This window comes from Pollachius pollachius (genome assembly GCF_949987615.1).
Source record: "Pollachius pollachius genome assembly, chromosome: 1".
NCBI lineage: Eukaryota > Metazoa > Chordata > Actinopteri > Gadiformes > Gadidae > Pollachius > Pollachius pollachius.
In genome coordinates this window covers 23597180-23727539 of record NC_136934.1, presented here as the reverse complement: position 1 = coordinate 23727539, position 130360 = coordinate 23597180, and the positions used below count along the sequence as shown (strand labels likewise).

Genomic DNA, 130360 nt, shown 5'->3' with positions numbered 1-130360 from the left:
TACATAGCAAATATAAGAAATCACTGTGGTATGAAATAATTGTCAATGACTGATAATCCTCTGGTGTCCTGATTTTCCACACAACACTGTGTCCCATGTACTCAACACATTCATGCATTACAATCTTGCTTGAATGTACAATCTACGGCTATCAAGGACAGTTCATTGTCCTGGTGAGTTCCATGATTCTAGACAGCATTCTTAATACGTGTCGGGCAGGGGGAGCTTGGTGCCATCCTTAGCCTGACACCCGGGTCAGGTTCCAGGGTGAGGTACCAGGGTGAGGTCCCAGGGTGAGGTTCCAGGGTGAGGTTCCAGGGTGAGGTACCAGGGTGAGGTCCCGGGGTGAGGTCCCAGGGTGAGGTTCCAGGGTGAGGTTCCAGGGTGAGGCGTCTCCATTCTGATCAGTCTCAATAGACAGTCATCGTCATGTATGTCAGTACTGAATACTCAGTAGTGCTCTAGGTTGAACCACTGTTTTAACTGCCATCCTGTCCGTGTAAATGGTTTTCCCTTATCGTGGCTCAGTGCATTTCGGGAGTATGTGATTAGTATTACAGAAATGGATACCAAACAGCTTTTTCTTAAACAAAAAAACAAGCAATACAGTGGAGAGGGGACTTCAGCGTAATAATCAGGGCCGGTCCAAGCCTTTCGGGGCCCCCCCTCCCACCACCGTGGAGTCAGCTGTGCTTGATGATTATTGACACAAACTGCACTCTTTATGCAAAGATGCATAAAGACCCCCCCTCCTCAAATTTGTGCAAAAGTGGGTCTTAATGGGGAAGGGGGCTGGGTCTGGGGGTCCTCCCCAGAAAAAACTGAATTTGGTAGATGTGTTTTCCTGTATTCTGGTGCATCTTGGGGATGGCCAGCTGGAGATGGACAATACCTTCAATACATTCATTTGTTCAGATTCATAGCCTATAACCTGATTTGCAGGGCCTGCACAATTGAACAGATATAGCACTGGGTTTAGTTGCCCCAAAACCATAAGACTACTTTGAATGCCTAGCCTATATTTTGGTCCATACTTTATTAGATACATTCAGGGTTCCACACAGATATTGTGGAATAGGCAGAATTTCACGATTTAGAGGGCTTTTAGATATATCACATATCACATATCATGTGATATTTACCTGAGGGGCCCCATTCAGACATCAAACCATATCCATTTTGTATGATTAAGAAAGCCCTATTAAGACATATCACATCCTGTATTTGATCTGGGGCCCCAATGAGAGGGTAATCCACCCCTGTATTAAAATAGTTGTTATTTACCCCAAACCAGTGTACTTAAACCCCAGAGGGTACTGAAATCAGAAATCTATAAAAAAATAAATAAAACAAACACACGATTGGGGGCCCCCTGGTGGCCCCAAGCAGCCGTTTAGGTTGCTTATGCCTCGGGCTGGCCATGGTAATAATGATACAAGATGAGCCCAGCTCTGCACATCAGCACACAGCATGGTGGTTAGGATCTAAAATCCGTAAAATCAGCTCATTAAATCCTAAGGCAACATTGGACAGTCAATCGATTGCATGAAATGTCCTAGTTGCAATACAGTTACCTGCAGAAACACAAATACACTGGTTGAAATTACAATTCCAATTCTAGAAAGATTGAACTCAGTGACTACATAAAAAAAAAAAATTCTGTGTGTGTACATATCCTCATTGTAAGGAATACCAACATCCGTTATATTGCTAATAATCTCATTATCTGCCATGGATCAATGTTGTGCCAGCAGAAAATAATATATAGTGTACATCTTAAGCACATCCTTTAATGGCTACTCAATTGAATGGTAGTACTTATTTTACCTCTAAATATGTGTACGTTCGTAACATCTACAGTAATAAACATAACCCTTTAGAGGAGCGTGATTCAATGTACCCTATTTGACACAAAAACATGAAATCTTCGGGCTTCATTGTTAATGTAGCCCAGGACGACCTGTGAATCTGTCCAGAAGTACTCTTGGTCGATCTGGAGGTCCAACTCTTCCTTCAGCATACTGCTGACTGCTGAGGACACCACTGCAGCTGTCAATTCCAGGTATGGTTACAACACTAGTGGGTGCAACTCTTGCTTTCTCTATGACCAAGGAGCAATACACTTTGCCTTCACTGACCACTCTGAGATACGAGCACTGACCTTATCCATAGCTGCTCGCATCTGAGAAGTGATGCAGCTCAATTCTCTGTGCCTTCCCGAGGTTTTCAGGAAAAAGTGGGATTTGGAGTTTTTGCAAACTGTCTAGGTCTCTCAGCCAACTTTCCCATCCCAATTCTTCGGGCAGTGGTTCGTCCCATCCAATCCCTTTTTGGCACATTACCTGTAGCACTTTCGTTCCCAGCAGGAGGAAAGGAGCCAGAAATCCTAGTTGGTCGAAAACAGAGGCTACAGTCGAGAGGATGCCTCGCCGTGTTGCTGGTCTCTCATCCAGGGTGACTTTAAAGGAAAGGGTGTCATTGTTCACCCTCCACTTTACTCCCAATATGGCCTGGACTGTGAGTTCATCACATCTGAGATCCACATCCTGAACTCCACTAGCTCGTTCACTGTCAGGAATTGACTCCAAAACACTTTTGGAGTTAGAAATGAATTTGTGGAGATGTAGTTTCCCCTTTGCACACACATATTGTGCCTCTCTTACTAGTTTAATGGTTGTGTTCACAGATTCTACATTGATCAGACCACCACGTAGAAGTTCCTTTTGATGAAGTTAGTTGCCATGGGGTATTCCTTTTCGTTTTGGCTTGCAAGATACTTCATTCCATAATTTGCACAGCCAGGTTCTGAATTTGTGTCACCCTGTTCCCACCACAGGAACCGTAATTTATCTCTGTCTTCTTGTTTTACATGGAACCTGTGGAACATCGATTGGGTGTTGATGGAATCTGCAGAGTACTCCTGTCAGCCCATTTGTGAGATCAGGTCCAGATAGTAGGTGTTCATTCAGAGCTGTTCATCATAATTGTCGGAGCAGTCAAACACAACCCTGATTTTTCCTGGTTTCTGGGGTGATAGACCCCTTGGTGAGGAATGAACACATTCCCTGCTTTAGGTTGGTCAACCATTCTCTCTGCATCTCTATCCTTGAACACACCTTGCATAAACTTAACATAGTCTTCTTTAAACTTTGGATTTTTCTCAAGTTTCCTCTTTAGGTGCTTCATCCGTACCAGAGCCAGCTGCTTATTTTCTGGAAGTTGTGGGCGTGACTTAAATGGGAGGGGCATTTCCAGGTGTCCTTCTGCATTTTGACTTAGTCTTTCATTTAGCAATTGCATGAACTGTAAATCATCTTGCGATATGCTCTTATCCCCTGGCTTTGAATCCTTGAAATCTGATTCAAGGGCTCTGATGACTGCGGCTGGTGTCAATAGAGGCAGTTCTTTGACAGATACACTGTAGCACAGACCTGTCACTTCTGTTGACTTTGCTATGCGTAACGAGCTGCCCCGGGGGGGGAACCGCGGGTTGTCATTGTGCGCTTCCACCGCTACCAAGTGCGGAATTTGGTTGTTCGAGTGGCCCGAAAACAGAGAGGTAAACTACAGTACAGGGGGAAAACGGTACTGATTTTCGAGGACTATGCACCAGAAGTCCTGGAGCAGAAAACCAGATATCGAGAAGTCATGGCTGAGCTGTACAACTTGGGTCTGAAGCCATCCTTGCTCTTCCCGGCGAGGCTAACGATTGTGCTGAAAGACGGGGCCAGGAGAGGCATTTCCTCGCCCGACGAAACTCGGGTCTTTACCGCAGCCCATCAGCAGCAACCTACGGCCCGACCGAGAGTGCCGTGAACCGGTGTGTGCGAACTGAAGGGACAAACAACTCATCTGGTAACAACTTTGATCTTTATTGACTTTTTAAAGAACAGCCTTTGCACAGCGGAATGCATTTTTACCCACTTTGTGCATTTAACTGCACAACGCTATGGGCTGTTTGTCAACAATCAGGTGAGCCGATCCCAGCTATTATGCTAATTTAGCTGGCGTCCCTTGGCAACACTGTTGGGCTGCGTCAACGTCGCGTTACTCTTGTTATCACTCCTGTCTCGTCCGTTTGCTTTTCCGTCAAGGCTGAATATAGCCTACTGCATTTGGGACACTACTGCTGCTTGATATTCTCTGCACTGAAATCCGCTCCCTGGATTTGTACTATCGTGATATGTCCCGGGTGGACTTAACTGATCTACTAATTCTGCGGGTTACCCTTCATTCTATTCCATTTTGGCTTGCGCTTGTTATTTATTGACTTCATTTCTTTTCTTTACTATTCATCTAACTATTTTTATTCTTTATTTTTTTCTTTCTTGATACTACTTTACCATTACCTTAATTTTCTCTTGTCCCTCCATTTATTTTAAGAAAAATGTATTTGTTTTTTATTGATATTTTTTATTTACTTATTTAATTTTTTCAATTGTCAACAAGCAAGCACTAGATGGTCAGTGTTCACTCACCTTCCCAAAGCCTGTTGCTGTTAAAGAGGATGGAGAATATAATTACTCTAATTATATTATATAGCTAATTATACTACGGACCATACTTATAACCACAATACAAGTTATTTGGAATATTTCTTTGTTCTATTGTTCGTTTGACCTTTATAATGGGGATACTGTTACACGTTTTGGGAATAGAAGCTAAGCATTAGAGTGAAGGTTAGCAAAGGTTGAATGGTGTGCGCCAATGCAATTGGTGAAGAGGTATGTAAGCCAACTTCCTTTTTTGTGTATTTTGTTATTTTAGTTTTATGTCCCATTAGTCTCACTATGTCTTTCAATGTTGCATTTATTTACCTTTTCTTTTTCTCATTTGCTCTGGAACCATTCACAGACTGCAGTGCTGATATGTTACACTTCATACCTATCTTTGTACTATGGCTGACGTAGCCCATTCACAGAGGGGTGGTGGACAGGTGGTAAGAATACTCTCATTTAATGTTGGTGGACTTAATGCCACAGTCAATTCACATTCAAAACCTTAAAGCTGACATGTTTCTCCAACAGACACACTTAATTAATATTGATCACCAGAAATTGTGTAGACCTTGGATAGGGCAAATCTTTCATTCTAAATTTAACCTGAAAACGAGAGGCGTGGCCATACTTGTTAAGAAAAACGTGCATTTCACCCCGGACAGAATTATTGCAGACCCTAACGGTCACTATGTGATTGTTCCCGGTACACTGTACCAGAAACCAGTTATCCTCGTATCCGTCTATGCTCCTAATTGGGATGATTATAACTTTATGAAAAAATTATTGTCTTCTCTTCCTAACCTTAATTCCCATGTGCTAATCGCGGGAGGAGATATGAATTGTGTCATTAACCCTCTACTGGATAGGTCTAGCCCCAGAACTTCAACACCATCTAAAATGTCTCAGACCCTTTCAACCTTCATGGAACAATACGGCTATGTTGATCCCTACAGACTACTCCATCCCACTATTAAGCAGTACTCTTTCCTCTCACACGTACATCGCACCTTTTCACGCATAGATTATTTTCTCATTGACAAAACACTAATTCCCTCTTTAGTATCCACACAATACTTACCCATAGTCGTATCTGACCACTCCGCTGTAACTCTTGACCTTCGCTTTGACCATAGGCCTAAGGATTATAGGACATGGCGCATATAGGACATAGACCCCCTGTTGCTGGCCGATGGGAATTTCTGCACTTCAGATCTCCGAAGCTATTGACCTCTTTTTGGAAACCAATAACACGGACGGCATCTGCCCTATGCTATTATGGGAAACCCTAAAGGCATTTATTAGGGGTAAAATTATTTCATATACATCCTATATTAATAAAAAGCGTGGAGCGCGCCAAAAAGAACTGGAAGAATCCATTGCCACTTTAGACCATCGCTACTCACGCAATCAATCACCTGACCTTTACAAGGAAAGGTTGAAACTCTGGTGCATTTGCATCTGACCCTGTAGAAATTAATGACGTTTTTAAAGAATTCTATTCTCAGCTTTATACGTCGGAGCCTTCCAATAATGAAGCTCATATGTCTGAATTTTCCACAGCACTAGACGTACCCGCAATGTCGGAGGATAACAGACAGATGCTGGACAGCCCTTTGCAACTTAACGAGGTTACCGAAGCAATAAAACTGATGAATAATAATAAATCACCCGGACCGGATGGTTTTCCGGTGGAATTCTTTAAAACATTTATTGAAAAATTGGCTCCATCACTACTGAGGATGTTTACACAGTCGCTCTATGTAATCAATTTCTGTAATATTAAAGAAGGACAAACATCCCTTAAACTGTGCGTCTTTCCGTCCAATATCGTTACTGTCTGTTAATGTTAAAATACTTGCAAAGGCCCTTTCATGTCGGTTGGAGTCCGTGATGACCTCGATCGTGTCAGAAGATCAGACGGGATTCATCTAGTATTCCTCGGATCTTATCAATCCTTGACTCCTTCGGCAATTTTTCGGGATACAAATTAAATGTTCAAAAAAGCAAGTGTTTCCCAGTTAATCAGCCAGCATTGGACATCCCAGCACCGTCTATCCCGTTACAGTTTTTGAGCTCAGGGTTTAAATACGTAGGTGTCGTCATTACACGATCTATAAGGTCCCTGCGGGAGCAAAACTTTGCAGCTCTCACGTCAAAAGTTAAGTTGGAGTCATTTACCCCTCTCACTAGCAGGGAGAGTACAAATAGTCAAGATTAATGTTTTACCTCGTTATCTATACCTCTTCCAATGCCTTCCCATCTTTTTACCTAGATCGTTTTTTAAATCTATCGACTCTTTTGTCTCCCAATTCATATGGGCGGGTAAAAATCCTAGGATCTGCAAAGCTGCCATGCAGCGAAGCAGATCTTCAGGTGGGCTTGGCTTACCAAACTTTCTATCCTATTACTGGGCGGCAAACGCGCACAAACTCTTACTCTGGTTCACATCCCCACAGAGCAGCTGGTGCCAATTGGAGTCTGATTCATGTATATCTTCATCACCACAGGCTTTGGCATGCGGTACACTGCCCTTACCTTACTCACAGTACACATCTAACCCCATTGTCGTTGCCTCACTGAAAGTCTGGGCTCAAATAAGGGGACATTTTAAGTGGTCTTCCCTTCCTCAATCAACACCCATCTGCAGAAATCAGCTCTTTGAGCCAGCAAGAATTGATCCGCGCTTCATGTTCCTGGCCAGAAAGGGTCTGCATTCATTGAAAGATTTGTATGTGGAAGGGTCATTTGCGAGTTTCAACCAGCTACGAGCCATATTTGGATTAGCCAGTTCGGATTTCTTTCGATATTTTCAACTGCGGGATTTTGCAAGAACTCATTCGCCCGCATTCCCGCTTACCCCAACCACTACTGGTATGGACCACGTTCTCTTAGCTAACATCACCACTTAAGGTCATGTCTCCTATCTATATGACCTATTGTTGCCGGCAAATGAATTAACTATTGAAAAAATTAAATCGAACTGGGAGAACGAGCTACGAGTGACCCTTTCTGATCAGTTTTGGAGTAAAGCCCTTAAAAATATCAAACTTTCCTCTTCATGTATGCGGCTTGGCCTCATTTAATTTAAAGTGCTCTACAGGATACATTATATCAAGTCCAAGCTCTCTAAAATTTACCCAGATACAGTTGAGGATAAGTGTGATAGATGCTCGCTCTCGCCGTGTGACCTAACCCATATGTTTTGGACATGCCCAAAGTTGTTTACCTTCTGGGATTAATTCTTTGAGGTTATCTCCGAAATAGCGCAGATCCATATCCAACCATCTCCTCATGTAGCCAATTTTGAAGACTTCCAGATGGTAATGCTGCAACAAATACTCAATCAAATGTAATTGCTTTTTCCTCCCTGATCGCTCGAAGGTGCATTTTACTCTTATGGACATCCCGCGTCCCCCCCCATAACCTAAATCTTGGCTTCGTGACATCCTGTCCTTTCTAAAATTGGAAAAAATAAAATTTGCTTTAAGAGGCTGCTCTGATAAATTCTATTGTCACTGAAAACCGTTGATTGGTTATTTTGACCGTCTGCCTGCGAGTGAAATTGCACAGTAGAAACCAATACATACTTGGCATTAAATTATTATCTGTCCGCTGCTGCCTGTCCACCACCCTGTTCTCTCCTGTAGGAGTGACGTACATGTAGACACTGGTTCTAAAACACATTCTGACTGCTCTGCCTGTTATAGCTGTTTATTCCAGATGTGAAGTACTGCAACACTTTTTATTTTTCTATATGTATATATATATATGTTTATTTTTTATATATCTTACTATGTTTTTTTCTTTGCTTTTTGTTTTTTATGTCCTAGTCATTTATTTGCTTAACTATTTGTGTAGCGTCTGTTTTGTATTGTCCTTTTCTGTTTGCTCTTCTGTCTTTTTTGTTTTTGTTTTGTTGAGGAAGCCTGTAAGGGGAAGGAGGTGGGGGTCGGAGGGGTTAAGAAGTCATAATAATTTGGAAAAACTGAAAATGCCTTCTACTGTACCTGTTTGTGTTATGTACATCATACTGCATCATTTTCTTTTAAAAAGAGTATCCGCTAAGCCTTTACTGATTCTAATTCTGCCCCCGTTTTTATACATACCTCTTAATCTAGAAAAATGTTGCAACTCTGTGTATCTAATAGGGCATACACTAATGTCTCTGTTTCAGGATGACTAGTTGAAGAAATCCATACAGGCATAATCATGGATGTACTCCCACCATCGCCTTCGTCCACGAGGCATGAGAGGGAGGATGTGTTTTCCTCTGGTTGCCTGGCCTGAGAAGATGTGTGCGCAGTAGAAGCCAGACGGTCTTCATGAGGTGGCGTTGGATGAGATTTTTTGCAAATGCTGCAATTAACTTTAGTCTCACATTCTTTTGATTTGTGTCCTCTTCTAAGCCAGCCAAAACACAGGTTATTGTCAAATATGAACTTTCTCTGGTCCTGCAGGATTATTGACAAACTTCTGGCACGTGGATGGAGTGGCTTTCTCCACAGCAATTGCATATGACTTGGTTTGAGGATGAAGCTGAGCTGTTTGCTTCCTTGAATCCCATTGAAGGATTTGCACTGTTATTGACAGGACTGTATGATTTCATCGCTGTATTTGATCTGTCCGACGCTTCCACATTTTCGATGAATGCAGTAGACTTTGGCTGCTTTATGTCCCTAAAGGGCCTTTCAGTAGGCTCCATGGCCTGAAAGGATGACACAGGATTGCATGCTATTTCTGATTGTTCTACCAAAAAATCAATGAACTCTTTGAAACTGGGGTATTCTTCAGACTGTCGCAACCGCTTTGAGGCATAGCGATTCCAGCATTAGGTTATCCAATCAGGGAGTTTCTGGAGCATTTTTTGATTCTCTTCACAGTCTTTTAACACCTGTCCTTTCTGTAGAAGCTTCCATCCAATACTGATAGAGATTCACCACTGATGTATTTCTGCAGAAAGAAAAATGTGTCAGCTGGATTTGTGCATCGTTGTTCTATTAATGACTTGAAGCTTGTACTCCACTCCAAGAACTTAAGTTAGTCTTCTGAGAAGACTGATGGCTCAGGTGCAGGGAGTCTGGTGAGAACCATTGTGTCATGTAAAGCCTTTGCTAATGATTTTTCATTGTAATTGTTGATGGCCTGTTCTCTGTTATTGGTCTTACATGATTGTTGACTTTTTATTTCTTTGCAGGGTGCTGGAGGACAACTGAACACTTCACTGCATGCTAGGGCTTTGACTCTGAACTTCGTTATCCGATATAATTTGAATATCAAAAAATAAATCAATATTTAAACGAATATTAGGCAGGCCTTAATATTCAAACCTGTTATGGGCATTATTTTTTGCTTGAACGTTGTTTTCAATTCAGATTCCGAGGCTTTTTCACACCTGGTGAAGTTGTGAATCGTGAGCTCATTAGCAAGGCTATTATTGTTCATCTGGGCTCCTGTAGGTGGCGTTGCGTCCTGGTTGCTGCCAATTTTGTATTTTATAGCAAAACAATGGCCGCGTCAACACCGACAACAGCCCCCAAGTAGGAGATCGAAATTTACACTCCTGACCATTTCAAAAGCAAAGTGTGGCGCTACTTTTGGTTCGAAAAAATACAGGGGAAAATAACCGGTAAGGATAAAGTAATATGTAGAATATGTAGGACCAAACTCTCATACCACGGGACAACCAGCAACTTGAGAGCCCACCTATCTACACTACATCCCGGCAAGCTGCAGTCAACTCAATTTGACGTTTACTGATACACTGCCCTCTGGTGGACAAAACATACGCAACTTTAGTTTTATACCATATAGGTCTTACTGAAGGCATTTAATGGTCAAAATATTATTAATAAATATTCGAATATATTCAAATATTAATATTAACAAACAAACACACTTCGAATATAAATGTTGGGCAAAAGTCAAAGCCCTACTGCACGCTGCTTTGTCTTCGTCCCAAGCCTCACCTGAGTCGGCTTCAGAGTAGGCCTTAAGTTTAGCAGCCATTACTTGAAGATCTCTCTGATCTTCCAGCTTCTTAAATTCTTTCTTTTGGGTAGCAATTGCCTCTTCCATCTGCATTTCAGCATTCTTTGCAGCCAACTGTGCAGCACACTCTACTCTTTGGATTGTAATGCTATGCTGTTGTGATGAACATTTTGAGAGACGGCTTCTGACAGTAGATTTGGTGATTGTGGTCCCAAATATTGACTGTGTATATTCTTTGTTTAGTACCTTCCATGTCTTGCATTTTCTGCCTTAGCATCAATCTCGTCTAGTCCCACTTCACTCATGCACACTTTCAGTAGCCCCATCAAATCTGACGTTACTGCTGTGCAAGAGTCCATCCTTCTCCTAATCTCAGTAGAGGGTGCTGACTGAGAGCGTATTTCCTCATACACACATCTCACTTTAGTCTCAAGCTCCTCAACATCCTCCATCATGACACTCAGATCTTGGTCAGAGCTCTCTTCTTTAAGTGCAGTTCGTGCAGCTCTAACTTGTTCTTTCCAGTTTTCACACAGTCTACTGAATACATTCTCCTTCAGAGAAGTCTCTTGTTATCTCTCATATCTCAATTTGGGCATGACTGTCAACTATGAGTAACTCTATCTTTCTATTTCAACATCATCAGTCTGTGACTGTAATCATTCACGTAGTCTATACAATTCTTCACGAAGATACTGAGTTTGCTCTCTAACTTCATTGCCTAGTGATTCTTCTCCATGAACTGACATTGTACATGTTCTGAAGCCGTTTGCAGGGTGTCTCACTCTCTCATCCGAAGACAGTGCTGGGATGACGCAGGAACTAATATCAAGTCTGTATGGGGAATAATTTGCAAAGCTGTACCTTACGCTGGTAAACACTCCCCTCTGGGGGAGAAATCACGCAACTGTCCTCAATGGCGCAAGAATCAACGCTGCCGTTTTCTTCGTGAATCGGCCAGCGAGTTTCTTTTCCTCCATTGTCTCTGGTTACACGCTGCTCCGTGATTGTGCTTCCCTCCTCTTTTCTTTACCGTTACTTCGAACTGTCGTCCATTCTGGCGGTACGTTTTCACTGTAACTGCACCGGTCCAATGGAATAATGGCCACGCTTCATACTGATGTCTTTGTCTTTATCACTCACCTTGTACACCGTTTGACACCGTGAAAACTACAAAAGGACAATAAACAATATTTAAATCCCACTCTTAACTACACAGAAATTGACTGAATCGTACAACTGTAAATAAACCAATTACCATGTGCGCCTCTTGGACCATGAACAGAATTGTTGTAGCCGTAACATTCTTTTTCAACCGTCATGTCTGAGCCGCTATCTACAATGGCACTAGCTTATGTGCAGCGCGGAGCGTGCATGAATACATTGAGGTTTTATGTGTGTGTGGGGAATTGGGGGGGAGTTCTGAAAAGTGACGGCGAGTAGAAGGTGCTCTCGCTTGATGCTCTCACATGTTAAGTAATAACGAGCACGAGGTAATAAACCAGTCTTTGGAATTAACATCTGATCACACTCTGTAATTCTACATGGTGTCAGAAGTCTAACTGGAAGATGGCGAGGTTTCCACCTCCCGAAAACTTTGATTTCTCTCGACCTCAACTGTGGCCGGAATGGCGCCAACATTTCCAATGCTACAGGATAGCAATGAAACGGGAGAGGTACAGGTCTGTACACTGCTCTATTCGTTGGGAAAGGAAGCAGAACAAGTTTTCAAGACATTCCAATTTGACCAGAGGTCAATTATTTTGTGCCTAAAGTGAATGTCATTCACGAGCGAGCCCGCTTTCATCAGCGAGTACAGAAATATGGAGAGAGCTCAGAGGAGTACATTAGAAGCCTGCATGAGATGGCAGACACATGCACCTTTGCCGATGTTAAGAATGAAAATGTCTGCGACAGGTTAGTGGTGGGCATTCTTGATAAAGAACTTTCTGAAATGTTACAGTTAACACCCGACTTAACTCTTGACAAAGCAGTCGAGTTAGTAAGACAGTCGGAGCAAGTGAAAGGACATGTTACTGAGCAAGGCGTATGTGCTAGCGGCAACACGCAGCTCAGTGAAGTTGCAAACAGGGGGCAATGTAGCACTACAGCTAAACCGGAGCGCCGCCATGTTCAGCGCAAGGGGAACAACGTGAGACAAGCACCGGATAGGCGCGTAAATGGATGTTGCAGATGCGGGAAACATCATGCTAAAGGCGAAAGCTGCCCAGCGAGGAATGCGAAATGCCACACCTGCAAAAAGATGGGACACTATGCTTCCATGTGCCGTTTGTTCATTGTCAATAAGGTCAGTGCACATGCATATGGCAACGGTCAGAGCCAGACACCGTTCCTTGGCGCATTCACGCAGGTAACTGACTTAAATAATACTGGGGAATTTGAAGATCGATACTGGGGCAGATACAAGTGTTCTATCTGAAAAGACTTTTAGCTTAACGGAAAAAGAGCCAAAGCTCAAGAAAGTTGGGGCTGCACTTGATAGCCCAGGGGGCAGACTGAACTGTCAGGGCTATTTCATAGCCAACACAATGAGAAAGAAGAAGCAGTTCAGGTTCAAGGTGCGTGTGATAAGAGGGGATGGCAGTCACCTTCTGGGGAGAAATGTTGCAGTGGCAATGGGCCTAGTTAAACGCATTGCTGAATTGAAAGAGCAAAATACCCCTTATCTGTCTTCTGATGTTGGACTTCTGAAGGTAAAGCCAGTAAAGATAACATGCAGTGCCTTACAGTGCTTCAACGGCAAGACGTGTGTCTGCGCCTATGCTCTCTAAAGTTAAGGAAGAACTAGATCGCATGGTAGTCATTGGTGTCATCACTGAAATTAAAGAACCAACAGAGTGGTGCACACCTATAGTAGCTGTGCCAAAGAAAAACTAAGAACAGATCCGGATATGCGTGGATTTAAAGAACTTGAACAGAGCAGTGAAGAGGAAGAAATATATCCTGCCCACAATTTACAACATTTTGCCTAAGCTGGCTCATGCTAAAGACTTCTCACTGCTGGACGCTGCTAGTGGTTTCTGGCAGCTACCACTGGATCCCGAGAGTGCCAAGTTAACTACATTTATCACCCCATTTGGAAGGTTTTTCTTTAATAGACTTCCTTTTGGAATTACCAGCGCACCCGAGCTCTATCAGCGAAAAATTACTGAGCTTTTGAAGGACCTAGAGGGTGTGGCTACATACATAAACAACATCCTAACCTATGCAGAGACCACCAAGCTTCATGAGAAGAGGCTCCAGAACATCCTCGACACATTGAAAAGAGCCGGATTAAAGCTGAACAACGACAAGTGCCTGCTACGTTAGCGACGGCTCAAATACCTGGGCCACTGCATCGATGAAGATGGAATCCGACCGGACGAGACCAAAGTCCAAGCCATCACTCAGCTGCAACCACCCAACAATGTGCCCAAGCGCGAGAGAATCCTAGGCATGATTCACTACCTTGGCAGGTACCTCCCAAACCTGTCAGAAGTCACCAAGCCACTGACAGACTTGTTAAAGAAGGAGATAATGTGGGGTTGGGGTGCTGCACAACAGGAGGCCTTTAAGAGGGTGAAACAGTTAGTCACTGAGGCTCCTGTTTTAGCATTCTTTGATTTAAAGAAAGGCACAGTAGTCAGTGATGATGCAAGCAGTTATGGGCTGGGTGGGGTCTTACTACAGTTACATGATGAACAATTGAAGCCAGTAGCTTACTACTCCAGGACAATGACTGATGCCGAAAAGCGCTATGTGCAGATTGAAAAAGAATGTCTTGCTGCAGTCTGGGCATGTGAAAAATTCTCTAGGTACTTGTATGGCCTGGACACATTCACTTTGCAGAGTGATCACAAACCACTCATTCCACTCATTAACAGTCAATATCTAGACAAGTACCAATGAGATGTCAGAGACTGCTGCTGCGCATGATGCGTTATAACCCAAAAGCTGAGTTTGTTCCAGGGAAGCAGTTGGTCATTGCAGACACCCTGTCTAGACATCCTCAGCCAGAGATGACGCAGGACATCGCGGAGTTGACCAGTGACCTGGAGGCGTACGAGGAGGCTGTTCGTGAGGCATGGCCTATCTCTCCCAGCAAGCTCAACATGGTCAAACATCACACACTACAGGATGACGAGCTACAGTTGGTGCAGCGCTACATACTGGGTGGGTGGCCACAGTATTCAGTCAACGTGCCACTGAAGATAAAAGCTTACTATACACATCGAGGCAGATGTCAGAGTCAGATGGTATAGTGACAGAGTCACTATACCATCTGACTCTGTCACTAGGGCTAGGGCTTGTGTTGTACAACAACAGAATTGTGATACCCCAGAACATGAGAACTGAAATACTGGAACGCATACACGACAGCCACAAAGGGATTGTTAAGCGCTGAGAGCGAGCTAAATGTAGTGTGTGGTGGCCTGGCACAAGCAAACATGTACAAGAGACTGTCAGTACTTGCAGCATATGCCAAAAGATCAAGCCTACTCAGAGGACGGAACCTCTGATCTGTACACCACTCCCAGGCTGCCCATGGGAGAAAGTGGCAGCATACATTTGCCAGTGGAAAAAGGATAACTTTCTAGTAGTGGTTGATTATTTTTCAGGGTACATTGAAATTGCCCACCTAACTAACATGTCAGCCGCTGCAACCATAGCCAGCCTGAAGAACATCTTTGCCAGGTGGGGCTGTCCAAAGGCACTCATAACTGATAATGGGCCCCAATTCTCAGGGACTGTTTTTGCCCAGTTTGCCAAAATGTTTGATTTCAGGCACACGACTACAAGCCCTCACTATGCACAGGCCAACGGGGAGGCAGAAAGAGCTGTGCAGACAGCCAAACAGATCCTCAGGCAAGCTGACCCTGCTTTAGCTTTGTTATCCTACAGAGCAATGCCACTGCAGGCAACAGGAGCTAACCCTGCACAGCTGATGCTGGGCAGACAGATCCGCTCCACATTGCCTACCTTGGAGGAGAACCTGCAACCTGCATGGCCGGATCTGCAGAAAGTGCGGCAGACTGACAGCCGCGCCAAGCTGCGCTACAGTCAAACCTACAACTCCAGGTACAAGGCCAGACCCACTGAACTTCAGCCCGGAACCCGTGTTTTATTTAAGATGGACAATGAGAGGAGATGAACTAAATTTGCTACAGTGGTGAAGAAGTGCCACACTCCACGGTCGTACATTGTACAGACCAAACAGGGAGAGTTGCGGAGAAACAGACACCACCTCAGACCCATCTGTGGGGGCCCACAGGCCCCTCAACGAGAACTGGTTCCGTTGGGTCATAACACACACACAAACAAGGACAGTGTCTCATTAGTGACTTACCCAAGACCTGACATATTTACCCAAGGCGATCAAGGTCCAGTCACTCCCAGTCCCAATGTGCCTGTGTTTCCAGAGACTCAGAGATGCAGTGGAAGTGCAGTGAAACCACCAGACCGATATGGGGAATATGTTAAGATTAACTTTCAATTGTTCATGTTGAATTTACCTGTAGAAGTACTAGAGGGTGAAAGAAAAAAAGAAAATAAATGAAAAGAATGTTCTTTTGAAATGAATGCAGAATGCGTTATGGAATAAGTAATGTTAAAATGTAATGTTACAGTGGTGTGAGAATATTGACCAAGTTGACTTTTAACTGTTCATTAATGTTCTGCATGTCTTAACAGACTCAAAGAAAGGGAGATGTGATGTAATGGCACTAGTTTATGTGCAGCGCGGAGCGTGCATGAATACATTAAGGTTTTATGTGTGTGTGGGGAATTGGGGGGGGAGTTCGGAAAAGTGACGGCGAGTAGAAGGTGCTCTCACTTGATGCTCTCACATGTTAAGTATTAACGAGTACGAGTTAATAAACCAGTCTTTGGAATTAACATCGGATTCATGCTTGGTAATTCTACAACCAGCATTCTTAGTGTTGATCAGCAGAGAAATAGTCCGCCAAAGACGTTGAAGTTGCTTAGCAACCGAAGTCGCTGGGGTTGACAAGTTACAGGACTACTTGCGGCAGTGGTTGAAAAAGTGCCTTCTAGAGTGGTGAATACTAGAGAAAGTGCCTTATTGGCTGCCCTTTACATGTGAAAAAAATGAATGGGTGCCCTCTGGTGCCTCTTCACACAATAAATTATGACGACGTGCCCTCTAGAGCAAGAATGTGCCCTTTTTATTTTTTCGCCCCTGCCCTTCAAACACTCTGAGTCCTCCACTGACTTGCAGAGTGATACCAAAGACGTCATTAGAGGCAAAAAAAACCTTTGTTTTCCTTGACAGCGGTCAATTATACTTAGCAACAGTGAATTATCAAATATAATTACATTACAATAATTACATTAATTTCACTAGCAATATATATGGAATCTATTTAGAATAAATGAAATAAGGAACTTAAAACAGTTAACCAAACACATAAACACGTATAAAATGTATATTCCTCCACGACAAGTCTCTAGGACTGTTACACTCGTTGTTCGAACATTATTAGGTGAGTGCTGTATGCAGCGCTCAACTATTGTTCTTCTTAAGTTTTATTCTTTCTTTCTTTCTATCTTTCTTTTTTATAATTCTCTACAAATTTTGGGACCTATTTTCTTCCTCAATTTTTCACCTAAAGACTTCATTCCAATTTTATAATGTTCAGAATAGCTTGGAATCGCACGCTTCTTTTCAGATTTTTTTAAATATTTTACACTTCTAAGATATTCTACTTTTAAAATACTATCTTTTTTTGAACATTTGAGTCAATGGGAGGACGACGGAGCCGTCCTCTGGTACTTCAACTATTTAAGACGTCACTAAATCAATTTTCAACAATTTATCTTCGCTCAAACCATTTAACAAGTATACATACGTCTTCAATAATATTTAAACAGAATTTCGATATCATTTAAACTTTCTTCAGAATCACAGTTTTAGTGTCATACCGGCTTCGTTTTCAGTTGGTCTCATTGATTTACGTTGACGCTGCAGCGTGAGGACGTTCAGCAGTTTTGCAGAGGCGGAGTGGCCATCGGGACGATTGGCAGATTTCCCGGTCGTCCACAAAGTCAGGTGGACCGGCCCACAATTATTGTGAGCGGCCAGCGAAGTCAGGTGGACCGGCCCACAATTATTGTGAGCAGCCCTGAGCATAAATTTAACCACTACAAGGGTCTACCCTCCGTGACGCCCTGAGATATACTATACGATATAAGCAAACGTCCAACTAATATCTTTACCACTTGCTTACTCTCTATATCTCATTCATGGTATTTTTTTATAATTTTTTTTACTTCTTTTAATTCTTCATTATTCAGGCGTTACAGAACTTTCATGGTCATGAATAAAAAATCGAACTGCAGTTTAATTTCTTTGTTTGTTCTTGAATTGACGTAGAATGGAGAAAAGACTCCTGGGATTGGGAAAGGCGTTTATCCAATAAACAGATCAAGTCTATTTTCGAAAATGTAGGGGGATATATGAGTGGCCCCACGTCTAATTGCATGACCTAAGATACGTCAGACAGAGAAAGCGCAAGTTCGAGAAAAATATTTTTGACAGTGGAAGGATTTACGTGATTGCTTGCTTGTTGTGGCACTCATGGAAGGCAAGAAGAGAAAGGAGAAAGCAGGGGCTGAAAAGGCCAGGATAAAGAAGAAGTGGATGCTGAAGGGGGATGCATCTAAGTGCTCAAAAACAACGTATTTATTCCGAAGTCAGGCATCAACGAGTCGTGCAGGTGAATTGAGAGAAAACCAGTTAGCCAGAGCTCAATCATTGACGTTATTGCTAGGTGGGAGCTAGCACAAGCTAGTCAAATGTGTATGTGCTGGTATATTTCAGACGAATTAATGACTTTTGACAGATTAAATACCAATTAATGTCCAATTAAATAGTCATTGACTGACTGTCTCTTGGATTCGACCACATTTTATTTGGCAGTGGCTACTAGTAAGTGATCAGTTTTCTTTATAGCCTTGCTGCTACTGCTAGAAAGTCAAGCTAAGTAGGCTAATTCATTTGACCAAGAGCTGCTGCAAGCCTTCACTAGCAGAAGTTCAGTAATGTTAGCCGATGCAAGCGAGCAGGGTTTATGGAGTAGGGATCGGCAACGATCGTCACGTAGAATATCAAATAATGAATGTGACTATCGTTATTTATTACACAGCTCTTCTCAATGCTGTTCACTTGCATGGGCCTTCACAACTTCCGGTGGTGAATAATTTTTTGATAATTCACCGTTGCTAAGCATATAATGACCGCTGTCAATTAACGTTTTTTTTTGGTAACAAATAAATTTTAAAAAGATACACCGTGTCTTTTTACAATTTCTTTATGTCTTAATCTATGGGGCTTTATTAAAAAATATTTTCAACCTCACCTTGTACTACAGCACTCATTTTCTGCAGGAAATGCATTTTCTAGTTCCAAATGACATCTTTCGTTCACTGATAGGAACATTACCCAAGGGGGGGGTGGTAAACGTATCCCACCTGTTTACCTTGGAAACAGATGTTGTTAACTGTAGTATTGAATTTTAAATATCAAGATTGCTGAGGATTTAGCCATTGTAGGCTATACGGCAATAGGAATCCGAGTTCCTACTCGCTGTCGAGTCTACTTCTACCACCAGATGGCAGTATTCATCATCAGTATTCATGTGTTTTAGATAAGTCAAAACGACAGACCTATAAAGGCTACAGTTGAACATAAAGGAAAGTTTAAAAAAAAGTTTAAAGAGGTATCCAGCAGCAAACTGAGGACATGTTGGAATACAAAGCAATGGTGGTCCAATAAAGGCTACTATATTTTGCACCTTAATTTCGTTTCCGTCAGAAGGGATGGATAATACAACAGATGATGTTCATTAGGGCAGCTATTGACAGAAAGCTAAGGTTAGATCTTGAGCAAATGTCCTTGCTCCATGATTTAATAAAAAAATAAAAACAGTTAGCCCTTACAAAAATCCCTTAAGGTTGGCTGCAGTGAATACCCACTGCAGTAACAGTGCGATTTCCTCTTTTAAGAATGATTTCACAATACTCATACGTCAACAATGTTTTTGATATTAGAGATCTGCTCGCCAAAGTGTTGTATTTGATAATCAATTTCAGATATCAGCTCCATTTTAGCAGGATGTGTTTGTTTGTCAGATTGTTAAGGTTGGTTGCCTCTGATGTAAGGGTAAGAAAATCAGCAACATAACTTATTAAAGTATTTTAGGGATGCACTGATCAACAGGAATGAAAGCGCCCAGCTCTATATCTTATTACATATGGACGTATTACTTTTACTGACACCTTCCCAATGGGTAGCTGTAAATAAACTAAACTGTGTCTGTTCATTCATTTATGTTCGTAAGTACTTACTTCATCGCAATGTTTCGCCTTAATGTGTCCCACTTTCTATGGCTGTTGACAAATGGACATACACAACAACCAATCGGATTAGCCATGTGTGTACATTCTGTTGATATATATCAGTTTGAAACAGATGTGGCTAATAAACATTTGTTTATAACATCTGTATATTGTCATTATTCGCTCTAGCAGAGATTACCAACCTGTGGGCTATGGGCCCCTATAGTCTGTTACCGTACTTGGGCGTCCAGCCAATTGACCAATTATTTTATTCTGAATATTAAGTTGTAGTGTTATAAAAAAAACATATTAAGATGATAATTTATCTATAATTGGGTTCTGACTTACCTTTTATCAATTTGGCCGAAGGCTGCGGACCCTTTTAAGGTGTGGAGGGGGTCCCTCACAAAGAAGTCAAGTCACAAATCGTTGTTTAGGGGCTTCTGCCTCTTAGACATGGTATCAATACCTTTTCATCGTTATTGTCCTGCCGATGCTTTCACACATGCTACACGAAGTAGGTAGCAAATCCAGGTTTGAGTATGTCTCTTATAGAGGGGTTGGAGCTGTTTTTCTAAAGGCCTTCATGTCTGCATAGGCAAGACCTCCGACACAGACAAGGCTTCCATTATGATGGGAGCACTCGGCTGATGTGGATTTATTTCTTCTCATGTGACATCAGTTATAAAGTTGGTGCAAGCTTTAAGCTAATGCAAACATGTCTAAGAGCTATTTAAAGGAGCTCAGGACCTGAGAAAAGCTATAAGCGCTTAGCTCATAGCAGTCTAGCTACTATTCTTAATGCTTGTATGCCTGTAAATCTCCAAGATGCTCCTTCTTTATGATTTCTGGGATATCGATATTCAAAGAAGATGTTTGTTTACCATTAAAGTCTTATGTTAACATAGGAATCCTTTTAACATGTATTATAAACGTTGCTGACATAACATTTTCCTTCCCCTGTGCGCCTCTGTTCTCTTAATTCAACATGTGTAATAAATACACTAAGGACCTATGTGACTTTTTTTTTTAATTTCCGTTTCTAATTTTGCTCTGAAAGTATAACATTCTAGTAATGCTAGATGGACTACAGATCAGTAGTAATGAGTCAGATCATTTTGTGTGGGTGTTAAGTATATAAAGGAAAAAAGTACCATACAATTAGCAAATTTAAGCAAATGTGCCTTTGCAAGCCTTAGTCTTTGGTTCTTAATTGCAATTCTAGGCCTACATGTCATTATTTTTTTTAATTTTCTAAATTTCATTAATTTGCCAGTATAGACTATCATAGTTCTAGTTGTACGATGTTGTTAGGGGTAAAGGGGACTCAGAACTCAGCCAGATGACACTGCATCTCTGTTACCACAGCCAGGATATGAATGAGCCTGGAACCCCCCTCCCCCAGCTTAACTTGGGACCTTTCCAAAATACCTAGCCAGAGGAAGAATGATGGTTATTGTCTGTTGTCTACCTGCAGATACAGAAAGGGAGGCAGGGGGAAATGCTTCGTATTCAGATTTCACCTGTCCTCAATAGCCTTTAAGCTCTCCATAAAAACCCTGCAGATAATGCTGTTGACATTTCAAAAAAATGTGTTTTGTGCCAAAACTTTACCCTTATTTCAGTTTACTGCTACAGCTAGCTGCAAGACTATTTGTAAAGGAGGCCCATGGTGTGATATTCCTGTAAATAAATCAAGGAAACATAAACTGGTATGACCAAAAGAATGACCTTTGGTCAACTGAAACCTAGCCCTTTCAGAAGCTGAACAATGCGACCAGCATTGTTTGTTGTGGTTTGTTTTTAGCAACACACTATATCTTTAACCACTTCTGTGTTGAAAGGAAAATGAGGACAATATGGGATTGTTTATAACTTGCTGGTCTTGAGGTCTGCTATTTACTCTCCCTCCAGGTCCATATTTAGAATGACATGTATTAGTGACAGCTCAGCTACCATCCAAATTTGATGCATTATTAGTTCACATGGAGAACAAAATTCCCTTTTCAGAGTGAAAATCATTGCCTTTTCAATGGTCTATTTTTGCATAATTCAGCAAAACTGTAATCGACCCATTTACTATTCTAGAATAACAGTATTTGTGCACAATTATTACATTGAGGTGGGCAGGGTTTCACCTGACTGAAATTAGTGCTAATCTTTTTAAGGCCTGCAGGTCTCCGTATTAATAAATATTAATTTATATATATAATATATAAATATTCCAGAGAATAGTTTTGGTGTAAACATTTTAGTACATCATTTAGTAAAAAAGTAAGTACAAAATAGTCAGTTAGTATTGATGAAGACACATGAAGCCTACATGCTAGTTAAAATATGCTCTAAACAATTCATGAACAATATGAGAAAATATTTATTTGAAATATATTCAGAAAAAACACCAAGAACACCACCACATGATTCATTTGATTAGATAAGTTAGTCACTTCACAGCAGTGTCAACTGAAAGTAACAGTTTGCTTGTGGTCGATCATTTCCTCTAGCATGATTATTATTGAGATAAAATATGTGTTTCAATTAACTGAATTACATTTTCTATGACATCAGTAAATTCAAATAATCACATTTATGATGAATAAAATGCAAAATCGCTGTACATTTCCATTTGGAACATTCACAACAGCATGTTTCCTCTTTGTTTTCGTTTTTCATCAAGCTTCTCTTCCAAGCAATTAATAATGATTGGGTCCACTGTGAGATCAAACTTGTTGGCAAACCAATGGCCGTAGTTCAGCAGCCAGCGGAGCTCTGCGGCCCCATAGATGCAAACACTACGCATATGGGTGCCAGTGCAAGGGGGATAAAGTGATCCTTCTAGATAGTTCCATTTAACCAACCGTGTCTTGCTCTGTAGGTCCGTTATATCGATGTGAGTCCGCAGAATGTGGCCTGGCACCCCTGGGACCCGCACCAAGGTGGCCCAGAAGTGCTCATCTGGTGAGTATGTGTCGGCAGACCAGGCCAGAAAGTCTTTGGCCACTGGGCTAGTGGTCACAAAAGTCACAAAGTCCCGTGACAGGACAAAGTATGCACTTCCAATAAACACCTGGATACTGTGAGGAGCTGCATCTTTCAACCTTGTTGTTTTCACTGGGAGCTTGTGGTACTCATAAGGCACGTTCTGCAGCTCGTACTGGAAGACAAAGCGCTGCTTCTTCAGCTCACTGGGTCGACTCGACTCCAGCATGTTGCTTCCATTGAGCGCCTTGAGCTCCATAACTAGCTCATAGTTTGTTTTAAGGGGGAAATCCTGGCCACACAAGTTGATGACATACTCCCATTTCACATCAGACTTCAACATGTCAGAGATGCAATTCAGGTCAGCATTGAGCCTGGTGATATGGGCATACTCAACAGACTCAATTTTGGATGCAATAAACAGGTTGGGCAAACAATTGGCCATGTTTTTCATGGCTTTTATAAAAGCTGGTGTCGATTTTTTGTCATAGTGAATGCAATAGATGTTGTGAGGCGCATATATCGCTCGAAGAATGCGCTCTACCATTGGTGCATTCTTGTGCACAACAAGGGAATATGCCAGGGGAAATTTCAATTCCTCATCGAACACGGGGATGTCATTGTAACGTCTTGTTTTGACAAACCTCTCGCAGTCTGCGGACAAAGAGACAATCCTGTCATCTTCCAAGACCACGTTGGCTTTCCTTCGTAACTCCAAAGACTTGCCTATCTCCACAGGTTCCAGTTGGTATATGCGAGTGCAGTTGATGTTGTGCCCGTGGGCCCAGGTTCGGAAAAAGCTGGCAGTAAATCCATAGGGCTCCAGATAGAAAGTGTTCTTCACCCTCACGTTGATGTAAACCAGCTTAAGGAAACACAACAGCAGAAGAGAGGAAGAAAACAGGAAGCATCTGTGTCTCAACGTATTTAAGGCACCACATCGAATTGTCATTCTGCTGGAAGACAATAGAAAGAAAAGAACAGTCAGTAATTATATATTATGTCTAGTGTTATATAATTGTCAATTACTATTTTTGCAGAACATTGGATTTACAGATAGCTGGAATGCTATCTGTAATTTGATAACTTAATTCATTCCTTTACAGAAATATTGCCTACTGCATATATACTAAGGCTAAAATATTTAGCAAGCGCAATAATATAGGCTAACACGTTTACAAAACTGCACTTCAATGTGCAAGAAGTGTATCTCGGATTCAGAAGTCCTACTATAGCAGAAATGCTCTGCTAAAAATGTGCACTAGGCTGGAAACCCAACTGAAAGGGTGGTGTAAAACCTGTTTCCTGTTGTCTTACAGAGATATCCTATTGAAGAGAAAGTGGCAAAAGTTGTCAAAGGGAATTTAATTCCTACAATGGTTAGTCTGACATGTGTTTATTTGAATCCTTTAAAAACACCTTTTTAATGTTTACTACTGCTGGTTGAGTTTGTGCTCATAGCCAATTACGTACTTAAAAATCCCAGATCTACAGACATGATCAAAACACAAATATGAAGCGAAAGAAAGAGCAAAGCCCGTCATATCTTTGAGACTAGCCAGAGGTTAGCAATGGGACCCCCAAAACAACATCTGTACATATCAGAGGTGTTTCTTTTTGGTACGAATTTAAGAATTTAAACCAACTTCAAATAATGTACTTCTGTAAATCTATCCAGGAAACATCCATGTCGCAACTTGTATCAGTCATTGAGCCAAGTTTACTGTTTTGATTCTCTACACACTATTTTCTGCGGTATCGCTCACATAGCCATTGTGAATGCTATTTCAGTTGTTTTTAGCTAATGACCAAATCCTAGGGCATATGGCCACTGCTGGAGTCCCTCAATCTAGCAGCAAAACTCCAAAACGACAACTAATAAATTCCATCAGAATGTATAAAACGTATATAGGATATATACTATTTAATCAACACTGGGATTATTAAATGCCTGAACATCAGGAGGGCCTTGCACATATGGACCATGCATTATTCTCTTCACAAGCTCCGGAATGACTGGCGTGGAGTTGGACCATCTGATACAGTGACATCTCAGTGTAACTTCAATCTCTTCCTGGGGTTATCATAGTTATCAAATAGCATATGGCTACAGAGAACTGTTGCTTGTTCGTAATTACAGGCTTCTAATATATTTTCATTTGGTTATATTTATGTTCTATTTTTAGTTTGCCATGTCAAGCAGTTAGGGCAACCTCTCAACCTGTTTTGAATGGCTAAATATTAGTAAGTTGTATCCAACCAACTGCTAGGCCTGCATGAGGCTAAAAGTGAGTTCGGTATCCAGATGGTCTATAAAATAAGCATACGTCCTATCATCATCCTTTCCCCAATAGTAGCCGACTAATAGACATGAATGATTGGTGCAACATCGATATCCATACATTTCATCGGGATGCTTTTAATGACATACAAACTGTAAAGTTATAGAAGTGGAAGACTAGAATATAACGCACCTTGCCATGTAGGTTCGTTCTGGTGGATCCGCAGCGTGCCATTAGTCTTCTACTGCCCAAAGACTGAGAAGGCAGCAAACACCAATTCAACTTTAAAATGATGGTTAGGTTATTTGTGTATTGCGCGCCGAATATCAACTCGTGGATGTTTAGTGGACACATCACGAATGCGTGTAGCTCAATTGAATGTTGTGCAAGTGATGAGAAATGATCACATGATTATAAACCATCATTACGCACGTTGTACTAGTTTCCATAACACGCGAAATTAAGTGACACAAAACGACTTACCAAAGCTGTGCATGCAATCAGAAAATTTCAGAACATTAGTCCCACGTTAAGTTGTCCTGATCGGGCCAACAGTTCCAACAAGCCGAGTTGGAGCAGCTGCACCGCCCGACGCACTTTGGGGCGGCGTGTGGCGTGTATCCGGAAGGTTGCTAGTTCGATCCCCGGCTCCTCCTAGCTGAGTGTCGAGGTGTCCCTGAGCAGTACGCCTGTTTGACGGCTCCCGACGAGCTGGCTGTCGCCTTGCATGGCTGACACCGCCGTCGGTGCGTGGATTAAATTGCATGAATGGGTGAATGTTAGGTAAAGCGCTTTGATTGGCCACTGGTTAGAAAAACGCTGTATAAATGCAGTCCATTTATATTTACACACACGCAAACAAGGCGTGTAGTCACCCAGCAGTCAGACTATTTGAACAGGGAGCCTCAAAGCTCCTCCGCCCACTGCTGCTTTTGGCTGTATTATATCTCCTTTTAACTTGCTCTTTTGACCACCAAATATTACTCTGTAGCGCTAACAGTCATCATTTTGCACCATGAAGACTGTGTTTTCTGTTATATTTGTGTGTATAGCCTACATATTTTTATCTGTACATAAACATTTTGTATGTTTGTATTTGTCTACACAATGTTTACATTTCTTTATTCTTTGTAGGTCCGTTTATGGGGGAAAAAAACGTGTTGAAACAATTTCAGTTACTACTTTTTGTATTAACAATGTATTATGTGTAACACCAACAAAATGTTTAAAATAAATAGGAACACAGACCAACTTCAGTTATGCACACAACCTTTTATTATGTCAGGGTCAACAATGGTTCCATTGATATATATATATTGTGAAAGACAACAAGCATGTTTAAGGTTTCTTGTTGAGAAGGGAGGGTCATAAACACTGCAGTAAATCCTGTTTTATGTTATATTGTTTGGCCATGACAGTGTGATGTGTTGAAAAGCTACAGCTCAAAACAAAACGAACACATATGCACATGAGAATTCAAAAAACAATAATTATATAAAAACATAATGCTGTATTGTTATCAATATCGAATTAATCCCAATTAGAATTCTGTAAAAACATTTCCCACTTCAGCTCCATCGTCCCGTTTGGCATTAACTCCTCATCAACGACCAAATGGATGCTCTTAATCTCCATCGGAAGATGCATCGTAGTCGCAACTGTAGAAAGAGTGGTAATATTCATTTAACTCAATATAAAATCTCATTATAAATGTTTTAGAAAAGTCTAGTCACATATTCAGAGCAACGCCAGGTGGGAGATGGACAGACATATTAATTATTGACGAGGAACTATATGCTTCAGTGGCACCAGTCTTTATTGGTATAGTGCTGGGCCGTAATGACTCAGATATGGTGGCGGTAGTGCAGCGCTATGGCAGCAGGCCTATATCCAGATGAACACAGACCTGCACTAGGGCTGTCCTCTTTAGGGTTGTCAGGGTTGTCAGTCCCAGTCGTCTCCATTTCAGCATTGACCTTCACTGGGTTCAAGAAGATACTGGAGAGGGGCAGTTGGTTGGAGGACGCCTGATAAAACAAGTTTTACTGTATACGGGGCAAATCATTTGACCAAATATTTCCTTAGTCACAGCAAGTAAGTAAGCCATTATTTTCAGCAGATAGCGGAAGTATTAAAATATATTTTTTCGGGGATCGGTAAATGGTTTGAGTACCAGGGCTTAGAGAGTACTATGAAGAATCACTGTGAACACTGTGGTTCTTTATCGATAGAACTTTACAATAAAAAATTTCCAAGCACACACAAAGTTGGCTGCCTATTCACGCCATCGAGAGCGGTCCTGAATTTACCTGAACAACGGTGAAGGTAACATTGAACATTGTGTTCTTTGTATGTGTACACTAGCCTGGCTCTAGTACTTCCGCTCAATTTGAATTTCCCTTCGGAAAGGAAGTACAAGAGTCTGGTAGGACCAGGCTATGTGTACACCATATAACTGTAATCAATTGTCAAAACAAATACATGGATATAAAGCTTGCCTGTATTTTTGTGTCCGGTGCGTGTGGATATATCAAGCTCCCTCTGAGAAGCTGTTCATGTTTAAGGAGTGATATCATGCTTTTTAGAATTTACCCTTTGCTTTAGACTGTTGTATGAAATATGTATACATGTTTTACATCTGCTAAGCTAGAAAAGTCGATGTCTGAGTCAGGGGGAGTATTCGCACCTACCGAGAACGCCCCTCAATAAGTGGATGAAACTGCTAGTTTTTGAAAGATGCTGAAATTTGTTTTGCAGAAATGCATTGTGAGAATAATAAGGGGTATTTATAACATACAGGCATGTAACCCTATTCTAGCAGTACCCCCAAATGCAATTATTAACCCTAAAAAAACATGATATGGGATCTTTAATAGCGGTGGTTGGGAGGGTCTATCTTTGCGGACATACTTACACATCTAGATTTCCGTTATAAACATGTAGGAGATGATTTGATGGGGTATCAACGGAAGAATTGATCACCACAGACTTAAACTTTGATTTCACAAGGTAACGTTTTTTAGCAACTAGTAACATTAGGTTTACTTTGTTAAACAGCATATTATATTTGTAGTACCGGGTTATAGTGGTATAGAAGACTACAAAGCAGTCCTCTTGGTTTTGATGGTCCAATGACCGCCAGACCACAAGTGCTGGTATGAGAACACAGAAGACATGTCTCATCAAAGATACACAGAAGCTACTAGTTTGCAGGTATGCACTATGAAACCTTTGTTGAGCAGTGGACTTTACAAACATGGTATTGTGCAGCAGTTTCCTCTCTGACATCAACTTACTTAACATTTTCCATGTGGGCTGGGGGGCCCAAAGTGCACTCTTAATAATGTATGGCCAATACCGTCCTAGAAGTGCCCCACTGGCAGGCAGGAAGTGTTGGGACTTGATAAACGCAGCCCTTTATGGTCTATGTTTAGATTTAATTTAAATATACTGCAATGGATAAAAAAATGACACTGAATGGCCCTTTATTGCAAATGCGACTACAAAGGACCATACAGGTCTGGGTGATGTAACCATTACAAACAGCCCTTAACAATACCGTTTGTCAGTATTACTACGTTGTGCCGATCCTTCGTCAGAGAACACAGCATGTGCACACCTGGCACAACAACAAGGACAATCACACTATGGTCTTTGGGATGAGAAATGTTGTAAAATCCCTCAAGTGATAACCGACCCAACTGACGGACCCACAGTGATTCCAAAACACAAAAGTGCTCTGTGGCCGTTCATGGCAGGCGCTCCAAAAGCTCTTCGGAAGAAACATTACAAGGAAGTCCGTTTGACAGAATATATTGCTTACAGAGGTTTGAGAAAAGCCAGGGGATGGCTGCAATGGTTTGACCACCCTGACTGGTATTGCCCTTTAACATAAGATTATGAATGTCAAGGTACAATGTGTATAATATTTTAATATTGCTGAATGACATAATGTTTCTGCTTCCATGTTATCTATGCGGCATTACACCAGTCCAATGTGTTCATATCTCGATGTTCTTTTGTCCCAAGAAACCTGGGTACAACTTTGCATACTTAGCATACTATCTTGCCCCAAAATAACTATTTTTGTTTTATTTTTTTGTGTTTTGTTAAATACATTTAATTACATTTTAATCTGCCTGGTATTGACTATGGAGCCACAAGGAAGAGCTGGAAGGTCAGAGAGAGGGCCACTTTGACTGCTCTAGTTGCCCTAACTATATACTATTAATACTATTTTTTTCTCTGTCATGTTACATTTGATTTCATATCATAAAAAAATTAACAAATATGGACGACAGGTCAGAAATCATAAAGAGGACTACTACAATCTACGACATTTCAGTTTTTGTTCAGCCTCAAAAAATGTATACATGATACAAAGCTAGTAGGCTTAGTAGTAAAAAAAGAAAACGGATTAAAGAGTTTTTTGTGGCATTAGTGTAAGACGATGCTTAGTATACAATTACAGGGAACATTGGTGTTAATTGGGATGGGATTGGGAATGTCAGTTCTTGGTTGTTTCTTCCATTTGAATCATTATTAGGACTAACAACAGTGGGTGCACAGAGGACAATTATGGATTGTAGGTATGTGGTTCTATTCAAAGCAGCTTAGACTCACCTTCCAAAGCAACTGTGGAGCACCACCACCTGGGGAGAGCACCACTCTCAGGTCCCTGCCCGTTCCAGAATATTCTCTCAGCCCTGCTGTGTCACTCATTGTTGGGATCGGGTCTTTTACGGTGTTAACCGTTTTTCGCTGGCAGATCCCAACGGTGGATGTCCTCCAGTGTGGATGGCCTTTGCCTTTGTCAGTGGCTTCCCCAGGTGGACCCAGTAACAGCCTGGGGAGAAGTCTGCCCTTCAGAGCCTGCTTCAGGGCAGAGTTGCGGTTCATCTTCCCACCTTTCTGGCCTGAACCGTGGCAGACCTCCAACCTCCCTGAAACACCTTGCTTGTCAGTGAGTTCTGATACATGTTGTCTGGAAACTGTGGAAGTAGATGGCAGGCCTGGTTGCTGGCGCTCAGTGACGCTGTGAGGCGAACAAGAAGATGAGATGGCCTTCCTTGACTGGATTTTCCCTTGCAAATGATGATGCTGCTGGAGGAGGGACAGCAGCCTCCTCTGGAGGGATGCTAGAGATGTGAGCTCATTTCTCATCACACGCCGGCAGACGGTGGCAGACGCAATCCTGCCCCAGAGAATACATTAACAATACTATGTTGTGTGATTGAATTGGTAATATTAAATAAATTCAAAAGGAGACTGATTAGAAGAGAGATTTCTATCCTGACTTACTTGTGGGCAAGGGAATCCTTCCTGGCTTGGTGTTTGGCCAATATATCATTGAACACACTCTGAGTTTTTGTCAGTGCTATACTTAGCCTGCCTAGGAAAATAACACAATTCTACAATCAATCGCGAAAATAAGGCCAAGTTTGAAATTACATAAAATGATGCTATCAAGTAGTCAACGGTTGTTGGCTAAAAAAGAATTGATTTCTCATTTAAAGGGATTATTATTCGTAATAAACAAGTTTTCATAAGGCTTTCCTAATTTTGTAAACAATTAGGAAAAATTAATTAGCTGACATCTCTGTACATTTGATGATTCAAAAGAAGTGGTGATCTAATTACACCACTGTGTAATTAGATCATATATATATTTAATAATTAATATAATGTATAATAATTGTATTTAGGCATTCTCTACTTTGGCAGTGATTGTTAGCTATTATTCATGTCTGACACTAGTTAAAAAAAAACTTAAAAAAGTTAGATATAAATATATACAATAAGACAAATCCCTTGCTGGGGCCATGGCCTTGACGTTGCAGAAATGCTTGTGGGATCTATTGATGTCTTAAGGCTTGGATGGTATCAATTCTTTGTACCCTCATACCTTTCTGACATTTCACTAGGGTATAAGTTATAGTATAGGTATACGGTACAGTTTAAAAAAAAAAAAAATGTGTAAGAGTTTGTTTAGGGTTCCAGGGGATGGAGGCTTGACATTTGAGTTTTGCTGTGTGTCTAATATGCAGATGAATCTTCTGAATGAAGATGATGAGTAGTGGTGGCAGACTGGCAGTATTATAAAAAAATATTTGGCTAATGCATATCTTTTTTTAAATGGAAGAATTCAGCGCAAGAATATACATGGCGTATTCGAGCAAAACAGCGGAGACAATTATACAGATGTGTCGGGTTTCAAATCAATCCTGTCCGCCCCTGGCCCCAAATCTCAAGACCAATTCACAAATTAGTATTAGTCTGGAACTCCTCAGCTATTTTTTAGATTTCCTCTGAGCATTATCAACGTGCGCTGAGCAAAATGCATCTTGACGCAATTGGATAAACAACCAACCAATCAGAGCAATGAAACGTGTCACACATCAGTGGCAGCCATCTTGTATGTTTATGAAAATGCCTCAACGTGCTCCCATAGAGCACTCCTCCGTCCAGGCATCCTCAAACCCGCCCCATGTTAGATTAACGCTGGTGATTTTCCCCACCAGGGACAGTTCTGCTGGATTACTATCTGACAGGAGGGGGGCCAGGAGCGTATGCCAGAGTGAATCAAAGATGACCTCACAGATTTGTCTGGTTCCTAGGCTAGTCTACGCTTATGCACAAATTGTTTCATAATGACAATGTGTGTGGGTGTAATTAAGTGATTCACTGGAAACAAGTTTATAGTGATTCAGAGGGCATGGCAGGGCCTGTGTGAGAGCAGTCTAAACACAGACCTACATTCCCAATATGGATCTCCAAATATACTAATAAATGCACATTGACTGTTTCACAGGATCAATATGGGTGAAATGAAAGAGCCACCGACAAACAATCTAATCTGTGGATTGAACATGACATGACCAAAATGGTTACATGTTGTCTTGAGCTATATGTCCTTAGGAAGGTCATGCAAGAGGAAGGTCTGGGTTGAAGGTAAAGTCCACCTTGAGCCCGGCCTGGGGGTATTGGCCTTTGGACACTACCTCCATTTGATCTGCTCATGGGCACACCACCCATGAGAGGGTTCCTATGGGCAGGTACAACTACCATTTTACAATAACCAAGCAAGGAGCAGCTCTAGGTGTAGCACCAACTAGCTCAAGATATGGGGAGCATCACCTCAGTACCGGGGAAGGAGACAAGAGAGATGTGCACACCTTGAGGAATGGCTTGCCTGCTTAAGGGACAGATTAGGAGAAGTGTAAGATTAACTGCCATTGTGGCCCAAGGTTTGAATTTCCTAGCTGGTGGCCACAAACTTTTGGTTTAGTGACATGAATGAGGAATGAGATAGAACCAGGCCAATAACAGTTTCCTCTGCAGGGTAGCAGGGATCACTCTGTGATAGATCGATAAGCCTGAAGATCCAGGAGGACTTCAAAGTATTGTCTCAACCTGGAGGAGAGGATCTGGTTGAGGTGAAAAAGCTAATTGATGGGTGGACATGCCTGTATGTTAAAAATACCCCTTATTATTCTCACACGGCTAATTTCTGCAGTACCAATTTCAGCATCTTTCAAAAACGTGAGGTCACGGGATCAGGATGGTCTCCAAGCTATGCTGGACATAGGTGGAGCCATTAATTATCTGTGCAAACCACTAATGGAAAAGGTTCTACAAAACAAACGTATATATCAATGGGAAATAAAAAAATAATGGGTGAAATGTGGAGAGTTGATTATTCTGTATACATTGACTGAGTACTCTATTCTAATAACAAGAATATTTATCAGTTAATTCAGAAATACATATGGATGGCTGGTAGATTTCATGACCCTTACCTGCGTCCTCTAGCACTGATATGTCCCTGGTTGACATATCTGTCAGCCTGTTCTCCAGCTCTTCCAACGATAAAGCTGTGCAATCAGAGTGCTTCTGCTATAACAGCAAGCAAAATATAACATTTGAATAATAACCCTAACAAAAATACAAATAAAATACAATCCTACCACAATTTAGGTGCCATAAATGTGTGCACCAGAGCTAGTAGAAGAAAGCTCTCACAGTATCAGATGCGCTTTCTAGCAGTCTGCACAGAGGGCTACCCATCTCGTTGACCATCTTTACATTGATGGCATCTGTGGTCTCAGCTTGGTTATCAGGACGAGGACCAGAGCCAGGGTGAGAGCAGCCACCTGCTGAACTCCACGAGGACTCTGAGGATATGAAAACAGTGAGGTTTGGTAAATTAAACTTTGATGATAATATGTGATTGATTTGATTCAAGTTAAAATGTGCTGTAGGTATGATTTTTAAGTGGAAGGTAATACGGTAGAAATGCCATAGCCGATCATCAGCTATTAGTGAGTGAAAGCCTCTGTGAGCATATCTGGTCTGCTTCACTGAGATAATCAAGACTGTTCCTGGCTCATTTCTGACCAGTCCTGATTGGTTTGTGGAATCCATCTCGGAATGGATCTTGGAATCCCAAGATTGATTGGGTGGGGAATTTGGGAGGGTTGCTTATTTTCCAAATATATCTCTTTTGCCCTCTCTCAAATCGTACCTATCAAATTAATTAAGTATGTACCTTGAACAGGGTTGCTAGGCTGATGGCTGACAACATGTCCTGGGAATGTCGAGAGGAGCTCTTTGATGTTTACATCCTGAGCCATATTCGAGGAACTCAGTCCATGGGTATTCTTGTAATTAGAATCAGAACCATACTTGAGAAGGAGTTTCACAACCTGAGAATTACAAAACATTGGGTGGTCTATTGAGCTTCCGAAAAAATATAAGATACTTAACTATAAGCACTATATTCAGTAATTTATCAGACACTTTTATGCAAAGAAATGTACAGGTGACGCTAACGAATATCAAAATATACAAAGCCATATCAGAGAGAGCATGTGTTACGTACTTATCAAAGTACTCACTCAGGATTCACTCAAACACAATATAATGAATGCTTACAACTCAAAATACCATTCTAGAAGGTCTGTACAGAGGGACAGTACATTAAAATAAATGGAGATGATGATGATTCATGTCTAATGGCCATAAAGCTAGGCATCAAGATGAGCCATCTTAATTTCACTACAATACATTCAAAAACTCAAACGATATTATGTTATTCTTGCTTAGAACTTATAGTACCTGATAACTGCCAGATGACACAGCATCATGTAAGGGTGTGAATCCCTCAAGCCCCCTAGCATTAACATCAGCTCCAGCCCGCAATAGTTCCTCTGTCACAGCCTCGTCGCCAGCAGCACTGGCCTCGTGTAGGGGCGTCCAGCCTAAACAAATTGCAGCTTTTTCGTATTGTAGTTATGAAGATGAAAACATTTTTCAAGTAAAAATCTTATAAATATTCTTATACTTAACCGGCATTGTCTTTCGTGTTGACATTTGATCCAGCTTGTATAAGGGTTTTGACAAGTGTCAAATCTCCTTTTTTGCATGCCAACTGTAAACCAGTCTCTCCAAGGCCATTTCTTTTGTTTAGGTGCCTCATCTCTCTACCTTATATGAGATATAAATACATTCAAATAAAACATAAAATAAACAAACACAGCAAAATGGCACTTGAAACATCCAAAAAACATAAGTCTACCTGTCCGAGGTGTACTATGAGCTTTGCTTTTTGTAGACACATAATTTTTGTCATTGGATATCCATTTGTTTGATAGTTTCAGTGGTCTTTTCTTGCGTAGGAGAAGTCTTGTTGGGTTTCCATCTCTCTTCTTTTTTTTCTTCTTTAAATTTGCTTGTGAAACAAAATCATGCATTGATATGTTTTCAGTTCCAATATCGATTCTAGCACGGCCAATGTCAGAATCCTGCAGCAGGCTGACGGAACAGTCTCTGAAGGATGAGCCATTTCTCTCATTACAACTCTCAAAAGGCTCCAAGCCTTTATCCTGATGTTGGGTCTGCTTGATTGCATTGACTGAATATGAAGATGCTTCATTCACCTCAGGCCCCAAATTACCAAATGGGTCAATGTTATCTTGTTCGGAAATCATAGTGCAGTCTGAATCACTTGTGCAAGGTGAACAAAGGTCATCTTTTGGCAACATAGTTGGATGAGCTGACTCTTGGTTTGTCAGTAGGCCTTCCTCATGCAAAGGACGAGTTGGGCATGCATCATTCTCTGCAGATGCATCTTCAGGAAGGTCTTTCTGTCCTAACTGGAGATAATTTTGCCTCTCAAGGGTCATTGAGCATGTGTCTGGAAATAGTGATGTTGCAGAATTTTCGATATTACTTTCATAAGAGTCACTCTTATCAACAGACAAAGGGGGGTCGCCATGTGCATTCTTGACACATGACAAATTTGTAATGGTTGATAATGCCTCTTCATTGTCCTTCAATTGTTTCTCCTCTTCAGCATGAGCTTGCTTACTGGTTTGTATTATGCTTCTTCCATTGGTTCCTTGTAAATCAGCTTCTCCAGGGGGAGAAGGTGCTTTTGTGTTACAAATTTTAAGATTTGTGTATAATCCTGCTGGTTCTTCCACTTTCTGCATTGTGTTAACACCTGCAAAGATATTGTACATGTTGTGATCTCTGCGTTATTTTCTGTGTTTAACAGAAGAAAATGAGTGAAATTTTAAGACAATGTTAGTGCTCCAGGACACACAAACACACACACTGTACTTGGACTACAAAAATGCAGTGAAAAGTGGCAATGCACATAACCACTTTTCTCTAATATACATTTCATATATACATATGAAATGTATATTTGATTCCATCAACGCAACCAGGCAACTGCTCATTCATAGAGCTACGGTATTACATAGTTTAATTTATCTAGCTATACGCTTTACTCTAGGGCTGTGGTCAACTGAAATTTGACCAACTCTACAACCAATCGATAGGAGAAAATAAAAAAATAACACATCTGCACGTTATCTCTAGATCAACTTAATCGGCCACAGTGCTCTCTACTCTACCTGGTGGTAAATATAACATAGGTGCTGTTTGAAGGCAGTGTTTCCCCCACGTTCACACAGCAGTGGCGCGCCGCCGCTGCTGAATTTTCTCCGCCGCTGCAGTAAAAATCCTTCTCCTAATTATTATTATTTTTTTTTACGTAGCTCCTTTTAGAAAACGTACAGCGCGTAACGTCAATTGCGCAGCACGCGGCACATCGTCACGTAACCAACATCAAAGAAGAAAAATACACAGCGAGTGTGGCAGTTGTTGGCAGTAGGCTACCCTACACGTTTGCAAAGTTACATTGATTCTAGCAGTAGCGAGTGAAGCAGAACATCGAAGAAAGAAGGAAAGAGTGAGCCAGACAGAGAGTGAGAGAGGCAGAGAGAGAGAGAGAGAGAAAGTAAGTTGCTAAAATGTGTCGCTACATGACCACCAGTGTTAAAAACCCTCTGAGCCCAATCATTTTATTGTATCTATAAACCGCAACCTCCGTGCCGTTTTTCCTCTAGTATTGTGTGTGTGTGTAGGCCTATGTGTGTGTGTGCGTGTTGTCGCTCTTTTTGGGATAGCAACCATGTTTAGTGTTTAAGCATTAGGCAAAAATCTGTAAATAAATTGTGCAAATTATATTTGCGTTGTGGCATTTTTTGTTTAAATATTACTATTATTATTATCAAAAATATAAAAATCTGTAAATGAAGACACAAAAGGCAAAGTTACAACACCAATAATCCCATCTACAGTAATACACAGGACTGTTTGAATAGGATTTAGGTGCATATTCTCCTCTCAAAGTGCACCAGATTCATGCATTCCAATTTAAAGGGTACAAACAAATTTCGGCCGGGGGGGCATGTCCCCGGACCCCCTAGAGGGTTCGGGGACCACACCACCGCTGCTGAAAAAAATCCTGCGGGAAACACTGGAAGGAAGTCGTGGGTTTCAGATGCACTTGTGGTCCGAGTCCGACTTGGTATCAGCAGAGCATCAATGTAAAGCAGGTCACACACGGCGTACCACAGAGCACCGAGCCGGGCAGCGTAGTAGGTAAACAAAACATTGGAAGATTTGAATCAGGGGTTTGTTCTGTGTGCAATATAATGCATGGCTTTTAATTTGGTGGCACCCTGACAAGTTTTGTCGCACCCCTTTATTAGATCTGAAAATGTTCCTTTGTCACATACAATCCATCTGTGTTCATTCATCAGATTTACTCACTTTAAATGAGTTGGATATGTTTTTATTGCCTAGGGGATCTTTTTCTATTTTTATCAAGGCGCCAGTGCCTCGATATCTTTTCTCACAAACCAATCATTTTTATATATATCATGAAAATGTTTTCAGATTTAGCGTTTTGATGATGCATTCACCTCAGCAATCATGACACACTGCTCTCCCCTACATGAAAATTCATATGCCTCTTTGAATAATAAAGTAACAATATCGGTACCAATATTGGTGATTCTGGTCCTGTATTACTTCGTATCGGATTGAAACTTAATTTTACAGTATCTCCCAATCCTAGACTCAATGGATGACTCTACGATGCGTGCCAAGTTGCCAAGTCTACCTACTCAAAGTCTATTGGGCGTTTAACAAAAAGCATCGAAGATAATATGAAAAAAGACAACTTATGCCTACCTTTTTTTGCCCAAAATGTGAACTACAATCCAAACTTTCCACTCCTGAGTGATTTTTTTTTAAATAACCATTTAATACACCTATTCACACTTGATGCATGTACATCTGTTTCCAAAACAAGAATTTTGCACATGGTCTGATCATGCATTAATGAACCGTATGCATTCTGTGGAGCGCTACACTCAATGGTTTCTGTAATGCAACATTTCAAGCCAACTGTGTAACACTTGAAAGGAATTTGGCTTCCAGTGTTCTTACCTGCAATTTGTAAAGCCTTCCATGTACTTTCTAATGCTGACTCCAAAGGCTTGTTGCTGGCAGGCCTTGTGCTTTATCAGCAAGGGTCTGCTGCTCCAAATCAGATTGATCACTCTGCATGAGTAGGCCATAATATCTTTACAGTTGTTTCTGCACTTCATTGGGATTGAATTCCTTTATAGTCTGGATCTTACTGGGCAGTTTTGTCAATGTTGCTGGACCTGAACCTTTTCCTTAGCAGCAAGGAACTGTCATTGAGAAAATTATTCTGAAGGGATATTTTGAAATTACAGTAGAGAGAAAAATAATCTATTAGACATCTAGAAAACTTGTGTGATTATAGCCAAGCACTATACGTTATATTCTGTAAATAAATATATATTATTATTTGATTATTTTTTATTTGATACACTAAAACAAGATGGTCCAATAGGAGTTCCATTGTCCCGTTATATTCCCTTAAATGAAAAGCAGGAAAAACACAATGATTGCTACAAAACTGCGTTATGAAACTAGTACTGACATGAATTGAAGAAGGCTCAGATTGTATGGTTGCTTTATACTTCTGTGGTGCTTTTTGAAACAAGGGTTACCGTTCTTGGTTGGTATGTGTTTATTTGTTGAAGAAGGTTTGACCTTACGCCTGGGAAGATGCACCGAAAAATAACAATGCCGCCTCCAACAGTGTCATGATCCTAAGACAGACCACACATGTTGTACAGTCCTGAGAGTCTAGATCAGTGGTATTCACTATTTTTTTCAGGAGAGCCGCACTGACAGGACGACGTCAACAGGAGAGCCATTTTTACCGCAAAGTATCAAAAGCTATAAATCCAGTCATAAATAAGTATGCCTGCTTAATAATATGTCCTCCCTGAAGCAGTGTTTCCCACAGAATTTTGTGAAACTGTGGAGGGAACCCGGTCCTTAGCGGGGTCCGGGGGCATGCTCCCCCGGAAGAAAATTTGGTACCTTTTAACCTGGAATGCATCAATCTGGTGCACTTTGAGAGGAAAATTAAGACTTGTGTGACTGTGTGCTATTTTCTGGAATAATGTGGAGACACTGGTTCACATAACATGGAAGCTATTGAAAAATAAGTTTATAAGAATAAGTCCATCCAAAGAGCACATTCTCTCTTGTTATGCAGGAAAACCGCCAATCTGGCAACCCCGCTGTCAGCGTAGAGCCCAGCAAGTTTAAAAATATTTTCTAGACAAGGCTATATTTCCACCTTTTAATGCCGCTGTTGATTTATTTTTTAAATAATTGTTTGTATTGTTTTTTTAAATATCTGTATTCACTGCATGATCATATCACTGTATATTTTTACCGCCATGCGAGCCGCAAATAGAGGCTTGGCGAACCGCATGTGGCTTGCGAGCCGCGCAATGAGTAATACTGGTCTAGATCAATGCTGGGATGGTAGACTGCTGCCGATCAGTTTTTCTGAAGAGCAGAGGATGTGCTGCGCTCAACCCTATTATCTGGCAGTGGCGTATGGAGCAGGCAAGGACTGACTCAATGCTGGCAGTCAAGAAGTGCACCATCATACTATCAATATCTAGTTACAAATGGGAAGTGTGCCATAATGAGAATCTCATTCTTAATGAAAAAAGCAGGCAATTTGTGCAAGAAACAAACTCACTACACAAAGCCCACACAATGATTATCGCAGTGACATCCTTAATGAGTTTTTTTTTTTTTTGATGGTCTCCATAAAATGGCTTAAATTGATTGATTGCCGCCAGTGTCTGTTAATTAAAATTCCTGTAAATTTCACCAGTTTATAATTGAGAATAAAGAACAAAAAATAATTTTAAAAAACGTACCCACTTGACCCATTTTTTTATTTCCCTTTAATTGAATGCCTACAGTCCCTTTTAGAAAGTAAAAACTCTTTGGACAAAGTTTGACTTGACTGAATGGGCCAACTGACTAGGAGGGTGTTTGACCTCCTCACCGAGGATGTTGAAGAATATTCAGTTGTAACGCCTAAATGTAACGCACATGAGTTAACACATGTAGCCCTTTCTTTTTATTATTTAAAACTGTACTCTTTAATCGGGTATATTTTTTAGCCATTAATCTAATTTAAATTGGCTTCATTTGCCATTTATACCTTCATGACAATTAGTATGCTCTAGATTAAAGTGAGCAAAGATTTCACGTTTCACAACTGCTTATTTCAATCACGAGGAATAAATTCAATCACGCATAGGATGAGCCTGAACAAAACTGGATTCATAGGAGGCTTCAAAGTCATCTATGGGGTATTCCCAAGCAGTCATCTATTTCAGTGCTTTTATTGGTTGAAGCCTAGTTGGTGCATTTGCACGATAATGGACCATAGTAAGCTGGCTCTGCGAGACTAGGTGAATCTATTTTTGTTTTATTGGTTTTAAAGTTTTTTTTTTATTGGTTATAACGTGCATTTAAAATAAAGTGTATTATAATAGTATACGTATACCTTCATTTTTGATGAAACCAAATATAGTATTTAATAGTACAATATAAAATAGCCACTCTAATATTGTGATGTTTTGTTGGAGTTGGTGCGACGGCTTTTGTGTGCTTGTCAGGGGTGCAAACTGGTGATGGCCCAAAAAGGTGAATGATCAAGAAAGAAAATGATCAATGCACGGCGCCCAGGGTCCTTCCTATGAACAATGCTACATTTTTGTTAACAAACTGTTTAAGTGAAACATTAAAGTCTGTAAGTGATGTTCAGACCTACTGTAGAAGCAGTGCTAACAATAAGAAATACTCAGTTGCATCCATTAGAACTTTTTACGTGTAATGATAAAAAATCAAAAATAAGTGACGTACAATAACAAGTGATGTCAATTAAATAATTAATACTTCTGATAGCCATACTGAGCGAAGTTTATAAAGAAGAACACAGCCTTGTTCAACCTTGTTAATAACAATTAGTGGTTACACTTACCAGCCCTACAGACAACATGGCATAAGCCAGATACTAACTAATGTATCTGCTTTGCAGGTCAATGAAGATTTTTTATTTTTTATTTGTGTTATACTGCAAGGGAGGCAATCCAACACTTTGGACCACTTCAGGAGACTGCTGCAGTTACCATCTCTTTCTCCACAGGAATGTGGAACGGCCAGTCTGCGGTGAACAAGGCTGACTTCAATCCTGCCTTCGTCTCCCAGTCTGAACTTCTAAAGTCCTGGCTGTCACTCAGTGCATTTACATGGGACAGCTAGATCGGATTAAGCAATTTTTATTTATTTTTTTTTACAGATTTTGCTACTCGAACGGACCGTGTCAATTATCTGAACGTAAATGGCCTTTAAGAGATCGGATAATGGCCGGCATGGCTGAATCCGCTACCCTAGGTGGCGCTGTAGCCCTTTCAACAAGTGGTTATAGAGCCACTTCGGTTGACCTCTATGTGCCAGCAACAACAAACACAGGCGGCATTCGAGAGAGATGTTTTCAGTAGACAGCTGTCAGTTCACTTCGGGTCCATGTAATTTCTCCGACGCTACATTGTTCCTACCTCTCGGTCGCATGCGGACTCCACCGGCGGCGGAGCAGCGGGAGGAGTCCAGCCGAAGGAGTCCGCATACGACCGAGAGGTCGTAACAATGGAGCGTCACAGCTGTCCCGCATACGGCAACAATCCCTTTCTCCTCCATGTAGCGTTTCAATCTTGACTTCAGAGAGTCAAAGCCAAAATTCCTTCCCCCCCCCAATTCCTTCTCCACCATGGCCGAGATAACTCCCACTACGAGTCTTTGTTGTGGAAGTACCAGAGAGTCGGAGAACCCAACACAGTCTTATAGGAGACATATTATACCACCAGGTGTGAGTGTGATTAGCCTTACAAGCTGTTTCGAAAATCTGCCCCATATGACATCACTAGTGGGCGTGTCCACCTAGATCCAGGCTGGATAGATCAGTCTACCAGCCTACCCAGTGGACTGAAGTAAAGGTTGCTCATCTATCCAGCACAGATCTAGGTGGACAGGCACTGCCCCATATGCCCACACATATGGGGCAGATTTTCGATGTTAACACTGCCACTGACACACTAGTCTGTTCTGCCCGTGACCTCAGACATTGACACCCTCTGTCCTCTCACTTCCCAACAAGCACCCTCCACTCCTTGGCTTATGGAGCCCTCTGGGAACATGAGACAACCCTGAGGGTGACTGAGAGGAAGTGGTGAAAGTCCAAGGCCACTGCTGACCTGGCTATGCATCAATCACTTCTCTCTGTCTCTCCCCACTGATAGGACCTCTCATTATGAGGATAAGATCAGCAACACTGCCGTGTCATTGCTGTCCAACCAATGAGCAGCGCTTGGCATTGCCTCTTTTCATTTCACAAGCAGACTTGTGCACTTATGTTTAAAATGCAAGTGAGCTGTTGTGGAATTCATATAACACATGTTATGTATTGGCAAACCTTTTACACTACAATTATTAGAAAACAAATCTTGGAATTGTTGTTTATACATCAACAATTTTGATTGCTTTGTTCTCAGCCTAACTTGTATGTTGTAGGGCAGTGGTTCCCAAACTGTGGTACGCGTACCCCCAGGGGTACGCCACGTGACACAGGGGGTACGCGAAAAAATGCAAAAGAAAAAAAATAAAAAACATCGTTTGTAAAGAGCGTCATTACATGTTTAAACCGGCGGATTAATAAGCGCCTGTTCACTCACTGTCATGCATAGACATGTATAGGCTTCCCTCTGGTGGTCAGTGAATTAATTGCACTGCCGAAACAAACACGTTGCCCGCCGCCCGGCTAACCGCCGTAAATGGATAAATGGCTAAAAAGGATAAATTGCCCTTCCAGAGGGACATCCACTGCTGCCACCAGTCAGCTAACAGTCAAAGGTGCACTTTCCAGCGACAACAACCCACATTATTCGTCACCTTCAACGTCGTCTACCTTTGACCGGGATGCTAGCGATGCACCTGTGGCTGGTCACGCTGAGAGCATAGCCACGGACAGTGGTGAGGAGTCCGATGCAGAGCCTCCTGTTGCGGGAAAGCATGCAGCGACGGGCAAAGGAACAACCTCGTCAAAAAGGCGAAAATATGATGAAAACTATATTGCTTTGGGGTTCACTAAGATTAATACTGGTGGATTTACTCGGCCACAGTGTGTTATATGTGCAAAAGTACTGTCTCACAACTCAATGAAACCGTCACTGTTGCGCAGACATTTAGATACAAAACATGCTAATTTGAGAAATAAGCCACGGGAGTTTTTTGAGCGAGAATTGAGAGGACTTTCTACCAGTAAGACTTGCATACGGGAGACAGATACCGTTAATAGGAGCGGGCTACAAGCATCTTACATGGTGAGTTACAGAGTGGCTAAAACTGGCAAACCACACACTATTGTCGAGGACTTAATTGTCCCTGCTGCCATGGATATGGTCGGGACGAAGCTGGGGGAAAAAGCCAAAAAAACTATACAGACCATGCCTTCATCCAATAACACTGTTTCTCGGAGAATCAGTGACATGGCCGAGGACGTGTTAAAACAACTACTACGTCGTGTACGAGCCAGTGAATTTTACGCGCTACAGCTGGATGAGTCGACAGATGTAGCCGGCCTGGCACATGTCCTGGTATATGTGCGATACATTCATGAAGGGACAATTAAGGAGGACATGCTTTTCTGCAAATCTCTGGAAAAAAGGGCAACTGGAGAGGACATTTTCAAAATGCTGGACACCTTTGTGACATCAAACGGACTTATGTGGACACAATGTGTTGGTATCTGTACCGATGGCGCACGGGCCATGTCCGGGAGACACAGCGGAGTAGTAACGCGCGTGCAAGCGGTTGCTCCTGATGCCACTTGGATTCACTGCAGCATCCACCGAGAGGCTCTTGCTGTCAAGGGAATGTCTGCCAGTCTGAAAAATGTTTTGGACACAACAGTGAAAATGGTGAACTTTGTGAAGGCCAGGCCCCTGAACTCTCGCATTTTTTCTGCATTATGCAGTGAAATGGGCAGCGATCATGAGACGTTGCTACTTCATACAGAGGTGCGCTGGTTATCAAGAGGCAAAGTATTAACACGTTTCTTTGAACTCAAAGATGAACTTAAGATTTTCTTCAGTGATCACAACTTTCATTTGTCTGAGCATCTGCACGATGAAAAGTTTCTTACACGCCTGGGTTATCTGTCCGATATTTTTTCTCGTCTGAACGAACTTATTCTTGGATTACAAGGGGTTTCAGCAACCATATTCAACGTGCGAGATAAAATTGAAGCCATGATAAAAAAGTTGAACCTCTGGTTAAACTGCACGGAGAACAACAACACAGAGGTCTTTCCCACGTTGCATGAATTTTTATGTGCAAATGAACTCTGCCTGACAGACAGCATGAAACACGAGATAACCGCGCACCTCCGTGAGCTGGCTGCACAGCTGCGCAGGTATTTCCCCGAATCTGACAGCTCAGACAGTTGGATACGTCATCCGTTTACAGATGTGCCTTCTTTCTTATCAACATCTGAACAGGAAAGTCTCATTGAGATCACAACAGATGGTTCCCTGAAAATGGAATTTAATCAGAAGCCACTGTCGGATTTCTGGATCGGACTGTGCACAGAATACCCCGTGCTGGCCAAACACGCTGTTAAGACTTTGATGCCCTTTGCCACCACGTACATGTGTGAGAGTGGATTCTCAGCTCTGACAAGTATGAAAACAAAATACAGAGCAAGACTTTGTGTGGAGAACAATTTAAGACTCAGACTTTCTCAAATTCAGCCAGATATTGCAGACCTATGCGCATCCTCTCATGCACACCCTTCTCATTAAAGCTGCGGTGAGTTTGTAATTTAGTTTCAAGCGGTTCATAATTGAATATGTTCTAGAAATGTAGAAATGTTTGGTAGATTACTTTTTTCAAAAGTGAACTGGTGTTGCACACTAAAAATGCTGGTAAGAATTGATCCATTTGGTGAAAAATAAAATAATATAGAAATGTATAGAAATATGTGTGTGTGTGTGTGTGTGTGTGTGTGTGTGTGTGTGTGTGTGTGTGTGTGTGTGTGTGTGTGTGTGTGTATGTGCGTGCGTGTGTGCGGTAGTAGGGGGTACATGGCTGGAGGTCAGATGTCTAAAGGGGTACGTGGCTGTGAAAAGTTTGGGAACCACTGTTGTAGGGGATACGTGTAAAAAAAACACAATTAACTTAAATGCTGGGCTGTGATTAAAGATTAAGTTTGAAGTATGTGTGCAGGTGTGTATTGGATTGGACATTGAATGGCTACAAACAGGCAACAAGACCAACCTTCAGAGAATCCTTCCTTTTTCTGCTAGACGTCTCTGTTTGAGTTCTTCAAAGTAGACGTCAGAAAGACTTGAAAGGGAAGATAGCCTTCAGAGCTGGAGCAAAAATAGACAATGAATTAGAATAATCAACAAGTAAATTGTAGAAATAAATAGTTTCTAAGTAGCTCAGTCAGACACCGTGTTACCGCAGCAAACAATGACAACTTATGTGACTCATTGAATCAGTATGTTTTTCATGAAGTTAGTGAGTTTTTCATATTCAACAGAGCTAGCTTACTTAATGTCCCAACATCTTGCCGTTATTTATTTCTTACCATATGTAACGGTCGGGATTATTTCCGCCTTGTAGTGGTAACATAGTTCTTAGTCTGGAGAGGACTGAGTGGGACAGGATCTAGGTCCCCCACACCCAATGCCTATGCCTTCAATGTCCAGGTGAGTGAACACGTTGTGCGCTGTTTAGCCGTTTAGATCAACGGTAGCCTACTAGACAGGGTAATGTAGGATTCAGGATGTCCTGAGGGACCGCCTAAAGTGTGTGCAGTGTATGCGACCTGACACCACCCCCCTTCTTTACTAATATTCGGCTAAACAGGTGAAGCGCCCCTACCCCCAGGTAAGTAGCCCAATACAAAATAAATAAAATAGAAAATGTCTGTAATTTACCTCTGATGTTTACTCAACATGAAACACAGCTTATGTTTCAGAGAAATAGCTCAAAAGACACTTGCCAACATTCAACACAGTATGCATGGTTGTGTGTGTGTGTGTGTGTGTGTGTGTGTGTGTGTGTGTGTGTGTGTGTGTGTGTGTGTGTGTGTGTGTGTGTGTGTGTGTGTGTGTGTGTGTGTGTGTGTGTGCGTGCGTGCACCGGCGCAGCGTTAGTTCGTTGAGTCACAGTTCTGTTCGGGCTGCGCACGGTATGTGTCTTCAGTTTCAGTGTAAATGGTTAGTAGGGTTGGATTTAGTGATTCGTTTCCGTCATTCAGCTCGCCAAGACGAGTCGTTCGCGAATCGTTTGTTCGTTCGTTCAGTCAAGTTTCCGGTAGCGGTGAATCGAATCATGCGCGGTTCTCTGAGTCAGTCAGACTCAGCCCCTCCCTCGTTCGTTCGTTCAGTCGAGTTTCCAGTAGCGGTGAATCGAATCATGGAATGAACGGCTCAGACTCAGCGTCTCCCTCGTTCTCATTCTCAAACGTCAGCATTACAACTTTAACCAAACGCAGCGGGATGGGGGTGTAGTTGATTATTGGATGTTTAACATGTCAGCAAGATAATAGACTTGATTTAGCAATGATGGTGGGGGTCCCGGGTGTTTTAGGCTCTCATAAACAGAACCATGTGCAGCCCAAGACTAAATCTAGCTGCCAAAATTAACACTGCCTTCAAAACGAGAGCTGGTTAATTGTGAAAAATGCATTAAACTGTAATCAGAAAACGTGGTTATATGCTATAGACCCTATAGGATCTGTGGTATAAAGGCTGGTACGAATTTCTAATTACAAATATGTACACTTATAGACCGTTGCGATTCCCATTGAAACAAATGGCGCGGTGACTAGCCTTCACAACGAGAGCTGGTAGGTTGTAAAAAATGAATTAAACTGTCAAACAAAGCGGCTATATCAGACAAAGCGGCTATATGCTATTGTAATGACCTCGCCGGTGACACAACGATGTCCAGTCATGAGTACTTGAAGGAACTTTAATGTAAAAAACCAGATCACTGAAAACCCGTAACCGACAGCAAATATCCACACTAACTGTAAGGATATCCTGCTAGACACTATTATGATCTAAGAGGCCACCGTAGCTGGAGACTGTGACGTAAAGAAATGTTTAATAAAGTTAGTTGAATACTTACTAGCTAAGATGTCAGTCGCATATTATTACATGGTACCAGGAGTAAAAGTATTAAATAGTTAATGTCTGTGTGAGAAAGACGGAATGGACATCATAAAAACAACAGAACCATTGAAGCTCACGGGAAATATTGATTATGCTTGGAAACAGTTTAAACAGGCGTTTCAACTTTATTTGACTGCAACTGGCGCCAACGACAAGAGCGGTGAGAGGAAAGTAGCATTGTTACGATAGCAGGGACACAAGCGATAGAAATATTCAATACGTTTGAGTTTACAGATGGAGATGAAAAGAAACTGAGCAATGTTCTGGAACAGTTTGATGCATACTGTAGTCCGAAGAAGAATGAAGTATACGAGAGACATGTTTTTCGCTGCCGCGTACAGCAGCAAGATGAATCGTTTGACTCGTATGTGACTGAGCTAAGGCTGAAAGTGAAATCCTGTAACTATGGCGACATGCAGTCCTCCATGCTACACGATAAGATAGTCTTTGGAATACACAATAAAAAGGAGAAATGTCAGTTCAGCACACAAGAAGTCACGTTTCTTGGGGATCGACTGACACCGGCAGGAGTACAGCCGGACATGAACAAAATCAAAGCAGTGACGGACATGCCCCAGCCAGCGGACAAGAAGGCGGTACAAAGAGCATTAGGGATGGTGAACTACATGGGAAGATTCGTGCCTAATCTGGCCGCAAAGACTGTTGCTCTCCGCCAGCTCCTGCAGTCAAACACAGAGCGGTCCTGGCACCAAACACATGACAAAGAGTGGAAAGAAATCAAGGACATTTAAGCACAGAGCCAGTGTTGGTGTTTTTTGATCCGAGTAAGAAGACGCGAATCTCCACGGATGCCTCAAAAGATGGACTGGGGGCCGTCTTGCTGCAGGATCATGATGGAGATTGGAACCCAGTGGCTTATGCTGCACGATCCATGACAGAAACAGAACAAAGATATGCGCAGATAAAAAAGAGTGTTTGGGGATTGTCTTTGGCTGTGACAAGTTCCACTCTTATGTCTTTGGCTTGCCACACATTGAACTTGAGACCGATCACAAGCCACTCATAACTATCAGCAAAAAGCATTTGAATAAGATGACACCACGCATCCAGCGTATGATGATGCGTCTACAGAAATATACCTATGAACTGTCATACAAGCCGGGAAAATACCTGGTAGAGGCTGATGCTCTGTCAAGGGCCAATCCAGCACAAAGACTGAACACAGACGGCACAGAGGAATATGAAGCCATACGAGGTCACGTGGATGCTGTGGTGGAGGCTCTACCTGTGAGCTCTACCCTGAAAGAAAAAATAGTAATGGAGTCTGCAGTTGACCGCCAGCTCCAGAAAGTGATATGGCACGTGCGAAATGAGTGGCCAAAGCAAGCGTGCCAGCAGTACAACTCATTCCAGGATGTATTGGCGGTAGCTGGTGGCCTGCTGCTGAAAGGTGATCTAATAGTCATCCCAACAAAGCTGCGGAAGAAGGTCCTCCAAATACTGCATAAAGGGCACTTGGGCATAGAGAAAACAAGGAGACTAGCCAGACAGACTGTTTACTGGCCAGGCATAAATCGTGACATAGCAGAGATGATCAATGACTGTGCCACTTGCCTTACTTACCATAACAGACAGCAAAGAGAACCGCTGCTCACAGACATGAGGGTGGAGCACCCCTGGGAAAAAATTGGGACAGACCTGTTCCACTTCAGAGGGAGAGAGTATCAACTGATGATCGACTACTACTCCAACTATCCTCAGATGGCTCTGCTCACGAGCACAACAGCAACGGGAGTAGTTAAGCATATGAAGTCCAGCTTTGCACGACATGGCATTCCAGGAAATGTCGTCTCGGACAATGGGCCTCAGTATGCCAGTCAGGAGTTCAAGCAGTTTGCCAGAGAGTATGGATTTGAACACGTCACAGTAAGCCCACACTTCCCACAGGCAAATGGCAAGGCTGAGATGGGTGTTCAAATAGTGAAAAGTCTTCTGACAAAGGCAACAGAGAAAGGTGAGGATCCTTATTTAGCTCTGCTCGCTTATGGAGCAGCACCTCTGGTGTGCGAGAAGTCTCCGGCTGAACTGCTCATGGGCAGACGACTACAGACACAGATCCCAACAGTGAAGAAACAAGTCTCCACACCTGTGCTGGAGGCCATGAAAAAACTACAGAAAAAACAAAAGAGATACTTTGATCGCACAGCAAAAGCAATGCAACCTCTGCAGGCGGGCGACAGAGTCAGAGTTTTCAACACAGAAAGACAGGACTGGCAGCGCGCTGGAACAGTGCTAAATTAAGTGGCTCCGAGGTCCTACGCAGTCCAGACGGACACCGGGGCTGTGGTCAGACGAAACAGGTTGCAGCTACTCAAAACACAGGCCAGCAATGCAGTTCCTTCAATAGAGGAGCATAGGGACAAACATGCACAGCAGGGAACAGTAACAGATAATCAGCCAGTGGTTTTAGAGGAGAATGCATCTGTCATGACGGAGCCAGAGGCAGCTCCAGAGAGACAGTCAGAGCGCATTAGAAAAGCCCCTGACAGACTTGATCTATAGCAGAAGGCTGTAAGCTCATTATTACACAGTTGAGCTATAATAAGTTTATTGTTTTAAAGGAAATGATCAGTTAAAAGAGTCAACATCAGGTAATGTATTGAGCCTTAGTTAATACCAGATAAGGTCTAGCTTTATTGTTGAGTCATGCTCTCATGCTCAGGTTAGGCTAAAGTAATCGTGACACACGTGTCTGTTTGTTATGAGGCGGTGGTAAAGACCGTCCTCCTACAGTGTGCTAAGTACTGGCAACCTCTGGCACCAAATTATTATTTATTTACTTTATGTTTAAAGAGTGCACAGTGAATCTGTTTTTGTTTACTGTATAAGGGAGATGTAAGGATATCCTGCTGGACACTATTATGTTCCTAAGAAGCCACCGTAGCTGGTGACTGTGACGTAACAAAATGTTTAATAAAGTTAGTTGAATACTTACCAGCTAAGATGTCAGTCGCATATTATTACACTAAAAACAACCGGTTACCCGGGCAACCCCCCAACCCGGTCCCTTCAACGTGCAAGCCCCCACCCTCCTGTTCTCCCAAGGCTCTCGCCCAGCTGACCTGATGATTCGCCCCCCCACACTGATTGACAAGAAGAACATTTCAATGCACATAGAACCACTGGCATAACAGACCACGAAATACAATGCAACACATAACACACAAACTCTTTAAATGTCCCAGGGTCGCTACACTATAGACCTGTGGTATAAAGGCTGGGACGAATTTCAAATTACAAATATGTAAATGTTGAAAGTATGGACCGTCGCAATTCCCATTGAAACGAATGGCGAGGTGACTTGTCTTCACAACGAGAGCTGGTAGGTTGTGAAAAATGTGGTATAAAGGCTGGGACAATTTCGAATTACAAATATGTACAATGTATCCTTTAAATACGTCCATGCAACAGATGGCTAATGTGAATAATAGATAGCTCGCTCACTAAGCCCATTTGTTTTTTCCCCAAGAAACCGGTTGATTTCTGTCTCTCATTGACTAAAATTCAACGACAGCATCCTAGACTCCTAGAACAGCATACGATTGGCTGGCTCTCGTGAGTCGTGACGTCTCTCAGTCGGTCCCTCCGCACCACTCACACTGAACGAACTGTCAGCGACTAGCGGGTCTGGGGGGAGTCGAGTCTGAGAACGAACGAGACGAACGAGAGAGAGGAACCAGTTCGGTTGGTTCGTCTTAAAGATCCGTTTATTCGAACTGATTCGTTCGCGACCGAGCCAACTCTAATGGTTAGGTGTGGTGGGATTACAGATACCGCAGGATGGATCGCATTTCGGGATGTGCGATGGCTGGCAGGGCAAACTTCTCCTGAAACGTCCCCAGCTTTCGCAACCACGTAGGACAGCGTCCTTCCTCGTAATAATCACATTGAGAGCCTCTTGCCCCCGTCGCTTTCACTGACGTCCAGACTCACTCCGCAACGAAACGCTCAAACCGCCGCACTACTCTCAGCGACCGAGTTGACGTCAAACCGTACTAGACTTAACTTATACTAACTAATAAACTAATAAAACAAAACGAAAAAAACTGCTTGCAACCGACTTACTTCGCATTGCACACCGCCGGGGTCCTTCACTATCTTCCGCTCCCCATTCCCGCTCGTTCTCACTCCCGCCTCTTTCATTTCCGGGTCCGACATGCGTCTTAAAGGCGTAGTCTATTTTTACCCGTTACACATACATGGGTCATTCCTACTATTCGGTGCCATTTCAGTCTGGTAACTTTCTATCAAAAACTTTAAAATGTTCCATGATTTTATCTTATCATCTGAAGGAGGGCATGTTAAATTATAAGAAAAATATATTGGTCCAGCTCAGGATATTATATTTTAATAATTTTGACCAAATTCTTCACACCTAACATAAACCAAATGTCCACCCTGTTACGGGACATTCTCATTTCTATTAAAAAATGATTTGAATTCGCAGCTGTTATAAAATTTACATTTTCTTAGAGATATAATGTCCCTTATTTAACCCTGCAAATGTATTTTAACAAAAACTCATAAATAAGCATTATCTTGAGAAAAGACATGTGTTATTTTAGGACACAATGTAATTTCAACACATTTCTTTTAGTATAAAAAGGAATTTTAATGGGATTTGGCCCATTTTTTTAGTAATTTAATTTAGTCAATTTACTCCCTTTAAGCAACCACAAAGATAAACATATTTTTTGATGATTTCATTTAATTATTATCAATAAACACACAGGTAACAGGGTGGACAGAAGAGTAACAGGGTGTACAGGACGTAACAGGGTGGACATCACAATATATATTTCATGAAAGAAAGGCAGTTAATTTACCTTAGAACATTCACATAAACATTGATAATGTACAAATGATCTTCACTAACAACCCATTAATGAGGATAACTGCCCCAAACCTATATAGCAAATCAGCAACAGCAAAATAACACGCCCCCCCCCCCCCCCCCACACACACACACACACACACACACACACACACACACACACACACACACACACACACACACACACACACACACACACACACACACACTTCAACCATCAAATGTACTGCACACCCAAAAGAAACATCAGGAACATTTTTCAGTCTTTGACCTCATAGTTGTTTTGGCAACAGCAAACTATTTATCAGACCAGCAACCCAGGTTTTCTAGGAACTTCCACACTTCCTTCTCTAGCTGGACAGACCTCTTATTCAAAGGTTGTGGCTCTTTCATCAGGCACACAATCTGGTCATCTCTGTACCAGCTAATGTCCTCTCGTGGACCTGGCCAGTAGAACTTGTTGATCCCATTCTTATGCATGCATTTTACTCTTACGTCTTCTTCAACTTCCAGGATGATTCCTGGGTAGGGTTCACCATCATATTTGACAATGCACCACTGCCCAATGTTTTCTTTCATGATGGCCTCAGGCCGTGAAGGCTCTTCAGTGCACTGCAGGCTTGCCTCTTCTCCCAGGCTCACCTCCTTTATCCCATAGCAGGCACAATCCAGTACACCTTTGTCTGCATGACAAAGGCAAGTTATGTCCCGGTATTTAATTGTCCCTGGAGAGAAACTGATGACTTGGTGGATTTTCATTGTTCCTTTGACAGGAACAAGTGGGGGCGCTTCCATCATTTCCTGCACTTTCCTCTCAACATCTCCTTCTCCCACAAAAAAAAGTTCCACCGAAGTACCCACGCTCCTCAACTGGTGGAGCATAGCCTCTGCGTTGGGGATATCTCCTCCATGGCGGACGATTTGGTCAGCTGATCTTTTAAGGGTACCCCCGACACCATCTGGAGCTCCCTTTCCATGGCTGGCCTCAAAAAAGTTCCAGCTGATATCTTTAAAGCCTTTCCCTAAAGATTCCCTTCTGTTTGTATTGTGTAGCTGGGCCGTCACTGAAGACATGAAGGCGATTAATCAGAGGGTATCTCTCCCTCACCATGTCTAACACAGGGTCGAGGTGGGCCCAGATAGCTGGGGGATCGTGCCGCCTAGAAGGCGAGATGGAGCAGAACGTCACTGGGGACTGCTCAGCTGCAGTGTACAGCACTCCTGTATGTAGGGTTGCTTGCTGATGTGACCCTCCAAAATGGACCGATTGAATTTCTTGAGAATACTTACAGGAGTAGTTCTCACTGAAATCTACATGTAGTAGTCATTCGTTGTTCCTCAAGTTTTCTCTGAGCTGTCTGTAGGCCCCGTACTGCCACCTGATATTAAAGATGTGTCGCCTAAATCTAAACAGCCTGTCATGAAATTCACTTACAAGTTCATCCTCTGTTGTCATCACATTTTTCTTCACAGTGATTGTTGACCTTTTCTGGACTTGTAGGAGGAGTGTTCATTGACTGAAAGGTCGTCCTGGCTCTGTCATTTTTCCTCAGCTTTCTCTTTCTTTCTCGCCATTTCTTTCTTACTGCTCTCTTCTCTCTTTCGCTTAGGTCTGACACTTTCTTTATTCTCCCTTCATCAATGTCCTTTCTCCACCTCTCCTTCTCTTTATTGAGGTATTGCTGCCGTCTTTCATGGTCTACATCCCGACGAGCCCTGTAGCGCCGTTGCTTTTCTGCGGCAGACAACGGCGCCATTCCCTGATAATTACATGCAAACCATTTTAAAAAAATCTTATGGAATCTTATGGAAGTATGGAACAAAAAAGGCATAATAATGTATAAAAAATCCAATACAAACTGGAAACACTTATTCATCTAGCCCTCTTACATCTACCCTGTTACTATGTGTCCCCCCTGTTACTGTGTAAAACAGTAACAGGGGGGACAGTAACAGGGGGGACATTTTATGCTAAATTTAGCTATTACTACTCATGTGATGCAGAAGAAGCTAGCTAATGTTGACCACTGAGGAGGATTTTTAACATGTTTTTTAACCATATTTTCAAAATTACAAAAAAGGATCAGTTTCCACTATTTATAAGCATAACAGGGTGGACATGTTATGCTTTACCGCATCAGTCAAGCTTTCTAAAACATTGAAAAAAAGGTTGATCTTGTAGATGATTTCTCTCCAAAAAGTAATGTTACTTGTTGAGTCATGTGACTAGAGGGATAGTCGGAGGGGGGTGTTCAGGGGGACTTGCATCAGAGTAACAGGGGGGACAGTCGATTCAGGGACACAACATATTTTAAATACTTAAAGTCTTAAAAATGTTTTAATCACAAAAAATAACATTTGGTAAGGAATATTATAACCAAAGCTATACAACAATAATGACAAATTATTGTAGAATTTCTTTGATTTTTATTACTTATATTTGTAAGTGAAGTTGAGCAAACACGATTGGGGACATGGCAGTTTAGTTGTTTGTGCTAAAGTTGGAGGAATTATTTTAAATGCAATTAATCCTGGGGACATACTGTTGTGTTCTACGGTAGAGGGGGGTTAACTATATAAGATGAGCTTTTAAAAATGAGTATTGGCCAATTTTTACAAAAAATATACCATATTAGGCTATGGGGACTCAAATGGCACCGAATACTAGGACTGACCCACATAACGTTATAGTAGATAGATAGTGAAAAGTGCAATATACAAACAAACCTCTGTATACAAGAGTTGCTGCTTGCTAGCTTATGCTGTAGTCCTTTGCTGCCACTTTGTGGTATAAGAACACATAACACAATGAGAAAACTATTTTAAATTTAATTAATTCGGATAAGATTTTAATTTAAAAAATAAAGTCTGTCAAGAAATGCTTTTGTAAATGCATTAAAAACGTTCTGCCCGTCGATGCTGGCTGTAAAATCGTGCTACCTAGTAGTTCTGCGCATGCGCGTGCTGAATATTGATCCGTAGTGTAAAATAACAATATGGTGAATTATGTATAGTCCACCACAGTAGCACTCGATATACTCTGACAAAGGAGCATAAACATTGGAAGAACAGAACAGTATGTGTATTTTACACCACTACTTCTCCAAGGATCAATATTGTAGGCATACGCAGGACCACTAGGTAGCAGGATTTGATCGGGAGCGACTGGCAGAACAACGTAATCGGCGTACTATACAAATGGATAGCACTTACAGGTGTAAAGTACGATCTGTATTTAACCCGGAAACGGCTTAAGTCAATCAAACGTTCTAGCCGCGCCAGTTCTTTGGTTTTACTTTAGTCAGCTGAATGCATAATGGTAGCCTACTTGTGTTCAAACTGCGCATAGCAGTCTTTGCCAAAGCACTTAGGATGACGAACCATCTCATTCCGACGCATTGCAAAAGGACGTCAATGGGTCGTCATTGATCTCTTTGGTAGGTCCTACCTGCTGTCTTCTCGAAGACATTGGCAGATAGATATTCGATGTCTTCCCATCTTATCTAGCATAGTGTTAAGATGGTGGGTTCAAATATAAACAAAATATACAAATAAATTCAAATAAATTATTGGCACATCCCCAATATCCCATGTGAACAAAAGTATACAATTTCAACTCAGTTTAAAGGAATAGAACCTCATCCTGAGTCACACCACCATTCCTACCAGTACCAACACACACATGGTGTACACTGGACCATACATAAAAAAGACAAACACAAACACCTTGTTGGTGAAGATAACTTCTTCACCTTAAGATTTTTCAAAAGGTCTACATCTCCAAACAAAAGGAAATCCCTCTTTCAATGTCCACAGCACTGAAGGATCTGAGGCCTGGATATCCAGAGGGGTATTCCATTAACGCTGCTAGTGAAATATGTGTGCGTAATTGAAAAAGCCTGGTTTGAATTAACGTCAACCTTGACTTAAGGCTCAGGCCTTTCCATTAACACATTTTATCTGTGTCTAGTCCACGTTGACTCTAGCCAGGATTGAACAATCTTGCATTCATGTCATGCAACATAACATAAGCAGCCCAGAACAGGTGATTATCGAAAAAAAGATAATACTGTGCACAAATAAGGGAAAACTACAGCATTGTCATTCTCAGCAGCTGAAAGATCCCGGCTGATGGGACTGTAAGAACACCATAAAGTAGTCCTCACAAAAAAATAAGCAATGCTACAATACTGCAGCAATTAAAAAGGCGAGGGAGATAGCTTGGAAGATGTTTGCTGAAAGATTGAATTTGTTAATTATACTTGCTTACCTATTGTTTATTATATTTGGAAGTCTTTCCGACCTATAAACCATTTGCCTTGCTTTGTTCATTCTTCTGTTACATCTCAACAGGGGGCATCTCAATATCCCAGAAAAAAATATGGCAACCAGTGAAATTTAAGCATCATTTTTTTTTCCAGAGCGAAATCTATCCTACAATGAATTAGTGTGAGTCGTCATTTTTGTCACCAAAACAAAAAAAGAATGCCACCGCTGCTTGTGGAGATTTCATGCTCTAATGGGTTAAACCTAACGGCTATAACCAACTTTATTATGAGGTACTAAGACTTTTTGCTTATACTTGTTGGTATTGACAGTCAGAAACTGGCATTGGCCTGCAGAAAGGTAAAGATGAGGACATTGTATTTGGAGATAAAGTGAAGAAGGATGTGAGTATACATCCTTTAAACAGCAGTGGGTCATGGTTTGGACTGTGCTCACTGTTTTCGTATTTTTTGTCTTCACGGCTTGAACAAAATGAGTGAATTAATAAATAAGTTAGAACAACTTTGGAACTTTATTTTCTTAAATAATAAATGCTACGCTTTTAAATAAAATCAATCACTCCAAAACAAAAATTAATATGAATAAAATAATGATTACTGAAATGGATATTTTTGTAAAGGTCCCGCAAAGTTCTTCCATCTATGGGTCCCTGAAGTGCTTGGTCAATGACTTCCCATTGCTCCTCCAGCAACGTTCTGGGAATTCGCTCTGGTATGGGGTGCAATGCTTTGCAGGACTGCAGACTATGCTGATATCACAGGTCCTGTGTCGAGTAACCCTTTGGTAATACTCTTGAATAATTTAAAGAGAGACGGGCAGTTCAGATGGCGAACCCTAATAATGTGGCATGATTTGCTTGGCAAATCATTAATTATAAATTGTTCAGCATGATTTGATGCAGTGATGTATTTTGAAATGTAAAATCGAGTACAAATTTGTTCGAAGTTCCAGAATAATATTTTGAACTTGTGGTCTGAAATTGTGTGAGATTTAAAATCAGTTTTTTAGTGCGGGACATATTTGGTTAGAAAAGGACATACCAGATACATCTTTTTATGATATATCTATCTGTGCTGTTTATGATTAAAGTGAAACACTGTCTATGTACAGTACAGTTGCTGCCTTTTGCATGGCCAACATTGACATTTAAATTTCTGTGACCTGCCAGCACAGGACTTAAATCCAAAAAAGTGAGATCAAGACAAATTAGATCTATTATAAAAGATGTGCACATTTCATTCACCTCCAATTATTACTCTTCTTTCTGACAGTTTTTGGACAACTAGCCCCATATCATACCTTAACATTAAGGTTATGGAACAATTTCCAATTGACATAGTCGGCCTCTAAATGTCCAAATGGGGCCTGGATACAGACATGGGTACAGTCTATTGTGCCTATAACATTGGGTATGCCTGATTATTTGTGGTTCAAGATGACCAGGGAAAGTGAAGAAAATATTCAGGTATCGCTGAGAGCAAGGTACCCTGACAGGGATACCGTTTCCTTCGCGAGACCTTCTGCAACACCTCAAGAATGTCCCACACGCAAAGCAACACAGAGCTATGCAGACAGAGTACAAAACGGTCAATGCTTGGCTAGCAAAGCATTACTATGAATGTTAGGACGTAACAAAATGTATGTGTTTGCAAAGTGATGCAAAAATGGATGCGTTTCAGGGATTCTGTTTCTGAAGGACAAATATGGCACAGTAATGGAATGGATATCTCGTTTAGATTAGGATTAGGGATTTCACTTGATCGGCCTTAGCGGAATAGCCCCATGGTCTGCCACATGTCGCTCCATGGCTGTCAACCCCTCAACATCCTCACTGAAGGCAAGCAGTTCATTCTCAAAGGCGGGATTACTATTATTTTTCATTAACCTTTATATTATATTCAGGGCAGGCCATTGAGAGCAGACTCTCTTTTCCAATGACCCCCTGATTACAACATACAAATTAAAACAAAATACAAATGTACAATAGATATAAACAGTAGGACAAATAACCAGAACAACATTTCATGGCCTTGTCAATAAATAAAAGACAGTGTGGCTCCCTTCGGATTGTAAAGGGTGCGGCAGAACTTCGACTGCTCAGAGTGTGAAGCAAGTGGTTTATGGTCTTTGTATACCTGGCAGCAGGCACACTAGGTTGGTCACATACACAGACCTTAGACTAACAGAACACATTGCCCTAATCATTTCTCCCCATAAAGGGCAGTTTTTGCATCCACACCATACCTCACGTCATGATTATGATTTGTCACCAGACAGACAGTCCAGGAGGTGGGGCTGATGTGAAAGATGTTAATTCGGTGTCCTCCCTATTTTAACATTGCTGTCAGTGGAGCACGGACTCGTTTATTGAATCAATGCCTTTCACTCGATGATTTGAGAAGTGAACCATTCCTCTGGAGTCCGAGAATGATACAGATTTATGAAAGGGATCTGTCAGGGATGGGGATTAAAACAGAACGAGGCAAAACCATATCTGAAAACTGTTTAGCAATAAAACATTCCTCGACAACTTCTCTTCATAGGTTATACGAGTGACACCTGTGTTAATCCTACGATGTTACGAAGGGTCTACTGAACCTTGTACCCGTCCTTTGCCCATTTGGAAAGTCTGTTTTTTGTTATATTGAGACCGCATGATGTTTGATGATTTATTTGATGTTTCAATGTTCCCTGTTGTACTGTGCGAAAGTTATTTATGGTTTATTTCATGGCAACAAAAATCGATATAATCTATAAAGTCTTACAATTATATTATCTGTATAATTTAATGTTCATGGTTAGCTTTACAGATCCCCCTCTTTATTCAAACAAAACCCTTCTTTGGAGTTCAGGTTGGGGAACCTCTTATCTCATGCCAAAGACGTGGTGTCAATAAATAAAGAATAAATAATTATAATATTGTAAACTATTAACAGCTAAAGAAACTGTTTCTTTAAAAACAATGTGATTACTTTTAAAGCGTGCTTTTGACTTATTAGGCCTATTCTTATTTTGAATGCCTCTACCTAATTTAAAAAAAATCGGTATAAGGCTGCAATATGATGGTGCAAAATGTAATCAATTTGATCCATTATCGATGTTTTGTACTTTATTTTTAACCCTAACCCATAGGCCTATTTTTTTTATATATCCCATTGGTAAGCCTGCTACGCGTTTTATTTTAAGACTTTAGGAACGTGTTTATACTTTCGTCGATCAATTCCAGCAAAGGCAATCACCATATGCATCTATACACGCGTGCATGTAAATTATATCTATTTACTAATTACCATATGCATAATCTATACACGCATGCAGTACATATCTATTTACTAATTGCCATATGCATCATCTATACACGCATGTACTAAATATCTATTTACTCATTTTCATATGCATCATCTATACACTCATTCAGTAAATATCTATTTACTAGACAGCATTTGCATCACAGCAGTTGGGAAACGATGGCGCGATCACGCGCGATCACCAGTCTCCTCCCTGGATACACCCCCAACGCCCGTTGTCTAGGAAACCTCGCGTGGTTCGCGACCTGATTGGCTGAGATCTTAAGTGACGTAGTAGCGTACCATCACTTCATATGCTCGCACTGGACGCTCAACTGGGCTGATCTGCCAACCGCCAGCGTGTGAGGAGCTGCGACTGCTGTCCTGACTGTGGTATTAATAATATATAGTATTAAAGATATATTATTATTATACCAGTCGCAGTGTTGCACGCATTTAAGAACTATTGCTGGTTGCAATACAAGGGACACTGGAATTTAGCCCCTAAGTCTTTGGTCGACAGTCAATCCTTCTCGGTTCGCTAAGTCTCTGACCCTTTGTGAGTAAGTAAATCCTCTAAATTCTGTTTAACCTGTAGTTTATTTAGGTATTATATAAATGACCCAAGACATATGTGCATTGAAGTTATATTGCGCTAAATAAACATTATTAAGACCAGGCGTATCTTACGAATTAAAGCCACTGAAATGAATCCAGTTATATTGAGTCTGCCTATTGAATAGGCATTGACACTGCTGCATTGATCAGATAAATCAGAACAATGACATTATTCTTTCATCAATTATTTTTGGACTTGGTATTATATCAATGGCCTATGTTAGAATTGATGTCATTAAAAAAAGTTTAAAAGTTAAAACAAGTTCGTTTTATAAGGCTAGTTGTATATTGCTATATCATTAATATTACTTCAGTATATTTCGTTGTCCAAATCCAAATAAGTTGACACTATTTTTAGTTGCATTATTGTTCCTAACAATATATCTTTTTTGTATTGCAGCGACATCATGCTAACCCGCCTGTTCCGCATGCATGGCATGTTCGTGGCCTCGCACCCCTGGGAGGTGATCGTCGGCACGGTCACCCTCACCATCTGCATGATGTCCATGAACATGTTCACAGGGAACGATCAGATCTGCGGCTGGAACTTTGACTGCCCAAAGACAGAGGAGGTGGGTCGAAGTAGTAAAATGTGTATTGAACTGGGGACATTCATTCAAAATATTGAATTAGTATTGATTGATTATTTTCCGTCCTTCCAGCAAATTCTCAGCAGTGACATCATCATCCTCACCATCACGCGCTGCATCGCCATCATCTACATTTACTTCCAGTTCCAAAACCTACGACAGCTGGGCTCCAAATACATCCTGGGTATGCATGGAGGATAAGCTGTTTGCACTATAGCTTGACAGTATACTGTGAAATGTGGAAGCTGAAAGCACAAAGGGCGAAAGACACAGTGACACACAGTGACCTGTGTGTCTTTTCTACCCAAGGTATCGCGGGCCTCTTCACCATATTCTCCAGCTTTGTGTTCAGCACCGTCGTGATACACTTCCTCGACAAGGAGCTCACAGGCCTCAAGTAAGAACCGTTTTGGAACCGTGTCGAACAAGACTGAGTATCTCGGGTGTAAACCTGAAGTCCTAATTGATTTGATTCTTCTTTTTCTCTCCAGTGAAGCGTTGCCATTCTTCCTGCTCCTCATCGACCTCTCCAAAGCGTGTGCACTGGCAAAGTTTGCTCTGAGTTCCAACTCTCAGGTACTTTTCAAAGGATACCTTACTTCCAGTTGTAAGACAAGGCAGCGCAGTTGCTGGGATACAGGACATCTAGAAAGATAATAGCCAGGATAACATGACATAACATAAACCTGAATGTACAAGGCATTATGGAGTGTAGTGCTGAGCCATCACATTATAATCCCAAAGTTATGGGATTGTTATGCTATGGTCGCAATCTGTCACATTTCAACTAGCTCGTAGCTCAAAATAACCCAGACATATCTCTCGTCATATATACTGATCGATAGGGATTATAATAATGTTATTTATAAAATAACATCCTATAGTGCTAAATTCTAATAATAAGAAAAATGCTGGCTAGCCAGTTCCTCTCTCTTTGTTAAAAGAGATCTTACCATCGAAACTCCCAAAACCCCTCCCACTCACACCACCCAGCTAGCCCAGCTATGCTGGTCTGCGTCACACAGTTGCACAGCCAGTTAGAGTCGCCTCGACAGCCTTCTCACTGGGAGGGGTGAAATGCCACTTTAATTCAATCAGTTTCCCATTTTTCTGAATCCATTTCTAATAGTCACAAACGCATAACAATAGAAAGGTTTGTTAGAGGCCCATGAATCTGTGTATTATTAAATGGTCATTGGTGACCTATGCCCTAAGGATGAGGTGCGGGATAACATTGCGCGTGGCATGGCTGTCCTGGGCCCGGCCTTCACTCTGGACGCGGTGGTCGAGTGCCTGGTGATCGGGGTGGGCACCATGTCAGGTAACCACAGCAACCAATTATTTACCGTCTGTTTTTTTTAATCCTAATTGTATTTCCTAAACCTTCAACTTTGTAAGATATGAGGATGATATCCAACGTTATATTTTTGCAGGGGTTCGCCAGTTGGAGATCATGTGCTGCTTCGGGTGCATGTCTGTCCTGGCCAACTACTTTGTTTTCATGACCTTCTTCCCTGCGTGCGTTTCCCTGGTGCTGGAGGTAAGGCTTCCTTCTGTGTGGTCGTCGTCCACGGATATCTCCTCACGAGTCCTGTACTCTGTGTGTGTGTGTGTGTGTGTTGATCTGGATTGTTTTGGTTGTTAATCAGCTGTCTAGAGAGAACCAAGAGGGCCATCCCATCTGGCAGCTGAGCCACTTCAACAAGGTGATGGAGGAGGAGGACAAGCCTAACCCCGTCACCCAGAGAGTGAAGATGATCATGGTAAGCCCCATATGGTTCAACACGGGAAGGTGGTGGAGGAGATAGGCTGCTTCACAGTGTATTAATGCAGTTTTGAAACGTCTCAGAATTTGCCTTTGCATGTATTTATTACAATACACATCATGGTTCAGTTTACTGTGTAAGCCATACATTCTCGTTCTACATACATCTTGTTGCGCTAAAGCTATGTTTGGGTAATTGTTTTGAGGTTGTGTTTGTAGTTTGTGAAAGCAAATGTAGTGTAGAAAAAAAGAAGAAGAAACTGAATGAATGGAATCCTGCATTTGTGTGAATTCTGATCCATCCATGTCTCTGTCTAGTCTCTAGGGCTGGTGATGGTGCACGCTCACAGCCGCTGGATCGCCGAGCCGTTGAATATCAACACCACCATGGATGTCGAGGTGGGCATGAGCTTCGGCCATGACTCCCCAAGAAGAATCCACCCTGAGACCCCCCTCTGGCAGTTCTACCTTGCACGGTCAGCCTCCCAATTATATTATATATGGATATGGATATAAATATATGGAATGGCAGTCAATGTCATTACTAGCAGATAAAATACATGCACTATATATTGGGTTGTGTAACAATTTGATTCAAAGGTCATCATCATATGTTTGGTGTGATCTGACAGTATAAATAAATTCATGAAATTATATTTTATTGTAAGCATAACCACATAAAAGTTGGTTATAGCAAATAATAGAGTTCACTGAGAAATTCAATTCAACGGCATTCAGCATTGGGAACATAAAATAATTCCTCTCGAAACCCATTGAATGGCTCTGAGTTCCAGGTTTCCTTTGTGGTGTCCAGTGCACTAAATCAAACCGTTGCTCCCTGTGCCCCAACAGGATGATCACCATGGACGTGGAGCAGGTGATCTGCCTGGGACTGGCCCTCCTGCTGGCCGTCAAGTATATCTTCTTCGAGCAGGTGGAGATGGAGTCCACGCTGTCCCTGAAGAACCTCATGAGCATGTCTGCCCCGGCGGCTGCCAACCGCCACGCCGCAGAGTCATGCCACCGGATGGAGCCTACCGTGCGCCCCACCGCTTCCCCCGCCCAGGACAACGCACAGAATTTAGCCCCGCTGCCGGTGATCAAGGAAGAGGAAGGTACTGGGAAACTGTGACACTCGTTCATAAAACTGTTCGGTATCACAATATCAACTATTTTAAGCGACTTCTGATGCCTCCGTAAGAGGATACGTTAGATTATAATATACAGTGCATCGTCATAGTGCTGGTAGCCCGTGTTTCAAAGACGCCGTGCTCTGCCCCTTTTCTCTCCAGACGAGATGATTCGACCCCTCCCTGCCCCGAAGGTCCAGCCCCTCCCGGCCCCCCAGGTCCAGCACCAGACCCAGAGCATCTTCTTCCTGGGGGACGGCAAGGCTGGGGAGGGCTCTCAACCGCAGACTCCCAACGCAGAAGCGAGTGCCCCTTCCTTTCCCAGCGAGCCCCGCCCTCTGGATGAGTGTTTGGCGATCCTCAAGAACCCTGAGGTACAAACGGGTTCATTTTAAATGTGAGGCTACAGATCAGGTCTCTTGAGTCAGTAAGAGTCACCTGTTTGAATAAATGTCAAATGGGAAAAGGGAAGGAGCATTTGCGAATATAAATATCCTGTCAGCAGGATTTGGGTAACGATATAATTAACTTTTCCCCTTCTCAGTTAATCAGGAGTCTGGTGTGGCCATAGTGACAGAGTCGTGATGAGCTTAGTCTCTCCTATCCTTAGGCTAAACCAATTAGCCATGATACTAGAGGAATGCAGAACTGACCTATCCATACATATAATCCTATATAAAGCTCCACCAATTTCCTCACCCCCATGGATCTGGTTCCAGATCCTTTGTTTGTGTGTCCGGGTGTGCCCTGATTCCCTGTGATTGTGTCCCTACAGATGGGTGCCCTTTTCCTCAGTGACGCGGAGGTGGTGCAGCTGGTCAACTCTAAACACATCCCCTCCTACAAGCTGGAGGCGCTGATGGAGCGGCCCGAGAGGGGCGTGGCCATCCGCAGGCAGATGATATCTGCTAAGCTCCCAGCGCCTGCTGCACTGTCGTCCCTGCCCTACACAGACTACGACTACTCCAACGTACGTTCAAGCACACTAGTCCGTGGATAGGCTCCTCCCTCTTTGTGTGTTTTGGAGGCAGGGTGGCGTCCACGTTTTTTTTTGGCAGTCCACGTTTTATTTGGATGCAAGATCACAGAATTATCCCCTACGATGAGATTTCCTTTTGTGTGTTTTGATTTGAGTATTACCCTTCATTCTCCCACATGCGCACAATATAACAGAATAATTCTAAGGCCCACAGTTTTGGCCTTGTCATCTCATCCTGTGTTCTGTGTTGACAGGTGATAGGCACCTGCTGTGAGAACGTGATTGGCTACATGCCCGTGCCAGTCGGTGTGGCCGGACCACTTCACCTGGACGGAAAGCAGTTCCAGGTCCCCATGGCAACGACCGAGGGCTGTCTAGTGGCAAGCACCAACCGTGGGTGCCGAGCTATCGCTGTGAGTGATATTCGACGCCTCCTCAGCAGCCTCAGCCCATACGCACATTCAATTCACTTGGGAGCAAAATGTCACATATCGCAGCAATCTCACAAAGGACTCTTTTCCTCGTTTGCGGTTCACAGTTGGGCGGCGGTGCCAGCAGTCGTATCCTGGCCGACGGCATGACCCGGGGTCCCGTGGTCAGGCTGCCCTCGGCGTGCCAGGCTGCCCAGGTCAAAGCCTGGCTGGAGAGTGCAGAGGGGTTTCAAGCCACCAAAGAGGTGTTCGACAGTACCAGCAGGTGAGGGTGAACACCGCACAGCGGACTCAGGCTTTGAGGATTCTAACAGGACACGCTAGTGCCACCGTCACCTCAGACTATCTAACACCCTCCAGCGGGAAAACTAATATACCAATATATAATAGTGTTGTATATAAAAAACCCAGTCATTGTGCACCTGGAAACTGGAGAGATCATTTAAGTTACGATAAGGAACACATTTTACTGCCTTTGGCGTGTAATAGGTAACTGAAAGTGCTCATATCCATTCTTCTATTTGTACAGGTTTGCCCGTCTCCAGAAGCTGCAGATCTGTCTGGCCGGGAGGAACCTTTACATCCGATTTCAGTCGAGGACCGGGGACGCCATGGGCATGAACATGATCTCCAAGGTCAGTTTCAGTTTCTGTATTCATTTGGTGATGGGTTAAGAATGAAATAAATAAAGTTACATTCAGGCAACTGGTAGACAAGGTTCTGTATGGAAGGTTAAAGAGCTATAATTGGACTGTAATTTAGTGACTTCCAGCTAATTTCTGACAAATCAGGGCACCTCTTCCATTAAGGGGTTTTTGGAATCCATCTAGCCTGTCAATTACAGGTGTGTAAAGGGCAACACTTCTTAATGCAGAGGGTCGGTGGCCGGAAGAAGGGGGTGGGCGCAGAGATGGACGCCACTTTTTTTGATTTTATTTTCTAAATCTTGCTCTCTTCTTCTGTTTTCTGCTTCATCTCTCTACAACTTTGTAATCTTACGCACAGCAGTTTTGATTTGACTGTATTTATTTAGTGATCTGTTCTGAGTAAAATATAGTAGATGACCTGCTCATCCTTTATGAATGCATGGCAGAAATTAAAAACATTGTGAATGAAATGAAACATTTTGTGCCTACATTTCTTTAACTGCTGTCTTGCGTGTCCCTCCGCGTACTGCAGGGAACCGAGCAGGCTCTGTCTCGTCTCCAGGAGGAGTTCCCTGAAGTGCAGGTTCTGGCGGTCAGTGGAAACTACTGCACCGACAAGAAGCCTGCCGCTATCAACTGGATCGAAGGCCGGGGCAAGTCTGCCGTCTGTGAGGCAACCATCCCTGCTAAAGTAGTCAGAGAGGTAGGAGCAGCCCTGAAGCACCGGCTAACCCACCAGACACCAACAGCAAACATATAGAACTAATCTACGACTGATCAGTGACATTATGGCATTATTTCTTTTTAGATTTTGAAGACCACGACTGCATCCCTAGTGGACGTGAACATCAACAAGAACCTGGTGGGCTCGGCCATGGCAGGCAGCATCGGGGGCTATAACGCACACGCCGCCAATCTGGTGGCTGCCATCTACATCGCCTGTGGACAGGTACACACCGCTCCTCACTCAGTGCTGTTCCAGTGCTACAAATCGTTGCACAGATGGAAACATTATTCCCCATGATTGTTGACTGAGGGAAATGTTGTAAGTCAACATTTAACAGACACTATTTGTTATATAATGTGAGGATGGGCTATAGTTTAAACATTGTACCCTATATAAGTGTTTGCATTAGTGCTTAATGGATCAGAAATCCTGTATGTATCGGCAGTTTCAGTCACTAAACACTAAAATATCTATATAAATATATATCAGTCGGACCCTATCCTAAATAAGACGTGAAGTTGATGAAGAAATTAATAATATACCCTTTTACTAAAACCCATAGGACCCAGCTCAGTCTGTGGGTAGTAGTAACTGCATCACCCTGATGGAGCCCTCAGGCCCCATGGGCGAGGACCTGTACATCAGCTGCACCATGCCCTCCATCGAACTGGGAACCGTGGGAGGCGGGACCAACCTGCCCCCTCAGCAAGCTTGCCTTAAGGTACACCACCACACATACACACTCTCTGTTCTTTAGGTACATTATCTGTGATCCATCCATGACTATCTCTCTCTATCAATCTCATCACTTTCATTAACTTGTCTGCAATCCAAATTGCCCCTACGGGACATTAAAGACTTACTGTACTCTACTACTGTACTCTTCTCTACTACTACCTTTCACGCCATCTAAATGACATCGATGTGTGCATTGGCTCTAGATGCTAGGCGTTCAGGGAGCGTGCCATGAGTGTCCAGGAGACAATGCCCGGCAGCTGGCCAGAGTAGTGTGTGCAACGGTGCTGGCAGGAGAGCTGTCACTCATGGCGGCGCTGTCGGCAGGCCACTTGGTGAAGAGCCACATGACACACAACAGGTAAGCAGAGGCACTTCTTCCAACTGAAGATGGAAGAAGTGCCTCATTGAGCCATTGAATGTTGTACGTCCTGGCACTTGTACATTGCACTTTTCAAGGTACTTAATTGTGTAGCATCTACAGTAGCTGCTATCGTTGCTTTACACGGGGAATGGGTTAGCCTAGCAATTGTAATACTTGCACTTGGTTCTATGAACATCTTTACTGTACCGACAGCGATATATTGTTTCACTTCTTATGACAAATGTACTTATTGTAACAAATGCACTTATTGTAAGTCGCTTTGGATAAAAGCGTCTGCTAAATGCCCTAAATGTAAATGTAAATGTATCGGTTTGATGGGGAGTGTTTCTAACGAGCGTGCTTGTTTCTTGTTTCGGCAGATCCAAGGTGAACTTGCAGCAGGCCCCCGGGACATGCACACAGAACGCCTCTTGAGAATGTGCCCAATGTTGTCTTCGCTTGTCCAAGTTGGGTTCGCTCTGGATTGTTCTTTTTGCAAATGACGCAGATGTTTCTACATGAGACCATGGAGGAATGTGATCGCTGAACAAATTTGAACCTTTTTAATATTTAAAAAGGATTTTATTGTTAAAAATGATTCACACAACTTTTTGAAATGATCGTGTCAACACTGCAATATTTGTTACAAAAATTGGATGTTCTGGAACAGTCCCTGACAGTGACCTGAGGAGCTGTCTGCACTTCTTTATGAGACATGACAACTCGAAAGAATGGAAAGAAAGTACATTATTTTGTTGTTCTTCTCACTGGTTGGTTTTTCAAAAACAATACTCTTCTTTGAGTTGAAAAGGAAGAGCTGATCTGAAGACTCCTTTGGCGGTTGTTCTTATGTGATATACGCTTACATAAACTAACTGTTGAATGGTTTGGCTTTGTCAGTTGTGGATGATTGCTGCAGTTAGGTTTCAATGTACGAAGAGTCACTGGGGTTTTAATGCAACACATTTGACTGTGTTAATTTCATTATCACTAAGCTTTTTAAAAAATATATTTTGTAATAAAAACAAGAACTTGACAATTCCTTCATTAAGATGTTTTCACAAATTGTTTGCTACAGTTTAAAGTAGTTACATAATTATTATGCCATATACACTGGACCCCAGGACTTTAATTGATAGGAAAATGTGTTTGTATTCTACATACATTTACTTCGAAGTTGACCACATGACCCTAAATATTTACTTTGACGAGACAAACCCAGGGAGAAAAACAAGAGACGACCGCATTCTGGCCACACAGGACCAGCCTTCTCTTGTTAAGGTATCATGAACCCAAACCATGGCCATTTTCAGATATCTTCTAAAAGACTGTTAAAGGACCTTTGTTGGCTGGGATAACCCTGGCAGATAAAAGGTGTAATGTAACTGGTAGCTGCTCATGGATGATCTGGATTAGTGAAAGTTGGACTCAAATTAGATTACAGAGCAGCTTTGACTCTCTCCCCTTGACTTAGGTGTCCCTACACTGTGCAGACCAGTGGACTCTGTCAGGCTTGTGACACACTTTCCACCGTCACAAACTCAGACGATGAGTCCTCCCTCACCAGAGGAGCTGCGAGCCAATCGGTGGTGAGCTGAGTGCATCTCACCAGTGGCACTGCAATCTGATTGGCTGTCTCTCAGGAGAGCTCTCGGAAGGTTCATGAATAATTCATTCTTTACCTGCTTTGACTTTGGGTATTATGACAACCAAACAAAGAAAAGGGTAGGAAATATAGCCTGCATGTATAGCTCAAAAGGTCAAAGGTAAGAAAAGCAATATTTGCTATGCTTACCTTTGGTTTGTCAATCCGTAAGAGACAGAATGTACAGGACCAATTATATACGTTACAGTCAGCAAGAAAATATGGCACAGTCAGCAAAAATATAAGCTTCACAATAGATATGGTTAAAATAAACAGTCTAATAATAAATAATTATACGTATAGAACACCAGTTCAACAAGTCTTTAGTAGTGCAGCGCCTGAAAGCATCAGGGGAATACACTCCTTATGCAATGTTAGTAACATTGCATAAGGTGTGTATTCCCCTGATGCAAAAATGTACAAGTTGTATAGGGGTAACATTATGTTATCCCTATACAACTTTTGTAAAAGTTTTTTGTAAAATGGGCAAAACAATCAATAAAATCTGTGGAAATCTGATCATTTAAACTCTGTCTTATGTCTTATATATTTAATGTGTATTGTCCGTGTGCATTTCTACAACACATCTGTAGAACATCAGTGCTGTACATCTGTACAGCACTTTTCCCTTTGTTTTGTTTTTTTAATTAAAATCAACTTGAACTTGATCCAAAGGCAAATAATTGTGTTTATATGGATGTGGGGGTCATGAATTTGACATGTTTTTTTTCTTATATAGCACAACCATGTGGTGAATTGATTTCATGATTAGAAAACTAGAATTCTAAATATTTTTTTGTTAAAATAGAAGAGAAGATATAATAACATGGGGCTATGTATAGGATTCCATTCACATGATGTAGGCTAGTGTAAAAGTAAATCATACATAGAGAATATCCATGCAACACAGAAAAAGGGCTATTTGAATAGGGTTTGTCGACCGATGGTGGTTGGAGATGATTTATTCGAGGGCAGAAGCAAGATTCTTGTTTTAATTTATGAAGGAAATATAGTTAAGTTTGGAACGCAGCCGTGAACCTTTTCTCCGGTCCTGTAGGCGGCGGTAGACACCTGGTCTCTGGGTTGCACCCCGATTACAACACTATACTGAAACATAATTATCTTACTTAGAAGAAGCGTTAACTATTTAATTAACGTACAAAGCTGTTTATCAAATAATTATATAATACTACAATGCTAGTAGAATGAGAAAAGTTTCATTAAATTTGGTCTACCTTCAGTGAAAGACTCATTCATTCCAACAACGCAGGCTTCTTACCATAGTGAAGCAGATGTAAACAGAAGCAATTGCAAAATGTGCATAAATATTTGGTAAGATTATATATATATGACCCAACGCCGTACCGCTCCTCCGGTCCTGCAGGCGGCGGTAGGCAGCGGATCTTTGGGTTGCATCCCTAATGCAACACCAACACAAACATCAATACTTAAGCCTCTGCTCTTTAGTTTTGGGAAGGCGATACCAATCGTGTGGTATTCAATCGAACTACAATATATGTATTCAATATGTTTAGGATTCCTAGTAAGCGGTTCTTTATCTGTCAGCGTGTCTGCAGACAGATGATGCGGACAGAGACAGCAGACCTCAGAGTGCAGAGACCTCAGGTAGGAACCTGCATCATACTGCGTTGACTGGGCCACTGGTGTTTATTGCTGACCCCCAGATCGTCCTAACACACCCAATGACATGACTTCTTTCAGTGCAACACACTGGCGAGCTGTTCGTTTGTTCGTCCTCTGAATGAAGGTCTGCTGAATCATGAACGTTGGAGTCCTCAGCGGTCAGAGGAAGTGAGTTAACCACCTACTCGTAACATTACGTCATTTTGATTTATGTGTTTTAAATATTGTTTGAACACCTCTCCAACACATGACAACGTCATTGTGTTATCTACTGTAAGTACATTTTTTACATCACTGCAAAAAGAAAGTGTCGTTTTTTTGGCTGATTTCCAAAATTGCTCTGCGTCTACTGTGACTGCATAACGAGTGCCTGCAGCCTGCGCAACTAGGGCCAGCAGCATGTAACTAGGGCCAGCAGCATGTAACTAGGGCCAGCAGCATGTAACTAGGGTCAGCATCCTGTAACTAGGGCCAGCAGCATGTAACTAGGGCCAGCAGCATGTAACTAGGGTCAGCATCCTGTAACTAGGGCCAGCAGCATGTAACTAGGGCCAGCAGGGTCACCTAGTGATCCCATGAACATGTAAGGAGAATGCAAACTCTATGTTTTACTATAAGTAATATCTTTACCAATAATGAACAATATATGTCAGTCCTTTCTTAGGCGTGTTTCTGGAGTTCTGTGGAAGAGAAATGTACATGTGACATTCCCAACCCTTGAAGAACAGTCCGCTGTGCAGCAAAGGTATATCAATTAATCAAAATCAATTATAAATATAACCGCAAGGCGCAAGCGGTGATTAACGGGGTCCAAGCAAAATGAAAAGTCAAGAACACACTAATGGAAGATATATAATTATGACATAATTATGAAGGAAAGATGTTGATCTTCCCCTTAATGCCATACTGTGCCTCGGCTTTCAGGTGACTTGGCTGCAGAGCAATGGCCGAATGTCATGTTTAGCATGTTCATAATTGGCTAATCGGGATTCAAACTCTGAAGCTAAGGATCACCAGTACAACGCATTATCCCATTGAGCCACTGACATTCCTGAACTGCATGAAGCCTCATTCACATGGTGAAATGTCTATTGATAAGCACACAACATCAAGACTCCAAGCACACATTTCACAAGAGAATTAAGGGCTTTCTTAGTACAGATCTGAACATTTGCACTGTTATGGTAACCACCTAATGATAGCCGTATGGTAGTTCTACAATAACAAAATGGTCATATAGCCAAAATGGGATGAGACTGTAGACGTTTAGCTTTTCTATGAAATTGTGGGAAAAGTAAACATTTTTAGAGCAGAATACCAGGGTGAAAAAGATGCATCTGATTTTAGAGATTAATTTGATGAAAGAATTTTGAGTCCAGGTCAATCTCGTAAGAAGAAATAAGGCTAGTTCATAATTTTTTTAAACAGTGCCACCTTTGGGTGCAGTACCATAATTTTGGTTTAATAGTAGTGGGGGGTATTGGTATCCACCTAATAGTAGTCGTATGTTTTTTTTATACAATAACCAAATGGTCATATAAGAAAGATGGGCTAACTGCTCCAAATTTATTGGCCAATATTTCTCAAATGGAACTAAGTAAAACAAATTCTGTTCAATGAGTTTTGTGAGGCTTGGTCTAAAGATTTTAAGTGGCGATTTTTTATGAATTTTTGATCATTTTTGTAGCCTGTGAATCTTTTTATCATGTTAAGCTTTAATATGAAATTGTGGGAAAAGTATACATTTTTAGGGTTTTATAAACGCGTCTGATTTTAGAGATTTAATATTCTGAAAGAATTTTGAGTGCAGGTCAATCTGGTTAGGAGAAATAAGCCTAATTCATGATTTTTTACAATAGCGCTACCTTTGAGTGCAGTACCACAAAATTTCAAGAGCTTTCGACTTACGGTATAGGCTGCAGTATGACTTTTACAGAATTTGAGGAAAAAAAAAAACGTTACAGAAACAATAGGGGCCAAGCAGCTTCGCTGCTCCGACCCCTAATAAATGTGAATTACGGACAACTGAAGTGACCAGATATGAATGAAAAACACTCAATATGTTTTTAGTTTTTGCTAGAAATTTGTTTGTCTGGATTGGTGGATTGGCAGGAAGACTTAAACCTTCTCTGTCTTTTCACTCCTCACCATGGTTAATTCAGAGTGTTTTGCCTTCACAGGGACTTCTCGGAAGCGGTGTACGAGAAGCTGGCCGACGAGACGCTGGACGCTCTGGTGGATTTCTTCGAGGACCTGTCGGATGAGCCCTTCACCGGGGCAGACTATGATGTTGAATTCTCTGTGAGTCTGCATGTTGGTCATCTTAAGGCCCGCTCAGCACGACACGGACAGGACTTAAGTTCAAACTTCAAACTCAGCCAAACAGCGTACAGGGCTGATTGACAGCTGTAAAACTTGGATAAGGTGTGCACTAAATAATCCTGATGTGTCACGTTACTTTACGTTACTGTTTAAGGTCTGGTTGTTTTGGCGTGAACAGTTAAGGCTCAAGTGCTCACATTGCATACAATTCTGAAACGGGTAGTTTACTCATGTCACGCTTCATCTTTATCATCTGACTCGATTTTAAATGTCTATTTTTAGAATGTACAAAAATGCTCTTAATGTAGGGATACAGTCAATGGAAAAATCTGTTGATCTGACACAAACTCCCCAACATTGGATAGTTAATTAAAACAGAATAACTAAATAGAAACATGCTACATATTACATTAGGTAAAAAGTCTACTGTTGTGTCAGCTTGAATCTTGGTAAATGCTAGTATTTGTTTCCGTCGGTCTCCCCCAGAGTGGTGTGTTGACGGTGAAGATAGGTGACCATGGGACCTATGTCATCAACAAGCAGACTCCTAACAAACAGATCTGGCTGTCATCTCCCACCAGGTAGGACTACTCCTTATTTGGCTGAACAGATCAATAGAGAAAAAGGCTTTTTTTATTCAAATGCTTGGAATCACTTCAATGTGTGTTAATGTCCATTCATGTGCACACGCAGTGGACCCAAGCGCTACGACTGGACCGGAGCTTGCTGGATGTACACACGCGATGGTGTCACACTCCACCAGCTTCTCTCCAAAGAGTTCTCGGCCATCTTTAAATTGAACATGGATTTGTCCACACTGCTTCATTCGTGACAACTCTCGGTTTCACTTTCTGCCCCACTCCCATCAGCCCCCAAAAACACGTTACCACTGAGTATCAAAACATCATTTTGGGGGATACACCTGATATTTCAGGACCAAAAATGTGATTGGACCTGAAATATCAGTCATGTATGGGTAATTATGGCTGGTGCCTACTGTAGTGCGGATGACAAGGTTGTGATGGTTCGTTGAAGTTAAATATGTAAGAATATGAGGGGAATATTCATCATTTGAAAAAGAAGAATGGAAAATGCTACTATGTTACTATATCTGTTTTTGTCTTCTCTAATGAAATATTTATTAAACTGCTTTGCAGGACATGTAGGTAAGTTGAATATTTTCAACATAGCTACAACATAATTAGAAATATGTCTCTGTTAAGGCAGCACATTTTGAAAGTCTGGGCTTGTAAGTAAAAATAACTGCACCTTTATCTGTAAGGGTATCTATTTGTCTTTGTATGAACTATACGGCCATGGATATTATATTATATAGACCATTTTTTATTGAGATTATTGGCTTTATATTATCATAATGCTATATATTTTATGTCAAATGTATTATCATTTTTCATTAAAGATGTATTGTGAAGACTTAATACCTGCTTTCTATTTACTTTTTAAATATTGATGCTTGTATAAAAGCAATAAGGCTTACAGTTATATAAAATAACTGGTGCTCATGTCTTCATATACCTCGCAAAGGAAGCCTGGTAGCATGACTTCACTAAACGGTCTGCTGACCACTCGGTCAGAGTGGACAACAAAGTCCTTTTTCGAATTTTAGTAATTTATACTTTATTCAGTGAACATTATGGAATTTTGTCTATATGGCTGTAGACCTTATAGTTTACACTATTGTTGCAAAGTGTGCTCTATGGTAAAGCCTAGGCTACACCACGGTGTAGGCTACACCGTTGCAAATCCTTTTTGCAAGAACTTGCCAAACCACCAATTGTCAAATTTGTATTCAATGTAACCACAACAAGGGACTACAGAGCAATGGCGTCAGCATGTCAATGTCTTTTAAGCTAGGAACAACCACAATTATAAAAGAAAATGGCTTGCTTTTCGAGATTGATTTTATTTTTAAAGATCAACGGCATAACAATCACACTGGCGGCCTGCCTGGAGACTCCTACACTCAATCCAGGCTGTAGGAGTAGCTGAGGGTGCCTTCCTTCAGAAAGCAGTCGTGGGAGTAAGTGCCCACTTTGATGGGCCGCTGGCAGGTCCCCAGGAGGTCGTCGAGGAAAGTGTCGTGGTCATGGACCGTCAGCCTCAGCACGTCATTGGGCTGGGCGCTGTAGTCCATGAACTCCTCGTCCCACCAGGGATTGGCGTCGTTGTGCCTGACAGATGTTTCGCCCAGGTAAGTAGGGCCGCAGGACACCTCCACGTAGCCATCGGTGATTCCAAGAAGGTCTGAGGGCAGGCCACTCGCTCGGATGTTGAACACCCTGAGCTGGCCCTGGGCCACAGTCAGCGGCCCCAGGGCCAGCAGGATGAGGACAAGGGAGCAGGAGGAAGTGAAGGCAACCATGTTTCTGTGAGAGATGGAGAATTCATTAGAAGTCTGACATTTAGGAGAGGGAGTTGTGGTGCTTGACTCTCAGTTAAATAGGTCCTGGTTTCTAGTCCAAGGGTGTGTGGGGGGGGGGGATTACTAATAATATCACTTCCTGTAGGGCTAGATTTATAGTATATTATCTACTAATTTAAATGTATCTTAATGCCCTGATTCATCTAAAAGGAAACAATGCATTAACTAACTTACTGAACATCCTATACATTCACCGACTGAAGATACAAAACAAAATGCACGTTTATCTCTGGAAATATAATCAAAACGCATTTTTATGCCGAAACTTAAAACTTAAATGTCTATTTTCCACTGAGAATATAATGTTCCATCCATTTTATTTTGGTAAGACAGAACCATGACATAAGTGACGTAAAGGGCTGTCCAAAGGACATTCATACGGGTCGTTTTGGGCGACCTATAAAAACAACCTTGTGTCGTTAAGGTTGGAGGACCGGTCAAACCTTGGTTGCTCCTGCTCCTGCTGTACATGAAGGTCATGTTAGCTGGTGCTTTGTGGTCACGATTTTGTCTCTCTAATCATCAGGATGAGATGTTGCCAAAATTGAAGACAATTTGAGCAATTAGCTGGTTTCTGTTAAGGAGTGGCTTAATATCATAGGTTATCGTTGCACCTAAGACTTAAAGGTGCTGTAGGTAAGATTCATGAGCTATTATTTGAGGGTTATTTTTTTAAAGTGGCAAAGCCATCTGTCAGCTATAGGTGAGTGAGGGGCACTCTAAGAATATCTATTTCAAGTTGACTTCGCCTGACTCTATATTAGACTACTATGGCACATTTCAGACCAATCAGGGAATTTGATCCCAGATTGTTTTAGGGAATCCATCTTTACTGTCAAAACTGCAAGAAATTGTGTTGCTTGGTTCAATAGCCTGCTCTCTTGCTCTTTCTGCTCTCTCTCTTTACAACTCTTGGATCCTACTTCAAACCAGATTAAAATATTCATGAATATGGAGGTGCAGTGAACCAGCTGCCCATCAGAATATCTGTATTTGTGTTTCAAAGGCAAAACATCATACCTGATAACCCAATCTCCCTAGAGCTGGCAGAGTTTTTTGGAGTTCTGTAATATCTTGATGTGAATGGGAATTTTCCGATCTGCCAACAGGTGGATGCACAAGGACTCAACACATCTGTTCTTTACTTTAACCTTGACAATCTACACTAGAGGCCGACTGGAAGCACCATTGGAATTGCTCACAGCTACCAATATAAAAATATTAAATCTAACAATTGTTAGAAGTAGCAAAAAATATATGTCTTATTTGATGGATTACAATTTATACATTGATTGTTACATATTTGCGATAAAACTAAATATGAAACAATAGAAACAATTGCAATCAAATTACTATCTTGAGAAGAATTATTTTGACAGAACTAATGTCCTACTAGATTTTCAAAGTAGATCTAATCTCAAAAAATAATATATAGATATATTCAATTTGAGTATTTAAAGATTTACAAATGGTTTTGAATGTGTATTTTGAAAGGTGTTTTACATATATATACTGCTTAGCCCATGTGAAGGAGACGACACTTGATTTAGCAGTTTGGGTGTTTCAATGGAAGAAAGTACAATGAGTATTACCTGATATCTGTAGGCGATCCAGCCACACTGCTCTTATTCAGGTCTGTGTGTGTCAGGTCCTTTATAAAGACCTGGCACACACGCACACGCACAAACATATGCACAAAAACACACACACACACACACACACACACACACACACACACACACACACACACACACACACACACACACACACACACACAGCATGCACTGCTCTCAGGATTGCATGAAAAGGGTTAGCCCTAACCCTAACCCTCTTTTTTTAAAATGAAATACTACATTGCAAGAATTATTCATCAGCAAGTAGTTCCGGTATTGGTATTAGTTTTTTGCATTCAATATTAACATGATAATGACTTAATAATACATTTGAGTTAGCTGGTTGACCAAGGTTCTGAACAAACAACAATAAAAGAGAAACTGAGCCCAAAGGGTCCCCCAAGAGGAGGATTAACCCTGACCCTGTTTCTGATGACAGCACCACCCTAACCATAACCCTAACCCCAACCCCAACCCAACCCCAAACCATAAAATGACTGGGAGATGGTGTGCCAGTGCACCTAGAGTCACTTCGATTAACAAATTCTGAATTATAACAAAGAAACTCACCCTACACTCACCCTAACCCTAACTGACTATTAAAGGGAGTTTATAGGCGGCAGTATATAAACGCTTGTCCAACTTTCTTTAAGTCATGGAAAAGGAATGGTTTGATTAGGGGTATTGTTGTTAGATAGTTGGTACTTGATCTAATGACAAAATGTATTGATTAAAGTTGTCCAACCAGCTAGTACTTCCAGCTAGCAATCTATATGCTCAAAAATGGCTTGAATCGTGTGCAAAAAGTTGATTGGGTGCCGGGGGTTAAACTCCCTCCCTTGGAGCTGCTCTGGTTGGTCAGATGTGGTGGGCCTCGCTGTGAAACTTGAGAATCAGATATCTCTGCACTGCTGCTACACTGGTCAATGTTATACACTCAAAGTACACAGTGTTTCAGTGTGTCAACGATAAGAAATGTCAAAAACAAAATCGTATCTACTACAGCTTTTAATTGCAGGGAGTACTTGCCCATCCATTCTGATGTCACCAATACGATCCCAGAGGTTGTTTAAGGGCCATTGATCCAAGGGTTTGAGAGGTAGGCGATCATTCTAGGTGGCAATACAATCCCAGAGGTTGTTTAAGGGCCATTGTTCCAAGGGTTTGAGAGGTAGGCGATCATTCTAGGTGGCAATACAATCCCAGAGGTTGTTTAAGGGCCATTGTTCCAAGGGTTTGAGAGGAAGGCGATCATTCTAGGTGGCATGACCTACCATGTCAGAGGCTGCAGTGAGATCTAGGAGCAGCAGTATGGGTCCACAAACAGCAAAAGGGCATTCAGCCCCTGTAGTAAGGGAGATTATGTGCAGAGTATCACTCTTTACGTGGAATGGAAGGTTTCCATGGTGTGATTATGGTTAAAGTGGGAAGGCAGCTGGGAAGGGACAACTTTTTAGGACTTTGGAAATGTAGGGGAGTTTGGAGATCGGGCAAAAACTGTTGTAATTTTAAGGTTTGGATTTTTGTGGAGTGGATAAGAACTACATAATGAGCATTACTCAAATCATCAAATTCGTTTTTGGTTAGGAGCTAGGATAACGACAAACATTCTATATATATGTAAGGATTGGGAAAAATATGTTTTATTGGATTGGTCACTGGCAGACATATCTTAATACAGCTTTGTTTCATTGATGACACACACAGGTCTCAATTATGCATTCCATATGGTCAATAAACATCCACTGGACGCTGCACTGTTCACCGGTTGAAACAGTAGATTAGACACAGAAAGGGATTGACAGCTGTCAAACTTAGATAAGGTGTGCACTAAATAATCCTGATCTGTTACTTAACATCCCTGTTTAAGGTCTTGTGGTTTTGGTGTACGGTTTATTATTAGATTATGCAAAAAGGCTCTTAATGTAGGGATATAGTCAATGTGAAAATCTGTTGAATCACACAGCGGCCTGCACGGCGACTCCGTCCAGGGTGTAGGAGTAGCTGAGGGTGCCTTTCTTCAAGTAGCAGTCGTGGGAGTGAGTGCCCACTTTGATGGGCCGCTGGCAGGTCCCCAGGAGGTCATCGAGGAAAACGTCGCTGTCATAGCACCTCAGCCTCAGCACGTCGTTGGGCAGGGCCTTGAAGTAGTTGAACTCCTCTTCCCACCAGGGGTTGACGTTGTTGTTCCGGATAGATGTTTTGCCAAGGTAAGCAGGGCCGCAGGACACCTCCACGTAGCCATCAGTGGTTCCAAGTAGGCCTGAGGGCAGGCCACTCGCTCGGATGTTGAACAGCCTGAGCCCGGCTTGGGCTGCAGACAGCGGCCCCAGGGCCAGTAGGACGAGGACAAGGGAGCAGGAGGAAGTGAAGGCGACCATGTTTCTGTGAGAGATGGAGAATTCATTAGATGACTGACCGGGGTGCCTGACCCTCAGTTGAATAGGTCCTTGTAGGTTATAGGTTGCCATTCCAAGTAGCCGGGGTTCCCTAGGTATATTATCTACTAACATAAGAGACGTAAAGGGCTGTCCAAAGGACATTCATACGGGTCATTTGGACGACCTATACAAACAAGCTTGTGTCGTTAAGGTTGGAGGACAGGCCGGTCAAACCTCAGGCTGCTCCTGCTGTACATGAAGGTCATGTTAACTGGTGCTTAACGATTTTCTCTCACTAATTATCAGAATGAGATGTTGCCAAACTGAAGACAATTTGAGCAATTAGCTGGTTTCTGGTAGGGAGTGGCTTAATAGCATAGGCTATCATTGCATCTAAGACTTAAAGGTGCTGTAGGTAAGATTCATAAGCTATTATTTAAGTGTTATTTGTTAAAAGTGGCAGTTAAAACTGTCAGCTTGATTTGGTACTATCAATTGTTTCATCTTTCGTCGTATCGTAAATATATACCATTCAATGTAGAAATTGTATCCATCCAATAGGAGAAATTTTTTATATCATACTATTGTTATTGCTTGACTATTGTCAAAGTTGTTTCAATGGAAGAAAGTAAAATGAGTATTACCTTATGTCTGTAGGCGATCCAGCCACACTGCTCTTGGTATTCAGGTCTGTGTGTGTGTTTCAGGTCCTTTATAAAGACCTGACACACACACACGTACACGCACACAAAAACACACACACACACACACACACACACACACACACACACACGCACACGCACACGCACACGCACACGCACACGCACACACACATGCACACACACGCACACGCGCACACACTGCTCTCAGGATTGCATAAAAAGGGTTAGTCCTAACCCTAACCCTCTTTTTTAAATCAAATACTAGACTTTTTTTCTACACTTTACATAAACAAGTGGTTGAGGTATTGGTATTTGTTTTTGGAAATAATTATAAACATGATAATGATGACTTAATAATAAGTTTGAGTTAAAGTCCTGAACAGACAACAATAAAAGAATTACATGAGCACAAAGTCAGAGTAATTGATCAAAATTGAAACAGCTCAGCTTAAGTTTAAAAAATGTATCAACAAGTTAATAAAAATGTATCAGATAAACCAAAGGCTGCAGAGGAAGATAGGTTTTCAGGCAAGTTTTAAAGGTGATACCATTGCGGGCATCTATAATGGTGATGGAACTGTTCCAGAGTCTAGGGGATTTGCAGAAGCCCAAACACCCTCGCCCTTGAGCCTCGACTTGAAAGCGGCAGCAGGTTTTGGGCGGATGATCAAAACCTTTTTCTTGCTTTTAAAGCACTAAATGGCATTGGAACAAACTAAATATATGACATGTTCATACAGCACACCCCAGCCAGATCACTGAGGTCTCAAAACAAAAATCTTTTGGTTCAAACTACTGCCAAAACAAAATGTGGTGAGTCAGCCTTTAGTGTTTATGCAGCTAAACTTTGGAACAAACTGCCAGAAGAAATTAAAATGACTCCCATAACTTCTATTTTTAAATCTAAAGACTAAGCTCTTCAGTGATGCATACTATTAACATTTCTAATGTTTTCCTTCTATTTTTGTATTTCTGTTCTTATCGATTTATATTTTAATGTCGGATTCATATCTGCAATGTCTGACCTTAATGAAGGTATTTTTTATTATTTTATTTAACTACTAGTACATGTGTGATTTCATTGAAGGTCTTTCATTATATTGTGTGCATGTACTTCTTCACTATATATGATACTGTTGTCTTTTTCTTTGTAAAGCATATTGAACCGCTTGATGTAAGAAATGCGCTATACAAATAGAATTGCCTTGCCTTGCCTAGCAGCAGCTTTCTGAAATAGCTGAATATGGGATAAGAGGAAGATTAACCCTAACCCTAACCCCACGCTGATAAAAGAACAGCACTAACCCTAACCCATGAAAGGACTTGGAGATGGTGAGCCAGTGCACCCAGAGTCACTTTGTTTAACAAAATCTGAATAAAACAAAGAAACTAACCTTCACCCCAACACTAACAGAGTTTATAGGTGGCAGGAGATAAATGCTTGTCCAACTTTCTTTAAGTCATGGAAAATGAATCGTTTGATTTGGGCTACACAAAATGCATTCATTAAAGTTGAGGTCTGTATAAAAATATACCTTAAGATATTAGATAAGGTTGACATGGGTAGACTGCTTGTTGAGGTGGTTGGTAAAGGTTTTAACAGAGGGGTTGCAGTGGGCCTCGCTGGGAAACTTGAGAACCAGTTATCTCTGCACTGCTGTTACACTGGTCAATGTATCACACTCATAGTACACAGTGTTTCGGTATGTCCACCATAAGAAATGTTAAAAACAAAATCTTATCTACTGCAGCTTTAAGTTGAAGGGATTAGTGAGCCATCCATTTTGATGTCAGCAATACAACCCCAGACGTTGTTTAAGGGACATTGATCCAAGGGTTTGAGAGGCAGGTAAATCTCTGCATCATTGGCATAGCAATGGAAGGAGGTAATATATTTGAGAATGATGAGGCCAAGGGGAAGATCGCTTAGAGACTATAATATTATCCAAATGGAGCCTTGAGGGCACAGGGGATGCTGACAGAGGAGGAAGAGGATGAGCCCTGTTCAACTGAGAAGGTTCTGTTTGTTATGTAAACCAGCTGGAGTTGGTCAATCTAGGTCAAACCATTTCAGAGGCTGCAGTGAGATCTAGGAGCAGCAGTATGGATCCACAAACAGTAAAAGGGCATTCAGCCCCTGTAGTAGAGATTACTTGCCGAGCATCACACTATAGGTGAAATGGAAGGTTTCCATGGTGTGTTTCTGGTTCAGGTGGAGAGCAGCTGGAATGGTCAACTTCTAAGGACTTTGGAAATGCATACACTGTCCACAGGCCGACACAATAGAATAGACACAGAAAGGGAAGCAGGTGGGAGCGGAGACAGTAAGATAATTTCATTAGAGGGTCAACGTACTGTGTATTATTTATTATTATGATGAAACTGGCTTCGATATAATAATCTAGCTTTTATTTATTCTTATTTTTCAAACACCGTTTAGCATATATTTTGTCCTTCCCAATGCAGATATTGAGGCCCACTCCAGTCCAGGGGATGGCGGTGAAGCGCCTCTATGCTGCTTTAAGAATCCCATTAAACAACAGAAGAAGATTGATTTGTTTTTAACTCGAGTAGAAGTATTTATACGGAGAGGAAAAGTTTTAAGAGGTACCTGCAGTGCGAAAATGACAACATATAAAGTGGGTTAAGCTTGTGTCATGTACTAAATGTTTTTGCGCTTTATATCGATACCCACTCACTAGGATGACGGATCCGACGCTGGATTATTTCATTAATCTTGGGCAAATACAAGCAGAGGATGATGCTTCACACATCCAGTGGTCCCATGCGACCAACAGCAAGCACAAGCTCGCAGCTGCTTTGAATGGTATTTACATGACTTGGGGGCTTCAACCTCTTCTATACATAGGACATATATAATTTGATGTTATAATCATTACTTCCTTTTGTTGCTGTAATGATTTCACCCGCATCTGTGTTTGTTTGTCAAGTCATGTCATTATTTTTGTATGGTCCTTAATGAAAGATGGTCTGAAAGTACTTCATAGGCCACATTTATGACACCCCCTATCCCAAAGATTAAGGAACAACTCATCATGCAAGAAACCTTGAGAAGGAACTCAGAAAGAGGGATCCCACCCTCCAGTGAGGGTTAGGGGTGAAATTGGTGCCAAAATGGGCATCAGAGCAAATTACATGTTATTGCATTGGTCAAACTTTTAACAAGAAATCTCAGTAATGCACGGATTTGCACAAAGTTTAGTCCTGAGCGAGGGAGGACTGTTTTTCTTCTCTGTATTAAGACAATTAATGCTGAGTTGAGGTCCCTCGACTCGGTGTTGTCCAGTTTGATGCAAAACATATAACAAAGTTGAACATCTTACCTCTAGGACCTTTTCACATGATTGAGGCAGACATACTCATGAGAGGAAATGAGCCCATAGAGCCAATTATGGCCCATCCTCCCATGATGGACAGTGACATCACACTGCAGGAGTGGTTGGAAGAAGTGAAGAAGCAGAACAACAAGGGGATCAAACTGGACTTTAAGAGGTTAGTGACCTCTGGAATACGCTGATGAAATGTTAAAGAAATGTAGAGGGGGAACATTGAAGTGATGTATTCTGGAAACACATTTGTTTAAAAAGCAGGATCTTAAGGTTTGTTTTACAAGACAGTCGCTGCTCTGTTCATTCTTCATTGCATAGGCGACTGTAACTCCCTTTAAGCTAATGCAACCACTAAACAAAGAGCCAGAACAATTGATTGCGGTGACCTTGTAAACCACAACTTCCAATAACAGGAAATGCATTGATTTAACCCATAGAATGCAATTTGAGTCCATGTTTACCCGATATCCTACGTTTTAATAATGTGGGAGAAAAATACAAAAAAAAGTAGTTCAGGTATTGGAATTTGTTTTTTGGCATTCATTATTAAGTTAACATGATCTGATGACCAAATCATCAGATCACTACCAAATCTCAGAAAATGTTAGAGATTTGGAGATTTGGAGCAGGATCATCGATAGCACTACGAACCGTTTAAGTCAAACCTATAAGTTGTTTTAGGTTTTGTATGTCCTTTAACGTCATGAGATACACCTGTGTTGGCACGTGCTATTACACTCTTTTGATAAAGGCCCTTTGGGGCCACTGATTTGTGCCGCTCTGCCTTCACAGCCTTGAAGCTGTGGTTCCATCGTTGGCCTTGTTGGAGAAAGTGTCGGGGGACTGGGGGGCCCCAATGTGGCTCAACGCAGACATCCTCCCAGGGCCCCAAGGCACGGCCACCCCACTGGAGGCTCAGGCCTTCCTGGACGCGGTGGGCTCCGTGGCCTCTCCCGTCGTGCTGTCCCTCGGATGGACCACAGGCTGGTCTGCTGAGACAGACAATCCAGGTGGGGAGGACACCATAGAGGTGGTGGCAAACCTTTATTAGAACCAAAAACAGAACAAACGTAGATCCATGTTCTGCTGTGTTGTGTGCTAAAGGTTACAGCTGGGCCATGGTGCGTCAGATGGAAGAGGTGTGTCGGGGCTTACGTCATCCAGTCTCCTTCCCAGTGCGAGCCGCCCTGCTGGCCCAGTCCTTCGACCAGATGAAGTGGCTGCTGCAGCAGTCAGACAGGTACCATCTTCACAGTCAGCCAGGAGCCAGAGTGCAAATGAGTCTGTTAGATGCTTTCTTTGGGGACCATACAGGCAAAAGGGACCATGGGATCATTCCATGGTCAAGGTCACTCGGAGCATGGTTCTTCCCCTTTCGGATATTTTGTTCTTAAACAACCATCACGTTTGCATCATTTGTGCATTGTGTTGATGCGATGTGATTGGTTGATTTGATATTTGATATTAATTTTAGAATGCAGTGGCCGTGGAGTTTCTATCGGGCTACTGCACTTGTACAATTTTGAACCAAATCTAATTGTGAGGCTGTCTGAACACAAGTGCTTTGGTCAGCTTGTAAATCATAACTTTTGAGGATCCAACAATAATGGTCAAGCATTTTACAGGTACCAACACACCTTGAAAACTTTTTGAGATTGTACACATTTGTAGTATGATGAGTAGACCTTTGATGGGATTTTTCCCTTTCATTAAAAATATGTTTCTATGGTGTTCTAGTGTATTTATTCTATACAAGTTTATCTTGCATCCTCTCAATGCTGTGGAACACTCCGTTCACTTGCATCGGCCTTCCCGACTTCCGGCTGTGAACTATTTTTCGTTATTACGTAATAAGGGGCTTATTTCCCCGATAAAGACCAGCATTCTATACATTATCCATTACATAATTGACTGTGACATATAATGACCACTGTAAAGGAAAGTGGATTTTTTGCCTCTGATTCACGTCTTTGGTATCACTCCGCAAGTTCTTTGCTGATCAACACTACAAATGGTTATTGTAAAAAGACACACTGTGTGAAGTAATTTTTTCGTTTTGGCAAGTAGCCGGGTAATAAGCTGGATAATGTATAGAACGTCGCCGGTCATTATCGAAATTAAGCCCCTTCAGGGCGAAGCCAGTTCGCCCTGAAGGGGCTTATTTTCCCGATAATGTCCATTGTTCTATACATTATCCCTAACATAATGACCTGCTCTGTTCATTATCCTGCTTATTACACAGCTAATTACCAAAGAAATCAATCATTTGACACAAAATATAACCAAAATATTTGAACTGAGCTCCACTGGCCTGCTCCCTAATTCTACCCCTGCTTGTCCGTATCTCTCTCCTGTCATCGTTGGTTTACAAACTAAAGATACCAAAACAACAGCTTTGTGCTGATGTTTCCATTCCTTTTTGAATGGTTTTCAGCAAAATATCTCTTGTTCTCATAAGACATGCATGTTTATATTGGGGGTGAAAGCTAAACGATTGTCAACTAAGCAATGATTTGTGTCTTAATATCAAAGGTATACTCTCACTGTATGGACTGGCCAAGAGGATGTGTTTGCTGCCCAGGACCTACTGCCATACCGAAGACATTTTGGGAGGAGAAAAATCTATTATGACCTACCGGACCCGGAAAGATTAGAGCTATGCAACGCTTAAGTTTCAAAGAAATGCAATGAAATTAAATTGACATTCCACACAAATCCCATTACAATGTTTGAATTTAAAGAAAAACACTTTAGGGTGCAAATCAAAACTCTAGTCATAATAATTGTTATTCTTCCGATCTTTTAGTTTGTTCATCACTACATTTAAACGAAAGCTAAAATTTCCAAATTAATCTAAATTTATGCAGTTGTATTTTTGTGTGTACTTGAAAAGTACTTATAAATCGGTTTTGTATAGTTAATCATTTTTATAAAGTGTAAATTATGTTTTTCAGCTTTGTGAAGTCATATTATGAAAATTTGTAAAACATAAATGATAGTTCTGTGATTTACTTCTGTTGCTGCGAAAAAACATTTCCTTGGTACAAATTCAGGCATTTAAAAATAAATCATCTTATTTTAATTCTGAAAGGTTTCATACAGATATCACATATCCAACAAAATAATGCTTCTGTACACTAGCCTTTTGTCATCCCCTATACTTTTCTAGAAAAACCACTGACTGGCATATTTTACCTCCACCTATAGGCCTAATGGATGCTTTATGTTTCGAGGTTCCAGAAACACAATTCACCCGCCTTGTATTTGTGTCCACTGGTATAGTCTACTGTTGTGACAAATAATCCCAATCCTGAATAAGGTCTGTGGATTACGAACACCACGGTTTTTTTGCTTTAAAAAAAGGAAACATACATATGGTAATACTTTTGACTGCAGAACAAACTCTTGCCGATCAGATGAAAATTCTTGCTGCAGCTCTTCTCATTATCTCCAAAATGTCTTAGTGTGTACTGCTATTTCCACAGAGCTCAATTGGAGAACTGTGAGTTAATGCAGGAAGGGCAGCAGTGCAGAGAGTCGTGGATGAAGAGGTCACACTCTGTACAGAACACACCTCTGCACAAAGGACAGGTGAACACCTAGAAAGCGAAAGTACAGTAAAAATCACGTTCTCGTCAGTTATACCACTGTTAAATCTGCTATGAGAACAAAAATGTAAACAAAAACATACGATTTTGTCCTTCAGTTTTCCTTGACAGGCGTGGCAGAACCTGTAACGAAAGGCAGAAGTACCGTTGAAAGTGGTGATATCATGCTTTTTCGACTTTTCCCTTTGCTTTCGACTGATATATGACGTATGTATACATGTTTAACGTATGCTAAGCTAGAAAATTATAAGTCGGAGCCAGGGGTATTGTTCACGCCCACCGAGAACACCCCTCAATAAGTGTGTGAAACCGCTCGTTTGAGCTCAAACTTTACTTCCGTTACAGTGTTACGTCATACTGTGCAGTGGGCGGTGCTGAAGTGCAGAAGTCCCGCCTCCCGGCTACCCGCAATGTTTAAAACTTCTCGGGGGTGGGAATTTGCCAACACACGTGCAAAGTGATTCTGTGATTCGACCAATCACAGCAGAATGGGCTACTCGGGAGGGGGGCCCTAAAGCGACATTATACAAATCAGACTGTTTTTAAATGATGCTGAAATTGTTTTTTCAGAAATGAAGAGTGTGAGAATAATGGGTGTTTCTAACATACAGGCATGTAACTAGTATTACCCCCAAATGCAATTATTAACCCTAAAAGCATGACATGGGATCTTAACGTAATAGCAGCAGGGACGTGAAGAAGAGGCATGGCCGTGTGGGAACGGGGTGTTGTTCTCAGACCTGTCAGCTGGGAGCTCCTCCAGGGGCGTCTCCCTGAAGGCCTCCAGGGGGAACAGGTGGTGGAAGGAGCGGGCCAGGTGGGGGGCCGAGACCAGGGTCAGGCCTGCCAACAGAGGGCACACACACTACTATCACCATAATAAAAATAGCACTGCTTTACATGCATGTAGGTAGGCGTGTGAGTGTGCATGTGCGCGTGCGTATGTGTTTTTAATTGTATTCCCTCTCAGACATAACCATACAAGGGTACATACCACATATTTTGCACTCCACCGGCAGCTCTGTGTGCTTGGCATGGCACTGCGGGCAGAAGTATCCTCCCAGAGACAGGCCCACCTCACTGGTGCTGTCCAGGTGGCTGGGAGCACCAGAGCAAACCACATACATCAGACTCAAAAGGTGATGTAGGTAACATTTAAGAGCTATTACTGGAGGCTCGTAAGTAAGAAATGCCATAGCCATCGTCAGTCAGCTATTGCTGAGTGAATTGTTCTGTGAGAATTTCTGTATAGACTTCAGAATAGACTGTACCTTTGTATGAGACCATTTGGAGTTTAGACTCTTAATGGGTCATTTCTGACCCTATCTCTTCCCTGATTGGTTTCGGGGAATTTATCTTGCCTGTCAATCACAGTTGCGTGAACGCACCACCTTTTGAATCCGGAGGGCAGGAGCAGACATTTTTCTGGGTTGTTTCATTTTCTAAATCTTGCTCTCTCCTGCTATTTCCTTCGCTGTCTCTTTACAACTCTGAAATCTGAAATGATTACTAATTAATCATTAAAAAGCCAATTAAAAGCCAAGTACCGTAATGGGACTTTTAATGATTCCAGATTTCAAAGCCCTTTCAAAAGAACTGCACCATCTTTACGATATTCAGTGATGATAGTAACTGGCCCAAGGCAAAAGGCAACATTTCATCAGGTCTTGAAACAGGACGGGTGCGTCACTCACGACATGCTGAAGGACGGCTTGGAGTCCTGGTCACACATGGAGGCGATGGTGTGCTGTGGAAAACCTGCGCACACACATGGTTGGGTTGAATATAGATTTTCTATAGACTTTTTGCAAAACACGTTCCAGTCAGTCAACCAAGGACTTGACTGGACTGCATTAAACCAGGTTGTGCAGCAATATTGTATTTTTGTAGATACAATCAAAGTATGCTTTCATATGCTTTCATTGTAAGTCTTTTGGTAAAAAAGCATCCGCTAAATGTACAAATGGAAAATGAAAATGCCTGTTGCTGGGACTATGTTGGGAAGCGACCACACGGCCAAAGAAAGTCTGATCTTGCAATTATCTTCCTTTAATGACGTTTGTGAGTGTTTAAGCGTTTGTGAGATGCACACTTGAGCACACCGACCCATGCGTATCAAGGAGCATTCTGATTGGGCGTTGGCCGGCGGAGGCTTGACATGGAACATGAGCAGCTCCTTGAAGTGGCTCTCGTCCAGGCAGACGTGGTACGTTCCTCCCGTCTCGCGGGTCAGCACCGTGCAGACGCGCACCTCTGCCGATAGGCCAATCACAGACACGCGGACCTTCAGAGATTTCAGGGTCTGGGGAGAGAACAGCAATACTGGATTCAGCACTTCAGCACAAAGGGATTTAACAAAGCATGTCAGTCGGTTCTTACTTAATTTGGAAGGACAGGCTGATGTACACTTTAGGTTGCAGAGATTGGTTTAGCCATAGTCTGAATAAAATTGAAAAATGTACTTGTCGAAAAATGTAGTGTTATTACTTGCAAGTCATAAATTATTCCTTCCTTACCTTACAAATAACATGTCATTTTGAACCATTAATCTCAACACCATGGCAAACTCCACTATGGCCAAGACCAAAGAGCTGTCAAAGGACACCAGAAACACAATTGTAGACCTGCACCAGGCTGGGAAGTCTGAATCTGCAATAGGTAAGCAGCTCGGTGTGAAGAAATCAACTGTGGGAGCAATTATTAGGAAATGGAATACATACAAGACCACTGATAATCTGCCTCGATCTGGGGCTCCACGCAAGATCTCAACCTGTGGGGTCAAAATGATCACAAGAACGGTGAACAAAAATCCCAGAACCACACGGGGGGACCTAGTGAATGACCTCCAGAGAGCTGGGACCAAAGTAACAAAGGCTACCATCACTAACACTCTACGCCGCCAGGGACTCAAATCCTGCAGTGCCAGACGTGTCCCCCTGCTAAAGCCAGTGCATGTCCGGGCCTGTTTGAAGTTTGCTAGAGAGCATTTGGATGATCCAGAACAGGATTGGGAGAATGTCATATGGTCAGATGAAACCAAAATATAACTTTTTGGTAAAAACTCAACTCGTCGTGTTTGGAGGAGAAAGAATGCTGAGTTGCATCCAAAGAACACCATACCTACAGTGAAGCATGGGGTTGGAAACATCATGCTTTGGGGCTGTTTTTCTGCCAAGGGACCAGGACGTCTGATCCGTGTGACGGAAAGAATGAATGGGGCCATGTATCGTGAGATTTTGAGTGAAAACCTCCTTCCATCAGCAAGGGCACTGAAGATGAAACGTGGCTGGGTCTTTCAGCATGACAATGACCCCAAACACACCGCCCGGGCAATGAAGGAGTGGCTTCGTAAGAAGCATTTCAAGGTCCTGGAGTGGCCTAACCAGTCTCCAGATCTCAACCCCATAGAAAATCTTTGGAGGGAGTTGAAAGTCCGTGTTGCCCAGCGAAGGCCCAAAAACATCACTGCTCTAGAGGAGATCTGCATGGAGGAATGGGCCAAAATACCAGCAGCAGTATGTGAAAACCTTGTAAAGACTTACAGAAAACGTTTGACCCCTGTCATTGCCAACAAAGGGCATGTAACAAAGTATTGAGATGACCTTTTGTTATTGACCAAATACTTATTTTCCACCATAATTTGCAAATAAATTCTTTAAAAATCAGACAATGGAATTTTCTAGATTTTTTTTTTTCATTTTGTCTCTCATAGCTGAGGTATACCTATGATGAAAATTACAGGCCTCTCTCATCTTTTCAAGTGGGAGAACTTGCACAATTGGTGGCTGACTAAATACTTTTTTGCCCCACTGTAGAACATGAACATATACAATATAACTTGGAAGTATGGATCTTCATTGCCACTGATTTAGACTCTTTTTCTGCGATATTGGTCATTGGTTGATTTAGTCAGAGGTCCCAATTTTAGGACCTCATGTTAGTTTCTGCTTTGACGTGAAGTCCTGACTTAGTGAAACAGCTCATAGAAATACATTTTGAGGAATATGACACTGATTGTATCAAGAATATATTAGTAGTAAGTATTAGTGCACTCTCAAAAATCAGACTTAAGATTAATATCTAAAAAGTCTGAAGGCAGAGAGGGCGTTTCACTTTCTTTCTCTTAATGCTTTTTGACCAGTAATATAGCTGGAGGCGGGGATATGTAAATGAATAATAGTCAAACCCAAACTCGGCCGGCAGTAGTAAACTTGAAAAGTGTCTAAAGGTTTCAAATCAGCTCTGTTTAGACTGGCCACTGTAGAAATACACGTATATTGAACATACTGTTCATTATTATTATGACATAAATAATGAAGATATATATAGGAGCATTTCAGTTGTGTTCGAATTTGGTTCACATTCTACATTCTGCTCACATTCTAACCAGACACATTTACCCACTCATACAACACAATTATTACAATAGCAGCATTTTTGTGGTACTGTTCTAACCAGGCTCCAGCCTTACCTTAATCAGCTCATATATGTTGGCTGGATCACACGTGGTGAGGCTGCTGAAGATGACCACAATCTCCCGGCTGGTGTGTCCAGGCATGTGCCTTCAGACACAAAGAGTCAACAACATAAATACATCTCCAGGTGGGGTCCACAACCCCAGCTGGGACCGCTTGGAAGGCAGATGGTTTCATGAGATTGCTGAATAATATAAGCTATCGATATTAGATGACATATTTTTATGAAAATTATAAAAATTCGTATGAAAGGTCAGATAAAAAGGTCACGTACATACGAACAGACAAATGATTGACGAAATTGTATCTATATATATATATATATATATATATATATATATAAATAAAAATACAGACTTTACCAACCCAAACATACTTGAGTGTCTGCATGGCCAGGTTGAGAGAGTTGTATAGAGATGGTTCGCCAACACAAGCCGCGTCCCTTGCCTTCTTAAGGGCAGCCAAGTGCTTCTTTGGATTCCCTGTTTGTGAAGCACAGACACAGATCATCACACCACCAAATCAGGGGGGGCTTTGGGTGCAAGCTCCAAGCACAAAAACTACAAGAGGAACCTCATGAACACCAATTAGAGAAATGTTCAACATCATGTTGCGCCAACAAAGGTTAAATTTTTTTCTCACACCTGCAAGCTCCGTCAGCTTCTCTGCTCTTTTGTTCTTCGTGGTGATCAGACCCACCTAGACGGATAGCAGATAGAAGTCATTCACTCATTCACATATAGACTTTATTTTTTAAATGTGGTACATTTATATTATTCCAAAAGGGACAAAAGTGAATTGTACCTTACCTGGCTGATGGGATTTTGATCAAAATACTCCTCCACGAATGCTTCCATCAGCTGGAGAGGAAACATAAATGTATATGTTTAATGTAAAATGTTGAGTTTCATGACCTTATCTAGATAATCTTAACCCTAGCTACCTTCAGAGTGGCTTTGAGGCGGTTTGGCCTTAAGTCCATGTCCTCCATGGTTCTCGAAGAGTCTATCACAACATAAAGATGCCGCATCTAAGACAAAGAATCAAAGGGTTTATATATATATATATATATATATATATATATATATATATACACACACACATACACCACACACACACACACACACACACACACACACACACACACACACAGTATTACTTTATTTCATATTCGTCCTCTCTGGTCATGATGAAGACACAATAAGTGACGATGCTAAATTAAATTAGGTAACACTTTATATAAGGTGCCATAATAAATAGCAAACTGGTCATTACCTAACCCTTTGTTAATATTTGTTAATTGTTACTAAAATATGTATTTGACACAAGTTAATAGTTTTTTCATCATTAATTATGTATATATATAATATTAGTTGTTTGCATAACCCTAACCCAACCCTAACACACGACCCTAACCCTAACACACGGCCCTAACCCTAACCCACGGCCCTAACCAGCGACACTCAGGATGGTGTAATGCAAAGATTGTTGCAATTCTTTCACAACTCGAGTTATTAATGACGATAAACACCATATGGTTAAAACACAGCATCAATAATACTAACCATCCCAAGCCGCACTTGTCCATGGCTCTCCAATGCTCTAGGTGGGTTTAAAAACCAAAACATTATTTTATCATAGTTTCCTGAAATTTATGAGGCAATAAAAAAAAAATATGGCAAATGATTGCGCTTGCATACCTTTTTCTTTTGGATTGAAACAATATTTCCTCCACAGTAGCTTTGAGTGACCCAAATTCATCCTCTTTCAGCACTTCCCTACAGGTCAAAAAAAGAAATAAAAGAAATACTTACTATCCAAAGGCACAGAAGCTCTATGTTTGTTATGTGTGAGATGATGTCTCGATTGTCTACCATGTCCTTTCATAGCCTCCTTCCCAACGTTTGGCTCTTTCTGGTTCTTCATCCATGATCTGATGAACAAGATGACAGTTTAATAAGAGTATGAATATGGGTTTACATCTAGAAAAGCAATCGCAGCTTCACAAGAATGAAGATCTCAATCAAAGTTTCAGCTTTACTACTTTACAAGTTGTTATTTTAAAGATTAGTGCATCTGACATGGTGTTGAACTTAAAATAGAATAATGAACCCCTTATAGAAGCCTATCAAGGTAAATACACTGCTCGGATGTATTTTAATCTGCATCTTGATCTATATCCAGAAAAGGTTCATGTTCGGGACATGGTTTGAACATCTGAAATCGAAGTTAATTCAGGGTTGACACCTTATCCCTTGCGTGTGTAAATTAAACGATATCCCTCGCGCTGGGTCATATAAATATAAAATGATTTCGTTTCTTGCATTATAGCCATTACAGCCTTCAATACAATCAAACCGTGCAATGCTCATCACTAAGCAAGCATATAGCCTAATAAGCCTTGCATCACTCTTCCTTGCAAACTAAATTAAAATTCATCCAAAGGGTGGTTTAGACACTCCTGATCTGAAGTAGATCTGTTAAACAATGTAGCCATTTCAGATAGTAAACTTACCCCTCGTTTGACACAATACTCAACACAATACTGTATTTCCTTCAATGCTCTTCTTCGGGTGCTGTGGATCTACTTTGTTACAAGTGCGCCCTCTATTGAACGTTTAGGTGATCCTTTTTTAACTCATGGATTTTACCTGTAAACAAATTAATTAAAGGGGTGATATCATGCTTTTTCGACTTTTCCCCAGTGTGAGAATAAGGGGTATTTATAACAAACAGGCATTTAACCCTTTTCTAGAAGTACCCCAAAATGCCATTAATAACCCTAAAAAAGCAGAATATGGGATCTTTAAGCTAACCCTTAACCTGCTTTTACCATTTGCAACTTGAGTTTCCCACTCGCAAACACGCACACAATTCAAATAAAAAAACACATTGAGAGACAAAATAACTAAATAAACATTTATTGTATGATATATATATATATATATATGACATTTGATTTTGGTTGTGCTGCTACATAATTTGCAATAATGGTAGACTTCAGAATACTACATTTAAATGATTTATATAAAAACACTTCAGTCCACCAAAGCTAAACCTACTTGGCTTTGGAAGGGGACGTCTGCATGTAAAAAATATCAAGAAAATAAATTCCTTCTGTTCATTACCCATTTTATACAAATCTAAACCACTGAACTGGTGAGTTAGCGATTACAAGTCAATACAAAAACCTTGTATTTTTTTTTTTTTTTTTAAAAAAGCTGAAACTATAGAGAATAAAATCCTCATCATACATTTAAAATCACTCATGTCAAAATTTTAGAACATAAGGCAAGTAAAAACATTAAAATCTAAAATAAATCCATAGAATGGGACCAGGGGTTTTCCATGTAGAAGCTGGGCGGTGGAGCGGTCAGGGATCAGGGCCTTCGGTCGTACTGGCTGACCCTCCGCTTGATGTGCGACAGTTTAGACTTGAGATATTTGGACCTCTGCTTTTTGATTTGGTAATCTGCAGACTAAAGAGAGAAATAAAAAAAACAAACATGAATAAATCAATCTAAATGTGTGCCACTGAAATACAAAATAGAAGTGTTTGCTTTTCTTTTTGGAAGACAAAACAGATTGATTGGATAATGCATGTTTAGTTGCAGTAAATGTCCTTGCCTTTTTTATATTCTTCAGCCTGTTGTATTCATCCATGGCATCCTGGGTTAAAACAAACACACAAAATCTCATATCAGACCAATGATCAGAACAGTACAACATGAATACATTTGACATGCATGGAGAATTTAGATTCAGAACCCTTCTGAAACCATCCACCACATGCATACATCCATCCATGAGGATTTACAAGTTCAATCGACCATTATTGGTTGAATTATGTTTTTGTTTTAGGAAATCCCGGATAGAATATTCTGCTGCATCTCTGGTATTGTAAAGAAGGATAAGCATAGGCAGGGCCGTCGTTATCATTATTAATTATCATAATATTTACTTATCATTTATATCATTGATCGAAAATGCAAGTTTGTGTTGGGTATTCTGTGAGTCATTCCAGCAGATCTAAATCATACTACTTGTCATTGCAATACACTGCATGAACCGTATCTGAAAATATTGCGTGCGTGAGTTTGTATAAAAGTTATATTCCAATAAACAAATGTTAATGTTGTTCTCCATCTCTAGTCTAGTACTGTAGCATTTCAATAAATTACATTTGAATGACATCAGTTGGTAAGTCTGCTTTCTACTTAATACTAATAACTAACAACTTGAAAAAAAAAATCTATAAAATAAGATTTTGAGGTATACATTAAAACATTCCAATGATACAGACATGTACTTTAAATTGTAAAGAGGTGCCTCATTGTATTAACAAGAAGCATACAAACATATCAGAACACTAACTTCACACATCCCTGAATTGGTTTTCTAGAAGATGAAGGTCTGCGGCGCCTTACCAGGAACTGAGGGCTTCCTTCGTTGTGTTGGTCCAGCTCCCGGTCCAGATCAGCCAGACCAGCATTCAGGTTCTCCAGTTCAGCCTGAATGCCCTTGTACTCCTGATGGTCCTTGTCATACTGCCTTTTGTAGTCCAAGCGCTCCTGCTCATCCATGATGGGCGGAAAGTCCCTGATGAAGAAAAAGTAAAAGACCATCAATAATTAAAATTCTTTCCCCTGCAATCATCTCGTCCGTTCAAAATGAGATTTTCTCTCCTCTGATTACCTGATCTGATTACTTTATTATATGAATAAGATGCGGGGAACATTTGACTTAGGTTAACCCCATAACATGTAACTTTGCCCAGCTTAGTAAAGGGGTCATGTTCACGCTCAAAAAATGTTTACGTCAACCACATACTTTTTAACCATTTGCAAAATAGTTTAAGGTGGACAGAGTCATTGACGATGTTAGAAATTAGATATTATTTAAAAGTTGGATATCATTAGCAGGAATCTCTTTCAGTTATTTATTTATGTTTGCATAGAAATATATTTGGTTTAAATGATAGCTTAATTGTCATGTAAGAGAAGCAATCAATACCAATTGGGCCGTACACTTCTGCGTTACTATGAGTGTACAACAGGAGTGATCATCTCATTATGCAAATACAATGTTGTCCTTGTGAAATGTAAGATCCATGTTTGGCCTGAAAACAAACTCTATTTTGACTACCACTAGTAAAGGTTAACATAACACTTGATAGTGGTTTGGTCATATTTTACGAAAAGCGAGACAAAAACAATTCATACAGTTTGTTAGCAAATAATTTGGAAATATATTGTGTTGACAAATCATGCACTAGTTTCACTTTCCTTCTTTTCAAGGTTTAACCAGTTTGCCAAGACCTTTCACAGTGGCAGTTCAGCCCGATCAACATCACAAATATGTGTTTTTCTAGCCATAAGGGGCTGTCCTTCAGCACATTGCGACATGTGAGGTACACAGCTGCAAGTCAGTGACGTGCATTTTGGGGGTGGCACCAAATAAAATAAGGGCACTAAGACAACAATACACGTTTGGTTCTCAATGTCTGTCAATAATGCCCTGGCAGAATCCTAAATGTCTTTACTATTCATCTGTAGAGCTCATATTTAACCCCGTATTTCTTTAGATATACTTACATGTTGAAGTCCTCTTCGTCCAGTTCATGGCCAGAATCGGCCTCTGAATCCTTCTTCAGGCCGCCCAGCGAGCTGGTCATGTCCGAGTCTCTGTGGACAGGCCGCACACAGAGCACACGCATTTCAACCTTTTCAATAATCTGTACGTTGAGGGATTCTTTTAAGGATATTATATTTCAATTACTCTAATAGCTGGATAGATAAAGACTGAATGAAAAGGTAAAACAAACAAACAAAAAGTTGTCAAGCCGTTTTATAATTTGACAGTTTCAAATTTATTAATTAGATTAATTTCTCAATTCATTCTTAATCTGAACATTAATATTTTTTAGTCCAAACTATAACTCAATAACAGGCTTCTGGATCAAGTACTTCCAGATCATGCACATTCTGTAGTCCAAGCCTCACAGTAAGCTCAGAGTTCACTTATAAGCGAGGTCAGGGCGATCTGGTTGAACATGGAAACAGGTAAGACGGGTCCTTGTGTTGACTGTAGAAAACCTTACCCAGGTAGGTATATGGGCTTGTTGTAGTCAGGACTGTCCAGGTAGGTCCTCGGGCTCCCAACCGCATCATTAGGGTCGTTCAGCAAGACCTCTGGTTTCCCAGACACATTGTTCACCTAGACGCCAAGATAATTGCGAATGATAAGTTAAGAACTCATTCACTTAAATGACCATGCCAAAGTAGGCCACACAAATTGCTTGATTGTACAACTAATAGTCCAAGGAACAATGGCTTTAATGGTCTCATTGGTTCTCTGTTCCATTCAATGCATCATATTGTAGCAACATCAAAATCAATATATGTTTGAAATGCATTAGTCACTGGCACTGCACAGTTCTGGAATTTTCCCAGTACATGCCTACTTTATTCACGTTTTTCCACTTCGAACCAAGCCTTCATAAAAACAAAATGAAGCTGAATTGCATTGAAGGCAAAACGAAGTCTGCTGCAGTTCACAAGGGTTCTTCAGGAACGGTCATTTGACACCAAAGATGCACCAAAGCTCTCAATTCATTGCTGATCGCTGATTTCTAAAGCAGCTAACCGTTTTGGTTTTCTAGCTTAAGGCCCTAAGCACAGCTCTCTGTGGTTGAGTGCCTGTGTTTAAAGATCTCCTATTATACTACTTTTCTGGTTCTTAATTTCTTATTAATGACTCCTATAGAGTCACCTGACACGAATCACAGCACAAAAGACTACGTCGATTTTCGGGAAACTCTTCCTCTCATCTGGGCGCGTTTATTAAAAAGGAATATTTATTTTTAATAAACAACACAACGCTAAACAATTGTAGTTGAATTAGTTATTTCGATTTACTAATAAATATATTTAATCAACCATGTTTTTGATATGCGTTTTACTTTACTACTACTTGACTTCCTTGCAATAGTTATTTTCAAACTGTAGTTTATTTTTGGAAGAGGAACCAGTCAGGTCTGCATTGTCAACAATGTTCTTGTCCAGGACCAACCGGTTCCACCACTTTCAAACCACATACCAGAATGCTACCGAAACTGTGATGACAAGGAAACATTTCCTGTAACACTCGGGGGTAAGCTGACTTGTTTATTATAAAAAAAAAACATGCCCCAAAGCTAATTTTACAAAGATCTTTCTTCAAGGGCCAACTAACATTTCCAGAACGTCTAATGGGTGGCTGGGTGGGGGTTGGTATCATCCACCCCCCACCTGTGGTTGTCTTTGGTGTGTGCATTATTCCCGCTCACAGCTTCAGCCCTCCTCAAAATAAAAGCTTAATTCTTTCAACCATACTTTATTAAAATATAGTTTTGCATCAATTCTTTTCCATTTGATTTCCCCATTGAAACATATTTCATATTAAAAAGTGGTACATACATCTAGGGTCTGTGGCAGTCTAATGCAAAACATAAAAAGGTCAATGTGATTGGTTTGCATTCAGACCAGCGCACTACATTGGGTGAATGGGTGAGGTTCTACTAATGAGTGAGGTTTAACTCACCCATTCACCGATGCTGTTGGGGAAGCCGTCCTTGAGGCTCTTCACCTCCTCCCACAGGACGCGGTCTCTGCCCCGGCGCCGGAGCGTGGCGCGGGTCTTTATGGCGAACACCATCAGGATGATGAGGCCCACGAAAATCAGGAAGCCCAGGACGATGGCTATGGCCTGGAAGAGACATGGTGACACAGGTGAATCTTTAGTTTCAGTCTGGTCGGTTGGAGGTTGTGAGGAAGAGGGGGCAGTAGGCCTAATTTCACAGCCGATGGCCATGTGTATGGCAAAGGGGAGAAGTAGGAGGATTACCGTTACAAACACTACTGTAAGACAACAGATGAAAACAGAGGAGCTCTTCAAGTGAATCGAAGAGCTACTTTAATTAATTTGATACAAAAAGGGATACCAGCTCAACATGCTGGTGTTTTTACTTTTTTTGCTCAATATTGATAGTCAGTGATGTAAAAAGTCGGTGAGAATGAGCTCAACTAGCTATTCTAACAAAGAAATAGGCTGCAGACCAGTTAAAGGGTGTCCTGGGACAATTCTAACGCATATATCATCGCATATATTTTGATACAGCATCATATATCACACCATATATCACCAAAGGTGATAGTTGTGTTTGAAAATAATTGACAGCAAGTGCATTGTTATATTTAAAAGTAGGAATATAGGGCTGAAGTCCCAAGGATGGAAGAGCCTACCTCCTGGGGCTCCACCACGCAGTAGGAGTAGAGGTACTGGTTGATGAAGATCCCCTGGGCCTGGTTCTGGTTCTGGTACTGGGCACACAGCTGCTGGATCTGGCTGTAGACGGCCGAGCCCGAGCTCTGCGCCGTGGGGTTCACGGCCACCAGGTACACAATGGTGGCGATCAGCATCATGAACGCCAGGATGGCCGAGACAATGATGGCCGCCAGGAAGAACTTGGGCGTGCGCGACGACGACTGGCGGGACACCACCAGCACGAAGATGATGAGCACGGCGATGAAGGTGATGGCCGCCATGGCGATCATGAAGCCTTTCCCCGCCCGGGGGTCCATGTACTGGCTCCCGTAGGAGGAGCCTCCTCCGTAGCCGCCGCCGTAGCCGCCGCCGTAGCCACTGCTGGCCCCGCCGAAGGACCCCACCCCGCCGTACGAGCCCACCCCGCCGTACGAGCCGCCGTAGGAGCTGGCACCGCCGAAGCCCGGCACTAGGCCGCCCAGGCCTCCGCCCGACATGCTGTCATAGGCCAGCGTGGAGGCGACGCAGGCGAACACCGCCACGCACATGACCACGATGATGATGCTGATGATCTTGATGACGCCGGGCGGGGAGCCCCAGCGGTAGTAGTGGAGGAAGTCTGACTCGGGGTAGTGGGACAGCACCGGGTGGGAGTGACGCTCACTGGGCTTGTGTCTGCTGCCATGGCTGCCGGAAGGGAGGGGTGTTGTTAGCTCGAGTTAGCTGAAATGCTAAGCCTTGATAGTTTAAGGATTTTTGTTTTTTAGGTCTCAACTGCAACTCAGACTTACACATTACATAGAATAAATACATTCAAATGTATTAATTTTTAGAAATGTATCTGCCTTAATATTGGGGCTGGATTTATGATGACAATGTGGTGACAGAAGCAAGGAACAGTATCAATAGTGCAGGAGGTTAACTTACTGCCTGTGGGTGTCTGGCTGGTATGGAGGCGGGCTGAGCTTCTTGGCCGGCATTTGTATTTACCTGTGATTAATAATGACATGATGTTTAAAAACCAACACACACACACACACACACACACACACACACACACACACACACACACACACACACACACACACACACACACACACACACACACGGTGAGTCAGGTGTGTTCCCAATTTCGAATAATTAGCCTCTAGGTTAATATAGGAGCTTCTAGAAACATAGAGATATAAAGATATAATAGAAAACAAAACGTTTAAGAGGAAGGCGAGGGAAAGATTTAAATAACATGAAGTTAGACACGGCTTGGATTGCTGATGCCGTCTAACATTGCAAAAATGCATAGTTTAACCTAAAATAAGTAGGCCTAATATAATAGTCGTAATATCCGAGCTAATACGACACCACAACCTCAACACGTTGATAGATTTGCTCGGTGAAGACGGAATGTTAAACTTGGTAACCGAATAATTCAGCATCAACGAATCATCGAGAGTATCGCAAAGTAACCTACTGAAACTGAACAGAAGTCTGATATCACAGCCAAGGTGCATGTATAATTTAGCCTTAAGCTGGAGCTCACCTGTTAAAACTCAAAATGATTTTGAGTTATATCGACTTTGCCAGTAAGTATTATGCGGGCCTCCAACGCGATCCAAATGTCTGCTTGGGTTTCAGGTGATGTTCGGCGCACGGAATGGATCATATGGATGGTCCTTCAGGAGACGGCAGATGGCTGGGCCACACCCTTGCATTCTTATTGGCGAAGCGCGCATCCACTCTCAACCCCACTTACAGGTGTCCTTTCTCACCCAACCTGTAGGTCGGGGTGAGTGGATGCTCTCTTCGCCAATAAGAATGCAAGGGTTTGGCCCAGCCATCAGCAGGTCGTGATGACTTACAAAACGGTAGGCAAACTAGTATGTTGACACATTGAAGCGTTTTGTTGAGCGCATAACCGAGAACACGAAATAGGAGATCTGGAGACACACATCTTAACTACAAACACAATAACTTATTGTCAGCTGATTAACGCACGCACGCGCGCGCGCGAGCGCACACACACACACACACACACATTTTGATACAGCAATCTGGGCAGCTAAATTGGGAGCCAAAGTGTTGAAATACTTGCAACAGTAATCTCCTAAGAAAACTCCTTGGAGTGGCAAGCTTGACAATATTTCTTCAGGGACACTCTTAAGGGATATGTCACAAAAGGTTCATAAAAAAGAAAAGAAAAACTGTTTTAAGGTCAGCGTTGGGACTGGTTTTGTTTTGTTTGAAAGGCGAGAAGGGTGGTAACCTGCTAATGTTCTATGTTCTCCACCTATAACAGGGGCTACGATGGAGTAGTGTGATGATGCAGGGGTTAGGTCATGACAAGACCCCTTGTGTGCTGTATCAGCAGACCAATCTGTCCCTGCACTGTTGCAGAGCTAAGTGACTAAACAAAATGACCCAAAACACACAAGTACATAACAAATTAGGTATTTGTCTGGATAGACCAATTCCTAATAGTGGTGGTCTAAGAAATGTTTTGAAAGCAGGTCTATCAGTCAATTGACAAATAACCTATATACAAATTTTAATATCAATACATAATTGATATGTTAGATATTTTCGAATCATGAACTTAATTGTAATTCATGATCAGATGAACAACTATCCAGGTGAGGCATATGTCATATCAATCATACTTTGTCTGAGGATTCTGGCCCTTCTTGGCCACCATGAATTTCTATCCAGCATTTTTCAGATAGACATATTTTTGCTGTAGTGAAAAAAATAAAACGAATGCATGCTACCACCCTGCCTCACACTCATAAGTAAACAAATGGTACGATGGATAGATGTAAAATATGAAAGTATTAAAATAATGAATAGTACAATGCAAACATAATTTCAATTATAAAAAAATGTATTTCCAGTTACAGGGCAAAGGGTTGAATACGCTAGGTTAAAACTTTTCAAATACATTGTATTTAAAAACATTAAAACAATCAAAACACAATTACAGGAAAATACTAATCAGGAATAAACATTTTCAATGGCATAATTCAAGTATTTTACTATAATAAAGTTACAAAGAACTGAAAGTATAGTTTAATTTGAACTTTTGGGAGTTTGTGTTTGAAATTGAATGAATTGACAAAAAAAAAGTATCTACATATAATATATACATTCTATATGCATGCATATACACTTGGAAGAGGTGTAGTTTTCAGGTTTGAATGCTCTTAGCAGAACTGCTCAGGCCATCGTTCCAGCAGTGGACCTTGTTATATTCTTGAATCTTGTACTTGATGTGTGCGAGTTTGTTCTTCAGATATTCACACCTATCTCGCTTTTCCAAAAATGTTGGGTCCTAAAATGAAAATAATCAATATTATATCATCGTTCAAAAACAGATAATCTCCAGACACATTGGACACTCAATTATAACCCCGAGACTGGTATTTGTTGGAATTATGTTTGGGATTGGAACCGGCCTCCGGTTACCGGTCCAACTCCTTAGCCAGTAGGCTACGGATGCCCGCGTGTGAATATGAAAGTAATAACCCTAGAGTGCGGTTAAGGTTGTATACTCACAGCTTTCTTCTTCTGGTATTCCAGCATAATGCCATCAATGCGGTCTTTTTCCTGAAAATTAGATATTTTATTCAGGTTACATTATCTGTATATTTATTCTAGTTTCTTTGGTGACGTTTATGTTTGTATATGGGGGATTTACCATCTGACTAGAGGGGCGAGGTGGTAGGCTGGACATGAGTTCGTCCATCTCCCCAAACTTCTTGGCTATTGCCTGCACCTCGGCATGCAGCTCCTTGTACTCTGCATATTGGTCGTTAAAAACCGCCTTATACTGATCCCTCTGTTCCTCCGACTGGATACTGGGATACTTCCTGCGGGGGAAAAAAAATGACACGGTTAGATCTCTGCCTTCTTACCTTGCCCATGTTGAATATTACCATTTACAATTGATGATCACCATATAAACCATGTCCGTACATTATTATTCGCTATATTTACAGTGCTTCACACTGCCGATCCATTACTGTAGTTTTATTCTATTCAATTCTGTATTCCTATCATTTTGGCCCATATACTTGGCGGCAGTGGCTCAGGAGGTAGAGCGGGTTGACTGGTAACCGGAAGGTTGCTGGTTCGATCCCCGGCTCCTCCTAGCTGAGTGTCAAGGTGTCCGTGAGCAAGAAGCCTCACCCTGACTGCTCCTGATGAGATGGCTGTAGCCCTGCGTGGTTGACTCCGCCGTGAATGTGTGAATGTTGGTTTTAATTCGTTTTGGATAAAAGCGTCAGCAAACTCCCCAGAATGTAAAATATAAAAAGCTAAGAGTGAGAAAGTATTAAAGTCAAGCGCTCACGCCACATAGTCCGCTATGATGACGGGTTTGGGGATGTGCCCGGCTGGGATGTAACCCTGGAGAATCTCCGGCTCCAGGGGCATGGGCAGGCCAGCACGGGAGTTGGTCTGGCTGTAAGCATCATCTTGATGAAAGGTGGGGAGGGGGGTGGCCTCTGATGGCCGGGAACCTCCTCCGTTGAGCTTTTAGGACAAAGGTTGAGGTTGTAGATTCTGGTTAGGGTTTTGTAAGTAACGTATGCTTAGTGGTTTGACTTAAAGACAGTTATTCCTGAAGACTTACTATCGACATCGGTAAGGAGGACGCAATCGTTTCCATCTGAGACAATGAAATACAAAATGAAAAAAATGGAAAATTAGGACAAAACTGCATTGAGTAAAACTAATGCCAAATGATGAGCAAACGTCAGATGCGTCGGAGTGCCTCTCTGTCACAACACTCTTGTTGTTCACCTCCTGGTCGAGCGCCGCCTTCCTCATGCGGGCCGCCTCGTGCCTCCACAGCATCAGACACACGCCCGCGCCCAGGAAGTACAGCGTCATGGTGAGGAACAGGAAGACCATGGCCGCCGTCTGGCCCGCCTCCGTGCGGCAGAAGGCCCCGTTCACGCCGTTGTTGAACACCGGCATGCTGCACAGGCCCCCGCGGGTGGTGTCCCGCACGTACACCACCCCCGCCGCCAGGTACAACACGCCCAGCGTCACGTTGACGATGCACTCGGTCAGCGGCCACCAGGACGAGTCCAGCAGGATGGCGCGGTAGTACAGGCTCATCCCCAGGACCAGGATGATCACCGTGATGATCCACGCCAGGCCGGCCACCACCAGGACGAACGGCGTCTTGGGGCCTGTGTAGTGAATCCCGCCCTGCCCGTAGGCCCCACCCACAGCGCCTCCGCCCAGCCCCCCGTAGATCTGCGGCGAGGAGTAGCCAAATAGGTTGAACCACTCGTTGTCCTTGTGCACGTAGGCACACGCGCAGGCGAACACGGCCGCGCCCAGCAGCAGCTCAACGCAGCCCAGGATGCGCAGGAGCCCCGCCCAGGACTTCATGTAGGCGTAGCGCAGGTGGTAGTCCTCCACGCGCTCGCTGTACGTCATGGCCGAGCTGTTGGTATGCGCCTCCGACACCGAGCCCAGGGCCTCTGCGCCGAGCAGCAGGCCGTCCCGCTCCTTCCGGAAGGCGTAGCCGCCGCCCGAGCCGCCGTGGCGGTCCACGTAGGAGCCGGGGAGCGAGGGGGACGGGGGCGGTGAGTGGGGAGGGGAGCAGCGGACGCCCGGCGTGGTGCGGTTGAGGTCCTCCTGCAGCAAGGAGGGGGCGAGGAAGTCGGGTTCCTGGGGGGCTGGAGGAGGAGGAGCCGGCCAGCCCTGGGTGAGGCTTCTACCGCTGCTGTGGAAGAAGTTCTTCACAGAGTCGGGGACAAAGCGGCGCACGGGTTTGATGTCCATGGCCTGGCTGTCGGGGTCCCCCACGCTGCTGGGAGCGCCGTAGAGGCCGCCTCCCACTGCAGGCGCCTCGGGCAAAGGGGGCGGGGGCAGGGGGTCCGAGCTGACGGCGATGTCCGCTCCGCGTTGCATGGCATGCAGGGGACGTACCGGTGGTGCGTCCCGCCACAAGGAGCCCAGGGGGACCTCGTCGTAGTAGGGGCTCTCCCGCACATAGTCAACACGGGTTGCATAACCATTGGACCCCGAATACATTGGCAATCCCTTTGGTTTTTTTCTCTGAGCAGAGAGAAAGCAGCAACTGGAAGATTAAGAACAAAATACAAACCGTTCCTCAAAGTCAAGAAATTAGAATTCATGTTTCAACTGACTGGAACATAGTTCAAATTGTTAAATAAATGACAATTTGGTCAATGAAAATGTTGGCATTGTTAATGACACAGTTAAAGGGTGTCAGCAAGCAGCAAAGTATACAGTAAAACTGATGGTTCCAGTGGTGACGATAGCTTTAAACTGCAACGCAACCCTGTAGATCCTTCAATCCTAAAACCTTAGCGTTACACACTGCACACAAATGAACGGTCTACTCGGCTAACGATAAAAGCCAGGGGTCTCACAATGCCAGCGATTTGAACTTTTAAGGCGTAAGCCATATCTCTAAAACAATCGAGTTTGCTTTCAAACGCAACATTAACAGTACAATGTCATATCATTGTGTATTTACCTCTACACCACCTGTCGATCTCTTGGCCAGCAGCAGTTTCTGCAAACAGGTCGGACGACCCACGTGACCTCCCACTCACTTATGCTGTGGAAAGCTGGTTTTAAAGGTGAAGACAAGTGGCGATACGAACCATCAGCTCGGAGTCCAGGAAGTGACCTCCCGCTCCCTTATGTTTGTGCGTGATGCTGGTTTTGGTTGAAGACGACCGATGAAGGATCTGCTCGGAGCGCGGGAGGGGGCCGCCCATCTGCCGGAGGGCCGGTCCAACCTGTTTGGTTGGTTTCATTCAACTCTGTGACAACACTGCAATGCTACTGGGCCAGCATGACCCCAAATGTAGGCCTCGATACATTTTTTAAAAAGTGACTTATTATTTCAAATTAAAATGTTGACTCAATCTGTTAATACATTTATAGGCTTCGATCTTAATTTTTCTATACCCCCCCCCCGCCCCCGTTGACAATCAAGTGCCACCCCAAGACTGGCCACCACAGTTTAAGGGTTCACCTATTTAAGGCTGGGCCGCTATCTGAACTCTTACCCTCCTAGCCTATACAGATGACTTCAACATGATACAAAATACATCTGGTCATTTAGCAGACGCTATTATCGAAAGTGACATAAAATGTCTGAGAATTATAATTGTATGCATACATTTTTGGAGCACCCATATACAATTTTTTCGAGAAAAAGTGAACTCATCACACGCTTTCTGAGGGGAGGACTGGAAAGGGAGGCATAGCCTATTGGCTAGAAATGGGAGGAAGGGAGGGTGTCCTCCCCCTCTGGGAGCTGATGGGGGCGCAAGAACGTATTTTACCCGAGACAAAAATAACTGGATTTTCTGCAAATCATATCCATCAAATAATGGGATCCTGGGCAGAGGCTGCAATATAATAACAGCCTCTGTAATATAGAGGGACTTTGACAAAGATTGCATTTGCTCTAGAAGTATGGCACCATATAAAGGTATACTGCAACTGTGTGGGCTATACCCGTATCATTGACTATAATAAGGGCTGTTTATTTCAAATTGCTATAAAGTTATGCTAAATTGGCACGTACATGGGGACATTTAAATATATCAATACATTGCAGAACTAAATAACCCTTAAATGGACATTTCTTTCTAGCACTTTCAGCATTACCTTTTTGCACTAATGGGAGTCAGTACATCTGAATTGTTGGGTTGAAAAACAAAACATTAAAAATGACGGAAGAATTCGTTTTTTTTATTCAAAAAGAAAAAGTCACACATGCCTACTAATTTCCCAATAATGTTTGTCTTCTGCGAATACACCACATATAATGTCCATATCTTGCTCTATCTGTGAGGACCAATCATACAAGTCAATGTATGTGTACTTCCTACACACTAGTTGTTGTTTTTTATCCACTGGTCCATCCACTCGACAATACGATCCATGTTGCTCTCAAGGTCCTCGGGCTTATTGCTCGGTAGCTGGTGAACCAGGTCCTCCTTGTAGGCCTCCATGGCCTCCTCATAAATGGTCTGAAAGATCTCACATTGCACGTTGTCCTGCAGTTTCTTCCCTGTGTAGCCCCTACCGAATGGGAAAGCATATCATGGCATTATAGGCAAGGCAACTTTATTTATATAGCACTCTTCATACATGGGGCAGTCCCAAAGTGATTAACATAAAAATATTGTAATACAATAAAATGAAATAATTAAAGAAAGGAGAAATTAAAAAAATAAAGGCAAAGTAAAAAAATGCATCGTAGAAAAAGTGCAAAAGTTAAAAGTGCAATGTATTCAAAAGGTCCCATGCCATGAAAATTTGACTTTATGAATTCTTTTAACAATAATATGAGTACCCCTATGTGTGTGTGTGAATACACACACTGTAACGCTGTAAGTGTTGTACACTTCTTTGTTATTTGGATAACCGTTCTGCTGTTGGTGTTATGGCGCATAACACACAACACAATAACGCAAGCTTGAGTAAAGCTCCCATTTGGTGAAAAAACTAGACTGCGTAGACTGCGTCTCTGACTTCTCTGGAAGCCTACTTCCACAACGAGAATTGTAGTGGGGGTTATCTCGGCCATGGTTGAGAAAAGGAATTTTGGCTTTGACTCCCTGAAATTGTTGCCCGCGATTGTTTCCCGGGATTGGCTCCTCCATGGCTCCTCGGCAGCGCGGCTCCTGCGGGAGACAATCCTGTGCAACAATCGCGGGTAACAATCCCTTTCTCCTCCATGTCGCGGTTCAGTCTGGACTTCAGGGAGTCAAAGCCAATGTTCTCCAAATTCCTTCTCAACCATGGCCGAGATAACCCCCACTACGAGTCTGGTTGTGGAGTACCGGGAGTCCACAAATGGAAACAATCCCTTTGTCCTCCATGTCACGGTTCCGTCTGTACTTCTACTTGATGTGGAAGAACAAGAGATGTTGGAGAACCCGACGCAGCATTTGAGATTCAGAATATCATCCGGAGGCGCACACAGCTTTTGGCCATGATAATATATATATATATATATATATATATATATATATATATACACACACGATATTATTTAGATATAGAGCCCGAGGACTCCCACCGGAGCACCCGGAGTGGTCTAGAATATTTACAGAACACGGCCGAAAGCTGTGTGCGCCTCCGGATGATATTATGAATAGAGCCATTGCGATACATTGACTGTAAACACGAGCGCATGGTACCGTGGCCGCAAGCAGCTCAGGGCCCCACCCCCACCCTCCCCCTTGACCTCCCTCACCTATATAAAAGCATCCATAAAGTAGCATGCCATGGGACCTTTAAGATTTAGCAGAAAGCTAAAGTAAACATTGTTTAAAAAGCGGTCAAGATATGGGCAAGACTTAAATCCTCAGGGAGTTTATTCCAGCTATTTGTAGCATAGTCACTAAATCCTTATAGGATGGCATATCAGTGTCAAGGCCAAATCTTCTGAAGACATGCAAGAGCGAGTGTGTGAAGTATTTTACTAAATTAAAAAAGTATGTTGAGTATAATTAGTTAGAATTACAGCCATATATATGTCAGCTATTAGTGAGGAAAAATCTGTTCTGGTTGACTGTATGACTTGAGACAGCCAACCTCCATTTCTGACCAATCAGACAGGTAGTCACATTTGCGCACACAGCGCTATCATAGCTCCACCAGTGGGGTGAAAATAGCAATAGACCATGATGGAAAACGTAAGGAGACAGCAAAAGGGAGTTTGGGGTTGGTTATTTTTTAAATATTGCTCTCCTCGGCTCCCTCTTTACAACTCTCAAATCGTAACTCCAGCACATTGAACATACACTGAATTCCTACCTAAACAGCCTAAGGATTTAGTTACCTGCTCTCTAGACGGCTGTAGAGATTTGTGTTATCTGTGCGAAGGACAAACACAATATGAAACCAGCGCTCTGGAAAAAAGTCACAACCATGATAGTCCACTATGACACCCCCGTCCACCATCTTGTCCTCAAGCTCATCCACAACCTGACGAAACATTAGCAAAACAAAATTAGTACAGAACCATACATTTCATGTTTGGTGAATAACTGGTCAGCCATCTGCTAGGTCTAGCAATTCAAGCAAACACAATGGAGGTAAAGGCCAGTGTGTATCTTTTATTGTAAGGATTGTGGTTGTAATTAGCTCTCTGCATTGCATACCTGATCCATTTATTTTATTACTTATAGCTTACATCAGTCTGGACCACAGAATATTTGTATAAATCTCACCAGTTTCATTGCTATGTGTATACATTTCATAAAGTAGCTCAACAAATTTGGCCAAATATGTTTTAGTTTATCAGAATTCTAAACATTTCAATTAAATATTCACGATGTCGGTGTTATATATTGACTTTTACTCACCCTATCCTCATCCAAAACAGGGCACTGGTAGTCGTCATCAAAACCATCAAAGAGCTGACCTGGGGGGGAGGGTGGGGGGGAAGGAACATCAAGACCATGACCAGAGAGACAACCACTGATACCTCTGGATGTGGGAGGAAAAATATTGTGCTGATGGTGTGTGTGTGTGTGTGTGTGTGTGTGTGTGTGTGTGTGTGTGTGTGTGTGTGTGTGTGTGTGTGTGTGTTATGGGGGCGGGGCTGTGTGTGTGTATGTGTTTCCGAATAACAAAGTTCTCACCTTCTTGTGCTAGGTCGCCTATGTTGATATAAGTGAGGCCCGTCCGTTGAGCAAGCTCTTTACCTAGGGTTGTCTTTCCAACTCCCGGCGTACCTGTAACAATAGACACATGGACTGTATCAAAACTTTGAAACGATAACTAGCTAAACTCCGTTGACTTCACTCACCTGTGAGCAGAATGTTGGGCCGTTTCATTATCTTCATTGCTTTAACTTCACTTGTAGAGCGAGACAGAGGCTGGGTTCCTTAAAGAAAGGGTTCAGGTAGTCGATTAGTGTTTTTCAGCCTTCCTATATTTGTAATCGGCTATATTGTTATAATGATTAAACGCACCTTTAGCTCCGTTTTATCCAGCGTGTGTTAGACGCATGCGTACTGCGTAGCTCAGCGTGCTCTCACAACAGGAACACTCCTACGTCACTAGAGTGCGCCGTGGCGTTACAACCAATCCCTCTTGGTTTTAAGTTTCAGGTAGTCGATAAGTTGTTTTCAGCCTTTCTTTATTTTTAATTGGCTATATTGTTATAATGATTTAACGCACATAAAGCTCCGTTTTTTCGTGCGTTGTGGCCGACACATGCGTACTGCGCTGCGCACCTCAGCGTGCTCACAAGTGACTCTTGCGTCACTTCCGTGCGCCGCCTTAACGCTAAACCCCTCTCGGTTTTAAAGAGAAACGCTCACTCGCGTCCACGCTAATTAGTTATCATATCAACTATAGTCGAGCCTTTAGAGGTCGCTGAAACTTGAATACAACGCACATTGCGAAGGTATGTATATGTAGTTATACCAACAAACCCAAGGAGAGGATTAGGCTTGGTTATTTGTCAACGCATTCTGTTTGTTATGCTTGCTGAAAAAAGTTCAGCAGTGGAAATGAACACAGTTCTGAAAGCTGCACAATGCGTTGCGCATGTAATATACTAGGCTTTCCCCACTCTTTGCAGGATTTATTTGACCAGTTGACTGTTAACTTGATCTTCAACTATTTGCCTGCGCTCTAATTGGAGTCTTTGGCTGCCATTCAATCGCTGTCGCTTAAGTGTACACTGAGATCGATGCTGATGTGACACATCTGCAGCGGTCGATCGGTATAGACCTCTAGCGCCCAGGCAAATGTAAAGCACATGCATGGTTCAACTTATGATGTAAATATTGTAATCTATTTGAGCAATGCGAACCTGGGTTGATATATTAAAGAGTAGAAGAGCTGCTCAAGTACAGGCTTTCGAGACACGACATCAGAGTGTTCAGCCCTTACTGCATTCCCAGGTCACAGCTGTGGTTCTCTGATGACCACATCTGCAGCGATCGGTACAGACCTCTAGCACCCAGGCCAATGTAAAGCACCACGGATGAGAATGTCCAAGCGTTCTCTCGGCGGAAAGGTAAGGTCAAATAAAGTACGTTTCTTACATATGTTTTCATTCATACAGAGATGTGCAATATGTTCAACGCAATATATGTTGTATTCAGTATAAACTATTACTTTTACGATTAATCCAACATCAAATGCTTGTACCCCAATTCTTCCATGACAAAACCCTAAACGATATCTAGTTTAATCCTGCTGAAATATTACCGTGCTCTACCTATCAAAACATTTTATCTTGTTCCCGATCAACAACATTGTATTGCTCATTCAAATCTCTTCCATGCAGGCTAACTGTTGGGTGGAACCTTCATTTAGTAACCTTTTAGCGGGCAAGTCCCCTGAAAGCAAGGGGAAAGTCGGCAAGGGTCCTAGGAAGAAAAAGGGTGAGACCAACAGCTCAGCACCTCGATCTTCATCCCTGTCCGTTGTCCAAGAGCCACATCAGAGCGACCACAATGTGCCCTGGGTGGACGCACATGCTCCACACTCACAGGTGAACCACTTTACTCATGATTCATTGACCTGGCTATATATACATTATAACACGTGTATATATAAAATATCACACCTGTTGATTGGTTTGCTCTTTGGAGGGCTAAGGTTGGAGGGGGGAGGGGGGGGGGGGGGTCAGTAAATGGAGCATGAGAAGCCAGTTGTGATGTAAGGGCTTTAAGTGATTATGGGCTATACAAAGGAAATTGACTCAATGTGACTTTGCCTGTTGCTTACATGTTTCTGTTGTTTTTTCTCACTGTTTGACAACCAAACAAAAATGTTTGTGCAGGCTGAACTCGCTGTGCATAAGAAGAAGATCGAGGAGGTGGAGAACTGGATCAGGACTCACACGGACCCCACAACATCCAAGGTTTCAAATGTGTTGAATGAGAATGAGTGAATGAACTAAATGTTCATTCAGCCCCCCTGCTCTCAGGTGGACAACAGAGTAGCCCCCCTGTAACCTTTGTAATTTCTTTGAATATGTCTCTGTCCAAGTACTTTTCCCTCTTCCATTACGGTAAACAGGAGTGGCAAAGCTTGCCCTCCATAATAGCTCTGATACAATCATCCATCAGAAATAATTCTAGAAATGTTGCTGACCATTGTAATGAATAACCTTGGTCTCCTCCGTGTCCACAGGGGGGCATTATTGCTCTGCTGACCGGTCCTTCAGGTTGTGGGAAGAGCGCTACAGTCCAAGTTCTGGCAGAAGAGCTAGGCTTCAGACTCCAGCAATGGACCAACCCTTCCAATGTCTCTGAATACAGAGCAGACCCTGAAGCGTATCGACAAACATTTGAGCCCGGTGTGCACTTTATATTTTTCTTATTAGAATTATTATTTTTATTTATTTTTTCATTTATTATTTTCTCTAAATAAAAAAGCAGAAAGTCACCAACAGTTGTACAGTAGATCAATTCACATATCAAGTCGGTAAACAATACAGATGGTCAGAGGGGGAGCTAATTAATAATATAGAAATCTGTCCTGTTTTTTCCCGCTCTAATTCTTCCTCAACACAACATGCGAAGCATCAAGGTTTAATGGCTTCTTGAGCACCTCACAGACGGGCTTGTTCCAGGAGTTCCTCCTCCGAGCCAACAAGTACAACTGCCTGCAGATGGTGGGGGAACAGGGGCCCAAGGACAGGAAGCTCATCCTCGTGGAGGTGGGCGCTCCCAGCACATACATGCTTACTATTCAGTGATACAGCAGATACTTCTATCCAAAGAGTCCCAACCCTCACACCTTCCTTGTCTGTCGTATTTATTTAGCAATGTCGACTGCATGGGCAGCACATGTTTGAGGCAATGTTTATACTCTTGTTTACTTCTAGGATTTCCCAAATAATTTCTTCAGGCAGCCAGGGAGCCTGCATGATATCTTGAGGTAAGTAACAATGCACTGTGGCATAGAAGTCGCATAACTAGCACTGTCACCTCAAAGTGTGTGTGTGTTTGTGTGTGTGCGTGTGTGCGTGCGTGCGTGCGTGCGTGCGTGCGCTTTAGGATTGCTCTGTTTTTCTTTTCAGATCCAAAGAAAGGGTTGATTATTCAGGTGTGGTATGTTTCAAACACGGTATGAATGAAAAATATTTTTTATCTTCTATCTTTTAGGAGATTTGTGAAGACAAGAAGGTGTCCGTTGGTATTTATCGTGTCAGAAAACCTGAGTGGGGACAGCCACTCTCGACTTCTGTTTCCTAAGGAAATCCAGGAAGAGCTGTCCATAAGCCACATTAGGTCAGCACACACACACACACACACACACACACACACACACACACACACACACACACACACACACACACACACACACACACACACACACACACAGACACAGACACAGACACACACACACACACACACAGGGGGACATTGTAAATCCAACCCTTATTCTTTTACAGCTTTAACCCTGTGGCGCCGACTACTATGAGCAAGATTCTACTGCGCATCGCAACTTTGGAGGCAGCCAAGGTTGGGAAGAAATGTAATTTGAATGCATACGTAATTGTGTGTGTGTGTGTGTGTACATATTATGTGCATGTTAAGACATTTGTCTTTTTGTCTGTTTATGCCCATAGACTGGAGGGAGGCTCTGTGTACCCGACAAGGACACGCTGGACATTCTGTGCTCAGGAAGCTCCGGAGACGTACGCAGTGCCATCAACAGCCTGCAGTTCTCCTCCCTTGCAGGTAAAGTGGCAAATACCTTCAATGGAGCCTTTCTGGCCTTTTCAACTGTTGATCCGCATGGTTCAACTTATGATGTAAAAGATCCCATATCATGCTTTTTCATGGTTGATAATTGATAAGTAAATAAATACTCCCCCTGGCTCTGACTTATATTTTTCTAGCTTAGCTGACAGTCATATAATGTTCAAAGCAAAGGGAAAAGTCGGAAAAACAGGATATCACCCCTTTAATGTTGTAATCCATTTGAACAATGAGAACCTGGGTTGATTTATTAAAGAGTAGAAGAGCTGCTCAATGGACAGACTTTCAAGAAGCCACTCGCGGGGGTAAGGAAGGCTTGACATCAGAGTATTTTCCACCCCTGACTACATTCCCAGGCCACAGCTGTGGGTCTCTGATTAGCCCGTAAAACCCAGTTCAACCCATTCTTTAATGGTGTGTGAGTGGTGTTTGAACATGTTGAACAAACAAGTAATGCTTCCTTGTTTCAATGATTCAGCTTTTTAGATGCTCTGTAAGATAATTAATGAATGTGTGTGGGTCGTCTTTTGAGTTGTGGTCTGGTAATGTAACACCAGTGACCTAATGGGCCTCCTTTCTCATCAGAAAGGGGACTGTCGCTCACGAAAAAGGAAAAATGTCTCGCTGTGTTGCCGGGCAAAATGGCATGCAAAAGGACACAAGGAAAGAAACGGTCTAAGGAGAAAGGTGCGGGCGAGGCCGAGCAGTGTATCGGAGGGAAAGACGTCTCGCTCTTTCTGTTCCGAGCCCTGGGAAAGATTCTCCACTTCAAGAGTGAGTCTCCCCGGTAGTTAAGTGGAGTACTTTGTGTAACTGCATGCTGTGTTCCTTCTGCTTCCCATGTGTCTTTCATTCTTGGAGCATGGTTCAATACACTTGTTTTGCTGCTCTCTTTCTTTACAACTCTCAAATGTTACCTGCAGACAATGCTGACCTCAGATGATCTGTGTAATTGTCACTCTGCATCGATAAGTCGATCTCAACAAACATGGAATCGTTCAGTTTGGTCCTGATCCACATTTCCTCAGTGTGTGTTTCTCGACAGGAGAGACCGTCGAAGGCTCCCAAGAAGCAGAGCAACACAAACTGCCCCCTCATCTCTCTGAGCACCAAAGGCACTCACTGTTAATCCACCCTGAGGTAGTCCAACCAACCCTAAAACTCTAAATAGACCTCTGAAGAATAAGTCCCGCCTCCGAGGCTCCTGGTTTAATCGGTCAAATGTCAATGGGAAATAACGTTTTTCTTTAATGATCGTACATAACAAACTCTGTAGGTGGCCAAGAAGTAAAAGCTGCTCACGTTTTGAACTACACCGTTTTTCCATCTAGATTCTACTTGGGTTTTGGATTGTCGGTGCCGTTGCAAACCAGGAGCTAGTTCTGATCTGCGCAGACTTCATATGTCATACTTGTTAGGGAGGAGGGAGTTGCTCGCAACCATTCACAACCTAACATGATGTTCATTTCACGTGTGATTTCAGTGGTATATAAAACCTAATCGATGGCGAGGTTCAGCCTCTTTTCTCCAAGACCCAACATTTTGGTTAGACTGTGACTGAAGAGTTTGTTGGCTCTTCAGTCACAGTAACGTCTTCAGAATTTCTTACAACCTATCAAACATGACGATTTCACACATGAACGAGCAGCGTTAGTGCCACCTCCATAGGCGGGCTCTGATGCCACTGAATTCCATTTTGGTGAAGACAAACTATGAAACATCGCCGTTGCTACGCAACCTTGACTGGGAGAGTCGTGATGTCCTAAGTCTGCGCAGATCTGCGTTAGCATAGTGCTTCGTCATAATAGTTAACTACTTTAACGGCACCCCGATCCAAAACCCAAGTGGAATCTAGATGGAAAAAGTGTGTAGTTCAAAACATGAGCAGCTTTTACTTCTTCGCCACCTACAGAGTTTGTTTTGTACAATCATTAAAAAAACCTATGTTATTCCCCATAGACATTTGAACGATGCAACCAGGAGTCTTGGAGGCGGGACTTATTCTTCAGAGGTCTATAAGAATAGATAATATATTATTTCTAATATATTATATTTAATATTTTAAATTTCTAAGACCAATCCTGATTGAATAACAGTGTTCACCGTTGTGTCCTGTTGTCCCTGCGGCCTGCAGCTGGTGGTGGAGCGCTCGCACATGTCTGCAGAGTTCTTCAACCTGTACCTGCACCAGAACTACCTTGACTTCTTCTCCACGGCGGAGGACGTGGCGAGGGCCAGCGAGTATCTGTCAGACGCAGACTTCTTCACCGGTGAATGGGCCGTAAGTCTCCAAATCACAAAGACAGTAAATGGATGTTACAGGGGTTGTTTTGTGTGAACACTTTGTTATACGTGCGCACCAATTCCACTCGAGGCAAATTAAGTATTGTTCCTATTTTATTCAACCCAAAAAGTAATCCGAATGTGTTTTTTTTTATTTTGGGGGAAAAAACATTTTCATGCAGAAAGTGAGGGAATACAAATAATTTGAATGACATTGGCTGAATAGTTTGTAATCAATATTTGCTAATTTGAACAGCACTGTGGCAATGATGAAGAACGCCTAATTTCTGTTCTAGTCGCGCGCCGTCATGGCGGAGTACGGCTCCTCAGTGGCCACCAGGGGGCTCCTTCACTGCAACTCAGCCCAGGCTCCGGTTGGCTTCAGACCGCTGCACAAACCCAACTGGCTAACCATCAACAAAAAGGTAAACGCTTTGGAATCAATTCCTCACGTTACTAACATGGATGCTGATACACTCTACTCCACCAGCGTTGCTCTGTTCCAAACATGTACATATTTAGATAGTGTATTTGTGTTATTGAGGGAGCGGAACCATTGCTGTTGTTTACATTTTTGAAATGGAGACTTGAGTTGCTGTAGTGTTGTTTATTTTTTTTGTTGAGCAGCTAGTCGTCTCCTTACTTGATGTTAGCATAAGGTTGATGTCAAATGTGTAGGACGTGGGACTTAATTTACAGAATGTGCATGTTCTTTTGTCAAAATCTAAATTAAAGTGACGATATTTCCTCTTCACAGCACAGGGAAAATTGCCAGGCCGCCCAATCTCTCTTCATCAACTTCTGCCTGACTCCCACCAGCCTCCAAGTGGAGCTTCTGCCCTACCTCGCCAAGCTCAGCAACCCCATGAGAAACCCAGGTACCAACTCACTGCTCCGTTAGAAGGGAGTCGACAATCTGACCACCATGACGGGAAAAATACAGGTGGAAACCGACGACGTGCCAAGGCTTTGTGTTGCTTTTCAACGGTCACATAAAGCCAGCTTCGCAAAGCACTGACAGTGCCGTACGGAAGGAGCTATTGATTCAGCGAACCTGTGATGTGGCGATCACGATCGCTAGAAATATCTTTTCATCAGCCCTGACGTTGAATAGTACAACACTGGCTCACTCAGTAAGTAAAGAGTAATGCCATAGTTATCTTCAAATTGCTCCCTTAAAAAACAATGTTTGACATTCTGTGGTTTATCCAGTCTATAGTGCAGAATCAATGTAATTTGATGACAAATATGATGGTGCAAGCAGCACTTAAAAGATGCAGAATTGCATGGCACATTTTATTCATAGTCTATGCTTTTTTCACTATTTTTTATCCAAGGGTTGACTTATTTTCTTCACTTCACAGCACAGATAGCCTTCATACAGGATGTGGGTCAGCTTGCAAAGAGGAGGTTTCCTGGCAGGTACCCCCCCCCCCCCCCCCAGCATGTTTTCACTTGGACATTATTATTGGATTCAAACCTCATATCTCATATTTTATTACCAGATGGTTTTCAGTTAACAATCTTAATTTTTTAGGCTAAACCTTGAAGCCCTGACGGACAAGGACCCCGGGACACTGGATCTAGATGACGAGGTGGAAGGAGACCAGGCTGGAGCCCGGTCACCTCCGCGGGAGGCCGGGGCAGAGCTTCCTGCCAGCCAGCCACAGCCCACAATGTGTGAGGCCCTCATGCAGGAGGAGGACTTGCTCATTGAGGAATATGACAGTGAATAACCCTGGGAACCTGAAATTGACGTTTTGGTTCAAACCGTTGCTTCTCGTCTTGTCTGATGTTGTCTATTGTTTGTAATATCAGCACACCAACTCACCACCCCATTGTCATTCTCTTTTAAGTGCATCATCGCGTAACATAATTATTGTATTTATGTGTGTTGTATTTACAATTGTTTTGCTGCCTATATCTGTTGAATTATAGGCCTTGCATAGACTCGACTGTGACTCCTTAGATCAACTTGATCATAAAACATTAGGAATAAGTTAAACCTTCACATGGCTTTCTTTTTCAATTGTTCACGTTTCATAGTAGTTCAATCACATTTTTTAAGCCTATTCCTTTGTTTTCCAAGTTACAGGCGATAACAATAAAACCTTGTTACAGAATGAGTTCAGTCTTCGCAGTACCGTGCTGTTACGCCCGCTTCACTCCACGCCCCTTGGGATAATATTTACTCAGCAGTAGGCTCATTAGGCTCCATTTATAGACGGCCTCTCTGACGCTGGAACCGACACGTAAAAGAGGACTGATTCGTTGCGATCTTGTTTAATAAAAACGACAACTTATCCGGTCGTAGGCTGTACCCCAACCATGTGAGTAGTAGTAGTAGGGACATGACCCTGTGTTGTTCTGGTTTCGCACGGGTGGGACAGACGTCCGCTTCCTCAAACGCAATGGTCGCACAACTAAAATGCAACAAGTGAAATAGGACACCTTTGAAAGTAAGTTTTGTATGCAAGTGAACCAGCCTCCCGTGGTGAAATTCTGTTAAATTTGCCAATGTACCCCTATGTTTGTGCGTGTGTGTGTGTGTTAGAGACTGACTGACATAACATAAACTGCAGATGCAGTGTAGCGGAGACGCTACTGGAGCAGGACTCTTGGATGATAACATGGCAGAAGGAGACCTGGGGGACGGTATGGACATACGTCTGGCGGCCCTCGACATCCGGACCAACGGGCCCCAGCAGCCTGTGACCCCCCGCGGAACGGAGCTCCACCGGGACAGCACAGTGAGCGACCCAGGCTTCTCTCTGACATCGTACGGCATGCCGTATACGTCGTTGAAAACAAGATCAGGTATATTTTGACACCAGAATCAATAGCATTCATCTTCGGAGAGTCGCATGTGTCCTTAAAGGTCCCATGGCATGCTACTTTATGGATGCTTTAATATAGACTAGAGTTCTCAACCTCTAGTTGTAATTAACAGGGGTAATTGTTCAATGGAAAGTGTACTATGCATGCAAATCAATTATTAAATAGCTTTGACTGTTATTCAGGGCTGATAAGTGCATTGACATTTTAAAATGCAAGGCAACTACTATTGTTTAGTTGAAAATAATAATCATCATTGAGATTAAACTCCAGTGTCCTGGCCAAGACAGGCAGTAGTAGTCTACAGTCACACATGGCATCAGGGGCGTAGGAATGAGTTTAACATTGGGGGGGACACATATCGGAAACCTGACAGATCCGGTATAATTTTTAGGTGGGACAAATGCGCCTGTCTCCGATATTGGAGGGGACACGTCCCCTCCGTCCCCCCCGGTTCCTACGCCCTTGCATGGCATACACACGAAACATAAGAAAAAATATAACTGCAAGAGGTGATTAACAGGGTACGGTTAAAATTAAAAGTCAAGAACACACTAATGGAAGATATATAAATATGAAAAATAATTATGAAGGAAACATGTTGATGAAGATGTTCCACTTATTGCAATACTGTGCCTCGGCTTTCAGGTGAGCTGCAAAGCAATGGCCGAATGTCATGTTCCAACCCAGTCTCACGGAAATACGTGACACTGTCACGTCACGTCATTTAATCTATTAATTCGTCATCTGGGACACGTAATTTCAATTTTTTCGTGCCAAAAGCACAAATTTCAAACTCATTCTAAAAAGAAGAGATGAAGCAGCTACCGTTTTTCCGTCACGGTATGCCTACAGAGCAGCGCATCTGCATTAAATATATCGTGAATTGTCACAATTTCTCTGAATCAAAGTTGAAAGTAGAAACGGGTGGCCAAAAGATGTCATATTGTTAGAAATTTATGCTTTTGGCACGAAAAAATTGAAATGACGTGTCCCAGATAACGAATTAATAAATTAAATGACATGACACTGTCACGTACTTGAGAATGGGTTGCATGTTCAGCATGCTATTATCGGGCTTTAAACTCTCAACCTAAGAATCACCTGTACAAGGCATTATCCCATTGAGCCACTGATAAACCTGAACTGCAGCTTCATTCACATGGTAAAAATGTATATTGATAAGCATACAACATCCACAAACCTCCAAGCACACATTTCTCAAGTGAATTAAGGGCTTTCTTAAAAGCATATACCTGAAAGAATCTTTGAAATTCTGGGGAAATTAAACCTTTGTAGTCAAGAACACTAACGGAAGAAATATAAAGTTAATTATGAAGGAAAAAAGGTTAACGAAGAAGTTCCCCTAATGCTATACTGTGTCTTGGCAGACCGATTCTTGGAAACTAATGAGCCGGAATGTTGATTGCCTGTTGAATTACAGGTGCTGTTCAATGTTGTGTTTCATGTGATGTTCAACAGTGAAAAATGTACAATAAAGCAGAAAAGCATATCATTCTTTGGCAACATGTACACAGATAATGGCATAAAACCAGACCCTGCTAAAATAAGAAAATGCCAAAACCTCAAAACAAGGATGAACTAAACAGATTCTTAGGAATGTTAACTTACCTCTCAGCCTACATACCGAAGTTTGCAGAGAAAGCGCACATCTTGAGGGGACTGCTGAAAAATGAAGCTCTGTGGATATGGGAGGCAGATCACCAGAAATGCTTTGTGGAGTTAAAATCAGCCATCACAGAGGATGCATGTCTAAAATACTATGATGCAAGCACACCACTGACGCTTGAAGTACATGCATCACAAAAAGGCCTAGGCATGGCGCTAGTGCAGAATAACAGACCCATTGCATGCGGGTCAAAGACTCTGACAGACTGCCAATCAACATACAGCAACATAGAACGTGAAATGCTCGCAATAGTTTGTGGAATGCAACAATATCACACATACCTGTATGGAAAGTCATTCCTTGTGATAACAGACCACAAACCACTTGTAACCATATGTGCAAAACCACTACATGCAGCACCACCTCGACTTCAGCGGATGCTTATCAAGACCCAAGGATACAACTACGAAGTCAGGTACCGACATGGAAAAGAAATGATACTGGCAGACACTCTCAGTCGTTTACCAAACCCTGAAAACAACAGTGACATTGAGCTGGATGAGCGCATAGACGGTATCGATGTAGAGATTGAGGATCCAGAGCGGCACACCATCGCCATAATGAACTTCTCACAGGAAAAGCAAGATGCTCTGCGGATCCAAATGCCGATCCAAAGCTCAGTGCACTAAAAGAACTCATTCATCAGCGATGGCCGGAAACCATAAAGGATCTACCCAAAGACCTGCGTCCATATTGGTCATTCAGAGATGAACTCACTGTGGAGTCAGGGGTCATATTCAAGGGCAGACAGGTACTTATCCCAGACTCTATGACTGATGACATCCTAAAACAGCTACACGTAGCACATCAGGGCATAGAAAAAACACGCCGGCTGGCAAGAGAAAGTGTCTGTCTCAAAAGAACCTCTCAAACCGCATGAAATACCGTCAAAACCATGGCAGTCAATAGCTTCTGACCTGTTTAAAAATCAATGGCCGCCACTACTTGTTGACTGTAGACAGATACTCAAAATATTCACTGGTGGATGAAATGCCTACTCCAGTATCCAGCCATGCAGTCACACAGAAAATGCAGTCGTACATGTCATTATTCGGACATCCAGAAGAAATACTGGCTGATAATGGACCACAGTACACAGGACAAGCTTTCCAAAGGATGATAAAAGATTGGAGAATAAGACACACCACCAGTTCACCCCAAGAGCCTCATCCCAAGGGCAATGGCTTTGTTGAAAAACATGTGCGACACATCAAGAGTATCGTGAAAAAAACACAACAAAACATAGATGACCTACACATAGCCTTGCTACAAGTTAGGGCGACACCTATTGACAGCAAACGGCCTTCCCCTGCGGATCTGCTTTTTGGTAGGCCTGTCTCCACCCTACTACAGAGCCGAGCAGATCCAGGTAAAGAGGGACACCGACAGCATCTGGCTCACAGAGCAGCTGTGATGAGGAAACACCACGACCGCAACTGTCGCAGAGAACTCCCTCTACTCCATCCTGGACAACATGTGACTGTGGAACAAAGACAGAAGAACATGGCACCCAGCAGTTGTCGTCCAAAAGTTCAATGAGCCACGGAGCTACATTGTGCAAAGCCCAAATGGAAACAAGATAAGGCGTTGCAGAAGTAACTTGCGTGGACCATACAACACACAAATACAACAAACTACAAAAAGACTCCGCTTTGCTGAGCCACACACACTGGATGAAGGACAGGAGGGTCATAGTGATCAATCACAGACCGCACCAGCTTGTGGAACTGAGACTGAGCCACCAGACCCAAAAAACCCTCAGCCAGTGCGTACAAGGGTAGGAAGGGCTGTATTCAAACCATCTCACTACAAGGACTATGTCTAACAGCGAGATTGATCGTAATTATAAATAAAGAAAAGAAAAAAAAGAGTGAAACATTACAAAGATGAATATGAGGAATATGTTTCAATGTGTTGGATGGCAGAGAGAAAGAAAAAAGAATAGGTTGACAATGTCAATGGATTGAATCATTCTCATAATATGTTAATGCTCACGGTTTTTAATAAGCACTCAATCTAGTTACTTTTTAAAAGGGTTAATACACAGTGGTATGTATTTTCCTGATTCTCTAGCTAAACAGGGGGGATGTTTTGATATGTAAATGGAACTAGATTATAGCTATGCGGAGTGATACGTCACTACATGTGCAGCGTAGGAATACCGGTGTTGTATGGTTCCTGAACCTAACCTGAAATAAAGATACGTTGAATCTTATCCTCAAGTCTTCTTCCTTATCTCTAAATATCACTTCACCTACTGTGTTATCTCTGATCTATTCTATGTTCTACCAGGGTCCCTGGTGGACCTTTCAAAAGAAGAGCTAAGAGAGCGACTGCAGGAGGCATCTGAGGTAGGACAGTACAGAAATAAACATTTCAATCTTCTCTCAAAGCTTTTGAATGATACACTCGCTTAGGATCTGGCCGCATACCTTACTGCAAGCATTACAATACACGCTGCTTCTGGTCCTGTGTGTGTCTGGAGACACTGGAGGTTCTACGCTGTGAGCTGGAGGTGACGCACCGCTACCTGGAGGGGAAATACGAGGCATTGAAGATCCTACAAGGAAAGGTTCTCTCTCTCTTTCACACACACACACACACACACATATACATACACACACACACACACACACACACACACACACACACACACACACACACACACACACACACAGTCGCAGACACCCAGTCACAGACAAACACACACGCATACGCACGCAGACGCAGACAATAGACGCCCTGCCTGGTTGGCCTGCCGTCGGTGTGTGAATAACTGAATGTTAGGCAGTATTGTAAAGCACTTTAACTGGCCACTGGTTAGAAAAGCGCTGTGGAAATGCAGTCCATCTACCATTGATGATCCCATGCAATCTGAACAGCTTTAACACATATTTGTCCTACTTATGGAACTGGGTCATTTTTGGAACATGAATCAGTATGTATTTCACATAGTTTATTTTATTACACTTTGCAATCACATTAGTGTGCTGTTGCTATGCATTTACACTATCTAACAACATGTGTACTGTACTTCATATAAAATAACCCTATCAAACAGCATGTAGCCTAAGTATACAGTGTGGTTCGGATGGGGGTATAAAATTAGCTGAAAAGCGAGTTTCATAGGGTACAGTTAGGCTTACGTTCTTTAACAGCATGAGGGCCACCTCTGCAACATCTGGTCCCCTTGGGGGTGGGGTGGCAGGAGATTATGAGCAAATTAAGTTAATTGGGCAACACCTGTTGCCCAATTAACTGACGCTGACGCTCCTCTGCCATTCCAGCAGAGAACAAGCCTCTAACTGTCTGACCCTATGGTCTCTTTTAGCGAGGGTGACTGTTGGATTCTCTTTCTCTCTCTGCCTCTGTGTCAGTCCATTCAGCAATGCAAACCACTGATACTACAGACTCAAAGCTCATTCTGACAATTGGATATTTTATGCTATAGGCCTATGCATAAAACGTACCACTGTTTTTTTTTTGTGTGCGTTATATCACATGTGGTATCCCATAAGACCAACCAATAAGCCGGGTTGTATCCTATATCAAGTACTGCGGCTCCAGGTAGTAACATGCCACATTACATGTGTAATCACCCCTTAACCGGGAACAATTTAAACTGCTTCAATTTTTTTGAACTCGCCCAGTCACCATGACGCCAATCTTCAAATGTCACAGTACAGCAGTGGTTAAGAAGACATTTGCTATTTTATGACATATTTTTATTTATTATTGTTGTTTATTATTTTTATTTTTACTTTGATGCAAAACCGAACATTACGTCCTGTGACCTAATCACCAGGGTGTGCTGTCCTTTATGACAGACGATCCTGGAGAAAGCCACCAGCCACACCAAGAGCCTGCTACTCAAGAGTGAGGAACGAGCCAGGGCCCTGGAGAAGGTGTGTGTGTCTCTGTTGCTCCTATAGCTTCAGGGGGGTTCTCATATTTACCTTTCCTTGTTGTTAAGGGCAGTTCTCTTGGACCCCCTTGTTGGCCAACAGTGTTTTCCATGCATGTCTCATATATCCCTTATGCTTGCATTGCGTTGCCTGTGCTCTTTTCTTCAGGTGTTTTAATGGTGTCTGCCTCCTCTGTGTTTTTTTTGTATTCTTAACTCATTTCTATTTCAGCCCACTTTCCCTCTACCAACTCCTGCAATTTGCCAGTCAGCCGTTGTAAATAACAATGTCTTCAGCTTAAATTAGCAAATACTCTTTTCTGTGTAGGAGGTGAATGGCTTACAGTGGGAGATAACGTCCAATCAAGTGCAGATGAAGAAATGTGAACAGTCATGGGAGCAGAAGTTCAACAGGTTGGATTGTTACTTCACATACATTTTCATATACATTTTATTTATTTATATTTATTTTTCAACAGAAACTTTTCCACAACAGCATCAATAGCATCTTCACTAATCCCCCTCTTGAATTGTTTCACTGTTTCCAGAATGAACAGTGAAAACCAGGCACTTACCAGTAGTCTGGAGGAAAGGCTGAAAGAGAGCCAAGAGCTGAAGGCTGAAAACGCAGGTGCCTGCATCTTTTGTGTTCACACATTCCTCGGTGTGTGTGTGTTTGTGTGTGTGTGTGTGTGTGTGTGTGTTTGCGCGCTTTTTTTCGCTTTACTCGAGATCATTCGCCTTGAGCAACGTTATGTTTATGCAGTCGCCTTACCAGACTGATAGCTGGTACCGCATATGCTCTATACACCCACCCAACCCCCAATAATTGGTGAGTGTGCAAAACAATGTGAAACTGACATGGTATCCTTTTGAACAGGGTTGAGTCAACAGTGCATGGAGCTTTTCTCCATGCTGAGCGTTAGAGAGCAGAAGGCCTACGAAAGCACCAAGCCTCCGTGTGGCCATGGAAGAGACGGCACCCTCCTTGAGGTGAGTTGGAAGAGACTTTTTATCACAGCATTTTCTTCCACATCTTGCAGTTGAGCAATTCTTTCGCTTATCAAAAGCATGCATGTTATACGATCCAAATGAAATCAATGAAAGTGTATAGAATAAAACGGTCTACATCGTTATATGATAACTTGTATGTTTCAAAAACAAATAATAATGGTGAGGTGGCTAATGGTTCTCCTTAGCCAGGGACGAGGCAGTAACAAGAGCCCGGCCAAAGAAAAAAGCAGCAATGTGTGAAAGGTGGGATCGCTCTGTAAAAAGACCACTCCACTAGGGGAGACCGGTTGGATGGTAACGTTCAATGAAAACAACCTGTTTTGAGGATAGGATACGTCCAGGGCTGGATATAAATGGTAAATGGGTTGCTTTTACAAAGCGCTTTTCTAACCAGTGGCCACTCAAAGCTTTTTACAGTATTGCCTAACATTCACCCATTCAAACACACATTCACACACCGACGGCGGAATCAACCACGCAAGGCGACAGCCAGCGCTTCGAGAGCAGATAGGGTGAGGTGTCTTGCTCAGGGACACTTCGACACTCAGCTAGGAGGAGCCGGGGATCTAACTAACCTTCGGGTTACCAGTCAACCCTCTCTACCTCCTGAGCCACATGCCGCCCAAATATATATCATATCACGGATATCAAACTACGGATAATTGATTTACCAGAATTGTTTTACTATACCCTTCAGAATGGTTGTTCTGAAGCCAATTTAACGTTGACTACAAAGTTGTGCATCATGTCCAATTCAGGCCGACTGGCTCTGAGGAAGTGGACGATGGGACGATGGCTCATTCCAGAGGGCCGACTCATGCAGACCTCTGTTGACCACCTCTCTCCCCTTGGTTGTTGTTTGATCCAGTTGGCGGTGCTAGGGGCCTGCCGCTGTCCCGGGGTCATGGAGTCCTGTCCTTGTGCCAAGACTGCTTCTGCTAGCAGGACACAACTCCTCCAGCTCAGACAGGAGGTCTTTATCTGCTGCTGTTCAATACTACAGTGAACTGCACTCAATCAACTCTCAAATGTATTGTCTTTGTATATTATGGCAATTTTTTTATTTACCAATAGTGTGTGTGTGTGTGTGTGTGTGTGTGTGTGTGTGTGTGTGTGTGTGTGTGTGTGTGTGTGTGTGTGTGTGTGTGTGTGTGTGCGTGTGTGCAGCTGGACCTCCTGGTGGGGAGTAGGGAGGAGGCCCTCCTGATGGCGGATGCTTTCCGCATCGCTTTTGAACAGCAGCTGAGGAAGCGGAGCGACCACCTCCTGCTGCAGGCCGAGGCACGCACGCCCAAGGCCCACCCTAGGCAGACACAGGGCAAGTCTCACCCTAGGGAGACACAGAGCAAGGCCCACCCTAGGGAGACACAGGGCAAGGCCCACCCTAGGGAGACACAGGGCAGGTCCCACGTCTCTGATCGTCTCTCTCTTAGATCCTTAAACCCTAGCTGTCTTCTTTTTTTGTTGTAGTCTGCACACAGGGCCTCATTAAAAAAGAGTCCTGGGACTCAATTGAGCTCTGCTGGTTAAACAAAGTTTATAGATATGATAAGACGTTAGTTTGTCAGTTACAAAAGGGGGCACCATTTTTGTTTTTTCAGATCCAGAATAATACTTGCTATTCAAAACAATTGGCAAAAAATCGATGTAATGCTAAGTATACCGAGCAATACCCTGAATGGGACATCTCTGCTCCCTGTAATATAAGACTTCTGCTTCATACACATGTTGTGAAAAAATGGTGTTAATGGTGTACTTAACTAAGACTTGTGTCGCTTTTCTCTTCAAGGTGCAAACAGAACTCTGGTTGGTGTGGCTCAAAGACTAAGAGCCATTCTTCCCTCGGGCCTGGAAGCCAAAGCATCACTTGAACACACCGACACCCTGCAAAAACTCCTGGACTTGGTCAGTCTCACTTAACCACACGTGGCCTTGTACCTCAACTCAATCATCTCTTACCCAATGCTGCATGCTCCTCTCATCAGATGTGCAGTAAGCCCTGTGTTATGCTCTATGCTCCACTACAGCTGAATGACAAGGAGGAGGCTCTCGCTCACCAGAGGAAGGTGAGCCACATGCTGGCCCACAGCGCGAAAGAGCTGCAGAAACAGTTACCTGTCGAAGCTACGTGGCCATTAGACTCAAAAGAACCAAAGACCCCCACAGGGGAACCACCAGACCCAACAACCCCCACAGGAGAACCACCAGACACACAGACTCGCCCAGACCAGCCACCAGAGCCCGAAGATCCACTCGATTCCAAGAACCTGCCAGATGAACTAGCAGTAACCAATACCCTTTTAATACAACCATCAGACCTTGAGGGACCACCAGATGCCAACACTCAGTTACCAGAATCAAGAGACACCAGCAGCCACAAGATCCACCCGACACCAAGACCCTGAGGACTATTAGGTGTGAAAACCCATCCACAAGAACCACCACACACCATGACCCACCCATAGGAACCACCAGACACCATGACCCACCCATAAGAACCACCACACACCATGACCCACCCATAGAACCACCAGACACCATGACCCACCCATAGAACCACCAGACACCATGACCCACCCATAGAACCACCAGACACCAACACCCACCCATAGGAACCACCAGACACCATGACCCACCCGTAGAACCACCACACACCATGACCCACCCATAGGAACCACCAGACACTATGGCCCACCCATAGGAACCACCAGACACCATGACCCACCCATAGGAACCACCAGACACCATGACCCACCCATAGGAACCACCACACACCATGACCCACCCATAGGATCCACCAGACAACATGACCCACCCATAGGAACCACCAGACACCATGACCCACCCATAGGAACCACCAGACACCATGACCCACCCATAGAACCACCACACACCATGACCCACCCATAGAACCACCACACACCATGACCCACCTATAGAACCACCACACACCATGACCCACCCATAGAACCACCAGACACCAATACCCATTCATAGGGTCAAGCAGATTAGAAATACCTGTCCTTGGTAACTACCAGATGCCAGGACCACAACCCTACACCAACACAAACAATCATGGAACAAACCAGACCAAAAATCTTAGGCCATAGGAAGGATATTTGGTAATTCAATAATAATAACAAAGGCATTGATAATTCAGTGACCTGTTTTCTTTTTTGACGCTTATATTACCGGTGCCCATTGAGACCGGGGTTTTTTGTTGTTTTGTTATAGTGCTCTGGGAACAGCGTAGGAATCCATTTTGCCATGGTAACAATACGTCAATGACAAATATCTGTATCTCTGTACTGTATCTTCCATTAGTCTCTGGGCGACATCGGGAGCTTATCAGGGTGACACTTTGAGAAGGGTTACCAGTCGTTTTTTTAAATTAAATTAATTGTTACTAATATAATGTAAATGTTATTACTTTAGCATGAATACTTATCTCTTGTTATTCACGATTTGTATATTTATTGGGGATCTGATTTGATGATTGCGGAGTAATTATAACTTTATTTATGCGATTCTTAAGATAGAAGTGTAAGAGTTAAATTGAGGTTAAATGTATTCATCGTCTTAAATCAAATATTTGCATTAAGTAAGGTCAACAGCACTGAAACAATAAAAGACATCCTGTAAAACAGGATTCGGTGCTTCTGACTATGTAATTTGATTCATTGCCACACACTACTACTATGAATGAGCAGACTGAAATGTGTGCCTGACATGATAATGTTTCATGCAAAAATGTCACAATGTTGTAAATACAACAACGGTATACTAGCTTCTCATTCATACACCAGGGGGCAGTGTGGGCAAACAAACGCAGCACTACCGGCCATATAGTGGTGTTTATGGATTTTGTATGTTTCACATGACCAATTCAAAGTAAGCATGTGTATAAGCATGTGCT

The 130360-nt window shown here is 42.3% G+C and overlaps 10 protein-coding genes across 17 annotated transcripts; 5 read left to right on the top strand and 5 right to left on the bottom strand.

Moving 5' to 3' along the window:
* Window positions 1-22253: 22253 nt before the first annotated feature.
* On the bottom strand, window positions 22254-25746 carry gcnt4a (glucosaminyl (N-acetyl) transferase 4a). Of its 2 annotated transcripts, none has more exons than XM_079739284.1 (3): window positions 25589-25746; window positions 25298-25360; window positions 22254-23779 (listed from the first exon to the last, which is right to left on the bottom strand). In XM_079739284.1, the coding sequence occupies exons 2-3, from the start codon at window positions 25303-25305 to the stop codon at window positions 22480-22482; spliced, it is 1308 nt and encodes a 435-aa protein (XP_079595410.1). In that variant the 5' UTR covers window positions 25306-25360; window positions 25589-25746; the 3' UTR covers window positions 22254-22479. The 2 variants fall into 2 exon arrangements, with proteins under 2 accessions (XP_079595410.1, XP_079595411.1); XM_079739285.1 differs by having other exon boundaries at window positions 22254-23776.
* Window positions 25747-59900: 34154 nt separating this feature from the next.
* Window positions 59901-68564, top strand: hmgcra (3-hydroxy-3-methylglutaryl-CoA reductase a). The gene is made up of 20 exons (XM_079735555.1): window positions 59901-60110; window positions 60566-60737; window positions 60828-60939; window positions 61065-61152; window positions 61247-61331; window positions 61971-62076; window positions 62189-62295; window positions 62405-62518; window positions 62839-62996; window positions 63373-63635; window positions 63813-64024; window positions 64426-64620; window positions 64884-65042; window positions 65168-65325; window positions 65590-65695; window positions 66240-66410; window positions 66516-66656; window positions 66997-67155; window positions 67376-67530; window positions 67914-68564. Exons 2-20 carry the CDS (start codon window positions 60573-60575, stop codon window positions 67966-67968), a joined length of 2709 nt encoding a protein of 902 aa, XP_079591681.1. The 5' UTR covers window positions 59901-60110; window positions 60566-60572; the 3' UTR covers window positions 67969-68564.
* Window positions 68565-70597: 2033 nt separating this feature from the next.
* On the top strand, window positions 70598-74517 carry fxn (frataxin). Its single transcript, XM_079755213.1, has 6 exons — window positions 70598-70804; window positions 70901-70990; window positions 71476-71567; window positions 73003-73123; window positions 73631-73725; window positions 73838-74517. The coding sequence occupies exons 1-6, from the start codon at window positions 70706-70708 to the stop codon at window positions 73974-73976; spliced, it is 636 nt and encodes a 211-aa protein (XP_079611339.1). The 5' UTR covers window positions 70598-70705; the 3' UTR covers window positions 73977-74517.
* An 8270-nt stretch (window positions 74518-82787) lies between these two features.
* Window positions 82788-86498, top strand: fam151b (family with sequence similarity 151 member B). 3 transcript variants are annotated; one of them, XM_079739071.1, is made up of 6 exons: window positions 82788-82850; window positions 82946-83070; window positions 83594-83756; window positions 84386-84603; window positions 84698-84833; window positions 86126-86498. In XM_079739071.1, the coding sequence occupies exons 2-6, from the start codon at window positions 82947-82949 to the stop codon at window positions 86262-86264; spliced, it is 780 nt and encodes a 259-aa protein (XP_079595197.1). In that variant the 5' UTR covers window positions 82788-82850; window position 82946; the 3' UTR covers window positions 86265-86498. The 3 variants fall into 3 exon arrangements, with proteins under 3 accessions (XP_079595197.1, XP_079595198.1, XP_079595196.1); XM_079739072.1 differs by lacking the exon at window positions 82946-83070 and having other exon boundaries at window positions 82793-82882; XM_079739070.1 differs by having other exon boundaries at window positions 82809-83070.
* A 147-nt stretch (window positions 86499-86645) lies between these two features.
* On the bottom strand, window positions 86646-94226 carry gtf2h2 (general transcription factor IIH, polypeptide 2). Its single transcript, XM_079739058.1, has 15 exons — window positions 94192-94226; window positions 93551-93609; window positions 93377-93454; window positions 93242-93278; window positions 92620-92706; window positions 92486-92536; window positions 92321-92375; window positions 92053-92158; window positions 91673-91763; window positions 89308-89503; window positions 88896-88959; window positions 88196-88299; window positions 87942-88044; window positions 87285-87324; window positions 86646-87192 (listed from the first exon to the last, which is right to left on the bottom strand). The coding sequence occupies exons 2-15, from the start codon at window positions 93604-93606 to the stop codon at window positions 87082-87084; spliced, it is 1179 nt and encodes a 392-aa protein (XP_079595184.1). The 5' UTR covers window positions 93607-93609; window positions 94192-94226; the 3' UTR covers window positions 86646-87081.
* Window positions 94227-94581: 355 nt separating this feature from the next.
* On the bottom strand, window positions 94582-101675 carry oclnb (occludin b). Its single transcript, XM_079747038.1, has 9 exons — window positions 101518-101675; window positions 100908-100970; window positions 99959-100667; window positions 99258-99422; window positions 97777-97892; window positions 97271-97360; window positions 96104-96275; window positions 95304-95345; window positions 94582-95155 (listed from the first exon to the last, which is right to left on the bottom strand). Exons 2-9 carry the CDS (start codon window positions 100958-100960, stop codon window positions 95057-95059), a joined length of 1446 nt encoding a protein of 481 aa, XP_079603164.1. The 5' UTR covers window positions 100961-100970; window positions 101518-101675; the 3' UTR covers window positions 94582-95056.
* Window positions 101676-102843: 1168 nt separating this feature from the next.
* Window positions 102844-106671, bottom strand: marveld2b (MARVEL domain containing 2b). The gene is given in 8 exon segments (XM_079747029.1): window positions 102844-103208; window positions 103210-103302; window positions 103527-103577; window positions 103669-103840; window positions 104323-104504; window positions 104605-104640; window positions 104775-106068; window positions 106492-106671. Coding segments are annotated over 7 exon segments (1803 nt in total). The 5' UTR covers window positions 106023-106068; window positions 106492-106671; the 3' UTR covers window positions 102844-103187.
* Window positions 106672-107711: 1040 nt separating this feature from the next.
* On the bottom strand, window positions 107712-111038 carry ak6 (adenylate kinase 6). The gene is made up of 6 exons (XM_079733350.1): window positions 110963-111038; window positions 110797-110874; window positions 110630-110722; window positions 110351-110409; window positions 109825-109970; window positions 107712-108056 (listed from the first exon to the last, which is right to left on the bottom strand). The coding sequence occupies exons 2-6, from the start codon at window positions 110831-110833 to the stop codon at window positions 107867-107869; spliced, it is 525 nt and encodes a 174-aa protein (XP_079589476.1). The 5' UTR covers window positions 110834-110874; window positions 110963-111038; the 3' UTR covers window positions 107712-107866.
* Window positions 111039-111283: 245 nt separating this feature from the next.
* rad17 (RAD17 checkpoint clamp loader component) lies at window positions 111284-119106 on the top strand. 2 transcript variants are annotated; one of them, XM_079729763.1, is made up of 17 exons: window positions 111284-111399; window positions 111902-112017; window positions 112291-112497; window positions 112789-112869; window positions 113142-113307; window positions 113534-113670; window positions 113839-113891; window positions 114119-114244; window positions 114409-114478; window positions 114586-114697; window positions 115304-115492; window positions 115764-115858; window positions 116853-116999; window positions 117298-117426; window positions 117759-117879; window positions 118366-118423; window positions 118539-119106. In XM_079729763.1, the coding sequence occupies exons 2-17, from the start codon at window positions 111985-111987 to the stop codon at window positions 118735-118737; spliced, it is 1923 nt and encodes a 640-aa protein (XP_079585889.1). In that variant the 5' UTR covers window positions 111284-111399; window positions 111902-111984; the 3' UTR covers window positions 118738-119106. The 2 variants fall into 2 exon arrangements, with proteins under 2 accessions (XP_079585889.1, XP_079585888.1); XM_079729762.1 differs by having other exon boundaries at window positions 111902-112032.
* An 87-nt stretch (window positions 119107-119193) lies between these two features.
* ccdc125 (coiled-coil domain containing 125) lies at window positions 119194-130069 on the top strand. Of its 4 annotated transcripts, none has more exons than XM_079748694.1 (12): window positions 119194-119460; window positions 119584-119818; window positions 123819-123877; window positions 124012-124098; window positions 125354-125431; window positions 125759-125844; window positions 125979-126061; window positions 126311-126423; window positions 127313-127417; window positions 127612-127762; window positions 128234-128349; window positions 128472-130069. In XM_079748694.1, exons 2-12 carry the CDS (start codon window positions 119584-119586, stop codon window positions 128847-128849), a joined length of 1491 nt encoding a protein of 496 aa, XP_079604820.1. In that variant the 5' UTR covers window positions 119194-119460; the 3' UTR covers window positions 128850-130069. The 4 variants fall into 4 exon arrangements, with proteins under 4 accessions (XP_079604820.1, XP_079604821.1, XP_079604822.1 ...); XM_079748695.1 differs by having other exon boundaries at window positions 119556-119818; XM_079748696.1 differs by having other exon boundaries at window positions 119207-119331.
* Window positions 130070-130360: the final 291 nt, after the last annotated feature.

Excerpts from the sequence above, each read along its gene's own strand:
- hmgcra (XM_079735555.1), top strand. The coding sequence starts at position 60,573 with ATGCTAACCCGCCTGTTCCGCATGCATGGCATGTTCGTGGCCTCGCAC. Across the intron at positions 61,153-61,246 it reads AAGGAGCTCACAGGCCTCAA|TGAAGCGTTGCCATTCTTCC; the intron begins GTAAGAACCGTT and ends TTTTCTCTCCAG. Across the intron at positions 65,043-65,167 it reads GTGGGTGCCGAGCTATCGCT|TTGGGCGGCGGTGCCAGCAG; the intron begins GTGAGTGATATT and ends TGCGGTTCACAG.
- fxn (XM_079755213.1), top strand. The coding sequence starts at position 70,706 with ATGTTTAGGATTCCTAGTAAGCGGTTCTTTATCTGTCAGCGTGTCTGC. Across the intron at positions 70,805-70,900 it reads TCAGAGTGCAGAGACCTCAG|TGCAACACACTGGCGAGCTG; the intron begins GTAGGAACCTGC and ends GACTTCTTTCAG. Across the intron at positions 73,726-73,837 it reads TGGCTGTCATCTCCCACCAG|TGGACCCAAGCGCTACGACT; the intron begins GTAGGACTACTC and ends GTGCACACGCAG.
- fam151b (XM_079739071.1), top strand. The coding sequence starts at position 82,947 with ATGACGGATCCGACGCTGGATTATTTCATTAATCTTGGGCAAATACAA. Across the intron at positions 83,757-84,385 it reads ATCAAACTGGACTTTAAGAG|CCTTGAAGCTGTGGTTCCAT; the intron begins GTTAGTGACCTC and ends CTGCCTTCACAG. Across the intron at positions 84,604-84,697 it reads TGCTGAGACAGACAATCCAG|GTTACAGCTGGGCCATGGTG; the intron begins GTGGGGAGGACA and ends TGTGTGCTAAAG.
- gtf2h2 (XM_079739058.1), bottom strand. The coding sequence starts at position 93,606 with ATGGATGAAGAACCAGAAAGAGCCAAACGTTGGGAAGGAGGCTATGAA. Across the intron at positions 93,455-93,550 it reads GGAGGCTATGAAAGGACATG|GGAAGTGCTGAAAGAGGATG; the intron begins GTAGACAATCGA and ends TTTGACCTGTAG. Across the intron at positions 87,325-87,941 it reads GAGGAGCTCCCAGCTGACAG|GTTCTGCCACGCCTGTCAAG; the intron begins GTCTGAGAACAA and ends CTTTCGTTACAG.
- oclnb (XM_079747038.1), bottom strand. The coding sequence starts at position 100,960 with ATGCCGGCCAAGAAGCTCAGCCCGCCTCCATACCAGCCAGACACCCAC. Across the intron at positions 96,276-97,270 it reads GACGAAGAGGACTTCAACAT|GGACTTTCCGCCCATCATGG; the intron begins GTAAGTATATCT and ends TTTCTTCATCAG. Across the intron at positions 95,346-96,103 it reads AAGGAAGCCCTCAGTTCCTG|GATGCCATGGATGAATACAA; the intron begins GTAAGGCGCCGC and ends GTTTTAACCCAG.
- ak6 (XM_079733350.1), bottom strand. The coding sequence starts at position 110,833 with ATGAAGATAATGAAACGGCCCAACATTCTGCTCACAG. Across the intron at positions 110,410-110,629 it reads AGGCGACCTAGCACAAGAAG|GTCAGCTCTTTGATGGTTTT; the intron begins GTGAGAACTTTG and ends CCTCCCCCCCAG. Across the intron at positions 109,971-110,350 it reads CTGTTTTGGATGAGGATAGG|GTTGTGGATGAGCTTGAGGA; the intron begins GTGAGTAAAAGT and ends ATGTTTCGTCAG.
- rad17 (XM_079729762.1), top strand. The coding sequence starts at position 111,985 with ATGAGAATGTCCAAGCGTTCTCTCGGCGGAAAGGTAAGGTCAAATAAA. Across the intron at positions 114,245-114,408 it reads CTGTCCATAAGCCACATTAG|CTTTAACCCTGTGGCGCCGA; the intron begins GTCAGCACACAC and ends ATTCTTTTACAG. Across the intron at positions 114,479-114,585 it reads CAACTTTGGAGGCAGCCAAG|ACTGGAGGGAGGCTCTGTGT; the intron begins GTTGGGAAGAAA and ends TTATGCCCATAG.
- ccdc125 (XM_079748694.1), top strand. The coding sequence starts at position 119,584 with ATGCAGTGTAGCGGAGACGCTACTGGAGCAGGACTCTTGGATGATAAC. Across the intron at positions 123,878-124,011 it reads GACTGCAGGAGGCATCTGAG|ACACTGGAGGTTCTACGCTG; the intron begins GTAGGACAGTAC and ends GTGTGTCTGGAG. Across the intron at positions 125,432-125,758 it reads GAGCCAGGGCCCTGGAGAAG|GAGGTGAATGGCTTACAGTG; the intron begins GTGTGTGTGTCT and ends TTTTCTGTGTAG.